This window comes from Falco biarmicus, chromosome 14 (genome assembly GCF_023638135.1).
Source record: "Falco biarmicus isolate bFalBia1 chromosome 14, bFalBia1.pri, whole genome shotgun sequence".
Lineage (NCBI taxonomy): Eukaryota > Metazoa > Chordata > Aves > Falconiformes > Falconidae > Falco > Falco biarmicus.
In genome coordinates, this window is record NC_079301.1 from 95291 (window position 1) to 238222 (window position 142932).

At 42.8% G+C, this 142932-nt stretch overlaps 5 protein-coding genes across 18 annotated transcripts in view; 3 read left to right on the top strand and 2 right to left on the bottom strand.

The window, feature by feature from the left end:
* Positions 1-1575: 1575 nt before the first annotated feature.
* ZC4H2 (zinc finger C4H2-type containing) lies at positions 1576-15765 on the bottom strand. 3 transcript variants are annotated; one of them, XM_056360073.1, is made up of 5 exons: positions 15492-15765; positions 9807-9978; positions 8380-8552; positions 7092-7254; positions 1576-5944 (listed from the first exon to the last, which is right to left on the bottom strand). In XM_056360073.1, the coding sequence occupies exons 1-5, from the start codon at positions 15542-15544 to the stop codon at positions 5831-5833; spliced, it is 675 nt and encodes a 224-aa protein (XP_056216048.1). In that variant the 5' UTR covers positions 15545-15765; the 3' UTR covers positions 1576-5830. The 3 variants fall into 3 exon arrangements, with proteins under 3 accessions (XP_056216048.1, XP_056216046.1, XP_056216047.1); XM_056360071.1 differs by lacking the exon at positions 15492-15765 and adding an exon at positions 15365-15485; XM_056360072.1 differs by lacking the exon at positions 15492-15765 and adding an exon at positions 13044-13459.
* Positions 15766-22629: 6864 nt separating this feature from the next.
* ZC3H12B (zinc finger CCCH-type containing 12B) lies at positions 22630-57074 on the top strand. Of its 4 annotated transcripts, none has more exons than XM_056360069.1 (7): positions 22632-23494; positions 45189-45960; positions 49198-49337; positions 50092-50326; positions 50419-50525; positions 51092-51158; positions 51818-52041. In XM_056360069.1, the coding sequence occupies exons 2-7, from the start codon at positions 45350-45352 to the stop codon at positions 51900-51902; spliced, it is 1245 nt and encodes a 414-aa protein (XP_056216044.1). In that variant the 5' UTR covers positions 22632-23494; positions 45189-45349; the 3' UTR covers positions 51903-52041. The 4 variants fall into 4 exon arrangements, with proteins under 4 accessions (XP_056216042.1, XP_056216044.1, XP_056216045.1 ...); XM_056360070.1 differs by having other exon boundaries at positions 51821-52041; XM_056360067.1 differs by having other exon boundaries at positions 22630-23494; positions 51092-57074.
* Positions 57075-60217: 3143 nt separating this feature from the next.
* Positions 60218-88575, bottom strand: LAS1L (LAS1 like ribosome biogenesis factor). The gene is made up of 13 exons (XM_056359491.1): positions 88364-88575; positions 87630-87755; positions 87373-87442; positions 86158-86239; positions 85003-85194; positions 83061-83107; positions 79799-79908; positions 71101-71186; positions 70148-70363; positions 68794-68932; positions 67822-68204; positions 65174-65315; positions 60218-60623 (listed from the first exon to the last, which is right to left on the bottom strand). Exons 1-13 carry the CDS (start codon positions 88558-88560, stop codon positions 60533-60535), a joined length of 1881 nt encoding a protein of 626 aa, XP_056215466.1. The 5' UTR covers positions 88561-88575; the 3' UTR covers positions 60218-60532.
* A 63-nt stretch (positions 88576-88638) lies between these two features.
* Positions 88639-96503, top strand: LOC130158658 (potassium voltage-gated channel subfamily C member 3-like). Of its 9 annotated transcripts, none has more exons than XM_056359492.1 (5): positions 88639-89212; positions 91614-91660; positions 93110-93334; positions 93448-93985; positions 94590-96503. In XM_056359492.1, the coding sequence occupies exons 4-5, from the start codon at positions 93494-93496 to the stop codon at positions 95391-95393; spliced, it is 1296 nt and encodes a 431-aa protein (XP_056215467.1). In that variant the 5' UTR covers positions 88639-89212; positions 91614-91660; positions 93110-93334; positions 93448-93493; the 3' UTR covers positions 95394-96503. The 9 variants fall into 9 exon arrangements, with proteins under 9 accessions (XP_056215467.1, XP_056215471.1, XP_056215469.1 ...); XM_056359496.1 differs by having other exon boundaries at positions 88639-88868; XM_056359494.1 differs by lacking the exon at positions 93110-93334.
* A 26197-nt stretch (positions 96504-122700) lies between these two features.
* MSN (moesin) overlaps positions 122701-142932 on the top strand; it is a 47486-nt gene continuing 27254 nt past the window's right edge. Inside the window, exon 1 of the mRNA XM_056359701.1 lies at positions 122701-122828. Within this exon, the coding sequence (XP_056215676.1) occupies positions 122817-122828 (12 nt within the window). The 5' untranslated portion in view covers positions 122701-122816. The remainder of the gene's footprint in view (positions 122829-142932) is intronic.

Sequence of the window (142932 nt, forward strand, 5' to 3'; positions counted from 1 at the left end):
AGGTTAGTGAGACTAAAGGCTGAAGAGCACAACAGTAGATATTTTTAAGGAGTGGATTTAAGGCGGGGGGCTTCCCCCCCCTCCTCGCAATATATTAGGTGATTTTTAATGCTACACTTAAATAATTGAGTTAGGAAGCTTGGGGCTCTGGGAGATCATTTTACTGCAGAATCTTGCTAAGCTCAGGAAAATATGATAGAAGCTGATGTCAGTTACAGGAATATTTCAGGATTCTTGGCAAGGTATGAGTCAGTGCATTAGCTTTGTGACTAATGTTATAAGTAATGTTACAGCGTGGGTTAGGATTAAGGAACTGGGAAGAGCAGCTGTGGATGAACAGATTAGTGCGGGATGTTTCAAAGTTTGAACAATTCAGATAGGAGTAACTGCACAGAATTCAAAATTATTACTTTTATCTTGCAATAGCTGTCGTGGTACAAAGGAGGATTAGGGCAGTCATTACGTTTTGTGGTTTGAAGACAGTGCCTATGGAAAAATCATGCTGTTTGTACTTAACCAAGCACAAGTTGTGAGGTCTGCGACAGACATTATTGTCTGAATCTAGGCATGCCAATGTAGTTACCTGCAATAGGTTACCTCCTTTGCTGGCACTGTACGTGATATGTGACTTTCTTGACAGCACTGGGTTAGGGAGTGCTTCTGTAAACTCCTCAGTCACCAGTGTTGAGAGAAGTAACTTCCAGCAACCGCTGGTGGAAGATATAATGTCCCAATGGCAAAGCAGGACTCTGGAAGACAGCTATCCCCTACCTTAAATCAGAGAGAGAACTGTGTGTCTCACTGCTTTCAATTTAACTTTAGGGATCGAAACAAAATAGGGTTCCTCAGTGGTCAGGAACTGTGAAGAATATATCTGAGTTTTGGCCTCTTTGCAATCTAGCACCTGACAGAAGGGGTTGGATATAACTCTTTAAACTGAAACTTGTCTGAGTAACACTTGTTCTCACCTAAGAATCTTTTGGTTTGAATTGGTTTAACTTGACTGGGAACTAGTTCAAGCTGAAGCTCTGTGAATTGGTCAAAAACTGAAATAAATGCCCCAGTCAGAGCTTTCAATGGTTGAACTGCAGCACAGGGACATGATTTTCTTGTTACTCTTCTGGGTCTGAGTTTCATAATTGGACACCTGCAAGTGCAAATCAGGCAATTTTATGCACGCAAACTATCCGGTTCCAGTGTTAGTAGCCAGCGGTAGCAGAGGATAGGTTTGTTTCAGAAGTACCTGGTTTGGAGAGTTAGACATGGTTTCTTTGACTCCTACACAGAAATTGCAGAGCTTAGGCACACAGTAGTCTGCATTCCAGAAATGTGACTGAGAAGTTTGGCTAGGTTAAAATGTGCCTTGCTATCTCCTTTTCTTTTCTGTTTTGTAAAGCTCATTAGAGTGGATAGTTATTTCCCCATATATACCCTTATAGAAACTTTGTGGAGATATAATGGAATTGTGGCTAATAACATCCTGTAAAATTAAGAGAGCTGGGTGTTACCTCTCAGGATTTGGCTGCTGCTTAGTAGCATAAGCAAATAACAGATGTGAAAATACTCTGCAGGAAGAAAGCACGACATGAAACAAACATTTATTAAAAAGGACTGTACAGACAAATGAAATGGGTAGCACACTGTTACTCCTACTGGGCACAGGAGTAAAGTATTTAAAACACAGAAGCCAGTGAAAACGCCAGATATTGCTAGAATACCTAAATGCTAAAATGAAAACCTATGTTGGAGGAATTAGAAAACTGTAAAATAAATGAAAGCACTTTTATTTAAAGTGCTCATCTAAGTCTTAATTTCTTGAACAGTCTCCCATTTAGAGTAACACACAAATGGCTATTGTTTCTAAATTAGATTCTGTAACTTGAAGCCACTGGCAGGTTCACTTGGTCAGTGTGCTGTTTAGAAAGCTAAAGTCGAATTCAGGAGGTGCGAGTATTAAATTCTGTCTTACACTTTCTCTATAGTTAATGGGGTCCTTGGCACTAAAGTTTAAACAACTGATCTACCCCAGGTTGGGTACAAAAATTACTACAGCAAAGCCTTTAGACACAGTAGAGGGTTCACATCCTTCTAGTATGAGCTTAAGGTGGGGTGTGGGGCGAGTGATTTTTTTTTTGTTTGTTCGTTTGTTTTGTTTGACTGTTTGGTTGCAGAACAGTGGTGCTATCCTTTGAGGCAAGAAAAAGGCTGGAAACCTTCTGTAACAAAAGAATCTGGTGATGATGTTGTTGCTTGAATACCCGTTGAAAAGGGAATGACAAAGCCAGGGTTAAACCAGATTTTAGTAATACAAGTCTTGTAAACTTTGAGAAGGGTCTCTGTGGCTATTAAGATAATTTAACCCAAATAAGAATTAATTTAAGACAAGTGAAGAAGTATCCTCAAAGAATCCTGCGTACAAAGGAAGAGGCCGTTCTTGTTCCATGGAGCAAAAATGCGGTAGAGTTGTGATAAGAACTGTACTTCAAACAGCTTCCTCCTCTGACTAAAACCCAATAAGTAAGTATTTCACAATTATCCCTCTAGTCTCTTGGGAAAGATGCCTGGGGGAAAAGGGCGTGGGGCTGCTACAAGAAGAGCTCTTCAATTACACTTCCTTAATTAGCCTGTGAGGGAAAAGGGGAGAATACTGGTTCCCTATGAAAGAAGGTGCTTTGCTTGCTCACCACCACCCCCCACCCACCCCCAGGATTCCTTCAATATGTAACACAGATTTTGTCTCCTTGAAATAATTGGAATCATAGAATATCTCAAGTTGGAAGGGACCCATAAGGGCCATCAAGTCCAACTCGCTGCTCCTCACAGGACTACCTAACACTAAGCCATATGACTAAGAGCATAGTCCTGATGCTCTTTGAACTCTGACAGGCTTGGTGCTGTGACTGCTTCCCTGGGAAGCCTGTTCTAGTAACTGACCACCCTCTCATGTGAAAAACCTTTTCCTCGTGTTCAGGCTGAACTTCCCCTGACACAGCTTCATTCCATTCCCTTGTGCCCTGTTGCTGGTCACCAGAGAGAGGAGACCAGCACCTCCCCCTCCGATGTCCCCTGCCCCCAGGAAGGTACGGGCTGCGATAAGGGCACTCCTCAGCCTTCTCCAGGCTGAACAAGCCAAGTGACCTCAGCTGCTCCTCATAAGTCTGGCCCTTGAGATTATTCACCATCTTGGTCACCCTCCTCTGGACACTGTAATAGTTTGATGTCCTTGTTATGTTGAGGCATCCAAAACTGTGCTCAGTGCTTGGGGCTGTGCCAGCACAGTGTAGCATGGGACAGTGACCTCCCTTAGCTAGCTAGTGATGTGTGCGTGATGCACCATCCCAGGACATGGCTGGCCCTTTTGGCTGCCAGGGCACACTGCTGACTCGTATTCAGTTAGACTCATTCTCAGCAGCACATGCTATTCATATGGCAGAACTCTGAAAAGGATGTGAAAACAGATTTGTAAACGCTAGTGTATGATTGATACAAACACAGTATGTCATATTCACATTTTTTCTTTTTTTTTTTTTTTTTAAAAAAAAAAAACCTTGTTAAACACAAGGGCACAAGAGACTAGTTTAAAAAAGTAAAAATACAAAAACTGCCACACTAAAGTAGTAAACGGTGCATCCTTAAAAACACTTCAGTTTAGAGCTCTAGACATCTCCCAAGAAAGGATCTGGCAAAGTAACAGTGAAGTGAGAGCAGCTATGACTAACCCCATCTATTTCAGAACTGTAAATCGAAGTTTCTACACATCTATCCTCCTATTTGCGCTACTTCATTGCAGACTGTTCTCCATTGTCACTACTGAAATCTACGTACAGTTGTCATTGAAGTATGCCGCTCTCATGCATGCACTTTGGGGGAGTCCATATACTGTCCTTAAACTCTGTGTGCATTTTTCTTTAAACTCAATAGGAGTTGTTCTGAACAGGGCCCGCAGCATGTGCCAGCTCTGACATTTAAAAGTAGAATCCACTATCTGTGCTGGGAAGCATACATAACGATAGACTTTGCGCACTGCTGCCGTTTGGAGCGTGGGGTCAGGCTATCCTTTGTTACTGCTATCTCACAGAATCTGAACCCCAGCCATTCAGCTAGCAAGATCTGCTCTTCACCTATTTTCAGGGGCGTGTGATCCATGATCTGTCTCTGCTGCTGACAGATATTTATTTGGCTATGAGACTCTAAGATGGGAGAATTACCAACTGAACTTGGTATACATTATAGGACTATATTCAATAAAATACTCTTAAACTTTTTGGCATAGTTGGGAAATTAATAGCGACATATGTGATTTAGGCAGCAAAACTGGTTAATGTGGCTTTTTACAGTCCCAAGCATTTGGCAGAGTTCTGGCTGGAGACTTGGGGCTTCCCTGCTCTTCCTGTTGAACGAGCAAAGTTCTCAGTATAACCACTCCAGCATAGTAGTAGAGGAAAACCTGGGCTAAAGAGAGAAGAATGTAAGCAGGCAGTCCATGCCTCCTGGAGTTAGCAAAAAGAATATTTAATGCTTGACATCAATTTAGACAACCAAGGCAGTGACAAAACTGGGATTGGACATGAGTAAATTCTAAGCCCCAGCTCTGCAGTTGGGTTGCTGCCCTCTCCATTGGAGGAACTGTTGTTACGCGAGGTGAAGCAAAGGGGAGACGCTGATACAGGGAGTGGTCTAAAATAGCCTTTAGTCGGGGCTCTATTGCCACACATACAAAGCAAGAAAAAAACCTGCGTTGAAATAGAGCTTGCTTGAAAATGACCTATTAAAAGATAGAAAAACAGGATATTTTGGTTGAGGAGCAATGACTCCAAAGCCAGGTGGTTCTGGTGAAATATGTAATTTTAAGTTGACGCTGTTCCTGGCGCGTGTTACTGACCTTCCCTGTGCTTCAGTGGAGGATATGTCTGCCAAGGGAGATTTTGGCTGTAGAAACCAGGAACAGAAGCTTTGCAGAATGGCTGATGTTGCAGTCTGTGTGCATAGAGACTTGGGATATTTCATGCATGTTTCGTAAAGAAGCACAGTGAGCTGGTTGGCCGTAGGGCCTAGGAGGGCCACTAATACAGTTCATTTGAGCCTTGTACTTAAGTCAATTAGTCATCTGACTGCTGAAAATAATACCATGTTAAGATATTAAAGCATCACAAATTACATTATTTTGAGAAATTCATACACAGCCACCAACTTGATTCCCCTTCCAAATTTTAAGTCAAGTTTGAGGGAGTGATACAATCAAACTCCAGTAAATCAAAACTTGCATGTGTCCTTTAATGCACTGATGTCCTGTATAACCAATTTCTTTTTCGCTCTGAATATTTTCTGTATAAAAAGAGCTCTACTGGATACCCAAACCTAAGCGGTCTTGCTAGCTTGGAAAACAAAATTGTCCTTTAGTGAAACAATCAGACAGTCTGCTATTTCAGCACTTCAAATAGTCTCCTGTTATCAGAAGAAAACAGAATAACCTTTTAGTAACATCTGTTTCTCAAAAGAACATAAAAGCATTTGTGGTAGTCACATTTGGCCAATAGGAATAGCCTGGCATTTAGGATACTTGCATAAGAATTGTACTTTGTTTAGGAGTCCAAAATATGGAATGATTGAAATGTTAAACTGTAGCACCAGTAATACTTACTTTCCTAAAACCAAATCCTAAGGACTGGAAGGAAATTAGGACAGGAACATTGTGCTTACACTGCATTAAATAGAAAAAAATGTGTTGGTCATACTTGAGCCTGCACTTCGGTAAAGTCTGGCCACGTTTGCAGTTCTGCTGGAAGAGTACTGGAATAGGTCACGTGTTTGCTTGTCAGTCATCTGGGTTTCATTCATCCTGTTTCCTCTTGGGCTTTTTGGGATTCCGAGATCGGCTCTTTGCTTTGCAGAGTGGACATATAGGTGCATTCCGATGAATTTGTTGGTGACAGGATAAACATGCCTGAAACACAACATTGCAGCCTCGTTACAAACACTTAAGTGGTGGTGTTATATGGCCTATCAAGTATCATGTTCTAAGTCATAGTACAGAAAAAAATAACTTAAGGCTGCCTGCCTTCAGAGGCAAACCAATGCCACATTGTAATCCATCCAGGTCTCTGGAATGTACAGTAACTTTGGGCCAACCGGAAAACTAGAGTATCTCTCTGAATTGAAACTACAGTTCAGTAGACACGCAGTTAAGGCGCGTATTGATAACTTTAGCATTAAATTCTGTTTTGTGATTAATGTTCTGCTTGCTTTAAAGATGTTTACGTGCATAATAGCTCACTGAGTCAGAGAAATTACAGTGAAGGCCAGCCGCCGCGGTATCACAGAATTCAAGCCAGGAGCAGATGATTAGATGGATTCCATGTATTTAATGCAAGACACAGAACTCTGCCCCTTTTGCTCCATACTAAGCCCTCTAAGTTCCATTTGACTGAAGCGTATTATTTTCAGAAAGGCTTTTCAATGGCCTAACTCCAGATGGTAAGTGCCTGACTATGGAGCGTACCTGTCAGTTTGCCTCCTTAGTGAATCTTTCGACCTTGGGTGGGATGAATACCCCCAATGGAATTACCTAGCTCTTTTTACTGACTACAGAAGGAGCTGAGTAAAACTGTCACTTAAATGCCTGTGGTTAGGTTAAATTAACCCCTATGTTAGTCTTGACTTGAAGAGCCCAAGCAGTGCAGAAACAATCACCTTTCCTGGTAATTTGTACCATCAGTTCCCTCATAAAATATGTGCATTGCTTCTAATACGAATCCATTTGGGATTAACTCCCAGCTATTAGTTTTTCTTTTGGCCGGCATTTTTTTTTTTCTCATGTGCTTTCTCCCACATAAAACACCAGAGTAGGAACTGCCTCCCTCTCTGCTGATGGCGACTCATAAAGGAGTCAGATAATAGCGAGCCTTGTCCTTAACCCTTGATGACTGGCGCTACTACTTTAAGTCTGCTGGGGCTGCTTTTGATTTGAACTACCGCAGGAAAAATCAGAATTGGGACACATAATTTTTCCTTTTTGTAATTCTTGATCAACTTTATAAACATAATACATTCCAATGACAACAGAGAAGACCCAGCACATTCTATCTCCTGACCTTCATTGGAGGTGGCTGTTGTCTGAACGTTGCTGTCTGTCTGGTATCTTGTTTCCTAGCCACTTGCAGCTGTTGGGCAGCCGCTGCAGCTGCAGCCAGAGACTCTGGGATGGGAGGCTCCTGTGGTTCTGTCTGCCATTCCGCTTTCTGCTTTTCAAAGTAGCTAGACAAAATAAGAACAAAGCAAAAAAATATAACCATCTTCTGCAATATTCCATTAGTTTGTAAAGGCTATTTTGTGTTAAAGTATAATGATGGATACATTTTTCTATTGTGTTCCTCCACTAGCATCAAATTGCCTACACTTGGACACCACTTGGACTGGTTCGTAAGTGGAATCGGTGCTATCTTCCTCTGCATTTGTACACTTCAGCCAGATTCCAGATTGTCAGCTTCTGAGGTATCTTGGTGTACAACTAGATATACATCTAATAGGACATAAAATAGACAACATATGTGTTTAACAGCTTTAGATGCACCTCTGTCAAACAATTTTTTTTTATTCTGTTTTATTCTGTTAAAATGAGTAACTGTTGTATGCAGTAGGTTAATACATTCTTTGTAGTGTCAAGGTGCCTGGAATAGAAGACAGTATTTCTGAAGAAATGCAAAAGCTGTCTTGAAAATTGTGTGTCTGTGAAAATAATGCCAAATGTGCTGGGCATTTGTAAGTTTCTTAAAACATCACTTGCATTTTAAACCGATCTGTTAAACAAAGGACACTGTTCTTTGAATAGTAGCTAATTCTGTCACCCTCCCCCACCTAGGTTATACGTAAAAATGAAACTGATTTATTATCCAAATCTAGTCCACAGCTAGGGTAGACTTCCTTGATGACAGTCACAGGTGTATGGATAAATGCTGCCACGTGCATGTAGCAAAAAGTAAAATTCTGACTAGCAGCAGCACAAACCAACTGAAGGATACTTGTTTTGTACTGTTTCCTAACTGCTTGCTAACAAGCAAAAAACCCCATTATTTTCAGGAAAAAAAAATGTTGCTAGAAAAAACAGCATACAGTATAAAAATCTAGGGAACCAACAATCCTTGAATTTTTGCATGTCATACATAGAGTTTGCAGCTCGGGATAACCTAAATTTAACTTGCAGCAAATTCAGACTGAATGTTATCAAATAATGTGGTCCCACATCCCTTTTTTGTCAACTTCAGTTTTCATGCTTACCTCCTAAGTTCTTTTTTCCACCTACCAACAAAAGTAAAATGACAAAGTAACTCGTAGCATCAAAAGAAAGTATAAAGCCAGATAATGTTTGCTTTGGAGACTTACTCAAGGGACAGTTTCTCTTCCTCCTCGCATAGATCTGGCAGCCTCTGCAATCCCAGAGTCATCCGCAGAGCATCTACGTGTTCCTTCAGGGGTTTGTACTCCTCGTGCAGGCGACGAGTAGATTCCAAGAGCTTATTGAGGTCATTCTCAGACTGCTTGATAGTATTCTCCATCTGAAACAGGAGGATGGGCATGCTTCTAAAGAACTGTTCCTTGAATAGCTCTCTGATTGAGCAAGAGATCACATCAGAAAGAAGAGATTTTTCTTGCTCAAGTTGGAAGAGATTGGAGATAATGCAATAGTAAAGAGTTAAGATACTGGGAGGATGAAAACAGGGCAAAGAAGAAACACCTCAAAGTGACATACAAGATGCATTTTCATTTTAAAGAGGTGCATTCAACCTATATGATCTTCTGAACAACAGAAAAAGCAGGCAGACAGGCTACAGGTAAGTCAGCAAGTGAGGAGCTATGGAAAACTTTCAAGGGAGATTAAAAAAGAAATCAAAGTTAGAATAATTTGCTGTATTTCTAAGATACCTGAACACTGATGGTTAGAAGTTTTAACAAACAAGCTAAGGAAAGGTTCCTGTGTCTCTTACAAGAAAAAGGAGAGGATAAAACAGAGACTGAGGTTATGCAGCTGGGTAGGGAAAGAGATATTTCAAGTGATCAAGAAATGTAGTCTGCACATCCAGTATGTAGCTTGTACTTGCTTACAGTGTGGGAGATATTTTTCTTCTGGCACAAAGCACAGATACTTTCAGAGCCAGAAAGCACAGTACAGTCAGCACTGGAAGTGCCCTAACATTACATAAAAATTGCAGGTTCAAAAATATATTCCCCATTTAGCCCTTCTAATTTGCTGGTCTTCCTTGTCTATAAACTGGTTTTCTCTTACTTGTATTAATTCCCTTCAGGCTGGTGCTTCTTAATCTTTGGTGGTTCCATGTAGTGATGAAGGTCAGCTCTTACTAAGAACTTAACAAATACCATGTACCAAAATCTCTTTCCTTCCAAAAACCTCCAATCAAAAGTCCCGCCTAGCTGCCAAAGTTTCTCTGTTTCCAGGTGCTAAATGAGAAAAGACTTAACGGGAAGGACAGTTTTCTGTCGGACTGCCAGAGCCATGTTACTGTGCCTACTGCTGAAGCTGCAGCCGCAGGGGAGCTTGGTTACCTATCCCCTTGGTGCAAATGATTACCATGCCAACATTACAAAAGACCCTGCCCGACACAGACAGGAAAAAAACAATTATCCTGAGGTAAATTTACTTTTCACTCTTTGTAGGATCCTAGGATGGTGGTGTAAAGTCCAGACCATTGAACTAGTGATAGTTCACTGATACACACAATTCCAAAACCTGTGGAATGATTCATAGAGGGCTGCGTCCTAGTCAGGCTGTCTGCAGCTGAACTGTTGCGTACCACGTTAATGTCAGCATGGATCAGTCGCAGCTCCTCCACGTGGGCCATCTTCTCTTGCAGCAGCAGGTCCATTTCCTGTTTGTATTCTTTCAGGTGCCTCTCCTCTGACTCCAGGGCTTCAAATTCTGCTTTCAGTCGTGCCTTGATTTTTTCCATCTGCAAAGTTTTATTCCTGGATCCCAGTAATAATTAAAAATGTAGAAAGACAACAGTAAGTCACTGTAACATATATTTGCATGGTGTCACTTTATATAGGAAAAGATGGAAGAAGGTAATAACTGTAATAGACAGGGAGACTAATCATGTATCTGAGAAAGGATGAGGTGCAATGGGAGAACTGAATTCCAATCCCAGCTCTTCCGCTGAGCTTTTCAGTGCTATGAGAATTCTTGTACTGAATTATGAAATTAAGAGTCCATTGTCAGACTTCAGCAGTTACTGTAGATTCAGAGAATTTGTACTGATAAGAATTGTACTTCATCAGTTAATTCAGATTAAACCCTAGTTACAAAGTAGAGAAATCCAGAAAATCTGGGAAGTTTAGCACAGGATCCTGAGAAATGTAAAATGAATTGGAAGTGATGATAGCGTCATATACACTGACCACAACTACGTGGACAGTAATCTGAACTGTTAAAATACTAACTTCAATGTCAGGTTAAAGAAAATTCCAGAGCAATGACAAACCAGAATAGTAAAAACTCAAATGACGCTAGCCATCAACGTGCTGCTTGCAAGTACCTCTGCATTCTCTTGGTTCTTTGCTAAGATCTAGTACCTGTCATGTATCTGTAGATGTTTCTGCCCATATCCTGCATTCTGATTTTTTTTTCCTATTTGTGCCAATCTCCGTAGCAAAAATGTTTAGATACTCAGTCCTTATCTCTCTCTTCAAAGCCAAAAATCAAGGAGTGTTTTCATCATCAGTTTTAAGCAGCAGAACAAACTACTGCTGTTGTGATTCAACACTTGTCCAAGATGTAGAGCAGAACAAACAAACTGTTCTTGTTCCTAAGATTTAGTTAATGATGAGGTCTTAAGTTATTTTTCCTGTACTGGAAGTTAAAATATGGTCCTACGTAACCAGTGTAGCAGCAACACTTACACGTTTCTAACAAGAGGCTACAATGTCATGTTTCAGACGTGTAACCAAAGAGTCTCAGGACTCCTCACTTTACCTCATGTGAAGCAAACAAGCAGGTGGCATTGCTTTTTAGTCACCTAACAGCTAGCACACATAGATCCACATTGGTTTCCAAGTGCACTGCTGAATAATGCAGGGGGCTGCCTACAGGCATGATGTCAGAGGGGGCTGCGGCAGAAGAGGTTTGCATTCATGTATAAATACCCTATTCCTATCCCAGTGCAAAGGGGGCTGAGTGGGATTCAAATTCACTGTCAGACAGCAATGCTGACTGCAGAATGCAGTCTGTAGATTATAGGAAGCTGCCTATCAGATCAGCAATGAGATCCCAGAAGAGGGCTCTCACCTGATCCTAGACCTGGGTGTGTGCCTTCCCTTCCCTCTAGGCTGACTAGCTCCCGCTGACACGTCTGACATTTCTAATGGAAGCAGAAGGCACTGAGCCCCCTGGAAGGGGCTGGTCTGTCACCTGCTTCTAGGAAAGGGGGTTCCTAAACCTCCGTGTGGCTTTTGTTCCCTGTGCAAACTGCTTCCGTACCCAGTCCCCAAGGGCTCCTTCTGAAATGGCTCCCACAGCACTGAGGGATGGATAGTTTATCTCAGTGTTATTCTGTATCATACTTGTAAAAGTAGGAGAATATATATATCCTGAGCTTTAACAGAGTTACTGTTTTCTCTCACTCCAACCAAAATTCCCAAAGAAGTTTTAAAGCTAGACTGAGGACTCTTCTTTAACATGTATAGCAGGTGTCTGTATAGATTTTATTCTTGGTTTCATTTGGCTGAGACCCACCCTCTGTCACTGCCCCTCTTGGGGAGGCTCTGATGTTGTACCTCCTCTCAGTCCCCTCATTCCTGTTTCCAAATTGATCTTTGTGAGTTCAGTATCTGCTTATGCACCTAGCTTTGGTAACCCTTGCCTCAGAGTGTGAGACATCACGGGCACAATGGACTTCCACCATTTGCCGAAGAGCATAGCAGAAAGCAGTCAGTCCCTGGCACAACTAATTACAGTTATCTGCTCTAAGTATTCTAGCTAGTAATGTGACCAGGGTTCCTCCCTCTCTCACTTCAAGAGTTTGTAAAGCTGGAAGAGATAAAATTGGTATCATAAATGACTTCTTCAATATGTATTCAAAAATGGGCTGCCTGGTAGGGATAATATGAATGAAGGAAGTTTAAAACAGAACGACTGAAAAATTGAAGGTCAGAGGGACTGCTGCTTGTTTCCTTAAAACAAAATAAGACAAAATTCTGCCTTGTGTTAGTACTTCAGAAATAATCTTAACAGTAAAAGCTCTTTCCCCTATATAAATAAGTCGTAGGAGATACAGATTACTATTGGTGATGGCAACCCATGACTGTTAAGAACAGAAATACCAGACCAAAGACAGATACAGAAAAAGCCAATGACAAGTAAGGTTACATCAGAGGTCACTGAGAGACATTTACAGGTATTGTGGAAGACACTTTTAAAACCAAATCTGATAAAAATTCATTTGGTAGGTATGATTATTATGTCTGTACTGTAGCTCACCATAAAGTTCACATTGTTTCATACAGTATGTTTATTATAGAAAATACGAATTGTATACCTGTAAGCATACATTTATTTAAAAAATTATGCAGTTATTCCAGTTCTGAAAAGTCTGTGTCTTACAATTAAAGAACAGCTGATGAAATGATAAGTCAACTAGTAACAGTTTTATGAATGAAGTGCAGAAGCAGCCTTTATGTAGATGGAATTCAGGTACATAGCGACAACATGGTAATCTTTGATGTCATTGGAGGTGTTCTGTTGATTACTGTACAATGGCATATATTAGTCTGAATGTAAGTATTGGACTTATATCAGTAAAAGAGATCCTCTCTGCCTTCCTATTTAAACGTAGCAATATCCCACTGAAAAATACCCATCTAACCATCTACTCCTGTTTTCATCATCTCATTGTTCCTATTTGCTTAAAATATATATTTAGTAATGATAGCTCTGATTACTGAAAGTGGAAGTATTTGTCCCCAGTTTCCTGTTTGCTCTCTTGTATTTATGGCATGCCTTCACCTAGACAATGGAATTAGATGGGGTTACTCACTGTTACTAGTCACTGGCTGACATGCTCTGCCAAACTGCTACAACAAATGAGTTGCAGGGCATCGTTTCAGTCCAAATGATAGGATTTCGGTATTAGGAAAGAGGAAGTGCACGCAAATCAGGACTCTTCCTGTCAGCATCAGGCAACTTGCAGTAACATTTTAAAACAGAAACCGTAAGTGTGATTTTTAGGCTGCCTAATGAATTCTGCCCTCACCTTTTCCCTTGTATTTAAGTTCTCACACTTCATTGATGACAGTAGTCACCAAGTGTCTGCCAATAGGGTATTAAGCAGTGAAACTAGTATCTGCCATCAATAAGTTCACACTCATTCTCTTCCATCTCATCCCAGTCAGAACACTGAGGTCCAGTCTTTAGGTATTTGCTTAGTTTTATGCCTGGGGTTACTTCTGTGGAACTACTTAATGCATCTAAATAAGCATGTGCAGATACGTTTGGATTGTGGGCATATATGCACACATGTACTGACAGCAGTATTCCGTTGACTACAAACTACCGGTATGTATCAATACATATGGATACAGATACAGGTTTTCAGAATCAGATTCCAGAATTCCGTCGAAAATGCGGCCCAGTGGCCTTTAATAAATGATAGAGATCAACTACAGGAAGAGGCAAGTTCTTGGATTTCGATTGTGAGGGCTTTTTGCCTCTCTGCCTGTAGAATAACACATGGAATGCAGGTTAAAATAAAGCCTTGCCAAATTTATCAAAGGTGGGTCTGTAAACATTAGAATTTCTCACGTTTATTTTGAAGGAATTTCTTCAAGAAGAATTCATGCAAGCTCCTTTTAAAAGATTTGGGGATGAAAAAATAGGTTTGTTTGACCAGATTTTGTTAAAGGAAACTCAAAATTGACATCAGTGTTGCAAGCAGAACTGACTTTTTGACTTATTTAAAATATATTCAAGCAACAGTCTTGATACTTCATTGTACACTAAAGCTAGTAACATCGCCCTTACAGTCCCTTATGCGACAAACTAATAGCAGAATGTCTTAATCACAGTTTATGCATCACCCTTGAATGTATTATCAGAAAACCGAATGTACCATAAATTTCGAAATACAGGGTACCTCTCTCTCTGAAAAGATAATTTAATGAGATATTTGAATTAAGTGGTGTAATAATTGAAGCACACAGCGTCGTGGGCCGTGTTTGGATCTAGATGCTAACGCAGCGCTGGCCCGGCAGCCGAGCAGCGCGGCGCCGCCTCCTCGCGGGCCCGGCGGGGTTTGCTGTCGCTCCGTTCGCCTCGGCGGGCCCGCGGGCGACTGCACGCTACTGCCGAGCTCGCCGGTACCCCCCGGTAAGGCCGGCCCCAGCCGCGCCTCCCCCCTGCCCCCCGCCAGCGCCGCCAGCAATGGCCTGTGTTCCCCGCGGCCCCCAGGATCGCCGCCGGCGGCGGTAACGCGTGTCGCTGCGGGAGGCGGGACCCCCGACAGACGGGCAGCGCGGGCTGAGCCCTGCACGTCCGTGCCCGGAGCCAGGCCGGGCGTGCCCCAACCCGAGGCCGATGGAAGGGCCCACTTCCCCCGCCAGTCCCGGTATGGGCATGCGGACATCCCTTGCGGCGGGTCCGGAGGGCGGCAGAAACGCCTCGTGCCGGCGTGGTGGCCGCTCGCCACCCCCCCCACACACACCCCCCGCCCGCCCCATCGTTCCCCGTAACTCCCCGCCAATGGCCCCGCTCCCCGCCGCGGGGTCCCCTCGCCCGCCGCGAGCGGGAAGGCGGGCACAGCCGGCCGGGGGGTGGGCCACGCCCCCCAGCACTGAGCTGAGCCTGAGCCCCCCAGCCCGAGCCCCCCGGCATTGACCGCCGGGGTCCGGTCCCCCCGGCAGCTGAGCAGCCCTGCACCCTTCCGGGGGCTGGACCTACGCTCCCTGCCCTGCCGGCCCTGCCCGGATACCCCGGCCCGGCCCGGCCCGGCCCCTCTCCGTGCCGTCCAGGCGCAGGGCCGCCCCCGGCTTTCCGCGCCACCCGCCTCGCCAGCCCTTTCTCCTCCCCAGCCCGTCGCGGCCGCGAGTGGGCCACGATAACGGATCTGTGACAGGGAACATCGGGAAGAAGAACTACTAATTCAAAGGGCCTAAGGAAAAATCCACCCGCGGCTCGACTCCACTCCCCCGGATGCGTGGGGGGGCGGCGTCCTTCCCAGCCGCGCACTCCCCCCGGGTTACGGCTCGGGGCTCACGCCCGGGCAATGCGCGGCCAGCGCCGCCCTTGGCTGCGCATTCCCGCGGCGACTCCCCGCCGCAGATGCTCCTTCTTTGCTCAGGAAAACGCATTTTCAGCGCTTACCGTGCGGCCCAGCGGTGGTTTCCTTCCCCGCAGTAGCACAATAGCTACTTTCAGACGGATGCAACTCCTCCGCTTCCCCGAGGAAAAAGCTGCTTCATGGAACTGATGCGGCACAAAGCAAACGTACCTGATCTCCTTGATGCTCTCGAGTTTGCACATGATTTCTTGCTCATCTGCCATGCTTTTCGCTCCCGATTTAAACCTCTCGTGAAATGTACAAAAGGCCGGGGAAAAAAAAAGAAAAAAACATACAATAGACACAATGTAGTCACCCCCTCCCAGCGCACGGCCTCGGAGCCTGTGCGGTAGGCTCCAGTGGGAGCTGTGGGACTTGGAGTCCAGCTGCCGATGGCTGCCCAGGCAGCGAGCAGCCCAAAGACTACAACACCCACAAGGCAGAGCAGAGCTTTGCTGCCCTTCTTCCTGCAACTGTATTTTAAATCAATTTGTCACAGCTCATTATGTCAAAGGTTGTTGGGAGTGCACAAAGATCGGAAGGCCTCCTGAGGCCTGTGCAATGTTTAGCATTTCCTTAAAATTATAGAATATGCACTAAGAGACCGCTGAGTGAGTTCACGATTTTGATTTAAAACTTTTTTGACACAGGCCTGCTGTAGTCATCATTGCTACAATGCTGGTTTCTACTAGATGATACTAGATGATAGTGATGTGACTGTGTCTGGAGTCCAGAAAAGACACATTTTGTTCTTTAGGGTTTTCTTTTTTTATTTCTGCTACTCTATGTAGCACTGGTAAGTATAGAAAAGAAAGACAAAATGCAAATAAAACTGTTGGATTGAGGAAAGCAACCATTTGTCGTTCTATGGATATTCTAGCCAAGGATATCAGAGCACTTTACAGAGCCTGATGAATAGGCTCTCAACCTTTCCTCAGCCAGGTCATTATTTTCCTTCAGCTACTGTAATGTACTAAACACTGTATTTTAAGTTAGGAAGGTAACAGTTATATCTCAACACTTTAAAAGGTCTCTTTCAGGATCTGTCCTAAGGGATCCACAGGGTAAATTCATGACCTATATGCCCAAGCATTTACCCTGAAGGTTACCAGCTCTGATGGTTGTGCTGGGCTGAAAGTTCAGTGCATCAGAGTGAACGTTAACCTGAAGGTCTAGACAGTCAGTAGGAAAACCAAATTCTGCAAACATACGCCTCTGTCTGTTGCAAATGTACAATCAGTGGTACTTTAGTCTTAGTGGGTATAGCAGACCCCTCATCAGTCAGTAGTGTGAGGCTGATGACAACAGGGCAGTTATTCTGGAAGATATTAGAGGAGTGTTATATGGAAAGCACTGGAAGTACTTAACCTCTACTCTGCACTGATCAGACTTGCTGGTGTCTGGTCTGGGACTCTGGAAAGGAGGTGAAAAATAAAGATGGACAGAATTTAGAGGAGAGCAATGAAAAAGGTAAGATGGCTGAATGCAAGATAGTATTTACATGGTGTGTGGTAGATCTGCTCAAGTTACGGCTTATAGTGACAGAACTGAATGTCTTGAGCCAGTTGCATTTACAGTTGCGGACTAAAGGGCAAGTGGTCTCCCTCATGTATGAATACCTGTGCCTAGAAAACTAGCAAACTAGAGTATGAGGTAATAAGCAGATAGGGTGAGCCACTGGGGTATTGTGCTCTGGCTCCAGCACCCTAGCAAACAGGACAGTATAGCAGCAGCGCATAATAATAGTAATAGTCTTTCTGTGTGGAAAAGGTGTTGGGAAGAGCCACCATCATAGCAAATAATCCACTAGGTCAGCTGTGAGAGGACTCTAAAAAGTAATCTATCAAATGAGCAATACGGAGAGTTTAGGACAGATTCCAGTAGAATGTCTGGCTACAGAGCACTTCACCAGGAAAGGCCGTCTGGGAGGTGAGGAACCTCCATGTTGCTTTTAAAAACTACTCAGACAAAGGTGTCTCCATACCAACCCAAGTGCTGCAGATCCTTGCCTTGAGGTAGGGGTTTTGACCTGATCGGAGTTGAGTTACCCTTGCCAATGTGGCGCATAGCCTGCCCCTACACTGACCTGCTCCTGCTTCTTTTGTGACCTCTCAAGATGGCCAGGGGGCTGGAGGAGCTGTCACACATGAGCATGGATTTAAGTGTCTGCATTAGCTTCTCAAGGCAGAGAGCCTTGAAAAATGAAAGGCTGTGTCCTGGCATAGGAGGACCGCTCGGCAGGAGTCACTGAGAGTGGAAAAGGGTAGGCAGCCAGGAGGGCTTGTCTGCAGAAGGGATGGGGCCTGAGACGAGTGGCAGCTGGGAGGAAGGCAGGCAGGCACATCTGAAAATATAGCTAATTTGGAATTTTTGTCTATCTGAGGCTTCAGGGGGGTAACACCTACTTATCTGTAAATGCTTCTACTCCTGCTCATTTATTTTAAAGAAACTGAAGCGTGTTCTCACTCTGTTCATGATGAATTTATATCAAATATTGTCTGGAACTTTCCCCTTTATTCAGTGTCATGATGAAGAATCACACAACCTTCTCATGTGCACTCAGCTGAGGTAAACTAAAAGTAAAATAAAAATATCACTTACTACCTTTGGAAATGGCATGCAGAAACATCTGAAACAAATGCAGAAAACCTACTGAGAAGCCAGACACAAAAATGCAAGCAGTAAAGAAAAATGCAACATGTTCTGTGTAACGAAAGAGATTTATGCCAGTAGAAGGGAATGAGACAGGCTAACATTGCCTCTGCCTCCTCTTGAGTTCTTGTCAAGAAGGAAGGTAAAGGTTTAAATTCCTGAATTCTGATACAAGGCCAGTCTCCAAAGAACTTCTGCTAGCATGTGCCTTCTCTGCCCTGCCCTGCCCTGCCCTGCCTGTGTAATGGTGTTTAAGCAAACCTTTTGTAGCTGAGGCAGCAAATGTTGATCAGTGGATTTTTTCTTCTTGCTGCACAGATTACATTTAGTGATCAGTGTAATGTAATGCAGATCATGCCTGTCCCAGGCTGTGTGAGAAGCTGAAACTCCCCAGAGATATGGTTTGGCCCTTTTTTTCTGCTTTCACTGATCAATCGAAATGAATGATCCAGGAAAGCAGGTCAATCATAAAAACTCTTCAGTTCTCAAGGATGACATCAGAACCGGTGCACTACATACAGCTTTCTGCTCATTTTTTTTCCCTGATAATAATAGCTTTAGTCATCTTTTTAAATGCTTTTAATTCCTAGTGAAGTAAATGGGAGTTTGGAATGGATGCAGACTACAGTATCAGACCCCCATTTATTTTAAAAATTGGGTGTTTTAGTAGCAAAAATTATTAGTTTTCATCAAGCACAGGTAAGCAGGTGGGGTTTTCTCCCCCCTTTAGTTTAGCTGTGTTCTCCAGCCTGCTCTTTGCTATTCTTTTGTTCTCTGTGGCAGTCTGTTTTCTCTAAGTGCCTTTACTGGTGCTTCTATTCACTGCTGTTGTTCCTTGTGCTGCTTTGGAGCAGGGACCCCATTTTTTATATACCTGTAAAGTAATACAAATTTACATGATGTTATGAAGCCAACCAACATAAATCTCAGAAACTAATGCCATGAATTACTGAAATACTTGGTAACTGAACTCACATAGTCTGGGTAAAATAGCTGGTTCTGAGCTAAAAATTGATCTTGCAAGCTCCTCACATGCCACAGTTCCTAGCATTTCACAGGGAAGATTTGTGCAGTATAATGAACTCAAGATGCTGAGAATCACCCTTAGCATTTCTCGGCCCACGGTTGTTTGTTTGTTGTTTCTTTTTCCAGAGATTGTGAACTGAAGCTGTGGAGGGGCTTGGGTGAGAGTGCTGGAGTTAGAAGAAATAAAAAGCCAGAAAACAAGCTTCAGAGCTGAGCTGCTGTGACTGAGGTTTGTTCTGAGTCTGAGACAGGGAAGCTCCTAACAGCTGGAGTAAGCGGCCATACTTAGGGAAAGTACTATCTGCACTGATTTTTGTATGTCCTGCCTTTTACTCTCTTATTACCTTAACCATAATAAAGATAAATCCCTTGATGGATTGCTTCTGATCAGCCACTGAAGCACCTGGGCTGACTCAGGATGTGAAGCAAGCCACATTCTCTCAAGGATTAATAGCTGATAGTTTGATTACTTCTTGACACTTCATGAGTAAATTGGTATTTGCTTTTCGAGAAATGGTTTTCATGAGAGTAGAGGTGTCAGTCCTGAGACCATGCGAGTTTTAAGTAGTTGGTATCTCTGAACAGTGAGATCTTCCCTGTCATGAATTTAATCACATTAGTGTCTACAGTCTTGAGCTATGGAGCAGGATCCCTTCATAATTAGCACTATAGAAATCCAAGGACAAAACTGGTGGTTCCTGTTCCAAATAATTTACTTAAATATAAGGCAAGAAATAAGAAGAGAGAATGAAGAAAAAATAGATGAGAGCACTGGACATCATGAGGAGCAGTGGCTGAGGTTCATCTAATACCTGAGCAAGTGGCAGCAATGATCAAACATTCCCCCTCCGATAAAAGATTATTAGTGTTGATAATCTATTTGTCACAAATTATAATTAATATCAATAAAGAAAGTTAAAAACTCAGATGACTTGCACAAAGCATCTACTTTCTTTTTCTATCAATTCCACTAGACAATAAATTAGGAAATAAGCTGAAGGTTTTAAGCATTATAAAAATTACTTCAGAGTCTCTTACAAATCTTCCAAGTAACGATTTTGAGGCTTTATCTGTATCATACAAATCCAAGTTTTGCAAATGCACTCTTGCTGGCATTGCAGAAGACATATTCCTGGAACAGATAATGAATAAGCAGCAGCTGTGAATGGGGAGATGTTTTAGTCATTTTCTGCATTAAGGACTTTTTCCTATGTTGTTGTGTTCTTTAATTAAAGAGAAAAACAAGATGAAGGAAATCAGTGATCAGCATCAGCATCGTCTTCGTCACCCCACAGCTTTTGTAAAGAAATCAGAACATATAGGATCTGATCCTGATACAATTTGAGTCAATTGCGAACTCTTGCTGCCTTAAAAAAAATCACAGACTGTAGGACTGAGCCCTAAGTAAGCTGTGTGCTCAAAGGGGGCAGGCTTCTTTGATGGATGATTTAACTAGATGAACTAATTGATTTGAGGGGGTAGGAGACAAGTTGGCTACAGCGGGCCAGTGAATCTTTTTGCTAAGACACTGAGGGAGTGAGAGCAGGTGGGGTGAGGATATGAGAGAAGAAGGAAAGTCCCCTCTAAGAGGAGTGATGAGACTCAGCCAACATTAGCAAGGGTTATCCTGTTTTTCATTTCCGGTTTTACGCACTAGACTAAAAGATCGAGAACAGAAAATGAAAATGCAGAAGTTCAGATTTTTACTTTCCTCTGCTTTGAACGACATAAGGAAAAGCAGACTTCACAAAGTGTTACAAAAGCTTTGGAAGTTCTTAGACAGGAAGTGAGCCTACCCACAAGCATTAGCTATTTTTCTCTCCCTGTTCAAAAAAAGGACAGAAAATACTACATCCGCATGTTTCAAAGCACTTCAAAAGTGGTCACAAAGTTTGATAGTTACACTGTGTTATATATGGATTTAGGAATACTTTTAATGATGTAACATAGATATAGAGATGCTTTTAATGTTAAACATTAAAATAAACAATAGCTGAGGAACAATCCTTATTACCTTTCTTCCTTACCTGCAGGATGGAATCCTCCAGTCCACTCCTGCATTGCTAAAATTCAGATCACTGATGTCTAATTCTGCTATTTATACAATTTGATACGTGGGGTCCAAACAACGATCAGTTTTTCTAAGCACACAGATTAGATTCTTCAGAGAGCTAAGGAACTTAAGGACAAAACTGCCACTGAAAAAACTCCCTCGGCTGACCCTGAAAATTTCAACCTTGTTTCTAATTGATCTTTTCTAAACCAAAAATTAATACACAGATACATTTCAAAACAAGTTGCAGTATTATGAAGAATGAAATTTATGCTAAAACACTGCCCTACTCCATTGAGCACAGGACTGAATTTTGTTGCATGAAAAAAAAAAGCCACTTCCATTTAACAGCCTAACGTCAGTCCACACAGCCTTGTTTCTTACCACAAATCTGGTACAGAACAATTCCAACTGCAAGAATGATTTATCTTTCCCCACCCCGCCCCGATCCCACGTAACCACTCTGGCTAGAACAATCAATTCTACAAGACTGGATGTAATGATGGAAATTTTTCTTTCTTTTCTCAGTATATTCTAGATACAACACATTCATGAATATTCTTTTCTTTTTTTAATTTCTTTACTATTTTCTTTAAAAATAAAATTATAGTAGATACAGAAAAATGACTCAAAAGTATACTGATGTTTAATTCAGACATTTCTTCACTGTTTTTTACAGAAAACTCGACACGTGTTATAAAGAGTGCCATCTGACACATTAGTTTATATAAAAAAAATTACATAGGTAGTAACGTTGTGTATTTTGTCAACTTTCGCATTTTTGTCATCACAGTACCCAAAACATCCATCAATGGGTTAAAGCAGTCAACCTGCATCATCTCTTTCTTGCAGGTGATAAAACTCATTCAGTATTTCATAAAGTTGTCCAGCTGGCAGGGGAAACCTGGAGACACGAGAGCAGGTGGAAGTCGGTAAGGACTGACACTGGGGTACCTCTGCACCACGCAGTGCTGGGCCCTGCACCCAAGGGTGTGGAGGTGCTGGAGTGCATCCAGAGGGCTGGAAGGTATGTCCCATGGGAAACAGCTGAGCACGCTGGGTTTGTCTCGTTTGGAGAGGAGGTGGCTGAGGGATGACCTTGTTGCTCTCCGCAGCTTCCTGAGGAGGACACATGGAGTGGGAGGTGCTGAGCTCTTCTCCCTGGGATCCAGGGTCTGGACACCTGGGAATGGTTCAAAGCTGCACAGGGGGAGGCTTAGTCTGGACATGAGGAAGCATTTCCTTAGAGAGAGGGTGGTCAGACATTGGAACAGAGAGCTGGTCAATGCCGCAAGCCTGGCAGTGTTTAGGAGGCATTTGGACAATGCCCTTAATACTACACTTTGACTTTTGGTCAGCCTGAGGGGGTCAGGCAGCTGGACAGGATGGTCATTTTAGGTCCCTTCCAACTGAAACATTCAATTATAAAAAATATGCGTGCAACATGCTTTATGAAACAAATGGCATTAAAAGAAACACTAACGACCAACGGAGGAGAGCTCCAAACAAAACGTGTGAGCGGGTCGCGCCGTGGCCCCGCGCCCCGGGGCGCCCCAAGCCGTGGGACGGGCTGTACACCCCCGGGAGCTGGAATGGGAACGGGCTCGTTCTGCGCTCCGCGGGGCTTCTGGGCCTTCGGAACGGGCTCGGGCCGCGCTTGCATGGCTCTTCCCCGGGCTGTGCCGGCCCCTCACCTGCGCGGTCCGGGCGCCGGTGCGGGCTGTGGGGGGAGCTGGGGGCTGCGGCGGGCCGGCGACAGCCGCACGGCAGCCCCGAGCTCCGGGCGCGCCCAGTCTTTAGCGGTCAAGTTTAGACAGAGCTCAAAGCACTTGCAAAGCGGGTTTGTTACCCCGGCGGCGCCCCGGAAGGCGGCGCCCCAGGCTCCGGCCGCTCATCCCGTCCCGTTCCAGCCAGGGGCCCAACCGCGCCCGGACTCGGTCCCGCTCCACCCCCCTATCCGCTCCTGCACCGGCACCGCCTCCCCCCCCGCCGCCTGGCCGGCCCCACGGCGGGCACGAGCAGGCGCGGCCGCGCCGCCGCCGGGCGCAGGCCGCGCGTGCGCTGCCTCCGGGAGCGCGCGGGGCGCCGCGAGGAGCCGGGCGCCTGCAGCAGCGGGGGCCGGGCGCAGTTGCTAGGCGACGGCGCCCGGGCAGCGGTGTTGGCCCGGCTGAGGCGCAGGCAGGGATGAGGCGGCGGCAGCGGCCCCCGGGCTCCCGCCGGCGCTGAGCCCCACTCCCGCGCTCTCCCCTACCCCGTCCCGCCCTGGCTGCGCTCCTCCGCGCCCGCCCCCTCCCCTCGGCCAGGCCTGCCCTTCCCCCTCCATGCGGCGGGAGCGGCCGGCGTGGGGCCCGTGCCGCGGCCGCGCCGAGCCCCGCCGCCCCGCGCCTCTCCGCCGCCAGGCCCCGCAGGCAGCCGCGCGCGGTTTCTGCAGCGACGACAGCGGGTGAGGCTCCGGCAGGAGGAAAGGGCCCAGGGGCTGGGGTGGGTGGAGGGGCCGGGGGGCGCCAGCGCAGCGCCCGGGCGGTGACGGAGCCCCCTCCTCCCCGGCGGGGGGAGTCGGGGGAGGGGGGCTGCGCGCGGGGGGAGGCCGGCAGGGCGCCCCCTGCCGGCCTGCCGGGCGGCCTCCAGGCCTGGCAGCGGTGGAGGCGCGGCCTCCCGCCGCTCCGCGGGCCCGGCCTCTGCCGTGATCCGCCGCCGCCGCCGCCTCTCCCGTCCCCGCCGCGGCACCCGTCGCCTCTCCTGTCCCCGCCGCGGCACCCGCCGCCCTGTGTGCATGGGGGGAGGGGCGGCCGCCGGGCCCGGCGCCTCCTCCCGCCAGCGCGGCCGCTGCCCCTGGCGCGCCGCGGCCCGGCCCGCCGCAGGTGCTGCCCGGCGGTGGCGAGGGGCCTGCGCGGGGGGTTGCGGCGCGGCCCTGGCGGCTTTGGGCAGCAGCGCTTGGGGCCCCGGGGTCGCTGTAGCGGGCGGCGGAATGGGCTTGGGCGGGGGGCGCGGCAGCGGGGAGCTGGCCTGGTTGCCTTTAGTAACTGGAGTGCCGGGAGGGGCTGCGAAGGCTCCGCTGCCGGGCTGCCTGAGAGCGCCGCCGGCGCCTGAGCCCGAGGGTGGCAGGAAACTTGCGCTGGGGACAGCAGGGTGCTGAGAGAAAGAGATCACTTTGTAGGGGGTGCCTGGCGATCGCCGCTCGCATCCTTCCATTGTGCTTTGTAGTGCAAATGGGAATCAGCAGCTGGATGCTTACCCCAGTATGCGTGAGGTTTAAGATTCTTTTTCTAATCAGTTCATTTTAATGCGTTATTTTTCGTAGCAGCCTGCTTTTCTAATTGTCATTTAGTCATTTACAAATTACATTTGGCAAGGGCTGTGTATTTCCTTTGCAAGTTAGCAAGCAGAAAAATTGAATCAGAAGCTATGTTGTGTCTTATGGAGTTGATAAATGTGGATCAACATTCATTTGTGTTTATTAAGATATATGTGATGATGCTTACTTTTTTAAAAATCCTGCCATGTGTTTCAGTGATTATCATGTATTGTCATAAATGGGAAGGCAGAACAGAAAGAAAATTACAATACTGATCGTTTGTGAGCTTCTGTTATGCATGCCAGTAGTTCTGAGTGCCTGGGATCGTGCAGCATTCCCGATCCATCTGATTTCTTATGCTTGGTATGTTTGTTTATTGGAATGGACATGTCTGTCAAGCAGTCATCTTTGTATAGAGGGTATCCTTTGTTGATGATATGTATCTTTTGCTTGCCAGGCGTTATAAATGAGCTATGTGGTATGTAGAACTGGAAGGTGTATTTCACAAGTGTAGCTGATGTCACTTGTAAAATTATCTTTGCTTCTTGCTGGAAAAATTGGGTTAGTGGGAATGTCAAGGTCATCCTCAAATTTAGAGCAATTTATCTCCTGTTGGAATATGTCTTCTCTTCTTCACTGTCATGTTTTCCGTATATATCGATCCTGACATTTTCTGGACCTATGACCTCTTTGTCTCCTAAAATGATCTAATGCTTGGCACCTTGTAATAGAAGCAATCTATAAAGCTTGATGAGTCAATTTCTTTGAATGACCTCTTTAAGATGTGTTAAACAAAACAAAAAAAAAAGAAAATGTAACTGCACCTAAACTCACTGGTCGGAAAGAATGGAAACAAAAGGTGTTAAAGAGGGTGAATGGATACCAATGACACTTTATATGCAGATGAACTAGTCAGAAAGTTAATTCTTACTCTCAGCTGCTGTGAATGAGGTGAGTTCTGGCTTTCTGTTCTTTGATCTTTCTGGATGCCTTTTCCAATGTGAATTATTCTATTGTAGACATTTACTGGTTGTGACTTTCCTAGCTACTTTACAATTTGCAATGGAAATGTAATTTTGTTAAATACTTATAATTCTACTATAGATCTGTGAATAATAGAAATAAAACAAATTACTTCTGTCACTTGCCCTGTGCTACTATTTATATCAAGAGTAGGAAGCACTGGAGCTTTTGGGAATAAGGAAGGCAGCATGTAAGTTCAGTTTTGGAAGCAGGGCATGGAAAGTTGAAGAAATGTAATTTATAAGCTCAGAACTAAGTTTCCAAGTGTTGTCACACTGTAAATTAATTTGATGTATTGATTGGCCCATCTCATAATGTAAAAATAATATAAATGGATGTAATGCTGCCTAGACCTTACACACATCCATGAGAACACTGTCTTCTTTTGATCATGGAATCTGCCAGACATAAAGGTCCTTGAAGAATGTGTATATGGCTGGACAAATACATATTTTTATATCTATAAACTTACATTTTTTGTAAGTTTGCTGTAAAAAGGCTGGGTTTTTTTCTTGGCATTGTAAATTAAAAGCCTGTAATAATTCTGGTATTTAAAAAATTCTTTACATCTGTTAATGTGTGGGTTTTTTATTTCCTGTGAATTGTCCCTTTTTGTTGACAAGCTATATTTGATATGATATATTCATGGTAACACAGATAATTCATCTGGAAGTAAGAATACCATGACCACCGTTACAGATCTAGGCTTTCTGATGCCATGATATGTAGTATTGCATTTGAAATATTTCAGATTTAGGAAATGTTTTGGGAAGTGCAGAGCTAAGCAGTACAGCATTTCCTAAGGTGTACTTTTATTGTTCTGAGGTGAACGATTTGTTAATGAGACTGGCCATAATGAGAAAAACTCTTCATTAGCTGGCAGTTTTGCTTCAAATATATACATTCTTTCTACATATATACAAAAAGTACTTAAGCTAAGTGTCTTTGAGTTTAAAGGTAGCTATTGTATTTAATTTTCTTACATGAATTGTTTTTGACTTTGCTTGCTAGCAAAGCGGGTTAAATCACTCTGTCAAAATAAAACCTAGGCTTTACATGGCCTGTTATGGACCTCTTCCAGAATTTCCTTAGAATCTCATGGTACAGTATAACTAAAGCCTTTTACAAATCCTAGCGTAGGCCAAAGCACTTGTTGGTTACGTAGCTGAAATAGTAGAGTTCCTTTTCCACATTCAGTCCATCTGGAAAGAGTCCCCTCATCAAATAATCTGTTCTGATTATCTGATTTAACTTCTATTTCAGTTGTCTGGAGAGGAATGCTGCAACAGGGACAGAGTATCAACTGTAGGATAAAGCCAAAAGTTTAGACTAATTATTTTTAGTAGGAAAGAAATTTAACATACATGCTCCTTTAATGAGCCCACAGACACCTCAGCTGAATCGCATAAAGTCAAAACTAAGTCTGAGGATTTAGAACTAAAACCCATGTGCAGTTGTCCCCTCTGACCCACCCTGCCGCCTTCTTTTTTTTTTTTTTTTAAGATCAGACACTACTTTCAGACTCCGCCAAGTGTTTTCCCTTTTCCGATTTCTAGGTTGTCCTGATTTAAAAAATTAATAAACCCCCACCCCTAAAACAAAATAACCCAACACACCAAAAAAAATCTCCCTCTCTCAGACCTAGTCCTATATATAGATCTCCCTTTAGAAAGGGAGAGGTGAAGTTGCTGGAGCGTAGGGATTTGCTATTTTCATTTTTGAAAGCAAAGCAGTAGGTCTTTTTTCTCATCTTCTTGAAGATGACTTTCCAGCTTCTTCATCTTGGAGATGAGCAGTGTTGTCATGGTAAGAATGAGGGAATCTTAGAATAAAAGAAAAATTAGTTTGGATCAGACTTCAGGAGGTCATCTAGTCCAACACCTTGCTTAAATCAGACCTAATTAGCGATGGATTGGCTTTGTTTTTGCAAAAGCAAGGTAACAGGTGTGAAATACCAAGGTCACAAGATGCCTTTAAAGCTTTTTTTGCAGCTTTCCATAAAGGTACTGTTTCATGCCTACTGAGTGAGGTGTCTCTCTCTGCTTCTGGCATTTTTTTAGTAACTTCTAATGTGGTGGTTCTGGTTAATCAGAAGGCATATGTGCTAAGAGCTGAGTACATCCTGCCTCTTGTTGGATGGCATAGCATGTAAGGGTCCACCCGGTGCACTGAGACATTTAGAAACAGAATACCCTTTGTTTTTCAGGTTTCTGAAAATTGCTTCTGCATGAGATTTTTGGTTAAAGGAACGTTTGGTTTAGTCTGTCAAAGTAGTGTTCTAAATACTCAATTACAAAATTAGAATTAGTGTAAGTTAAGATGATAAGATGCATCACATCCTTGATGTGTCTTTGACTTAGCTGCAATCACATTTTTTTTCCTTCCCAGAGCATTAATGAGTCATGTAGATCTGCAGAGTAGGTAGTACCAAACAGCCTTCTATCAGAACGTGGATTAGGAGAATGAGTGTATTGCTTTGGGTTTAGATCTGAACACATAATCTCACTTTATAAGGAAGTGCTAATAAGTCATCTTTTAAGGGATTACACTCCTGCTCCAGTTTTATGTAATGCTGTTAGCTGAAGTGTAAATGTTGCCTTGCAGGGACAGCAGACTTTTTTGAGTAGCATTAATGCTACCTGTAGCTGCTTAAGTTATTAGAAAGAGAAAGCTGGTGGAAAGAGATACTATATTATTGTTAGAACAGCTTTTTTCCAATGTGTGTTTACTGTCTACTTTTTTTTTTTTTCTGTCTTAGGAAGTATAGTCGAGTACCTAAGGCAATAGAAATATTCCATTTCCTTCCCTTCAGAAGTCTGGCCTGTACTTTATACTTGTCTGTGCTTGGTACTACCTGCTCTTTCTAGGTCAAGAAATCTGTTAACTCCATACGCAAATCAGGTATCTTAGGAAACTGCTAAAATGCCGGTTCCTCTATTTATAATTCGAATTATGTCCATCCTGTCCCTTTGAATTCGTACTTACGAGTGTGATAAAATAAATGAAGTTTGAGCTCAGATGTTTAAATTCTATACTACCTTTGTGTTTCTCTTCAGTTCACACTTGATTTGTTGACTCTCACAAGCAAATATAAGTCCTCTATTTATGTGACATGCCTGCAACATGCTAGACAGCTTGCTTTTATGTATAGTCTAATACTGGTATCAGTGATCATTTGAAGTAATTACTGAAATAAATTTGAAGTACGTCAAACACTGAGGTGGTACTGTGTTTTCTTAGTACAATTTATCAGTTTAACAAAGCTCCACAGTATGCTAAGAAGGAGGCAAAAATGGATACCTTCTTACCAGGTTTTCTATTCTATTGTATTGTTTCTGTTGTATATTTGAGTTAAATCCTGTAGACATCACCAAAGCAAATGACTTCCTTGCAAATTCAGACTTGGTAAAGGCTGTAGATTTGGGCCTAGGGGTTCACTGCATAGTTGCTCAGCAAAATGTGTTGTTAAATGTTTAATGTTGCAAATCTACCGTGACCTTAGTGTTCAGTAGGTTTTATTTTGGATTTTCAGAAGTGGCTGTGGTTTCTCAAACTTCTAGCTAATGGAAATGTTTTCTCTTGTTTTCATGTGTTTCTTTTCCTGGCATTGTCTGAAATAGTCTCCAGGTTAATTTCTGAATCCTTTGTGAAAGGTTAGCCGTGGAAAAGTGCCACAGGTGTTTAGTCATACTCTTTAAACTTCTCAGACAATCCTGCAGGGCAGATCACTAGTGTTTGTACGGTGCTACAGTTTGAACAGAGTTAGAAAAATTAAGTTGTGGGCACCTTCTCTGAGGTCTTGTTTCTGACACAGCAAAGTGCTACACTTTTCTGTTTAGTGTCTTGCTTGTTAGGGAGAGGTTGAGCATAATAGCACAGTAACTTGGTACCATTTCTGCTGAGCAAGGAAGTTTTCATCAGGGTCAGCCAAAAAAAGATCTGTAACTTTGTAGCCTGCTGAACTCATGGCAGATATGGGGAGTTTATTGTCTTGGGATTTTTAAAGTCTTGATCACTAGAATTGTTGGAGTATTTAGGATAATTTTGCTCATATAAAAAGACCATAAGAAGGCAGAGTTGTGCTCATGAAGCTTCACAGTCTGGGAAGTAAGTGGTGGCATTTGGATGTATTTCAGCTGAATGTCTTGTCATTGCTGAATGACGTTGTTGTTGCTCTGTGATACCTTGTTCAGTAGTCCAGCCAAACACCAGTTGGTTGCATTCAGCAACATTTATATGGAAAGTGAGAAACTGAGGTCCTTAGGGAGGTAGTTGCATGTGTAAGATGCTTGTATAGGATGTTTTTGTCTACTATGATGGTTCTTTCTTGACTTCCTGTTGCAGGGTGTTGTTCTCCTTTGCACAGGTGCAATTTTATTTTTTTTTTAGATGCCCTATAAACTTGATCTGTGTTTAAAACCAAACATTTCTCCCCTAACTACCCCCTCAAAAAAAAACCCAACCCACCAAATCACTTTTCCAGCTGGCATGCATGACCCCAGTCAACCTCTTCATACTGTAGGGAGAGTCATGGACAAGTACGTCCCTAGCTTAGACATTTTGGTTAAGAGCCTGTTGCAGGATTGCATGAATCTAGGTTTTCATACCCATGGATACTCTCATCAGATTTGAAAATTAACTGATCTGCTTGCACAGTGGCTTACCTTACATCATTGGCGGTGACCCTGAATTTCCGTGGTTCTCGTATAGCATTAATTATTTGTTTTAAACTGAGCCAACTGTAGTAAAAGCAGGGACAGTGGGCTAGAAGTTGGTAAGGAAGAACAGCTGTGTAATGTAAGTTTTTGCAGCATTTGGGAAGGAAGATCTCTATTCCACTTCTCAAAATTGGTCTGTGAAATGTATCAAGTGATACATTGACAGATTCAGAACTTTTGTGTGTGTGTGTATATATATATATATATATATGCATATCTGTCTATGTTTGTGTGTGTGTGTGTATGGTGGGGTTTTTTCCATCACTGTTCCGTGTAGAGAGGACGTGTAGGCACAAAAAGATACAGAAGGTCAGAAAGGTAAAGCTTAGTCGTATTTCTAAAGTCATTGCTAGTTCTATATAATCTGCATGTGGATTCCTCAAATTCAGTCCTCTCTGCACAGCTGAACCCCTTCTGCTGTTAGAACTCAACATTTGTTTAGAAAGAATATCCCCTTCAGGGCTGGGTGGTGATGATGATTGCATCTTCCTCTGCTCTTTGCCTTTGTAACAGAAGTGTGCTAAGTTACATTCCTTATTGTTCTACTCCGAAGGCCGTTAAGGGAAGGAGAGACACATGCAGAAACACAAATAGCAGATTTGCTTTTCTTTTAAAATACAACATCTGAATTGACTCGGAAAGGAGGCAGCTTTTAAATAAAAATCATTATTAACCATAGCCACCAGGCTACTTTTCAATTACACTTTCAATATTCATTTTAAGGACAAGGTGTTCCCTGCTGGTGTTACCTGCTAGTACTTTACTTTAGACTTAATGTATATCAGTGTTTTATTTCAGAGAAGTCATGAGCAGAAAAAAATTAAATGTTTTTCTTGATGTTGTTCTAAGTTTGGCTTGATATACAATTAGGCCTTTGATTTGTGTAAATGTAAAGTTTCTCTGTTCATCAAAATGACAGCGTTGAAACTTCTCATTAATGTGTTGAGACTGACGTTGCATGGTAAGTAGAAAAAATCCATTAAGCTGAATCAAAATGCTGTCATTTATATGGCTCTAATTATCAAGGGACTAAAAACTCTGATCTGCCATTCTAATGCTTCTGTTAAAAATGCTATTTGACTTAGTGCATACTCTGGGAATACTGGTTATACATGTCTCTAAATGGATAAATTAGCTGCAGATCTGTGCTCAGGCCTTTGTTGTAGACCATCTCTTCTAGTATGGAGAAACAAGTTGGTTTAATTTATTAGAATAAAAAGTACAAAAAATATTTGAACATATGTTCATTTTAAATGTCTTAAATAAGAGTATTCCTTTTAAATAAGGAAGACTCCTCACTCCTCGGTGAGCGAAGTACTGTAAGTGATGTTAATGCCAGGTATCTGCACCAAAAGCCAGCTGCTTTTGTCTTGGTTGAAGCCTGACATACTTGTTTTCCTTCACTGAGCGACTAGTATGTATCTTGGATTTTTTATGGAAGCTACGTCACACTATATATGCTATACATCTGTTAATGATGTTTATATGAGTGTTGTTTGCTAAATATAAAAGCTCTTAGAACAGTCTTAATAAAACTCTGTAAAATACAATTTTAAAAGGAATAAAAGGACAGAATTCTTTGTTCCAGATCCTGCTAGGTAAATTCAGAGTGCTTGTTCACATGATCTTGTTTACATTGCTGAGAGATGCATTTGAAACTGACTACTAATTATGAATATTGTATTTTTGCAAAAGTATCACATTTTGGGGTCACTTTAATTTCAAAATGGTCGACTTAAATAGCAAAAATTTCTACAAAGCCTATTTTATCCTGTTTTCCTACAGTCTTGCAACACTTGACACAGTAATTGAAAATTAAATATGCTAAGCTACCATATATGTTACATGTTGAAAATAATTCATTCTAAGTTTCAAACAATTAATTGGTGAAAGTGATTAATTCCTGTTGAATTACAACATATGTATTATTATGGTATGCATGTGTAAATGGTAATGTATTCCTCTTATCTCTGTTTAAAATAATGATAAATATGGAAATCTACTGGTTCAAGGTACAAAAATACACGGGCAAAACACTACAAATCACCAACCCTTTTTATTTTTATTAAGGACAAAGTGTAATTGCATGTAATGTCATGCAGCGCAACTCTTCCATTTTTAAAATCCATTCTGAAATACCCAAACATTAATTTTAGAGTATTTTCTGCTTTTCTTCAGCTGTGAATGTGTCCCAGCAGATATGTACCACCTAAGTGTATAATTGGGATGAGAAAAAGCTACCGTTTTTATTTGTGACTCATATACTTGGTCAGCTGCTTTCTCAGTAGATAAAATAGTTCAGTATCTCAGAAAATATTCACAGCAACAGGCAGTAATGTGTAATATCTCTCCTGCTCCTGAAATCAGATTCCAACAAGAAGGTTGTGTCCTCAGTGCCACGACACCACCAATGTTGAGTTGTGTCACTTTTTTCATGAGCACTGTAGAAACGTGTTTTTCAAAATTAAGGGCTAATCCAGAGTTCAGTGCCATCTGTACATCTTGAGCTGCTCTTTGTCTATGTTTCCTGACAATAATTACTGCCTAATAAATACTGTTCTGTCACATTCTTGAAGACTTGTGCAATGCATTTCGGGTTGTTTGTTTTGGGGGTTTTTTTGTTCCACAGGCCCAAATTTTAATGTCCTTAAAATGACAATTAGTCATGTCTTGGGGAAGTTTTTAAAGATCACAAAAACATGCTCCGAGAACGTGTCTTTAGAGTAACCACTAGTCTGTGCTGCAGCACACGGCGGCGTTGGGAACCTCTTGGATGCAGTGTCTCTGAACACCGAATTGTTTTTGAAAAGATTTTTCTTTGTCTCTACTCATATTGTTTCCATGGATTTAGGCTCTTTAATTTACCATAATCGGTGTGTGTGTGACCAGGAAGTTGTCAGCTTTTGTGTTAATAGGCTTTTACACTGCACTGTAAACATGAGGCCTAATTGTAGGAGGTGTATAGTACACGAGCCCTACCTGTTTGTTTATTTGTGAAGATGGTAGAATGGGTTTCATTCATTCATGCGTTGTAGAACGAGTAACCTGGGATTGTGCTAGGTTTACGCAGTTTGTGTTTCAAGTCCATGTTGTTATGATTTTGTTGCTCTTTGTGCCTGAGCTAGCTACGTGAAAATTAGTTTGGGTGTATGTCTTTGTGTATTTCAGTCAGCTTCTGATGATGTAGAAATAGCCATAGCAATCAAGGACTTGGCTATTGTTTAGGATAGCCTTCTTCCAGAAAGATGCCTCTTCGGATATGCCTGTCTTACTGAGAAAATTCTATACAGAGGAGCATGCTAATTATAGTTTGGTAAATGAAGAGTAAAGAGAGATTGTACAAACAATTCTCCCGCTGCTTAAAATAAATACTATAGGGTCATTGTTATATGTATTTGTTATCCAGGTGAGAGAGACATTTGAAAAAATACTTGGGTTGGGTTTTGTTTTGTGTTAGTATCTGCAGTTACAGAAAACAAGTAAAACTGCTTTTAAAGGTGATGCAAAGTTGATGAAAGGAGTTAATAAAATCTTTTTCATTTAAAGGTTGTTCCTCATAATAGACGTGTGCATCTTATAATTGCCCCTTTGAAAGAGCATGGCTCAGAGCACACTGAGATGGTGGAAAGATAGTGTCATAACAGACCAAAAGAAATTGTTCAATCTGTTCATTCACCCTGTCTTCTGATTCTTTGGTCCTGATGAAATGAACAGGCTTTGAATAGAGTATTTCTAGCACCAGCTCTTTGATAGTCATTGTCATTTGTATAGTAATTGATAAGTAATTCCCAAGTGTTTTTCACAAATACTACAGCACTTTATTACTGAGCAGACAATGTCCTTCTGCTTAATACCAGCAAAATTAAATAAGATACTTTCAGTTTGATCCTTTATTAACAAGATACTTATAATCTTGCCTCACTCTCTCCTCTGAATCACATCATCAATTCTACTAGTCAGTCGTGACTGTCCTGTAAGAGGTGTTTAGTAAGAAAACTTGGTTGCTTAGCAGTGAACATAATGAGAATTAAAAATTTAAAGCTGCAGTGTACATATTCCTGAGTAGTTATATCTTCAAATCAGAAATTCGTAATAGCTTTCTTTTCTTTCTTTAGGCATGTGTTCGTATTAATCTGTCTTAGAATGTAACTCATACGAAAGAGACACCAACATTTCAGTGATACAGTGTTACTGTTTGAGATCTGTGAGATGAGCTTTTATTCTGTCTGAGAAAATTTGGAGGCACACTGACTCATTTCTCAATTTTGTAGATATCAGCAGAATCAGCCATTACTCAAATTATTTATTGTTTTCATGTTTGTTCTGATTTTGCTTCTAAATGTTGCATTTTTTAAAAAAAATTACTCCTGTGTGATAATGCCTTAAGCTTCTATACTAACTAAAGCACATAGTATAAGCAATAACACACACAAAAAAAGTGGAAAAGTTCTGTAAGGGTAGTTCTATAAACTGATTATTAATGCTTTTTTCCAGTAGCTGTTTTCTGTGCATGTAAGGGCAAAGTGAACATAAAGGCAATGAAGTAACAGAATTCTCAATGGATCACCTATTGCCTCCAGAAATAGAGCAATCAACTAAGATAACCCTGTCCAAAGACTTTGCTTGAAAGCTGTCATTTTATTCTACATGATGCATGAATTGCTTGTGCTAGATTAAATGTCATCCATACTTCACTCTTGTGCTAATCAGTCAAAAACTACCTTGATGAAGATATGTGTTTGCAGGCTAACTTTATAAGCAGAGTTGAGATTATCACTTTGTCTCTTCACTTTATCCTTCTCCTTCCATCCTTCTTCCTTCTGTAAAGGGTCCCAGAGTCTCATCACCGTTTCCTTTCAGTCTTTATTCTATACCATGTTATTGGGGAGTTAATTCAAATGGCTTGAACTGTTTATTTGTTTCACACAGTTCTACATCTATAGATCTTCTCTCCTCTTACTGAAACTTCTGGATTGAATAGAATTTTACATTCCCCCTAAATGTTCAGCTTCTAATTTAAACTGAAAATGGCTGAAATGCTGCTTTTATTTCTCCTGGATATGTGGGCCCGAAATCTAGGAGTCCTTTTAGACTTGGCTACCTTCTTAGACACGTGCAGCCAGACTGGTTCTGAGATTTCTCACTGTTTTATGACCAGAGAGATGGCTGAGACTGAGCCTTTTGTTTCTGTGAATCCACCAAAACATTTACACAGGCTCTCACTTTATTTTGAGATCCTTTTCAAAGCTGCTTATTTGGCTGTGTATGTGTATGTTTGTACACATGCATATTAAACGCATATCTTCTTTCCCCCTGCCCCTTTAAAACCTCTCCATAAACTCCCTTCATGTGCCCACAAAGTACTACTACCTTGCGAGGGTGTCTGGACAAACAGTGAACTGAAGCAATACGAAAATGTTTCATGTAGTCTTTCTGATATTCCAGGTTTTGCTTGTTTAGTTCATCCATAGCCTGTCATCTTAATTCTAGATCCTGTTTTCTTATGGGCAGGGACTATATAGTTAGAATAGAACAGGAGCTGATTGAGGTCCCTAGATACACAGCTGTACTACCACTGCCAGGTAATGTAAACCAGAAAGAAAAGAAATCCTTCATTTTTGCCAGTACTCTGCAAGATGACGTGTTTGAATTTCTGAGAAGTGCAGTGTGAAAAATCAAAGCGACAAACTATCCTATTGCAGCTTTGAGGTTTTTTAGTCTAAACGCCAGTGAGTTAATTTCATACATATGTTGTTGCTGACTGGAAGTTCTTTAAGATGCGTAGCACTGATTGTGGTTGTTTTTACATTTATCAAAGAAATGATGAACTTTGTCACTGGAAATGAGAAACAGGAGGAAGATTAATAACGAAGAGCTGTTCTCATGTGAATGTGGAAAATGTGAACTACCAAGTGATCTTTTCTTAAAAAGAAAAAAAAAAGTTTTATAATTTTGCCCATACTTTCTTGTAGACTGTACATATACAAATTATGCATATTACGTACAGGCTATCACTTTATGGTTCAGGTATTACCTTTACTCCTTATCTTTTGTAGAAAAATTCAGCAGTGACTTGGCCAATTCAAAAAATTAATTATGTGGGACCTGATTCCATTGTTAGAAAAAAAGTTGAATATATATGGCTTCAGCTGTTTCCTTTGTAAAACATGGACGTTTTGAAGGTGTAAGTGCACCACGTGTCTGCTTTATACAGTTAGTAGTAACAAAGATAGGCTTACAACTCACAGTAACAAAAGTACATTAATTCAGATATTAAGTTCTTTGCATTGTTTTTTATTTTTGTACTTTACTGAATCCTTTTTTAAAAGAATTTGAAGACAAAATTACAATTTTTGGACAAAACATATTTAAGTTGAGATAAATGTATGTAATATTCAAGTAATATTTAGCTGACTACCATCTACATTGCACTTCTTAAGTGTATTAAGAGTTTATTACTAGATCTACCTTTTGCTGTTTGAACCTTTTCTAACCTTTTGTTTATTATGATGCTAGACTGTCATTTCATTGTCCCCTCAGTCACATTTCATTCAGCTGCATGGAAAACATTCTAACAGAAATGCTTGTAACAGATTACTTAGGCCAAGTAGCAAAAATGTGGATATTTCTATGCACGTAATAGTAAAAAATCCGTCTTGCCTGAAATGTTTGAAATAAACTGTTACAGTTGTGGTAAAAAGCTTGTCTCCACAACCACAAAGGAGCATGGGGTCACAATGGCGGGCAAGGGAACCCCAGTGACACAGTCAGAGACTTGGTGGCCCAGCACAGGCTTCTCTGGGCACTGTCATCAGAGAGCCATCAGCCCTATGCTCTGGAGGTGACACCCATCACAATGAGTCTACTAATGACAGAGGCTGTCTGGACCGTCTTAGTCTAAAGGGGGTAAGGGACACAGTTGGCGGATGCAAAGAGAGAACATTTTGTGATTGCATATGACTTGGCCAGTCTTGGGGAGGAGCCAAAGGCATTGTAGGGGCCAAGGGAGAGAATGGAGGTTTTGGGATGACTTGTGAAGGAACCACCATGGGAAAATAGAGGGATAAAGGAATGAAAGGGACGGGTTGCCTCTAAAGGGGTTGTTGATCAATATGCTTGTCTGGCCATGTTGTGAGCCTGGTCAGCACACCCTGTCCTGTCCTCACATTAAACTCCATTTCTAGCTTTTTTTGTGGGAGAAGGGCTCTCCAGGGACCTGTGTGTCTGTGGTGCAAGCGAGTGGAGTATATGCATGTTGATGCACGATTACTAGCAAATATCAAGCTGAACTAACTGGCAAGATGTTTAAGTGGCTAGGAAGCCATGTATATGTGTATATCTCTGGGGTGAGGCAGCTGGAAGGGCTGTCTACCAGAGGGACCAGCAGGTTCAGAACGACTGCAGGAGGGACTGTGAGGTCTGGGGGCTGACCGAGAGTGCTGGTTTTGGTGATGGTGTCTGTGGCAGATGTAACAGGAGACTGAGAGAGACAGAGGTGCCACCAGCATTGCTGATGGGCTCAGCCTTGGCCAGCGATGAGTCTTCTTGGAGCCAGCTGAAACTGGCTTTGTCCAACATGGGGGTGGCCCCTGGCCTCTTCTCACAGAAGCCACCTACCTGTGCAGCCCCCATGCTACCCAGATCTTGCCACATAAATCTGATCTATATGTATATATGTATCTCCCACTAACGGACTTTCATCTTTATCAGCCAGAGAAGGAACGAGATGAGGCCCTTGGTATTGCTTGTGTTTGTGCGAGCGCTGAGTGTTTGTGTCTGTACATCTGCGTGTCTGGCCACGTGTGTGTGCTGTATGTGTGCCTGTGTGTGTAACCTGGGATTACATGCTCAGCCTTACTAATGGCTCAGACTGGGGGTGTGCAACTGCTCAGGGTTTCCTGATCAGAAGCCATGGTTGGTTGTTACAGTATACGTATTTGACCAGTGATACTTAAGAATCTGTAAGCAGCATGGGAAGCAGGAAATAATGCTAGGAAACGTGAATGTGTTTTGAAAATCTTTATTAGGTTAGGCTTCAGTTGCAAAGATTAAAACAGTGAAGCAAGGATCTCATTTTAGTTGAAGAGGTAGTGAGGGGAAAGCAGAACAAGCTACTTAGAAAAAGCATAACAGAAAAATGCAGAACTTGCTCAAAAGTATATTGGGAATTTTAAGAGCAGTATAAAACAGAGGACTTAGACTTTACTTCCGATCAAGATAAAATCTTAATCTTGTCTCTGCTTAACACCATTTCACCTTTCCTGTGAGAAGGTGTAAAGAGCAGTGTCCACAACTCTTCCCTGGGTCCTTCCTGTTTGTGAAGCAGCAAGACAGAATCTGGTCAGTATCTCACTCATTGTTTACTTCCTGCCAGCATCAATCTTCTTTTAAAAGAACTTCCTAAGTTCCTACTTACAGTTATTAATTCAGCAACTTCTTTAGTTTTACTGTTCAAAGGAAACAGTTGTACAGTTGAGATAGATGGTGAATTCAAGTCACTGAGCTTAAATGCCTTGAATGTACAGAAAACTCACCTCCTCTATATGCCTACATCATAGACTGTATTTGAAGGAGAACCACGTGGTCCACTGAGAAGGGGTATCATACTGAATGCGTGCCACACTGTAGGTGGAGAGGTAATCATAGCAAGTAGAGTTAAGTAAGAGGTACTTAACTGGAAGTCAGAAATAAACTGAGACCAAGTATGGTTTGAGACATAGAATGGTACAGAGCACTCAGCTTTCCAAGGACAGGGCATCAGAGTCTTTTTCTGAATGGTGATACTGATTACGTCTGGATTGCTGGCCTTGACAAAGGTGGCTTGTTAGATCAAAATACTGACTGACGGAAAAGAGATACTGTCTATACTGTAGTGATCCTGGGCTCCAGAACAGGATTGTGAATTTATTTGAAAAAAACACAGCTGCCATTTGAGGACAAGTAGTAATCAGTTTCTGTAGCTATGCCTTTTCTCACTGTTGAGAGCTGGCTTGCTCAGGGAGAAGGGTCTGTGAACACACATAATAAATCCGTAGTGATAACCTTGGGGCTATAGGTAGTTCCAGGGGTTGCAGTAGGGTATGGATTGAACTGTTCAGGGCTCTGAAGAAATGGGGGAGGGACCTTAGCTGAAGGATGGTATTACAAGTCTGATTTCTAATCTGGAAGGTATCAAGAAGGGTGCCGTGTTAAAGTAGTGGTAGTTTCTGCTGCTGTTTTCTCTCTCAGTTTTTCATTCCGCTACGGTTGCCAGCTTAGGAGCAACACAACCCTTCTTCCTTCCTAGGTGCCCTCTCTCAATGGTCAGTGGGAAAACTTGGTACTGTGTGTAGTATTTTTGTTGTTATTTTTCTGGGTTTTTTTTTTCTATTTGGTTGGTTTGGTTTTGGTTTTTTTTGTTGTTGTTGTTTTTTGTTTTGTTTTTTGATGCTCCTGAACCCAACAATGAGGTGACCTTCATTGTTTGAGAATCCTAACCTTGTGGTTTTGGGAACAAATCCTACAATGTTTCAAGTACAATGTTCCAGTTAAGTTGCACAGGTGGAGCAACTGGCTAAGGGTGGAGAGGCCTCGGTGCAAGCTGGCTTGTTTCCTCCAAGCACTTTGTACAAAAGTGTACGGGGTTGTAGACATGGGCTCTGGAGACTGCCTGCTTCGTTTTCTGTCAACATGGCAGTTGATGCTGAAATAGTTTATCTAAACTATTTGGCAAAAGTTACCTATTCAGAAATCGGTTTTGTGTGCTGGCTATTTAAAGAAAATGGGGGGGAAACTCCTTGTTCTTCCAGAAGTTCCAATGTCTACATATTGTATCATTTCTTGTGGAAGATCTGTGATACGTCTTGGTAGAAATGACTACAGATGGTACAAACAGACCTTTTGACTTCCGGTGCTTCCCTCACAAGATTCTAGATGGATATGAAGAGATTTTTATAAAACACTGTGATTTAGTTGTTAAATAGTTTGAAACTAGAGATTTATTTCTTTTTTAGTAGATTTTTAATTCTCATCTCAAATATTTCAAAGATAACGGTGAACATTACGTCACAGACCAGGTATTTTCCCCTGCTATGCCAGCGAGGGGTGAGACAGCTAAAATTTCCCTAGTTAGTGGCTTTCAACCAAAGGCTGACATGAATGAAAAAAAAAGGCAAGAAACTCTGATGAGTCATAGAAGTGGGTGTTTCCACAGAGTAAGCTTTCATAATAGATCCACCAATCTATCACTCGCCACCAAAGAATAGTAAACCACAGCACAGGACTAGCAGGGAGTGATCCTAGATAGGCAGTACTGCTTTCTAACACTGATTGTGTCTGAGCCACTTTCTTCCTAAGCACAACAGAAGTGAGTACGCCACCAGCAGTGATATAAATTATTCTGAGAATGAAATTTGTTTATATTTTAAATTTTGAATTCAGGATTATTTAGATCTGACTATGATCAAACTATCTTATTGCTAAATAAGATCTTTCAGGGAACGACACATGAAATGTATGAAAAATTGCTTATGTGATGTTAAATAACAGAAAACTAGAGATATTTATGTGGAATTGGGACAATGCAACAAAATGGTGAAATCAGTTTATATACAGGTAAGATATATTCTTTTCCAGCTAAGAAAGAGGGGGAGAAAATTAAGAGCAAAACTTGCATAGTTGTAATTTATAAAACCCAAAACCAATAACAACAACAAACCCCTGGAAACTAACTCAAAAAAACCCCAAAAAAGGATAAAAAAATCTAAATGTGGAAGTAATAGTGGCGGTGTTACCCAGATTATTTTATTACTGTAAAAAAAATGGCCTCTTTGACTGAGTCCAGTTGATTTAATTTCCACTTGGAAAGGGACATATTTTGCTTGTAGTTTAAATTGATAATTAAGTGTTTATAAGAGAATATAAATTTGGTCCTCTAAAAATGGTTTTAAATGAATTACTTCTGGAAAATCATTTGTCGAGGAGAAGTTAACAGTAAACAGCCTCCTTTCTCTTCATCATATTTTCAGGGATATTTCCAGTTTTATGAACCTTTGGCTCATCATTTTTATGAGATTTCCAATAGGAAAGGGATTAGGATTATTTACTAGAGGTAGAAAAAAAGGCATGGTAAGTTTAATATTACACTTAAAGAAATGATGACAACTTGGGAGAAAGAATGGAGATCTATAAACTTGGACTAACAGAATCATGCTGTTCTTTGTCCACTGCCGAAGCAGTGCAGTGTCATAAATTTGAACAAATGAGCCTTACCACAGGCGTTGTAAAGTGTTCCTTAGTTGCAGTATTTTGTAATCTGAGGGTGCAGTGTGTTGATAACCTGTTTTTTGAATCTTCTGTTATAATAATTTTTTATATACTTTGTTTTAGTTTTGGCAAGGTACAGGGTTATACGTGAGACCTAACGAAATCCGTTCCAGATTAAGCTGATTAATACATCTATGTTGGCAAGTGCTTCAGTTGTAAATATACTGCTATTAGTGCTATGCGAGAGAAAATAACCTCAAATGGAATTAGAGAGTACTGTAATGTACCGGTTATGTAATGATGTCTAAGTATTTAGAGGGGTATTCTTTGAATGCCTAATACTAAAGAACAGCAAGTGTCTAAACCTAACCTGATCCAAGTTGAAAGTAAACCTAACTACTCAAATTTGGAATTTCCATGCAAGTGCAATGAATCTGTTTTTATTCCCTGTTGTCTAAAGGACTTAAAATATAGTTGTTCTTTATTAAAAAAATAGTGTTGCTTTTGTCAAAACTTGACCTTTTAGGGTTTTTTTTAGATATAAGTGATTAGTGTTTTCTTTAATTAGCTTGATTTCCTAAGGAAACTAGGCTTTTGAGCAGCCCTCTCTGCTTGTGTGTGTGTGTTTGTGTATGCATGTATGTACATCACAAAAAGAGCATGAACAAGTGAGAATTATTACATTTGCCACTATTTGGACTAATTTTGAGACCATTAATGGTTATCAGTCAAGCTAGCCACCTTTGCTACATGCTTTTCTTGCTTACTTAAGAATCACCCAGTTGTAGCTGAAAATCTTACTGTTCGTATTCATCAAAAGAAATCCTCACTCATTGTTCTTCACATGATATGAGAACTAGGACTATGTTTTAGAATATTCAGGTTTTTTCTCTAAACCTTTTTTTTCCCCGCTGTACAGTTAATGATGGGAGTAAATCCCTCTTAGCCCCTTTAAGAGGTTACAAGTGAATTGAACAGAATAGGAAAGATCTTTATCCCCAGAGCACACAAAGAAATAAAATTTCAGTGTAAAATATTTACCTGAAATTTCTCATTTGTAAACATACATATTTTTATAATGCCTGCCTTTAGGAAGTAGGCACTTTCCAGTGTCACTGGAAACGTGGGTTGATGTTCGTTGTATTCTGGATATATATCTACCATCTCCAACAGTATGCAAAGCTACCACAACCAAGTGAGATGTATAACTAAAGAGCATAAATTTGAGTGCAGTCTTGTAAAATGTTTCTCTTTGGCCTGTTTAAGGTGATTATATATTACTGTGTAAATGTTTTGCAGATCAATAATCTTTGTTTCACTTTGAGACAATTTCAGGGGGTTTTGTTCTTAGGTCAGTAGGGACCTGTCTTAGAGATCCCTTGACATTTTTATGATTTTGATTTATCAGATTTTATCACTCTTCTACACCTGTTCTCTGAAATACTCCCATAGGCAACAGACACCCACCATTTAATGTAGGGAAATAATCAAGGAAGAAAGCTTTCTGAGATGAGTGGTATATCAGGGGCTATGATTTTCAGCATCTTATTACCTAAAAATGAAAGGATATGAAAACTCAGAATGAATAAGCTTTGACTTGTATGCACACTGCTGATTCTTTTAATTTTTCTTTGTGGCTTACAATGCTTTGTAAAATGTCCGTGCTGTTTTTCAGGAAAAAAAACCCAAACAATTTTTCATTTTAAAGATGCTTTTAGTATTTAAGATTTTGGTTTTATGTTTATTATATTTGTTTTACATCACTAAATCAATATAATATATTCATGCATGTCTGCATTTCTGTTGTTCTCTTTATTTCAGTATCTATTGAACTTCATTCTAGGGAGAAAATTAAAGCTGTAGTTTTAGGAAGAAAATCAAATAAATAATAAAATGAACAATGTCAGAGATGCTCTTCTTGCTACCCTAGACAAAACTCGCCCCCCCACCCCCCCCGCCAGATTCCAATACTTATGTTTAGTCCCTAGGTCTGGCATTAATGTACATCAAGGAAGTTACACTGCTGTGCATTAAGGGAGTATTTCTCCTATTATTTGCTGTTTTGATAGACCACAGTAATTAAATAAGAGCCACTGTGGTCTCTTGGGGAAATAGGAAAGAGATTTTTAAAAAGCTTTTGAATATAAATGTATTTGATAACGTCCTGTATATAAATAATGCATGTACTTAGTTGAGTGCTTATACTCTTTTGAGGAAAGTTTTGTGTTCTTCTAATGCTTGCTCATAGCCTTAAGGAATGTAAGAAATGTGAAATGAGACGAAAAAAGTGCATGAAAGATATAAATTTATTCTTAGTTATACTAGTGACTAACAGCCCCCCAAAACCCCGTAAGTTATACTTCAAATTTTTTATTATTTTTTTTTTACTTCGTTTTGGGTGCATGAGGAGCTTAATAAGAATGGACGTCTTTGATCAGTCTGTTCCAATGCCAAACTCATGCCTATTTTGTGTCACAAAAATCCTAATAGGAATCCTGGGAAAGAGCTTTTCATGCATGCACAGCTTGTATTACAGCATTTGACAGCACACAAAGGTAACTGGCTATACTGTTAAAAGCAAAGATATATTGGGAAACTGGTGTCACTACTAGTCTTTCTTCTGTGACTGCTGTTTAAATCCATGATCATGCTTCTCACGCCTCTTTGGACTACATCTTTGCTGACAGAAGTCTCTGCAGTAGATGTAGCTTTAAAACTGTGCTCTTTCAGAAGTTTGGTACCTTTTCATTTTTCTGTTTTGGTCTTTCTTCTCTTTGTCTGTAGCTACATCTAAAAGAGGTGACCTTAAGAAAAATGATATCTATTGAAATGAGAAAGTGGAGTTAAAATAAATGGTTTCATCAAGACTATTACATCATTGTTTTTCACTACTCACACTGCATCTTGCATTCTCAAGTCTGCTGTTTTGCAGAGGAGAGGGAAGTGGGACTTGCAGCTTTCTGAAAGTAGGCCTCTAGTTAATTACTTTGCTAATCAATTTTCTCCAGTTACCTGTATTTATATCTAGGTCTTAGTTTACCATTTTATCTAAAACGTGCACTGCTGTAGGTGCAGTTCCTTTTAAAAACTGTTTTTCAAAGGCTCTGTGATGTGTGTTCAGCCCTTTACAAGTCACTTGAATCTTTTCATTTGTCACACCTCTCATTAGAATTCCTTGAACAATTTTGCTTCTGGTATAAGACTAGAAAGTCTATCCTGACTTTCTGATAAAACGTAGTAATATCCATCCTTGATTTTGGAATTTTCAGTTTAGTAGGTACAGTAAACAGGGCACAAGATGATTGTTGTGTAGAACCTTTGTGTGTTTTGTTACTGACCTTTACATGTCTAGCAGCCAGCTTGCAGTAAACTTACCATGTCAGTTCTGATAGTAAACCCTTACTAAAAGAGGCTGAAATGGTTTGTGTTAAATTTTATGCACACTGGAACTCCACACAGTTGTTCCTGATGTAGACAGGCTGTTCCTGCAGTAGAAGGCTGTACAGAGAGGTTTCTAGTGAAAGTGTTGGGTCACCCTTTTCTGTTTTATTATCTTTAAATATTCCTGAGACACTCCATAAATTCCAGCTATAAGTTTATTGTGTGGGAAGTATACTTTTTTTTTTTTTTTTTGTATGTAGAGTAACTGAGGGAGGGAAAGAGAGAGGGTAATTTGTGATTAAAGAGACAACATAATTATATGCTTCATTGTGATCAACTTTTACACAGAAATGTGAATGACTAGAGACCTCTACTGATTTGTAAACAAAATCATTTTAGTTGAGTATTTAGCAGAATTTGTCAAAAGCTAATTTTTTAAAATTATTTCTTCTTCTTTCTTTTTTTTTTTCTTTTAGGGACTTCATGTTGGTGGCGTTTATGCCAGAACATAGTAAGCAAGGCAAATTAACTCCAGCCTTGTGTAAACTTTTAATTGGCCAACACAATGCAATTGAGTATGAGTTCCAGGTGGCTTTGGAAATGAAGAACTAAGCTCTCTGGCTGGAAGCTGAACGTGATGACGGCCTGGTCTATGATAGGGAAGCTGAAAATGGAGAAGAGGCACTCCAGAGAAGACAGAAATGTGGAACAAGATGCTGGGGAATGCAGTGCTGAATCAGAGGAATGGACGAGCTCAGAAAGCGAACCTGAGCAACCATACTTCAGAAGCAGCTGCAGCAATACTCAGTGGAGAGAAAAGGAGGTTTCCACTAAACCACATCGGCCGCTCTGTCGGTCTCCTTGTTTGGATCGCCCAAGTTTTTCACAGAGCAGTATCACACAAGACTTGAAGCTAGATGAATGCAAAACAAATTTGGACAAGGAATACCAAGCTAAAATGGATTTTGCTTTAAAGCTTGGGTATGCAGGAGATCAGATCCAGGCGGTACTGAATAAACTGGGAGCAGATGCGCTTATCAACGATGTTCTCGCAGAGCTTGTGAGACTTGGCAACAAAAGTGAATCAGAGGGACAAAGCAGTGCCAGCAGTGCCACTAGTACTCTCGTGCCAAGAGGTCCTTGTACAAAGGAAATAGCAAGCCCTGAATTGTCACTTGAAGATGAAGTTGTGGATAACAGTGATAACTTGAGACCAATTGTCATTGATGGAAGCAATGTGGCTATGAGGTAGATCTCCCTGTCACTATTTTTGCAAAGAATAAATCACTAAAATATTTATGAGAAAAATCAATATTGATAGCTGTGTTGCTGATTGACTGGATACAAAGCAAAAATGAATTCTACATAAAATATAAAAATAAATGCAGTTTATTGTATTACAATATAATAAAGGAAAGTAGCATGCAATGTGATAAAAGGAAACAGTACTAGCTATTGTGCACAATATGATAAAAGAACAATAGGAGCAAAGGATTAGATCATTGCTGCAAAGCGTTACAGAGACTAAGAAAAGGAGACATCACCAGTTCACACCTTAACATCACCCAGGCCCACCCTTTAGTTGGGAGCCCTGTTGCAGCTGGTGCCAGGAGTCCCTTGATAACTGGGGAAATTCCTATGTGGTGCATCCACCTGTAGGTGAGGCTTCTGGCTCAGTCCTGGAGCTTGCCCACCTTTATACTCAGTGAAGAACAAAAATAGGTTACACACCCAGTGTATGTAAAATTTAAGTTTAGGCTAAGTGCAGGTGTGCACTATCTCATGATCTGTAAGGTTCACACACGCCAGGGACGTTGGCCAGACTGCCTGGGTGTGGTGGAGCTGCCACTACATCATGACACAACTGCACACAGTATTTATTGTCTGGATGGTCCTGCCCTACCTTGCTTGTTCAGGGGGCTCAGGACAAACATCACCCGCTCATTACAGTTGTCCTTGAGCTCCCTGTCTAAGTTAAACAATTCCTAATTTAAGACAAAAACTTTGTAATAAACATTAATCAGTTTAATAAATTTTCACTACAATGGCAAAGTAATTTTAGTCATGTAGTATATTTACGCTGATAATACATCTTTTTTAATGGACTCTTTAGTCCAGGCTTTTATTTATGCCTATAGCCCTTTATATGTCATTCATATTCCAATTCCCCTCCCCACCTTTCGAAACCAAGTTCTTCCCTCAAACCTTTTGTTTTAGCGATCTAGCTGTAGTGTGCTTTTGTGTGGATGGGTTTGGTTTAATTTGTTGAAGTCTTGGAACAATGTTGAAAATTATTTTTCTTTAATGTCCAGAGGCAGCCAGATAGGCGAGGAAAACTTGGTTCTTTCCAAAATGACATGCAGTGGACTTCAGGGTGTTTGATCTCCTGCGGATCAAGCCTGCTCAGAATTTAGCTGTGTCAGTAGAGGGATACGAACGAGCTAAACTTGCTGACTCACACCGCTATGGTGCTTGTAATTTCAGATGTATGTACACGTGTGCTTGGTTGCTTGCATCAACGCTAACTCAAGGTATCTCCCCATGCTGCTTTCAAGCATGTTTGTAGAGCACACAATTCAGCTAGCCAATGATTTATCATCAAGAAAGTATGATTTTTCTATGAGGGAGTTCTTTAATCAGCCTGTTTAGTGATTGGTGATAACGAGATTTCTTCAGGTATTGTTTGCACAATAGATTTCCTTTTAGTACCAGCTTTCTGCTCTAAGAGAATCTGTCATAAGATTTATGCCCCATCCCTGGAAGTGTTCAAGGCTAGGTTGGATGGAGCTTTGAGCAACTTGCTCTAGTGGCAGGGGGTTGAAACTAGATGATCTTTAAGGTCCATTACAACCCAAACCATTCTGTGATTCTATTAATTTTTTTTCAATGTATTAAGAAAATTCAGACTTTTATAGGTGTGTGGAGCACTCTTGAGTTTTCAAATGCACAGACCCTTCCAAATTCTATAAGAATATTTCATATATAAGAATTTTCACTGCCGTATCGCAACATAACCACATTGCACCAATCCATTTACAGATGTTTCTGTAAAGCAACAACACCAATATTTGATTTAACTTTTTTCTTTCCTTTTTTTCCCTGCTTGTTGAATTTGCAGTCTCTGTACTACTTGAGTTCCTCCTGAGCATAATGTGGCAGGAACTGGAGAAAAGAGTGTGTGTACTCTTACTATTGTGTAGCTTAGAACTGGTGCTGTGTTTAGAATTTTGAAATATAGAATCATAGAGTATCTCAGGTTGGAAGGGGCCCATAAGGGTCATCAAGTCCAACTCTTAACAAAAGGCGTATGCATCTGAAAATTTAAAAGGATATTAAATTCTCTAAAATTTAAAATGTATAAAAATCTAAAGAAAAATGCTTTAGCAATATGTGGCTTCTGTATTTATTATGTAAGTTGCAAGGATTTGGACTATGCTGGTGATCCTTAGTTATGCAGATGTGCAGATGGTATTAGATCTGTGTGCCTTTGGTCTGTTTCAGTTTTACTTTATGTAACATTTTGAGCACAGGAAGAGCATGCATTTTGCTGTGGTCCAGTAATCTGTGATGATGTTTTATAATAATAATAATAACAACATTGAAGTAAAATTTTGAACAATCATCCATAGAATAATGCTAAAGACTATTTTAATAAGATGCAAATATCTTAATTATGCAGCGTCTGCTCTACAAACTGAGAATATCTGGAAAGTACAAGCGTTACAGACTTCTCATGCTTAAAAAATACTGCAATTATTGATGATGCAAATAGAGACTGAATAAGATTCATAATTAAGGTTTACCTTTTTTCCTTTGCAGAAACTTCTTGGGCCATTGGAAAAATTAAACCCCTTTATATGAATTGTGTGCTGTTTCAGAGACTCCTATGTTTCAGAAAAGAAATTTTTGCTGGAGGCAGGGCTTAAACAACTCTGAGTTACTTCTTTCCCTTCAAAAGCCCTAATTAAAAATGCAGAACATTTAATATTAGGGAAACATAATTTCTTAATCTAGATGTTTAAAAGCACCTATCACCCATGACAGCCAGCATTGTTAATTCATTCCTTTTTTGTTACTGATAACTTATTATAGTACTATTTCAGGTAAGCTCAATTTGTTGGGGAAAGTGGTATTTTTCAGTAGCTGAGCTAATAAAATGAAAAAGTGGAAAAATTTCAGATGCATTTGTTTTTGCTTTTGGAATAGTGGCATTTCATTGTTTTCTAGAGATTCAAGTAGCAGTGTTGCTGTAATCTGACAGCTGAATAGCTCTGGACAATTGTTGTTGTCCAGTTACGTAGGCTGGTCTAGTAAAGAGGTTTACTGTCTTTACAGACTTTGTTTCCCTTATATCCTTAGACCATGGCAGCTTTAGAAGAAATAAAAAAAAAACCCCATCCCAAACCACCGCAGCAATAAAACCCAAAACCAAATGTAACTTTTCTCCTTGCTGTTTCTAAAACTTTTTGTTTTCATGTTCTTCAGCCATGGGAATAAAGAAGGATTTTCCTGTCGAGGAATTCAACTAGCTGTTGATTGGTTTCTGGAAAAAGGACATAAAGATATCACTGTGTTTGTACCAGCATGGAGAAAAGAACAGTCTCGACCTGATGCACCAATTACAGGTAACAGATCAAGATTTTCTTTGACTCCTTGGTCAAAAAGAGGGGGGAAGAGAAAACAAAAGTATTGCATTAAGACACAAGCATGTAATCATTCTGATGGGTGCCACATACTGGGCTGTGCATGTGATGTTGCATGATGATGTTACACTCTGTTCATTTGAAAACAGAGCAATTTCACTGGTGAGGAAATCAGCATTTAAGTGTCTGCACCTATAAATGATGCTGGTTTTTTGTAACATCATTGGATCATTTCAATGCTTTTGAGAAATAGTCATAATTTTCCCATTAGCAAACATTGCTAAGCATATAAGAACTGATTCTTAGTTGCCGGGCGAGTATGAAATAGGTAGAATCAGGCCAGGGACTCATTTAGTAGGATTATCTTGAACACTGAAGAGGCAGCATGTGTTTTTACTCATAGAAAGTACTATACGTTTTACTCTGGGCTAACAAGAAAGTTACTGTAATATAGTAACAACTGAGTTCTTGATGTTTTCAAGAAGACCAAGTAAAGGTTCATGGAGCAGAGTGGTTATGAAGCTTAAATATTGGATATTTACCCACTGCTTTGAAAGCTCGGAAATAAAATGGCACTCTGCAACTATGTATTTTTTAATGATAATGGGGGCTGTATATGAACATAATTACAAAATACTGTGTCAAAAAAGAGGGCAAGAAGTTTCATATTTCAAAGGCTGCATTTCTTTCTTTTAAAACTTTTTTTAAAAACTGCTCAAATAAAATTATTTTACAGATCAAGAAATCTTACGTAAATTGGAGAAAGAAAAAATTCTTGTTTTCACTCCATCTCGAAGAGTTCAGGGAAGAAGAGTAGTTTGCTATGATGATCGATTCATAGTAAAACTTGCTTTTGACTCAGATGGCATCATTGTATCAAATGACAACTACCGGGACCTTCAAAATGAAAAACCAGAATGGAAGAAGTTCATTGAGGAGCGGCTGCTAATGTATTCTTTTGTGAATGACAAGTATGATGTTTTCTTAAAAAAAAGTAAGGGAATTTGCTAATTCAGAATCCTCAGTAAAAACTGAAATTCACATTTCATTCTCTTCCCCTTAGATTTATGCCTCCTGATGATCCTTTAGGACGCCATGGGCCGAGCCTTGAAAATTTCTTAAGGAAAAGGCCAGTTATTCCTGAACATAAGAAACAACCGTGTCCTTATGGTAAGTGCCTAAGTCAGATTGATTTGTTGTATTCAAAGGTAGGTGAAGCAAGCAATTAATTAACGTCTTGTCATTACTTGGGGGGGAGGGGGGAGGGGAAAGGCCATTTTTTGTGTTGCCATCCAAGCACTATACCCATTTCTATACTCTTCGTATTAATAAAATATTAATAAAACCAATGTAGCAGAAAATTAAGGGTTACCAGATTATCTTGTGGATAATAACAGCTTTTTGCTATTTTCTTCTGGTTTGTATTCAAGGAAGAAGATTCATAACTATCCAAACAGTGTTAGAGCTGTTTTGTTTTTATAGCATTGAGTATGTTGTCAGTATTGAAATCGTGAGCCAGTAGGAAGAAAAGTGATATGTCTGGCCCCTGATGCAGTGATATATGTGGATACTGGTAGCAGAGTCTGCGACTGCCTGTATATATATCATTATTCTTTAGGGGGTTAATATAGAAATATTATTATTAAGAAGTGGTAAACGATATAAAGAAAAAAGATAGCAACTGGTGCTATTGATTAGTTTTTCGTTTATTTAACCTGAAAACACTTTTCTTCCAGGTAAAAAGTGCACCTATGGGCACAAATGTAAATATTACCACCCAGAACGGGCAAACCAGCCTCAAAGGTCAGTAGCGGATGAGCTTCGAATAAGTGCCAAATTATCTGCTGTGAAAACTATGAGTGAGGGAGCCTTGGCCAAATGTGGCACAGGGCCATCCAGCTCCAAAGGAGAAATCAGTTCTGAAGTGAAACGCATTGCCCCAAAACGTCAGTCAGATCCAAGCATTAGATCAGTAGCTGTGGAGCCTGAGGAAAAGTTATCAGTAGCCCGGAAGTCCGAGGCCAGCTCTGTCCCGTCTCTGGTTTCTGCATTAAGTGTACCAACGCTCCCTCCACCAAAAAGCCATGCAGCTGGTGCATTAAATACTCGTTCTGCAAGCAGTCCGGTGCCAGGTTCCTCACAGTTCATGCATCAGAAATCCTCACTGGAACATATGTCCAGTGTGCAATATCCTCCTATACTAGTCACCAATAGCCATGGCACCTCAGTTAGCTATACTGACCAGTATCCCAAATATGAATCATTGGGGGACCATGGCTATTATTCCTTACTCAGTGATTTCTCCAACTTGAGCATAAGTAGTATCCGTAACACAGATTATTATGGGGCTGATATGGACCAGGGGATGTATTCTAGAAACTCAAGCCCCTGTCCTGACAGTTGCTTAAGCCATACAAGTAATGATTCTTATTCCTCTTACAATGACTTGTATCTGGGTGTAGCAGATGCCAGTCCAGAAGACAATGTGAAGCTCCACAGACTGCCATCGCAAAATCGTCTTCAGCCTTTTTCCCATGGTTACCATGAAGCCTTAAATAGAGTTCAGAGTTATGGAACTGAAGAGCCTAAGCAATCCCTTCGCAAACAGTCAGTTTCCCACTTAGGCCTACATGCCCAGCATCCGGTTGTTGGAGCACGGTCCAGTTGTCCAGGAGAATACCCTGTGCCTCAAAATGTTCATCCATCAACTGCACAACCAAGCCGTGCCTTGGTCATGACAAGAATGGACAGCATTTCTGACTCACGGCTTTATGAAAGTAACCCTACAAGGCAGCGAAGACCACCTCTCTGTCGAGAGCAGCATGCTAGTTGGGATCCGTTACCATGTGCATCAGACTCTTACACTTACCACTCATATCCACTGAGTAACAACCTCATGCAGCCGTGTTACGAACCTGTAATGGTAAGAAGCATGCCTGAGAAGATGGAGCAACTCTGGAGGAATCCCTGGATTGGGATATGTGGTGAGCCACGGGAACCTCATATCATCCCAGAACACCAGTATCAAACGTACAAGAACCTCTGCAATATTTTCCCTCCAAGCATTGTCCTTTCTGTGATGGAAAAGAATCCCCACATGACAGATGCACAACAGCTGGCAGCTATGATTGTTGCCAAATTAAGAACAGGGCGTTAACTCATTACAGCCTCTTTTGGATAAATGAAATTATACAGCATATAGGACCTGGAGGAAAACTTAAATGAAGAAGGAAGGGGCCAATCTATTCTAAATATTTTCTACTAAGATAGTATCAAATTCTGTACACAGTAGCAATCATATATATGCTGAAGCACTATATAAGAGTTGATTGTATTGTAAATTTTAAGATTTTAAATATAGGGATTTTTAATAGTATTTTATAGGAAATGCATACCTTGCTGCATGGATAGCTCATCAAGAACTACAATGTCACGTTCGGTGTCTCAAAGCTGTTACTACAAAATTATTGTTAGCAATTATATTGCATGTATTAGTGTACACTTTCAATTTGCTTATAAATACCTAATCGGCCTTTAAAAGTATGCTCTACACACACCCAGATGACTTTCAGGGTTTCAGCTTTGTTATTTGACACTCCCTACTGGCATACTAAATATTGAAGAAAAAGTAAACTTGACAAAAATTAAAATACTCAATTTGTAAAAGGAAAAACTGATTTCAGCTTTTGAATGTCGATATTGTTGTTGGAATTCAAAACTGTTCCCCAAGAGCTTGAGTATCTTATTACCTTGTCCAGTATGTTGGCTCAATCCAACAGAAGCCAAATACTTTATTAAATTAGGACCAAAACATTAAGGAGTGCGAAGGCATGAGCGCCATTCAATAAACTAAAAGAAGTTTAACTGTAGCTTCTCTCTTCAGAATCGCCTCTCAACTGTGCAGTAAGCAGCTGCTGACCCAGATGACTAGACAAGCTGAGAGTAAATTGTCAGCTTTATGTAAATTGGATTACTCAACCTGAAGCAGCAGAAACTGGATGTTAACATGGAAGTTCATCAGTAACTACAGCCCTTCCTCTGGGGGCAAGGATGGTGCTGGAGTGAGCCTAACATTCATGGTGGCTGTACAAGATCAGCTTAAGAAGGGGGTGGAGGGGCAAGGCTGCTTCTTGAAAAGAGATGCTCTAGTTCGGGTTTGTGGCAAAGCTGGCCTGGTTTTTTGCTCTTCAGCTCCACGCAAAGGTGTGCATTTGCCTCATGAAGGCTTTTAGAGTTCCTGTTTCAACAGGTGAGACAATTTTATGTGGCATTGTTTGTGCAACTGGTATCTTGCTCAGGGTGGGGAACCTTTGTAGCTAAATGTCTCCAAAAGAGACATTTATTGTTTTTTAAGCTGCACTGACTGGACGCCCTTTTTTGAATCCATTGTATATTTCGACATTTCGAACCATTACTAACTCGATACATCTCGAGCTAGGACTTGTTGACTTCTACTGTAGTTTTTTTCATGAAAGTTGAGAAGGCCTGGTTTATGGCCTTTTGTTTCTTCATGAGAAGGTGTGACACTGCCTAAATGTTTCTTACTGTGAAACACACGGAACGTGAGGCTGCAGTCAGGGTTGTTTCTGGTGTTTTGATAATGGCTTGCATGCTGCTTTCTAGATATCTGTTTGTCTGAGGAACAAAGTTATACCATTTCTTCCACTTGTGTTACTGTAATGGTTGATTTGATTCAAAATATCTTGTGGGCTCTTTATCACATGCAAAGTATGTTCCTGTCATACCATCCCCCCCACCCCCCACCCCCTGCCAAACCCCCAAACCAACAACAAATTACAATTACAGGTGCAACTGCTGTTAATTTACTGATATTTGATAACTGTATAATTTCACACAGGATAAATACTCTTGTGTAGGTACAGGTAACATATATAATGACCATGTCATTATGTATTTAAAATGAGTTAACTTGAAGGTGATTCTGCATTTATACTTGGCATTGAAAAAAACCAAGTTTTAATTAGTTGGTTATTGCCTCTGTTAATAGGAAAAAAATAAAGTCTTCAAACATTTATAATAGTTGGGGAAAACAGATTTGACTCTTGACAGTTTTCAGAAATGTTTCTTACTAACCAGCATTTTATATTTTTAATTTGCAATTAATTCTTATTCTCTTCTCTTGCATGGTATAAGCAGCTGAGAGCAATGCCTCAAATAACCAGAAATGACCTTTTGTTTGTTGATACAAATTGTATCTCTTTTTCTTGATTGTATAAAAACTGTGTATAAAAAAAAAAAATCTCTAGATTAACTTCAGTATTACATTTTCACCACAATATTTGTGACACCATGTGTCACAGGGAAGTAGCCCATGAGTAATTATGGATCTTTTTTATTTAAAATGGGCACTTGTAGTTTATAGACAAACAAGAACAACTTTTCAGAACCAGTTTATTATGTGCACAGATACTGTGTGTACGCCTCAAAGCATTACATAGTTACCTTTAGTCTATTTATTAAGCAGATACATTCTTGCACTAAACATTATGTGAAAATGTTGCTGTTAACTCATCTGCATGTGTTTAAAATGTACCAATATAATTGCTATAGTCCCTGCTTTATTCTTAATGAATTAATTTATAAATTATTTAGGTATAAAATGAAGTTTATTGTGCACTCATGTTTTCCATCTTGCATGGAATTAAATATTTGTATGTAGAAAAGTGTTTGTTCCCTTTTCCCCCCAATTATGATAAGCTATTTTAAGAGAGGTTTAGTAGGTGGTTTTGATGTTTTCTAAAGTGGAGAACTGAGCAGAAATTTCTGTGTGGAGTATTGGCTGGATTATGGAGATACTCATTTTTGTAGGATTTGTCTAGTCATTTTAATTTTCACTAACTTTTGTCTTCCTGATAATTCCTTTTTAAACAATGGGAATGCTGTGCCAATACAAACCCAACATACTTATTTCCCTAAGGCACTTTGAAGGCAAATTGTCTTTTTTTGCAGAAGCTGTTAGCATCCACCATGCACAGAGTGACAGAATGGGCAGCGTAGCCTTGTGGAAATAATCTGCAAATTTTGTGCTCGTTTAGTCCTCCTTAGAGGTAATGAAACTTTTGTATGTGATGTAGTCTTTCCTAATCAGCTACTTCGAGTGATAATTCAGTCATCTACATCTGTTTTCAGATATGTTTACAAGCCAATTCAAAACACTGACACGTTCACTAATCTTCAGCGCATAAGCTTAGATTTCTTCTTACATGGAAGAGTTGATCTTATTAACACCTGATCATAACTGTCTATATTGTAAATATAAGACTTTGTATAAATGCTCTTTTTGAGAGCATGGTATTTAAATGTTTTTAAAACTGTAAGAGAACAGTTCTAGAAACTATATTTTAATAAAATCCATGAAATTGCAATTCTAGATGAGAAAAGAAAAAAAAAAGCGGGGAGGTAAAATCCTGGCTTACTGCAATCAGCAAGAGTTAGGCAGTAGACTTTAGTGCTTTACTGTGGCCGGAGTGTTCTCCAGGAGTTCCGATTTACTGATCTTTCATCTTTAGCTATATTACTTTCACGTAATTTGTCACTTGAGTGTATAACTTTTAAATTCATGAATCAAAAATCAAATGCTTTATGGGATGTCAGTCTAAGTTATTTAAATTTTTTTTGGTAAGAATTACATGTCAGTAATATATTAAATTGTACAAATAGATAGCTTCACTACTGTTAGTCCTGTTGTTGTCGTGTTGAGCTGCAGTAGTTGGCTTTATTCATTTGTAGAATTAAACATTACTGTTTAATTGTTGTAATATTTTATAAATCTCTTTGGGTTTTTTTGGTTGACCCAAATATAATGTAAGTCTTAATGACAAAATGAGTGAAAATGGATGTTAAACCTGTATGTGGTATTCGTAAATCTCTGTAGTAATGTGTGCACTGTTGTAGATGCGGCTGCATGTAATTCATTCACTAGCATGAGTCTGTTTAGCTTTTGTAAAAATGCTGTAACTGTAAACTTGAAAATAGAAGGTGTGGGTATGTTGCTTAGAACAAGGAGAAGGATCCTCATAACAAAACCAAAATATCTGTGTAGGTGAGCTCCCCTCTACGTACTTTTAATGGCCAGTTTGCCTCAAGTTGTGAATTTTGGCTTTTTGAAATTCTTAATGATGAAGTCAGAACACACAAAGAATCTGTCCAGATAATTCAGTTAAAAAATACTTGGTGACATGCCTATAACTGTGACATATGTCAGATCACAGGCAGGAACATTTCAAGGGACATATTTTTACTATAAAAATGCTATGCTAAAGAGAAGGAACATGCGCCATTTCTGTGAGACTTTGCTCCAAAGAGCTGAAATATTATTCACCATCTGTCACTATTATGTCTATGGAGAGCATTCAGCTTTACTGCTCCTCTTGTACCCAGAGCAGAGCTTGTCTGTGTGACAGAGCCCTTACTACCTGTATTTCTTGCAATATTTCAACTTAAATTATTCTCATGCCAGTGTTTGATTAGCCTTGGAAGAGCCATTATACAGTATCTTGTGATTTTGGTCTGTGGTATTTAAAGTTTGTAAACGTATTAAAAGAACTGAGAGAAGAATCTAAAAGAAATATAGGCTATTACCTATAGACCCCCCACCCTGCTGTGTGAAAGGTTTGCACAATTATTTAATAATATGAAAAGTTATACTTTATATATATAAAAATTTTTGCTTATTTAATAAAACTGAAAGCCATTGGATTATTTGTTTCTAGCTTTTTATTTTGTAACCCTCTTTAGGTGAAAGCCCCAAAAAACTGCTTTGTCCAAAACAACTGTTGTAGTCTGTCCAAATTTTTTGTCAGTATTTTTAGCTGATGTACTGAAAAATACCTAGATTCTGAAATCACACATAATGCCCAGATTTTCCACCTGTGCTTAAATCTGTGAAGGAACAGGACAAGAGTTTTGCTTTTCTTTTAAAAAGCAGAGGGAAAAGTACTATTTAGGGCCCGCTGTCTCCTCAGAATTACATGCTTTGTCACTCTCTGTATTACACAGATTTGCTTCTGCTATTTAAACAATCACTTCCCCTGTGATGGGGGAGGCGATATAATGTCATTTATTACCATTGCTTTGACTCAAACTGCTTTAACTTGGGGGGGGGGGAGGGGTGGGTGGGTGTGTAAAGCTAACAAAAGGAAAGAAAATGATACACAAAGATCTTCTCTATCTGTATTTAACTTCTCGCTGTGTTTGCTCTCACAATGGCCAGGAACCAGGTGATTTGGAAGACAGCACAAAACCAATAAAACACCTGTATTACAAAGTTGCATTTTCCTAATCCCAGGCCTTTTGTGCTTAATTTACATCCTCAAGTTTACCATTCCTGAAAACAAGTACTAGATTGTGTAGGGTATTCTTACTGTTCCAGTTGTCTCCCCAAGACTTTAAGGCCTGGGAAGAGCTGAAGTCCTTGTCTGAGTGGGTGCCTTTGGGAATGAGAAAACAGACTTAAAGACTCGATTAGCCAGGATTATCCTAATAATTATCCTAATAAGGTTCCAAGACTCTGTCCAATCACATTGAAAAGAAATTCAAAAAGTTGTAAAGGTCAAAGGGGGTCCTGGGCCACAAAAGCAGTGCACGCGGGCCTTAACTTCCTCAGCAATTCCCATTTGTGTGATTTATTCCATATAGTCGCAGCTTCTGTCTGTAAACCTTTCTATAGCTTCCCTTTGGAGATGCTTTTTCAATCAGCAGCAATCTGTCTGCAGAGATTAATTTACAGGGAGAAAAGACTCTCAAAAAGTTCTGCCCAAGGCAAAGGGAAAAGTAATTTTGGCACACATCAACATTGCCTTCCCTATCCCCACCCTGAATATGCTTCTAGCAAAGAAAGTAATTAGCATGTTGAACCCAAATTTTACAAAGTAAACTACCAAAGAGTGAAAAAAATTGTATGTAGTGCAGTGTTTTGCCAGCATCATCTTTTCCTTTTTGAACTGTTGTGTTTGTGTCGACAGACCTCAGCAGTGGCCAATACGGTAACTTTACTTGATTTTTAAGTTATTTGAACTGGCTGGCTTTAAATGTTACGGTTATCTATGCATTTATTATGTATTATTCATAGTAATGTTGCCATTTCCCAGATATTTGGGAAAGCAGCTACAAAATTGTTCCTCCTGTGAGTTAATCAGATCAAACAAACACCAAGTTTCATAATCTTCAACAAGGCAATACATAATTGTCTGGGATTTACACTTCTGTTGTAGTAGAAGCCCCGACTTCACTTTTTAAAAATCAAACCAGTTATGTTTCTTTTCTCTAGCCATTCCCAACTTCCCCCTCCCTGCCCTGCCTTGTTTCAAGCCTGCTCCCCCCTGCCCCCACCAGTAACACTTTGTTTAAAATTCATGCCATTACTATGGCTTCTCCTTAAGTCTTGGTATTCTTTTTTTAAAGCACCTAGCAGTTTTGTGCTTTTCTACAAGTCATCCACAGCACTGGATTTAACTATTTTATTTAACTGCAATTAGATCAAAGGCCAGTATTTTTATCCTGTAATTCACTAGGTGGGGTGACAGCAGATACACAGGGCAGTAACTACAGCTGACAAAGAAACGATAGTAGCATATTATTTTACCAAGTAACCCTTGACCAAGGAGAAGGTTACATACAGCATGGCATTTGCTAGCCTCACGCTTTCCTTTTTGAAGTTAGGCTTGTTTGCATTGATAGACCTCAGAAGTACCAAACAGTAATTTAAGTAATTTCATACTCTACCAAATACAGTAATAAAAAAACAAATCCCCTTCACTCAAAGTTTCCTAAATAAGCTTGAGGAACTCTAGGGCAAAAGGAGAAATTTCTAAAGATACAAGAAAAGGGGAAGGGCTTACATGAAAAAAATCCCTCCTAACAGAAAGAGAAGTTTGTTTTCTTTTGCATTAGTACTGCTTGTTTTTAGAGAAGGAAATATACAAAGTATCTTCCATTTTAAACACTTTTTGGCTATCTGGTAAAGGGTAACTTCAGTAGAACAGGATGACAAAAAATTAGAACAAAGAAATAATACTCAGATTATGGACCTCTAGCTAAGTCTTTACTTGAGAGCCAGCCCAAAGCATCCATGAAGTTGCTGTTCTGAACTTGTAATTCAATCCTATCCAATGTACAGGTAAAGCTCTAAGTCCCATTTTGTGTCTCTTTCTACAGAACATTAGCACCTAATGTCAGCAGTAACTCTAAAGAACCAAAACCATCCCATTTCACATGCCACATGACATGTTCCTGTTGCAAATTATTAGACTGACTCAGAAGGAGGCTCTGTCTTACCCTCTCACAGATGCACTCCAACAAGTTCTTACTGAGGAGTCCTGCAATAAATGTATGCTTAAACCCCTGATTTTTGACAGGTAATTGCAGAAGCCTCCAAGTTCCAAGAACCTTTGAGACAGGTAAAGAAAAATTAATTTAGGCAAAACCAGCTGGCAGTCCTTTTCCTCAACAACTTTCCAACAAGGCACTCAAGTCCATTTCTGCAGTATTCACACTAGCTCTCAGCAATGACCACCGTATTAGTTAACAGCCTCAGCAAAATCATGAATAGAAACAACATCAAGCAGAAAACTTTAAATAAAAAGAGGCAGCAGTGGTCTCAAGATTATAATTTGAAAAAAATGGTGAAAAAATTTTTTTTCAAAGATATTTATGCACTCGTGTGAAATCCTAGTTAGATGAAAACTGTAGCACAGTATTATCCTGGCAAAATCACGCAAACTCATACAGGACAGTATTAGCGTCAACTGAAATAGGAAGGGCTCAGTGGTCTGGCTAACAGGGGCCAGAGGGCAGTTTCCAGAATACCTGAGTGAAAAGGAAAAACAGATCCAGAAAGGAGGTTTGCCTTCAGTCGTCTGTATTTATTAACAACGGAAGAAATTACAGAACACTGAGGGATTCCAAAGTACTCAACTGGATTTGGTAAACGTCAGCTAGAGCTAAACGTTCAGATGATGGTTAAGCAAGACAATGGTTACTACACATGGAACTTAAAACACACCATCTCTATAAAGTATTGGGTTTATGTGGTAAAAATCAGTAAATCTTTACCAAAAAAAATATATCCTGGAGCAGCTATTTCCTCATTACCATTACCAGTTCTTCCATGCCACTTCTCTTGTGCAAAACTGAACGTTGCAGAGCACTCTGCTGTCTTAGAAAAGCTGAAGGCCACTTTTTATTTTATGGAAGTCATTCTGGGTCCATAACAATCCCCCTGTTGCAGGAATATTCAATTCTGCAGAGCTGTAAGAGGAAGAGAAATAAAGCACATAAGCAGAGAGCTGATTCAGAAGCTTACATCACCAAAGTAACTTTGATAGCACTTTAAACTTGTTAGCAAGTTTTGTTTCCAAAACAAAATGCCATTTCTCATTCTTGGCTCTGAATGTTTAGCTGCTGGAAGGAACGTCCTTAGTTACTTCAAGAAAGGCAACAGCCCCCGAGGTGCCGAAGGTACCAAAGCACAAAGGTTACCAGTAACTAACAATGGTGAAGGAGATGTGACTTCAGAAATAACCAAGGACCAATTTCCAGCTGAAGCTTCATCTGTCCTTTGCAGCCAGCCACACAAGCTGGTCAGGTGAAATGCTAACACAGCCAGTGGTGGACATGGAAACACTCTGTCAGGAGTTACAAATGTTACTTCATCTATACCTTCTGCACATGGAAACCAGCGGCTCCTACAGCTTCAGGAAGGCAGCACAGGAACTAGTGCATTAACAGAGACTTCAAAGGAAGCTGTTGTTTGGTGACATCCCCAGCATGCCAAGTACTTTCTAATTTTAGAAGGTAGCTCACTCAAACAGGCGTAAAATCCCTTTTCATTGCGGAAGTTGCCCAGTTAGGGCTGAGCCCCAGGAGATCCCCCAAACTACAACCCGTTTACTTGGTATGCTGCGTTAGGGAGCCATGGAACAAGTAGGATTTTATATACTGTACCCAGAATAAGGCACTGTCAAAACACAAGGCTCAAAGAACAGTTGGAGAACATACATAAACCTGTCCCTACCCGAAGTTTTACTGCTTGAAGGAACTTGAATCACTACCGTGTTGTTAAGTAGATCATTTTCACTTGTTTTATGAGAATGGTGAAGGTGAAAGCTACATTTTATCAATAAAACAAATCTTTAAAGGATCCACTTGAAACCTGGTATCTGACGTGAAGAAGAAAAAGGGAAAATCTGGTTGTCTTGTGCACTTTTTTCACCTTCTCTATTCCTTATGCCCAAGGAAAGCTCATGTACTCCTAGCTACAATCTAGCATCCTCCAAGACAGGAATATATTTCATGCCTACTCACTGTCTTTACCCTTCAGCATGTATTAACCATCCCTTTCATCTACTTGCTTATGCATCTCATCCTTAGGACAACAAAACCCAGTCATCATCCATGACCATTTAGTGATGAATCCCATTTTGAAATATCAGTGTAAGCACTTGATGCAATCACTACAGCAATTTCATGTCAGTGACTCCACCCTCAGAAAACTCTCCAAGTGGTCATTATTTGCCAAATCTGCTCCTGTTGTCAGGTAAAACTGACACTGGGAGTAAACAAAAAGCACATATGCTTATCACAAAAACCAAACCACCTGCCTGAGGATGACAGCAGCTATTCAAAGCTTCAGAGGTTGCCCCAGCAACGCTAAACAGAAACTTTGTCAATACACACAGCATAGATCAGAAAACCCACCGAAGAACAATCTTTTGGGACTAGGGAGGAAGGAAGGGCAAGCTTTTCCAAAGTATCCAAGCATCACAGAAATTTATGTCTCACACTAAAACAAAGCCAAAAAAACATATGAAGACAGAAAATAATTCCTCCAAACAAGACTGAAATGTTTGGAAAATGTTATTTATACAACTTCAAACTATACACTGAAAAACTAACCAGTTTTTCTAGTTTCTAGAGGAATTCCTTTGTAGAGCACAACTCGGAATCATTAGGTATGAATCATTAGAAACCACTCCAAGAAATATACTGGGATTGTAGAACACCTGAAGCCTACAACACACAAGTCAAAATGGGCACATGCTACAGCTGATTTCAAGTCGCAGCTTATGAACAAGCCAGAACAGTGAATCACACTACTCCGTATGTACTTAATTACAGCCTCCATAATGATGATATCAGCTACCACGCACAGAAAAACCAACCAAGCCAATAAGGATTACATTAAGAAAGCCCCACCCATCTCTTGCCAAAGCCTGCTGACTAGGTGCCAATTGGTATTGATTACTGCAGCCAATTAGAATTCTGCTGCAGCTCCTTATTCTTATCAATGAACCCACCTACCCAAACATCAAGTCAAATGGCTTTAAAGTCTCTGAGATCAAGCATTCTATCGCTTGTGACTACAGCGAGAGAGCTGGGGCTCTCCAGACTAGAAGTAGATATGCAAATTTCAGGAATTTGCCTTATTCCCAACATGGAACGTGTTGCAAGAAACATGATTCATAGCTGGCTGATACCAAAGGTCTCTTCTGCTGAATCAAAAGGGGTTTTTTTGCTTCCAGTATATATTTACTCTTCTTTTGGGGATGATAAAACTACCAGAAGACAGAGTTACCTGCTCTCTTCACAGTTTGAGGGGAAACTCACACAGTGCTCAAAAGCACAGGTCTTGTCAGTGACTGACACCATTCAAGAGAACTCCAAAAGGATTTAACCTCTTGCAGAAGTGCTGGAACCAAGGACTTTATCAAGTAATTGGACTGTCAGAAAGAGGAGCAGTAGGAAAGGACAGTTTCTTTTTCATTACCTAGCTATCTCTGAGATGCTAATTTTACATTTCAATTGGATGAATCAGGCAGAAACAATACCTTCTCAGCAGGCCTGAACTGGCAAGAGCAGACTAGTCCCAGGGAAGATGACGAAGAGGGTGGAGAATGGGAACCTTGGTCTTTGGAAGGTTTGGAACTGGAAGCTAATCTGAAGACAACTCTGAGAATATTAAAAGAGAGGAGTATGTGCAAGAGCTCTTCCCAACATAACACCTCAGGCTGCATGACTGTCACTGTTATTCACATTTTTTTTTAGAAGCTACTAGATTGGGCCCATCAACTACAGGTAAAGAATCACTGATTAAGAGAGTTATCCTATCAAGTGTTTAAGCAAGTAACTGCCATTCATTCATATTCTGAAGTGTTCCTTGGATTAAAATACATATAAGCCCATCTCCCATTGTGTATGTGATTAAACTGATTTGATAGCTTACAGCATTCAGGTTCCTTTGCCTTCAAAGGGTGAAATAATGACCCCATTAAAATGCCTTCAGTAGGATGGTTTAAATGGGTAAGCTTCATCTAGTAATGGAGGTGAACTGACTAAAGCTTTATAGAATGCTACCATTAGTTCCATGACAACCTGTGTTTCTTTACTGAGGTCAGACCTCCAGCTTAAATTACTAGCTGCAGCTCTGAAAAGGTCACTGGGCAATGCCAAAATGCTGTGGCTCAGGATCAAAGCCCCAGTTAACAGAAACTTGAGTTTTCAAACCTGCTGAGGCTGTGCTAATAACTTGAAACTGCTAAACAGCAGTATCTCACAATCCTTGTGCTGGTTTCTTTTAGAAAGAGCAGGAGTGAAGATGGTAAGGTTATAAACTCGCTTCACCAAAGGACACCACGGAAATCACATTTTTTATTGCCAATTATGCCACTGCATTTAACTTTCAGGCAGTGCAAAAGACCCACGGAGTGCAAAACAGAAGCACCTTCCCAGAAGGAAAGAACAGCAGCAATTACAAGCAGCAACTCCCAGACCGGATGACAGGAAAAGATGGAGACAAATGCAGAAAGCCAAGTGTTGAATATATTCTTTTAACTTCAAAGGATGACTGTTAGGGCTTCATGAAGTATCTTCCAATGATACTGGTGAGCTGTCACAGCAATACAGGTAGCAGTAACTTCTGTGCCCATCAACAATGCAAGCACACGGTCAGATTAACGTAATACAAACAAGCAGGAAGCTTCCCGTTGCAGCCGGGCAGGGTGAAGAGAGTTTGCCTCATGCTGGGTTACCCACAGGATGGAAAACTGGGACTGCAGTGACACAGACCTTGCTCAGGAAGTGTACTGTAGTCTCCCCTTTCAAGCATACAGAACAGAGACACATCTGATGTGAAACTCGCAGCATATTCACCGCCCCAGTTACAAACAGCCAATTCCCTCCTCAGGTGTTACAAAAGCAATCTACAGCCAACCACCTCCTGGGGCTACCTTCTCTCCTCATCTTCAGGCTTTCCCACTAATGCACCTCAAAGTGTCTCAGCAAACCACTGTGCATTTTAGAACGACGACTCCTTAGCCAGTCTGGGAAAACTGACAATGGGGAGGCTAAATGACTTCCAAGGCTTCTAGTCCTGAATGTTTTAATTGCAAGGCCACAGTTCTTCCCATCGAAGTTATTCACCCCAGCGTATCACCAGGCAGTCTGCACCAGCTCTCAGTAGCTTGTTTTAAAAATTTGGCACTTCCAGACTAGTAACTCTAAAGCATCAGCAGACTGCATCTTACCAAACAGCATCAGGCAACACTGAAAGTTGTTGGCCCAGTCTGAAAAGCAGACTGTTATGCTGTTAACACCACCACTGCAGAGGTCCTTCCGAACACACATTACTTGAAAAATCCATGAGAAGTGCAGTTAGTAGAGATTGTAGTAGATACATAGATCAAACAGAAGTAAAAAGGAAATATTATCCTTAATTTTTCACAACATACAGTACAAGGCACAGAGAGAGAGAAATGCATTTCATGGTTCAGGGGCAAAGTCCTGCCCACACCATTACTCACTTTGTACTGGGAGGCTTCCACTCATCTCTCACTGGCTGATCAAGCAGGGACATCATGGAATAATTATCCAACATGAGACCATCAGGGTCATCTGTCTGACCTGGGAGTTTGCCAAGAGGAAAGTCTTTCCACTGTACTTCATCTGGGTAAAAACAGTACATAAAGAAGTCTGAGCTCCCCAGAGAGATTTTCAAAAATACAAGATCCCCTTGAGTCCACAAACACTGTCTCACACAACTCAGCCATTCAGCAAGAGTGAACAATTTCAGTATTCTGCAAAAATAAGCTTGAGTTCTAACTAATTTTATTTCTAACTTTACTATCTCTTCCAAAGAAAGTCACTGTAGTATTTGAGACAACAGGGACACATCTAGAGTCATGTAACATCATACAGCCTACACAGCACAGCTCGTCCAAGCTGCTGTGAGACAATGCCCATTAAAAGAAACCTCACAGTATTCTGGAGCAGCCCTTCAATATTTACCTTCCTCTTCCAAGCATACTTTGGTTTGAAAACGTACACATTGACTTACATACAATAATTTAAAAAACAATTACTCTGCATACTTCTGTAAATGGAAAGAGGTATTTGTACACATAGGAAGATACAAAACAGCACCTTTGCATCCAGTAGCTCATTTCTGCAGTGAGACGAAGCATCAGCTTCTTAACGACTCGCTGACAATAGCAGCTGCACAGCAACAGTGCAACAGTGACTAAAGAAGAACTGAAGCTACAAAAGTAGAAGGGTGCTTCTCTTCTAAAGAGCTTCTAAGAAAGCTAAGAAAGCCTTATTAATCCATAAAGCAATTCTGGACCCACAAGTGGGCTGGGATGAGATGGCAAAGAAAAAGAATATCACAAAGTCTTGGAAATTCTGTTATTTGTTTTTATGAGCACCTATTGCTGTTTCCACTCCATGACTTCATATCCGTTAAATTTGGCTTCCAATGGGGGCCAGAAACGGCACAATGGGAAATCATCACAACCGATAACGTCAGTAAGCCCATTCCTTTATGGCGTGGTGCTAAAAATTCAACGACAGTTAAAAGACAGTTCCCAACTAAAAAGATACTAATTGTTATGTGTCATTGTTTTGACAAAAAGATTTCTTAAACCTATGTGCTCTCTTGATACCAGAACACGTTTCTGGAATGCTTACAAGCAGCTCAGCAAAGACCAGCAGACAGAAGCCTTCAGAAGATAAGGCACCCCACTCCACAGAGCATGCAATAATTACAAAAGCTATTTGAGATCCCTGCTAAAATCACCTACAACTTGGCCATTTCCTTCTCTTTGCCTGAAACCGATTTGTTTTGCGTACCTGTTATCTGCTCAAAAACCCAAGCATTGCCCTAAAGAACTGGCAGATTTATTTGTTTACTGTTCTTGGGCATTTAATAGAACAAAAAATCTTGACATAGGATAGTGCTTTCTAAGTGTTATAATTTTACAATTAAGAAAGGGGCAAATATAGCATTTGGTAACATCCAACACAGCTATAAGGCCAATTACCATTGTAAATATTTAACAGGCTAAGAATACTCTTTGGGGAACAACATAGTAAGTAGTTGATACACCACATGTTACCATGGGTTTGTACATACCTCCTGGCTATAGTTTCAAATTGTTTCAGGATGGTAACCACACAAATGTTATTCAAACAGAAATTAAGTTTACCCACAAACAACTACAAGAACAGAATCTTCACAGAAATCAGGTGCTTCAGGACACAACGCGTGTTCTTTCGGTGAAAGCTTTGCTTGACCAGAACCGAAGTCACTGAACTGTTCTCAAAACATCCAGCTCTAACAAGCTGTCCACATCTGCATAACTAAGCCAAGCTGCTTAGGCAGATCTCTTTTGGTTTTGGTGTTTGTTTGTTTTTGGGTTTTTTTTGGGGGGGACAGCTGTTTGACTTGAGTAGGGTACAAGACTTCATTGTCTTCTAATCGCTGCTTTTCTTTGTCATCCTTTAAATACCATTTTGCCTCCAACTCCTCTCCACCAACTTCCTCCTCCTGTCTTCAGTCCCTCCATACATCACTTATCCAAAAATCTTGTTAGCTACAGAACCCTCCACCCCAATGAGAAAGTATGGCTACCATAATAAAGCTAAAAAAACACTGGATATGCTGTTTATTCCCTCTAAACACTTGCCTTGCTCCTTTTTTTTGCTTGCCAGCATGTCGTAACAGCAGTTTTCCTGGAGCATGGAAATTACAAGCCTATGAGTGGTGCTTTCCAGCATAGCCAAACTGTGCTTTCAAATATCCCCATGTGTGACAAACAGAAGTCCAAGAAACATGCATGTTTTCTTTGCCATTCACAGCTGGGATATATGTGCCCCATCAATGGGATACACTGAAATTCTAAACAGTTTGCAAAAGCCTGATAAAAAATTTAATGAGGCAGTAACAACATGCTCCTGGAAAAAGCACTCATAGTATTTAAAGAGTTTAAGAGAAATGACCCCTGCACATAAACAGAAGATTGGAGAGAAAACCCCCGAGTTTTCAGTGATTTGGCAGTCAGGTGATTTTGAAGCATGCTTCAATTCTGGTCAGGCCCAGAGAGCTGAGATGCCTTTGCATTTCAATTAACACTTGCCAGTGACAAAGACTAAGTCTTGCAAAGTCATTTTTTACCTGCAGTGATCTGCCAGGCCGACCCTTGCAGTGCTGCCCTTTTCTCAGCAATAGCCGCCAGGTTACCAGAGCGAGCAAGTCCTTCCAAAGGATTTGTTTCAGTTACCATCTCTTCTTCCTCCTCCTCCTCCACCTCCTCTACACCATCATCTCTCTCCAGCACATCATCTTGTTTCTCTACAGTCTGTGCTTGATTTTTAACCTGATTTTCTTGCCTGGCCCTCCACTGTAAGCTCTCTATAGTATAAATTGGCTGTTCACTGCAGTCTGAAGAGATGCCTGGACTGGACAAAGGGCCACCTCCTTCTGTGTAAACTGAAGCGAGATAGAGAAGGTTCTTCCGCGAAGAACGTGGCAAGCGAGGTCTCATGATTGTGAGAATCCTAGAAAGCAAAAGGTCAGCGTAAAAGTCTTAGAAGCAAAAAAGACTCCAGATGAAAGTTTATCAAGCTGAGCAGCCTTTAAGTGTGAGTTTCCTCCAGGACAGCTCATTCATATATCTCCTCTAACAGGTAAAATCTGATTCTTCCCTGGTGAGTGGATGCTGAAATATTCCTTCTTTGTGATTAAGGACTTGGGATACTTCTAATGGAATTCCTGCTTTGCTGTTCTCATGTGAACAAGTTACCACCTGTGCTAAATTCGTATAGCCTGTATAAGCAGTCACATCTCTGCTACCAAGTCACTTTTTTTCTGATCAGGTTGCTTCTATTCAAGCTTTTACCTCCCCCGATAATCTCCGCTTTCATTTTGAGGGCACAATCCTCTTAAATTCTCCTCCTTCTTCTCTTGGTAAAATCAGTGGGGAGACGAGCAGCAACAAGTAGGGCTTCCTACGTACCTGCCACAATTTCTACTAGATGCAAAGGAAGGGAACACACCTATAACTCAGCATATCACAAGAGAGCCGGCCAAAGCTATTACAAGAGCACTATTTGCTGTCCCTTTTCTAGGTCACCGGATCAAACTTACAGCTGAAGAAGGTGTGGGGTGGCCCAGCAGGGAGCTTCCAAGCAACTATCAGTCAGTCTTATCCACTGCAAAGGAACTTTATGGAGGAACAGCTCCTTCACGGACACCTGTTTGTTACAGTGTTGTTGTCTCTTCTTCCCTTCAAAGAAGACAATGAAAACAACAAGGTGCTCAAAACTCGTTACAAACACGCCCTTTATCCCCTTGCTTTTTTTACCAGAACACTCATTCTCAGACAAGCTGACATCCCAATCCCAGTCCATGACCAGATGTACTGACCAAATACATCAAGGTGCTACAAGGGACTTGCCAATGCACTGACAGCTAGGTTATGTGTGCATATAACACAGATGCGAGCACAGCAAGATGTAGATGTTCCCAAGCTGGTTCTCTGCATGCCATGCCAGACAGAAAAGCCACAAAATGTATTTGTACAGTATTGTCCCAAATATTGTCCCAGTATGCTGCTTCTGGGACCTGAGATCATTCCAGATAGCACTGCAATGAATAGACTTAACAGCTGGGAACTACCACCACTTAGGAATCTTGGTACATAATAGATATGCTCAGTGCTGACTGCAAGCGTCAAACATTAACCCACGACTGCCACAGATACTGGCAAAATCTTGGTGCACACTGAGCCAGACCAGCAGAAGACAGAAGAGGCGGCACAATTAGCCAGCCAGAAACCTCCCCAGGGTTACACTATATTGCACTATAAAAGTCCTGTTATCAGAACTCCCGTGACACTCTTTGAATAATTAAAGCTCTTCCCTGCCCTGTCTCTGGAGTGAGACATTCTGTCTGCCTGTTTAAACAGTTCTAAGGAGTTAAGAACAGAAAACAAAATACTATTTATTACTTTTGTGTAAGCCTAGAAGGCATGAAAATCCTGTGATAGGATTAAAAAAAGACAGCAAGACTATGTAAGTATCTTGTAAAGGCAGGCTTCTGTTAAGTGAGGAGAGAACTGGGAACAGGGACAGAACAGGTTGCATACAACATCATCTATTTGTTGTCTGCTACTGTTATTTCCTACAAGTACTAATATCTGGAAAAAAGAGCACTTAAGGGCCCAAACTTTCATGGGGGAGATTGGCTATTCCTATCTTGAGGAGGCTGCAGCATAGCTGCTAATAACAATTTCAACATGCTAAGAAATGCATGACATACATAAGCTGCTGGTTGAAAAGTGTAAGAAATGCAACAATAAAAGCTCTACACACACATGCCAAAATGTAGCAATTAGGTTATTGCAGTTTCCATCTAAAGGTCACACCACTCCCCCAGTTTTCACAGTAGTACAGAACAGACCCTTACACTACTTACACACAGAAATTCCATGCATACTCACCAGCGTTTACTTTGGCAATGCCAGTCAGCATCTCAGAAATCCAGTTGATCAAGAACTGAGGCCGGAGTTCTGAAGAGTCAGAACATTCCTTCAGTTCCACAAACATTTTCTCTATTAGGATCTGTGTAAAACTTCGGGAAAGGAGGCCTGTCAGCAATGGCTGCCAAAAGCAGTAAAAGGTCTGAGGAATTTTGAACTGCCATAACTCCTTATTTGCTGCAGTAAAAAGAAAAAACCAGAGAAGCCAAAATTCACTGGTTTGTAATTTTTTGTGAACCACTGGTGTGACACTTGTTTGAAACTGAAGTAGTTTGTTCTGAGGTATTTCCTGGGATCCTCACTGAACCTGGAACTATTATTTTCTTATGCTAGGGAAGTAAAACAAGCAGCAAATTGATAATTAACAGCTCACTGAAAGCAAAAAATACAATGCCTGATCTAATCACACGGTGAACCATAGGAAAAGCTGTTGAGGTCCCAGGGAAACTGACAAATTCTTAATTTTCAGTGCCCCTAGGTACCCAATTCTCTTGCAGAAAATCTGTGCAACTCCAGGCATACAGGCAGCAGCATGGAACTAAGATGCAACTGGTGCTCAAAAATAACCATTTAGATTTGCTCCAAATCTTCAGTGTAGAAAAGAAACTAGTGGGAGTTCACAAAATCAGTAGCTATTGCAGACATGAGCAGAGATGCAAGCTTTGAAAGATGTTTTGGCCAGCCAGCATTCAGTGCTGAAGAGCTATCTTTCCATGGTAAGAGATTTATGCAAAAGCGACAGCTATATATGGCCATAAAGGGGTCTGGAGAACAAGTCAGAAGATGTTTAAGGACCCAGACATATGAAAAATATGCAGAGAATTACAGATTTCAATATAATGAGAACAAAAGAACAGACCTGGACATAACACTAGCTATGCACTTTTTACTTATGTGGTGCCCAAAACACTAACCTTCATACTTGATATTTAACATCTTCAGACAATCCATCTTTGGGATGAGAAAGCCATCACTGAGAAGAGCTTCAGCCACTGCCTCCCTAGAGCAATCACAGAGTCTGATTAATGCCACTTAGTCCTTTACATATTAAACCCCCACTTCTACCAGTTCTGAAACAAGTTTGAGAGCCAAATGCCTGGAACTACGAGGAGGTGATCCAGCTTGTTGTAAAGCACTAAAATCATGTGCCAGTTTGGGGCTGGATATATCCCACTAGACTTGGAGGGAATGTGCAAATTGCAACAGAAGCAGAACCCTGAAGGAAACATTTCTGCTCGAGTTGCAGAGGCAAATATTTCGGTATTTCAAAAGCACAGGAACATTTGTCATAAACATTTCACAAGCACAGAACATTCATCATACTGAAATACCTATGGTTTGCAATATGATCCAAGTCTTCTGCCAGTTGGCCAGCCAAGATTTGAGGATCTCTGGCTCACAGAGCCAGGTTCAGGGGAAAAGCCAACCCTGCTGACCTGCTGGCAAGGCACACTTAAGGCGCAGTTCACACAGCTGTTCGGCAGGTAGGCTGTGGCAGGGTCACAAATGCTCTTCCCTACAGCACCTACAGTTCTTGCTTGGATGTCTTCTGCCCTTATAGCTATCCTGCGAACTTCGGTTAGTCTGACAGCACTGAACGGTCAAGCTAAAGTACCACTTCATCTCCTGTTAGGCTGGCTTAAGTCAAGTGGAAGACTGAGGGGACCCACATAGGCTCAACTGACACTTGAAAGTAAAATACAGCAAAAGGGACCGAAGTAAAATTCCCATAACTACCCCAATATCCAGCCATGGGATACTCTTTGAGTTCTTCTGTTTGTGCTTCTATCCATAAGCTTGTCTATCTGTGCAAAGATACAGCACTAAAATAAACACTTCTCAGAATAAAACCCAAGGTGGCCATCTTTGAACACCGAATAAATTCCAAAGAAATAACTGCTTTTGCTATCAGACCTGTTGGATTTGGAACGGTAGTACCCATGTCAAACACAGCATAGTTTGGTATAGAATGAATCAAAAAATTCACCTTCTCCAGTAGGGGTGACTTCCAAATCTAAACATCCAACCGTGACATAGATCCAATACAGGATTTTTATAAATACGAACAGCAGCTGAAGATCTCGGAGTGCAGAAACAACACACACAAACACTAGACCACTTTGTCATAAGCAGATGATGTGGTGGGAAATCAGAAGGGCAGTGGTAGAATGTAATTTGTTTCTAAAATACAAGCCCACTTTCAATTCCCCTCTTCTCTGGAAACTGCTCCAGCCTAACTACCATGAGTCCTACATGCAATGACTGATCATCACCAACTATTAAGGACAGCTCCATGCAGACGGCAGCTTCAGTTGAGAACTTTTTAAGCAGAAAAACATCTGACTAAAAAAGGTCCACTGGGTCAATTCTCTGAAGCAGACAACAGAGGATCCTTTGCAGTTAGCTCATTCTGCTTTAGGTCTGTAGGAATCTTCTGCCCCCTGCATAACCCAAATTACAGGGTATGTTGGCAGGGGAAATGAAAGGCTTTACTCAGAATTACATTGGCATTCTAAATTACAAATGTACTTTCATAGGTCACTTGACATATTCAAGGGAACTCAAACTCTCATACCTCTGAGTGCACAATCCAAGTTGCCAAACCTAATGAAGTCACAGCCTTGCCAATGCATTCTGCGCCTTCCTCCCCTTCATGTGCTCTATTTTCCATGAGTGAATAATAAAAAAATTATTTTAAATTAAGCACCTTCAGAAATACACAGGAGACTGCAGGAACAACCCTGTCTTCAGCTGAGAAGGACAGTACCATTAGTCGGTCCTTCAGAAAATTCCAGTCTCACAGAGGCCACTGAGGAAGCACTAGCGATACATGACAGACTCCATATGAATGAGAGAGGAAACAGTTGCACCATTTCAGGAGAGATATGAAGCAAAGCAGAAGTGATTACCACAATGGCATTCAAAAACAACTTCTAGGAATCTCTGTGTTCACTAACATAAACATAAAAGCACAACTTAATGTGTAAAGCTTGCAGAGTTTGTTTGTTAAGTAAAAAACTTACTTGATTATAAATTGCTGCCTTAGTAGCATACTATTATTCGTCTTCTCAAACAAATGTCATGGTGGAGAACAGACTGATAGCAAGGGCTAGAGAAAGTAGAGCTTTTATTGAGTTTCTGAAGAAGAGAATCTATGACCATTCACACAAGAACGTTTAATGGAGAATTCCCTCTAAAGATAGATAAATCTGCACTTAAAAGAAACCCCATGCCATGTCACTGTATTTATGCTGCTATTTAAAAACCAATGGAAACCAGAGTGTGATAGGGTCTCATTTTCAATACCGTTAACATGCTATTATTGATAAACAGAAGTAGAATATACATGGATGAATCCTTTCTGGGAACTGTCTTTAATCATTTTGGGCTCTCAAATAAAGTGCATAAGTGGTTCTAAAAAGCTGGATAAAAGCACAGCCTTCCATTAACTGTGAATAACTTGTGTTATTTAAAAAATGCATCTGGATGCTGGAATAAAAATAGCATGAGATGAAGTAGGCGCTCAAGGATGAAATATGGGACCAAGTGCCTAATCCTAGAGTTTGCTCTACCATTCAGAGGCTTCCAACCCACCTCTGTCTCCCCTCTACAGGAAGAATTTGCTTTTGATTTGCCTGACTGTTCATCACGCTCAGCCAGCTAAACTTGGTTCTTAGTGGGATTTAGCATTTGTCCATAAGGCCACTTGTTTGATGTCAGCTCATGTAGCATTTATTCAGATGCAGTCTGGCCTTTGTCCTGTTATTCTCTGAAATGAGCAACACAGTATAAGTGTTCCAACAGAGGAGAGCTTCAGTAGAAAATGCAGATTAATTGGAATCATTTTCTCTCAAGCAAAACCGTATTATTCAAGCAACTTTCCAATGTTAAACAACATACAGACTCTAATAGGATTCTTCATTAAGCCACCTGCCATACTGCAATACAAATAACTGTACGATACTAAGATTCTCCCTTAAGGATCCAGACAGGAGAACAGGTCAAGTTGGGTTTTGAGACAAGGACCTGGCTGCATGAAGCACACTCCAAAACTTCCTGAATAAGACATCATGGTTCTGTCAGCAGGCTGCCAAGGAGATGGCAAGAGGCAAGTGGTTAGCGAGATCTTCTTGCTTCTCCCTTCACCCCCAGCTCAACTTTGACACAGTCAGGTGTTTTTAAAAGCGTAGCGAAGGCAGCAATCTCACTGCAGTGCTAGTTCCAGCCTTTGCTGTTCTGGAAGAAAAGGACCTGGTGGTGCTAGCTGATGGCCAGCTGAACATGAGCCAGTGGTGTGCCCAGCTGGCCAAGGAGGCCAACAGCATCCTGGCTTGTATCAGAAACAGTGTGGCCATCATGACAAGGGCAGTGACTGTCCCCCTATACTTGGTGCTGGTGAGGACACACCTCAAATGCTGGGTTCAGTTTTGGGCTCCTCGCTACAGGACAGACATTGAAGGGCTGAAGTGTGTCCAGGGATGGGCACCGAGCTGGGGAAGGGGCTGGAGCACAAGTCCTATGGGGAGCAGTTGCGGGGGTTTAGCCTGGAGAAAAGGGGCTCAGGGTGGACCTGACTGCTCTCTGCAGCTGCCTGAAGGGGCTGTAGGCAGGTGGGGTTGGTCTCCTCTCCCAGATAACAAGTGACAGGACAAGAGGAAACGGCCCCAAGTTGTGCCAGGGGAGGGCTAGACTGGATATGAGGAAAAATTTCTTCACAGAAAGAATGGTCAAGCACTGGAACAAGCTGCCCAGGGAGGTGGTGGAATCACTGTCCCTGGAGGTGTTTTAAAGAACACATCGATGTGATGCTTAGGGACATGGTTTAGTGATGAACTTGGCAGTGCTGGGTTAACAGTTGGGCTTGATGATCTCAAAGGTCTTTTCCAACCAAAATGATTCTGTGATTCTATGGTTCTGGCTGCAGGGGAAAAAAACCAACTGTGTGCCTTGTAGGTTGATTAGTCTGCTTGAAATAGCTGGTCTGCAGAAAGGACACTCCAGCAAGATTCAAGATGTGAATTTTGATAAGGTCTTAAATTGATTTTTCAAGTAAATAATTTTCACCCTGCACGATTAAAACAGAGAAAGTAGGCATAAAGAAGGCTTAAATAAGGGGAAGCATGGCAGCATCTGGCTTACATTGCTTGAACCAAAAACGGAGTTTGAGAATCAATAAAGTAGCTCTTTGATATAAAAACAGTCAGTGGAAAATGAGTACATCTCAACACCCTGCTAAAACCTGGTTCCAATGATTGCTCCAGTGACTGTGGAACTGAGCCTATACTGTCACTGTGGTGAAACATTTCCATTACATCACTATTATTTCAGGTACTTCACAGAGAGCATTGCAGCAGTGCCACAAAACCCATGCAGAGCTACCACATGATGCATGACTGCATCTTACACAGGGGCTTGGAAACTAACACCACCCTCACAGTGGTACCCAGCACTAGAGCCACGCTCAGCACTTGGTTTCCAGTTGTCCTAGCAAGAATGAAGGCGGCAAAGGTTAAGGGTCATCTATTCAGCTTTGAAGAAAGGCGTCAGTGAAGTAAGTCCCTTGACCCACTTCTCTATCTCCTAATACAGAAGTGAGAAACTCACCAGGAGAAATAATAAGCTGGGTGACCAGACTTCCACATTCTCCTGCAACACAATGCCCCCTCCCTGCTTTGGCTTTGCCAGCTCCCAGGAATAAACACGTGTGTGAACACAGTCAATCCACTATGCAAAAATCAAGGCAAATGCTTTATTAAAGCAGCTGGCCTATTTGACATCTACTGCTGACAAGAGCAGAAAAATACAGAAAAGTACCAAAACTAGGTGTTTGTAACCAGTATGTTATGCAGTTCCTAGGGCTTTCTGGAGCTAATACCGCTTAAAGAAGCAAAAGGAGTCAGAGAGAGCTTGTAAAGTAAAAGGAATAAGGGTTGGAAACTCACTGCCGAAGCTGTTCTGATCCAGTAACATGTATGTTCCCTTTCCACAAGTTTGGCTCAAAGTCTGGAATTGTGGAACCAGTATTTACTGGAAATAATACCCACACATATATACCAAGAAAAACATTCTTGCCGAAACTTCTCTCTGAACACAGGCAGTTAAAGGCAACTGCAAAATCTCTCTGCAGTAGCGTCACCACCAAAGGGTTTGGCTCTTTGCAAGTTTTGCAACCTGTGAGCTGTGAAACAGCACCCCCCCCCCACCCCCCCACCCCCCGTTCTTGGCTGCTGGAAGTGGGAGATTTCCCCACATATCAGAGTAGTTATTTTAATGAAGTTGCCTCATCATTAGGAGTCGATCAGGAAACCATAAAACAGCTAACAGAAACAAAACCCACAAGACAGAAAAGAATACATCTTTATAGCCACAAAACCCAGCTTCCTCCCGTCTGTTTTCTTTGCCTTATTTGAAGCCGGTGCTTAAGGGAAACATCAAAAAAGCCTTATTCAATGTAGCACAATGCAGGGAAGACCAAGTTCTTATGAAAACATTACTGCCAGATTTGACTACTTAAGAAATGACAGATACCCTAGAGATACTATACCATCAGACTTTTTTGTTGGAACAAAGGATCCAGTGATGCTGTTTTTCACAGATTCTTGTCTCGCCTTTGAAGTTTCTTTAGGTTACACCTAGCATCTGAGTTTCATACCCTTATCTATATTATTGGGCTGGAATTCCAAACAAAGCTCTCAGAAAGCTGGAAATGAGATCAGGCTCCTGAGGTGTGCCACCTAGTTCTAGGACTTTCCCAGATAGACATCAATCTTTTTAAACTGCTTTAACTTTGGAAGCAGCATCTCCTAAGCACGCTGGTGCCCTGTAATCCATGCTATCACATACTCTTGGAGAAGGCAGGATGTAAAACCAATTCTATTCTACTGCCAGTTTACCTTCTAAGCAAAGCAGTGAAATTCCCAACACGTTGTGCAGGAATTGTTTCATTTATAATCTACAGCTATCCTAAAATATTTCCACAAGTGGGTCTTTTTGAAAGACAGGAAAAGCCTAACCCTTCCATTTGACTGACCAACACATAAGCAAGCACACAAGCCTACGCATTGCAGTTACAACAGCGAAGCACCCTAACTGCTCATCCACCATAACAGCTTTCCAGAACAGAAGATTCACACACGGGCACTTTTGGACTAAGAGAAACTGTTTAACAGAACATGAAAACAACACAGACTACTTCCAAGCAGGAGGTGGTGTTGGGGGCGGGATGGTTACTTTTCAAGTCTTCTCTACATCTGCCAGACCAGTTTCCCGTAAAAACAGTAATGCAAAAAAAGCTGTCACATTCTGACGACAGCACCCTGTACAAAACAGCTTTCCACCAAACCAGATTCAAGCAGCTTAAAGCTGCACTTAAATTCAATTCTGTTAAACTGTTTCAGAGGTGTCAGGCTGACTGCAGGAAAGCAAACTCCTGCTTATTTGCCCACTGATCACACACTACAAGCAGGCCTACGCAGGCTCCTTCCACTATGTTGTCCTTAGAATATCTGCTATTTGCTCAGGAGCACCCTTCAGAAGCAAGGGGAAAAAAACGTAACCAAGCTTGTCAGCAGAAAAGCTAGTTATGGCAAGCTGTGATAACTGTTGATAACCATTGATGCTGCGAGCAAGCACCACTTCAAGCCAGACTGCTACCAGTATCCTGGGGTTGGGAAGTGCTCTGGAGACAATCAGTCCTCTGCAAAGCAGAAAACTGGCTATTGACATTAGGGGGTCTGGGGGTTTGTTTGTTAGTTTTAAGGTTACTAATTCCAGAGAGAGACTAGAGATTCCCCATTTTACTGCACACTCCTGGGACAGCAATGGGTCCATATTAGGATTCTATGTTAGAAAACTCATCACATGCTGTGGTCTTTTCACTGAACAGAACTCCAAAGAGACTTCCCTTCCCCACACACCTGCTCTCCAGCCAGAACACAGACAAGCACAGTAGCAAAGGTTTAATTGACAGCCCTGCCTCAGAATCCATCCCACTCACTTGCTGTCTGTTCTAACAGTTTAGGCACTGCCGAAACTGTGAATTCAGCCTAAAGAGCTCCTCTGAGAATTGCCCATGACATAAATATATAGTGTGAAGCGCTTAAGATAGGAACTTGAGACTGTTTAAAGGGAAAAACATTAGCATGGTTTTGTTGTGCTAGTAGTAAAGAACAAGCATTGCTGAGCCCTGGGAACTGGCTGGGTATTCCAAGTGTTGCATCCTCAAATACACCATCAGTTCCAAGGCTTTCAAAAATGAAGCTGCCCCAACTCCTCTCTTCACCCTCCAGCACGTGGTATTTCACAGCTTGACGAGGACCACAACTTTGAAACACTGGTGCCTCAAAGGCCACAAATACAGTCACTAGCATCTAAATTCTGAATATTCTGTCAGAAGACCTAGTTTGATTGATGAAGTAGATTATTTGTTCTTTTGGAAATGTGCACAAGTCGGGTTGAATGTACTTTATGCAGCTTTATGTATGGGACAAATAGCAAGAGCTGACACAACAGGCAGTCCGTATAAAGGTGATGACAGACAACTGCTAGAACATGATTTAACACACTTTCATGGAACATCATAAAAATGTTTTGCAGAATCACTGCACAGCAAGTGAACCAAAAGCACAGTATTTTCAAAAACAACTTGTTTTGATCATGTACTTATAGGACAGTACTGTTATGAAAAGCAACTTTTGCACAAACGTAAACTAATAGGAGAGCATGCGAACAAGGTGTGGCTAACAGGATGCTCAGTGAGAATCAGAATCACAGGTAGGTGTAATGGCTTGCCTTTGGTACACAGGTACCTTCCAAGCATCTAGCAACAGGCAGTTTAAGTGATATAGAAGTCCCATGTTTAGTAAGTTATGCTTCTCATCGCTGAATATTCATGCCTTCTTGCTCATTACTCCATGCTCAGTAACCAATGGGCAACACCAATAAGGTGCAAGTCTCTTCCTCAGGGTTTTCTTTGGCACAGGATCTGATAACCTCTTAATCAGCAGCTTGTATGGCATATATATTTATACTCAAAACATAGAATCATCTAAGTTGGAGAAGATCTTTAAGATCATTGAGTCCAACCATTAACCCAACACTGCCGAGCCTACCATGTACATCCGGAGTTACAGCTCATCCCTGTAACATGCTACTCTCTCCCCTCTACAGAGTTACACTGATCGCATTTCTCAGTGGGACAAGATCTTAATGCAAATTTATACAGTAATGATAAAGTCTCAACTGGGTTCTAGAGACCCTGCAGTAATAGAAAGATAGAAAGTACGGAAAAAGCCAAGTACTGCTCTGCAATTATGAAGAATTCTAAAGGCTACTGTGAAACCAAAGTCTACACAAGGTTGCTAGGAGAGCTTTTGAAGACACTGAAGATCCTGACATGCCTTGGGGTCAGCACAGCTAAGTCAGGGACAACACCCTGGAGACCATCTGGCACAGGAAACATTACTCATTAACACAGATCAACAACTCAGTCCTCAAAGATGTTGAGGAAATCAACCAGGTGCTCTCTCAATGATCAGCTGAACGACACAGTGAAAAGGCAGTGCAATAGCTCCATACGGTACCTTTCACCTCAGTTCCTTATCAGAGACACACCTGTTCTCTTGCATCAGGTCTTTGATCTGAGCCAAAATCCAGTCCACTTCTGAAGAGGAATCAGACCACAGCTCTCGAGATTTTGAAACAGACTGCACTGTCTGCATAACCTGAGTGAAGGAAAAATCCAAACATTAACAGAAAATATTCCTCAATGGTGAACAGAAAGGCATTGCTACTAAGAGAAGATGCACATGGCCATATGCACTTCATTATCAGCGCTTCAAAAAACTCACAAAAGTTTCCCTTCCTAGGAGTATATTAAAAATTAACATAAGCCACATCATACTTGGAAAAGGCCTCAATTAAAAAGGCAGCAGCACCAAGAAGTCAGTCCTGGCATCCTCATTCTGGTTCTAAACCTTGCTCTCCCTGACTTCAGCACAAACCAGGACAGACTCATTTTGAATCATTAACTCAACATCTGGGGTGGGAATGAGGTTGCCTACTCAGGACAAGGTTTTGCCAGTCATATTATACATACAGTAGATCAAAATGTCGAATCAACGCAGTCATCTAGGCAACCTGTAACCAGCTGAGAGCATCTGATGAGTAGGAGCAATACACGAGACTACTAGGCTGTACCAAGAATGGAAAAGAGAATACTGAAAGTTAAGAGTTTTCTTGGTTTGACATACACCTTATCTGAGCCTGTACAGCAAGCTAAGACCTGCCTTCTACGTATGCTCCTTGAGCTACCCAAGTAGCAATTTACCATCACCACTTCCTATAAAACATTGGTATGAAGCATGTTACATCACTGACAAGTATCTGGCAGATTCTTTTTGGAAGATAGTAACTACTGAGAGAAAAGAAAGAATTATTTTTCCTGCCAGGTAGGAATGTAATGTAAAATGAGACTGGAACACCAAGGTGTCATTTTCAGGACTCTGATTAGCTCTCTTAACCTATATATGCAAAGCTACCACTGCAAAAGATACTTTAGATGAAAAATCAAGTGTAAAGACATGACTTAAAGTGACTAAGTACCTCTACCCTATGCACATGAACAATTAGACAACAAAGTACACAGCCCCTATGACAGAGCTTATTTTGGCCTAGTTTACAACTTCAGAGATTTATATAAACTTCTAACTATAATAAGTAGTTAACAAAATAGCCAGAGAAGTATCTGGATCAGAGACTGTACAGTTATACTGTTATAATGGTGACTTAGGTATAGGTGATTCTCCTACTTCATGAAAAAGATTAGAGACAGACTATACATTTACGCAGGGAGACTAGCAAAGACACGTACTACTCTTTCTATGCCAAACCAGGGAAAGCATTTGAATATCAGCCTAAAAAAAGCTTCAAGTAGTATTTATTTGATATTTGGAACATTCAGTTGCTGTCATGGTTAAGAAATTATTTGCATGCACCAAACCATCTGCCCTTAAAGGGTGCAAGAACAAACCCACGTCATTTTTTTCAATCCATTTCTAAGTTTCAGAGATTTTATCAGCTATAATCAGTTTTAGATTACAGGTCTACTGTTCTACAGAACAGAGTTTCAGAGGCCAACAAAGGGCCAATATGCTTGCACCCCTTCAAATTACTGGCAACAGTAATTAATGCATAAAATTAGTATTATGTTTTTCATTAAAGACAAACTCAGTAAGAATTGGCAGGTATCAGCCACAAGGAAAAACATTCCTTGCGCTGACCAATCTTGGCAAGGCCTCTGCTCACTCTTACGCAGTGTACCTTAAAGTGGCAAAAATGATACATTAAAAGAAGCTATATCCACAACACAGGTATATACAGAGCATTCATTTTTCACAGTTCAGCTGTACTTTGTCAGTTGACAGACTTGGAAATGCACCACTTGAAATCAGTCAACAAGAAAGGCAGCTTTACAGAGTGAACGGAGAAATTTCAAAAGCACAGTATGCAGAATTCAATTAAATTGAGGCATGTAATATAGATTACTCTTCAGCATGTATTTACACCGTTTTGACGGGGTAAGAACAGCTTCACATGTGCTTTGAAACAAAGGCTTTGAAATTACTCTTTAGCAACTGCCTGCCTACTCCCTTCCCCATTAAACCCTGGCCAGTTTAAATTTTGAAGTTGCATTTTCCTACTTGGTTTGAAATACTTCCCTCTGTTCTGTTAATATGTTAAGAGTTCACTCACCACACATAATCAACTTGTCTCCTTTATGATGCAACACAAAAAGTACAAAATAAGCCAGTACCAGCTACAGAAAGGGAAGGACAAACAAAGGAGAATCATGTTATATACTCCAAAACCAAGACAATGAAGGAAGTGGGATGTTCATTTTCAATAAAATTCTTGACCCTAGTTCTCATTGCTGATTAAGTCTGCACTTCACTGGAACATTAGCACACTTTCTCCTTTAGGCCCTACTGATATTAATTGAAACAAAAGTGAGAACAGCTCCCCAGTAACAACAGTATGTTGGTGAGGTCATATCCAAAGACATTCTACAAGGTTTGTAACCCAGCTCTCAACACATTTTAAGAACCATCCCATTATTAAGAAGGGGAAACTGATCAGGGAAAGATTTCTGGGGCAAATTATTCACAAATCTTAACTGCAGCACCTTAGCCACTGGTCCCCTGCAAAAGTATATGATGGATGATAGAACACAGAAGCTAATGACTTCTGAATGACAGGTCTCAATTTCCAGACATGCTAGGATGAAAACAAACCAAGCACTATCCACATCCACAAGGAAGACTTGGGATCTCCAACAAGTACGTATCTCATTTATAAACATGAACAAAGTGTTCTCATCCATCACAGCTCAAACTGCTTGTTCTCTGCAGTGAAGCTTCTCTTTGGCAGCCATGACTGACAACAGCAGGAGAGGTATCTGAAGAAGGAATTAAAAAAAACTCTCTCCACACATGCAGCAGTCATGGGTCTACTGTGGGCTATGCACTAGATGGCAGCTCTACTTTAGGCCAGAGTACATAAACTGGCAAGCGTTAGCAGCCTGTGGCCACTGGCGTACTGTCACCCCTACAGCACTGATACAAATACCACTTCTGTATCACTGACACTTCTGGAGAGATTATAATTGTGGGAGGGTGCTACAGGGGAAAAAAAAAAAATCCCTGCTGTTACATGAAACAAACTCCTGGCACAGCAACTTAGTCGTGCTAGCATTCAGGTATTTCAAATGATGCCTGGCCAAGAGCATTAGTTCTTCAGTTTGGGCAAGAATGAAGACTTACCACCCCAAGCAGGAAATGAGAAGAACCAGAAGTGCTGGTGATCAGACCGTACTTACCCTAAACTGCTCATTCTTGTAGGATATCAGCACATCTCTGACTTTTTCTAGAAATAAACATAAATATATAGTTTAAGCAGGGAATGGATCAACTATGTAAAGGAATTTTGCATCTGGGCAAGCTGCTTAGTTCTGCTGAGTATACACTCAAGGAAGACTGCAGTCAAATGAAATCATAAATTCCAATTCAGGCAACACTGTGGAAGACTCCTACAGCTCCCAGACTTTTCCAGTAACATAAAATTTATGAAGTGGGGTTGAACCATGAGTTCAGTATTTTATCACAGCCAAGCTGGATAAATCCAGACAGCTCCAAAAAACCCCCTAAATAGATCAGATTAGGAAGAAATTGTTCCCACAGACAGTTCATGTTCTGCTGCATATTTGCAATCCTCATACTTGCATTTCAAATCTATTTCAACAGCACTGAGGCTACTCACATCCTTACTGGACTTCATTAAAGTTGAATTGACCATCCACATGAGATGTCCTTTCTCTCATCTGTGGACCACTTCTACTGTACCTGAAATAGCACCATCTTTCAAAATACTTCACCATTCAGGTGTGATTGTCACCTGCTATCAGAATGCCCACCACCCAGTATCAGCTAGATTAAACTTCACAGGCATTTGAACTGTAGCACTGATACATCATTGCCATTCCATCACTCTAGACGTATAAATCACAGAATCTACTGTATCGATCTGTGGTTCTCTCTTTTGGTAGCTGGGGGCGGGGTGTTGTTCTTTTTTCTTTTTTTTTTTAATTTTTGTGTGAGGGGCTAACCAGGGAGAAGGAGGAATAGCACATGCTTGGATCTCATCCAACATGAAGTCAGACAGGAGCCCCCACATACACTCTGACAAGAAGTGATAAGTGCTGCTGTGTTCCAAACGTCAGTACTGCCTCTATGTTTGGATTGTTCTGATAAATTATGTATTAAAATCAAAGTGCACAACAAATTAGCTAACGCTTCTGGACTGCAGCTACTGTATCTATGTATGCGTCTGTTACAAAGGAATCTAGAAGACTTGCAACAAATTCATAGATCCTAAAGCCAGAAAGATCATTATAGTCACCCAGTGTAACCTTCCAGGGAGCAGTAAGGGTCACTTCAGCATTTCTGCTGAAACACTCTCTGGACCTTGGATTGGGCTGCTCTAATCTGCTGGGTGAGTTACTCCCCATAAGCATGCCATGTTTTGTCTGAAAAAGTTATGACTAACTCATTTTACTGTTGGAGGTACTGTTTGATACCTCAAACTCACAGACCAGCCACCTAATCTGAACTCCTGCTTCCTCCAGTAAGTCATTCAAACCACAAATCGACTTTGAGTAAAGTTCTTTATTTTGGGTTCAAAAACTCCCGGTGATGGAAAAGCAACCACCAACACAGTTTACCAAAGTTTTCCCATTGTTTTGCACTTTGTATCTTAGATTATGCCCATGTTGAGTTACCTGTGATTACTTTTTATTTTACATACTATTGTTTCTGTCCACATGTGAAGTATTTTGAAACTGGCTGAACTGCCCTTATCCTGTTCTTGCTCAAGTTATGAATCTGCAGAGTTTTGAGGGCTATAAAAGGACCACAGCATTCTTTGCCAGTAATGGCCTCAATACCAAAACTGTGGCTGTCAAGACACTACAACTAATTTTTACAACACTTGGTCCTAAACCATCCCAGTATAACTGTTGCTACTGATTAGTATACTGCATATTCAACAGAAGTAAAAGATTTTACGATACAAATTCAGTCAGCTAATACCAAAAAAGTCAGACACCCCAAGAATCCACTCAGGTCCAAAGAGGAATCCCAAAACCTGAGCTGAAGATATATCTTTATGCATTGTCAGGGCTAGAAGATGACACTTTTAAAGTGTTCTCTCTAGCATGGGACATACCTAATCCCTGTATGTGCCATTATTCTAGGGACACCTACCATGGAATTCCTTGTGTTTCTGACAGGCCTCATGCTGTGGGGTTTGAATCTCCCATGCGTCATTGTCTAACTCTGCACTTGCTTCCACCCCTTGCTGCTCCTCGTCCTCGTCCTCACTTTCTTCACACAAGTTATTGCCTAGCTGACGGCTCCAATATGTCTTTCGCAGCCAGTCCAGCACAACATCACAACCTAAGGGAGAGCAGAAAACATTATCATCTCAGTGACATTTTGTTATTGAAAAAAAGTAATATAGGTGGCACATTGCTAAGTTGCATTCTGAAAAGAAATGCTGTTAACAAGTTAGGAACCTTGAAATCACATACAAGTCCGTTAATGAAAAAACAACGGAAACCCACACCCCAGTATCACAGGACTGGTAATACCCACCCACTGTCTTTTTGGCCACAGAAAGGACTGGACACTGCTATAGCACTGCACCTTGCTCAAGCCACACCAAATTTAAGCAGAAACTAAGTCCCAGCAGTGGTCCCTTAATGAGAAAATGAGTCAATTCTTTCATATCACCACAATCAACACAGTGTCTGTAACAATAACATAATTTTTTGTTCAGAGACTACATTCTATAGAATGAAAAGAAAACCCCTTTTCTCCCATCACTATTTCACTACCCAATTCAACCTAAGGGTCCTGCCGAAGGTTATTTAACTGGTTCCTCAGTGCTTAACCCAAAATTCCCAGGAATCCCTTCAGATGCCACGGGCTGGTCATTCACTCAGGCTTGCAGTACCTACTGCATTTCTCCCTGAATGGGATTTTTAAAGGTCTCAGGTATCTCAGAGCCACCAGGAGCAGCACTTACCTCTTTCCCTGAGAAGACCTTCCTGTGCCGTAAAGAAGCAAGAGGGCCGAATATTGTTTCCATTATTTTTTTCAGGGGAGGGAGAAAGTCTGTAAACACCTACCCTGTGATGCACCACAATTTGGAGCCATTGGACACAGTTCAGCTATCCACAGCGAGCAGTGGCAAACCCTCCCGATATCTCACACCACAGCTCTTCCTGCCCACTGCCTGCCCTGTAGTGTCCCAAAATGGAGAGAGGGGTGCTCGCTCAGGGCCTGTGGCACTGGCACTGCCACCCCAAGCCCACCTCAGGCTAGGCCCTCATAATGGCGCCCGCCAGCAGCACTCACCCTTGCGGCACAGGGCCAGCCGTGGCAACTTTCCGTGGGTCAGCTCATGACGGAGATCCACAACCCAGATGGGGATATCCACCTGGAAGAACAGGTACAGGTGTTACACCACATCTCCTGCTGCATCATGCCACAACTCTATGCAGCCCTGCAAGGCTGCAGAGAACCTCTACCTGAGTGGGAACAGCCTCTTCCAGGCCACTCCCGCACCCCAGTCCCCCCCCCCCTCTAAGGGTGGGCTGAGATCTCCTCCTCTCTGATCTCACTTCTCTGGTGGCCTAGTATCCGTACAAACTTGGGATTTTACAATTTACGGTCTTCAATGTTACTTGCAAAACAGATGCCTTTTTAGACAAGATACTGAAAAGCAGTTAGATTAAACTGACAAATCATATGATAAATAATACTCAAAGCACACATACTCGAAGTTGCATGCAGTTTTCTGCCACTTTCCTACAGACAGCTAACTTTAACTACGCAAGACCTCTATTTTTAAGCTTGATCAGTTTTAAAAGGTGAGAAGCAGCACCACCTTTCTTAGAAACACAGAAAAAAAAAATCAATTCATCAGTCTCCCACTGGGGCCCCAGACAAGGCTGCATATACAGGTGAGTCTCAAATACTGTCTCTTCTTTCCTTTCAAAACCTGCTCTTCAGACCCAGATACAATGTTCAGTGCAGCTCGCAATAAAAGGACTCAAGTTGATCCTGCTACTACAACTACACCTTGAACCTCCCCTCCTCCACACAGAAGTGGGCAAACGTACCTCAAGCAAGAGATACAAGATGAAAATGCCTGCAAATGTGATCAAGTGCTTTTTATGTATAACCTTGCTTGTCAGAGACTAGAATTTAAAAACCACAGATTAAGCTTTTTTCCCCCCCATACCTCAGTAGCTTAGAAGCAAAAATGCGCGGTGTATGTCAAGTAAGACTATCTACATGTAAATCAAGACTTCTGATCACACACGATTCAGAACACTTTAATGATCATCACCCTTTATTACTCTTAATCTGACTTCAAAGAAGAAAGTTTTAGGCATAGTTACATCAAGCCTCTTTAAAACTCTGCAGCTGGAAAGAACCGGCATTTATAGCCATTGTTTTGGTTACAAAAGAGTGATCCCAACTCCCTCTGCCCAGTGTTGCTAACAGACAACGCACATGCTCTCTGTATAGAAATAAGTTATCAAGTAACTATTATTAAGTATTTACCTCTTTAGCTAATTGTCTCAGAGGAATGCTGACCATTTTCTGTTTCCTTTCTGTGATCAAGTTGACAAACCTGCATGCAGGTTACAGAAAAGATAAATGACTATCAAGAGCTGCTGAGCAACTTGGGACCCCAGAGACAAATTCCCCACACGCTGTACAAGACTGGTCCCAGAGATGCAAAGTGAAATCAGACAGCTGAATAACGCCATCTGTCTGGGTCTCTCTGTCTCACAGCACACAGGCCTTCAGAGCCCTACCTTACAAGAGCCAGCCCGTATGAGAGGATGAGCTCATGAGACTTCAATCTGCCAGATGAATCCAGGACCTTGCAACGAATCAGTTCAGCAGTGCAATCCACTGCAAGAGGCATTTTGGGACCATACCTAGAGATAAAGGACAAAAAAGGGAGCAGTCTCGCAAGAATACACTCCCCCTGCAAAAAGAGTAACTTTCTGGCTACTTTTTCTGCTCTGTGGTACATAACAGCCTGAAAAATGGTATGTAAAAAGATGGCGTCAAAGGCTCTTACCAGAGTTTTATTTGGAACAGTGATTACACAGCGGCTCCTTAGCACATGTTAAACGAATACTTACCGACATGGCAAGCACATACACAATACAAGATGCCATACCTAGACTCGTCTTGTGTGCTGCTGCAGCAGTGGCAACACAGAGTAAAGTGATTTGGGGGCCCTGGATATGCTCACTGCAGCACCCTGCCTTCAAAAACCACCCTGCGAAGCTGTGGCCACACAGGGCTTCTGCCTGCCCCACTACCCTCGGTCCTGCCTGCTTCGGGCCTGAGCTGCGCGCCCCAAATCTGCTGCGCCAAGGCGCCAACCAGAGGGAGCCCGGCCCCGGCCGTCTGCTCGCACAGCACCCAGGGGGCTGCGGCTGCGTCCCGGGCGCCCAGCGGGCCCAAGCCACGGAGCGCCGGGAGCAGCGTGGGGCAGAGAGGCGGCGGCCCCCCGCCCGCGGTGCGCGGCCCGTACCGACTCTTCCAGGCCGAGACCCGGTCCAACGCTTCCTGCTGCAGCCGGCTGTCTCCGCAGTACAGCCCCACCATCACCTGGTCCCACTCCGCCCTGCCCCTCCACGCCACCACCGTGCGCAACGGCTTGAGCCGCTTGCGGGCCGGGGACGAGCCCGGCCGCCCGCGGCGGCAGGCCAGCCCTGCGCGGCCCGCCATGCCGCCGCGGCTACGCCCGCTCGCACCCAGCTTCCGCTTCCGCTCCTCGATTCCGCTCCCCCTCCCCGCGCCGCGATCGCTTCCGGGGCGGAGGGAGGGGTGGGGAGGGCGGCATTTGGCGACGGGGCCCGCAGCGGGCTTGGGCCCCGCGGGGAGGCTAGGCTCGTCGGAGCGATGTAGGACTCGCTCCCAAGTGTAGGGGGGCCTCCTGCAGCGGCTCCCTGCAGGGCCTGCGGCCCGTGGGCTGCTGAGGCCGGCGCCGAACGGGCGCGTTCTTCCCCTGCGTGGCTGTGGGGAGCGGAGGGACGGTGAGGGGTGTCGGGCTGGCCTCAGGGGAGCGGTGTGAGGAGGGGCGGCCGGAGGATTTCGGGGCAGGCAGCGCTGCGCCCGGTGGGACGTGGAACACGGTCCCGGTGGCAGCGGACAGCGCCGGGCTTCGCGCTGTGTCTGCCGGAGCTGACTGGGGTGGGGGCCGCCGCGGCCTGAAGGGAGGCGGCAGCTGGCCCGGCTAAAGCAGCGCGGAGCTTTCAGTGTCCCCGAGCTTCCAGCCTGGCTGCACGTACCCGCGCTTGCAGGAGACTTTACCTGCCCTTTTGTACAGTTGCATCATTTTACAGGTTTTTGCAGCAGGCTGAATCGAGGACTGATCCAGGTGATAAACCGCTTATCTTTTGAAGTGTTTTTTTTATACATTTTTTTCACTATCTGTTTGCATAATCCCAGGAATACACTTGTGTTAGACAGCAGCAGAGGTAGAACTGAAATATGGGATGGGAAAAAAGCACTGGAGGTGGAAGTCCACAGAAGCTGCTTGCACCGGTTTTGCTAGTAGCCAAGCCTGTCGGTTCTGGTACTATCTCCAGCACTGAAAGAGTAGCTTCTTTCCCCAAGGATAGCTCACGCTTTTTTGTTCAGTATGTCCAATGTTCTGAAGCAAGATTTTGTTTGCAAAACTGTTAATAATCCTCACCAGTTTTTTTATGAGTGTTCTCTAAAGAAATGCTTACACTGGGAAGTTTAAACTCCTACTAGTGTATTCTAGCACAAATGCAGTTAATGAAGCACACACACGCACACACCCCCCAATGTAGACTAACGTGAGTATGCCCGAGTACATACACATGTGTACCTGAGTATGCGCAAACAGGAGAAAATTACAGAACTTCTGCCCTGTACAGAACATTTATTAAATACCAAATACTATGGGAAAGAAACACCGAATGAGGTCTGTTAAAATACTATCTTCGAAAAATGCCTCAGTTTATTACAGCTCCAATCTCCTCCCCACTCCCCCCCCCCCGCCCCCGAAAAGTCCACTTTGTTCTTTGGTGTGCATAAATGTAGGCCAAATCGAAACAAGAGTTTCGTTACTCAAAAGAAGTGTGAGGTTGAGGGAACAGATTTGACATTCCTTGCCAAACTCCTGCAGTGCCTCATGCTGTGAAAGTGAATTCTCAGAAGATATGAGGCAGGGAGAAAACTTGGAATAGAGCCCTGTTCTCTGGAAATTGAGTTGCACTTTTCATCTGCTTAAAAAATGTTCTGAAAGGACAAGCTGTTTAATGCAATCAAAAGGTCTTATTCAGAGCACAGGAACACCATGTGTCATTTTGCTTGCCAGATTATTTCTGGGTTTCAGAAATCAACTGCAGTGCAAAGGTTGTAAAAGACAAATACTGCAGTGCTGTGGAACAGATAGGATACATCAAGCTTGATCAGATCACCTGCTTCCAGAACCTCAGAGACATCAGAAATTAAAAGTATTTTTCATTTGTACTCTCTGAGGGAGAAAGATGTGAACCATTTGATGTCTGTTACGGAGATGGAAAGGCGCAAGGACTGAAACAGCAGAGATTTCACATGCTTCTTGTCCTTTTCGAGTCTGGGTGTAAGGGGAATTATGCTTGCGCTGTTGCTCTGCTTGTGATGTCTGGCTACAAGGTTGCTCAGTACAGAATCAGGAGGTGATAGGCAAAGATGGCCCATTGCCCAGAATGTCCCGCACAAGATTGGCAGTGATTTGCCAGGATTGTCTGTGGTGTCCCTGTAATACTTGGGAATCTGGATGGTTAGGGTGAGTGGGGTTACTTGCACCTGCAGGTTAAGTGCCAATGAGGAGCGAAGAAACAGACTGTTAGCTAGGTAAAAGGTCTAAATGGAAAACCTATTCTTTGAAAGAAAATAAATTTCAGTGTGTCAGGGTAATGTAGGCAGTGGATTAAAATGGAAAATCCAGCAAGTGAACTGTGATGATACTTCCTCTAAAGAAACGTGAATCTGCTTTTTATTTGTCTAACTGAAAAGGGAGCCCCCAGAGCCTTCCTGAACAGTCTTGCTCTTGCTGGGAATAAGGAAATTCCTTTTCCTGCTTTCTTTCCAGAGAGTTTGAAGTAAGCAGAGGTGATACCTAGGAACAGCCTCGGAACATCAGCTGAAAGGGAATTTCACAGGCAGCATTCCCTTCTTGACTGGGATTAGCATCTATGTGCCAACCTTCTTCCTGGAGTAATCAATGACAAAAAAAGCATTTAAAATCAGTGGGTGCAAAGGGTTAAGTTTTGGGTCATTCAGAAATTAAGAAAAAGTCCTTTAAACTGAAAAGGGAGAGAGCATGACAAGAAGATGGGAGGTCACGTGGGTTTTTTTGTTTGTTTGCTCCTGTTTTTTATATATTATTTTCTAACTCAAACTTGAATAAGGCACAGCCAAGAAAGAATGATGCTTTGTCTGCCTTTCTGTGGCTTGATAGTTTAATCTGTAATTGGTCCCAAGACATTTGAGCTCCACTCATTTCCCAAACACCATGTCCCTTTGAGCTTGTTAGCAGAGCAGCGGGTGGCGGAGTAGCCAAAACGTTGTTGCCTTCTTGTTTGACTGTTATCCCCTGGAGTAGGGAGAGGGACTGCTGATAGGGCAGAGAACAAGGCAGAGGGGCCTCTGCGTCTTTTCAGTGCTGTTTGCTGGTTTTGTTTTCTGGCATCTCTGAGGCTTAAGCTTTGGAGACCAGCCATCGAACATCCTGTTTTCACTGAATTTTCCCCTGTTCTTCCCAGTCTCTTCTCCTTTCTTCTGGTTGCAGAGTTGCTGCAATAGCACCAAGGTAAGAATATGAAACGACACTTCTCGGCTCATTTCTCACATGGTGATTGTTATCTTTGAGTAAGAGGTATCTGGTGTTCTAAGCAGATAAAGGCAAGTTTAGCTGGGATCTCAAAAATCAGCGTGCTCTTCAGAGAGCTTGGCAAAAGAGGCCAGTAATGTAACTCCAGATTTACTAAGTGCTGAATTAATCTAACCTGCTTAGAATTGTGCTGTGTGGATTCCAGTGCAGCAAGTACTGAGCAATGCCTGCACACTTTAAGTCCTTATGCTCAATCCTGCTCTCTTTGGTCAGTGGAAGTTTTAGAGCGAAGCTGCATCAAGCCTCACTTATGCTGGGATTGGCAAGAACAGCAGACAGGCAGTAATTCTCTTGTGCCACGGTTGTGTGACCAAGCTGCAGCTTCCAGCCTCTCCTGATAAAGCTGAATGGGGTGCTCTATGTAGTTCTTTACTTCTGGGAGTCTCCTCTTGTGCAGGGCTTGTTTCCCTGCTGGTCCTGGATAGCAAGGTTTGTTGCAGAAGTGTGACCTGTGGCCCATGCTCAGAACTTTCTGCAAAAAAGAGCGGAGGGACAGCTGGAGTTTCTGTGTGCATGGTCCTGGCACACTGAGCAGCCATCCCTGGGTAAGAGTCCAAACAGGAAAAGTAGACAGTCTTGCTCTGTTACAAGAAGAGAAAAGCCAGAACTAGAAATGCAGGGCATAAGAGACAGTTGGATGGAAATGTGTAGGAAAGGAGGAGGGGAAACAGAAGGATACAGACAGAAGTGGATATGTGGGTGAAAGACAGCCCTAGTCACTGTCTCAAGAATATCCTACCCCTATTCTGCACCTCTCCTGCGTGCTCCTGAGGCTACAGAGATCATTGGTTTCCCTCCTTAGAATGAGGTTCATAAAGCAGGGCTCCAGTTTCTCCCAGGTATGTTGGATTTTGAGGAGCAAACCAGAGGATGTATTACAGGAAATAAGCAACTGAGCATGCCAGAGACCTTGGCAGCAGGTTCTGGTGCTATTCTGAGATGTCAGCCAGCCCTAAAGGAAATGCAGGAATGTTCTATGTTTCTATCTAGCCCAGGAATCCTGCCTATGGATTCCAGGTAAGGAGCAGCTTCCTGCAGAGGGAAAGGTGCTTTGGCTCAGTGGGACTCTGTACAGGGAAGACTCAAGGAAAAAGCATAATTCAGACAGCCTAAATGTTCCCACCAGGCAGCAGGGTCTCTCGTGAAACTTGTTATGCTAGGCTAGACATGGGAGATTATGTTCAAAAACTTGCTTGGAGGATAAGCTGTTGATGACCTCTTTGGCACTTGAAGGTCTCTGCAAGAAACTGTGGAGAAAGAAATTGGGGGTGGAGATGAAAGAAATAGACAAGGGGAGGGATAGTGGAAGAAATGTCTTGGGAATGAGAACTTTACCTCAAATGAGTTTATTGCAATGATTATCTACAGTGTATGAACAAATGTGGTGGAACAGATGCTGAACTGTGTTCACTGTCTCCATGGGGAGAAGCTGAGAGGGATCGCAGTGCAAACCAGATGTTTGTCATTTTGTTTGATGCATCTCCTGAAAAGTGCTGAGACAATATGGCCGTGGAGCAGAGTCTAGGAACAGGTGCTGGACATGATGGGGAATGGCAGAAGTGCCTTCCTGCTTACAGGAAATGCAGGTTTCAGGTATAAAATGTGCTTTAAAAGCACTGGAATGAGGTACCCTGGAAAACCTTCCTGCTCTGAAACTTGCTTTGCTTTACTTCCTTTAATTTGTGTTCTTCTCTTTTTTACTGAAGATAAACAAGAGCCTATGAGAACTTGCACCTCCCTTCTCCCTCACAGATGGAAGGCTCCAAGGAAAAAATCATCCTGAATATTGGGGGAGTGAGATATGAGACATACAGCAGCACCCTCCAGACCTTCCCAGGAACCAAGCTGTGCAGCCTAACAGAGCCCCATGCCCCAAGCATCTACGACTATGATCCCGCCACCAAAGAGTTCTTTTTTGATAGGAGTGCTGAAATCTTCAGCTACGTGTTGAACTATTATAGGACCAAACATTTCCACTGTCCCATTGATATCTGTAGGTCAGTCTTAGAAGAAGAGCTGGCTTTCTGGGAAATAAATGAGACACAGCTAGCATCCTGCTGCTGGTTGAAGCTGAATAACAAAGAGGTGCAGCCAGAGGAATTTAACATTTGGGATGAAAATGAACAGACTGATGACCAGTGCCTCATAGTCCAGACAGAAAGAAGGGATTTCAGCTGGCGAACCAGGTGGCAGCCAAAGATTTGGTCTGTTTTTGAAAAACCCTTTTCCTCTTTCAGTGCTAAGGTAATCCTATGTGTGGAGATGGACATAGCCTGTGTCCTTTGGGATTACTGGAATGAATCCATGAAAAATGATAATGGGTTCATAGCTTTGATAAGTACACTTTGAATCCCAGATTAAAAAAGAAATTTAAATGCTGTCTTCTCATTAACAAATATCTCCTCCTTCTCTCCTGCTCTTGTTCTATGTACAAAATGCATGCTCTGTGCCTCTTTAAAATGTCAGGTGTGCAGAGCAACAAACAAGTTAGAGACAGCAGAGGACGTTTTCTGTGCTGCTGGTATTTCTGGAGCCAACATTTGGTGCCAAAGTGGCTCTCAGTGTGAGTCTGTCTGTGTTACTCCAGCTGTCAGACATTTCCCCTTCCTTACAAACTCCAATATGGGAGTTCAGGTGTTGTTTATTTTATTCCAATCTTCTCTATTATTTTGCAAACCTGGAAGGAGAAAATGCACCCCATGTAAACAAAATGATGGTGATTTGAGAAAATTAGTCTGGGACTGTACCGTGCCCGTGGAGGTGATCCTGGGCTTGTTTTGGGGCAATGAGGTTATGTGATACATGTTTGTTGAACTAATTGCATTTGTGCCCTTTCCTCCCTCTGCAGTGCTTGGCTTTTGTTTCCCTGCTGTTCATCGTTGGAATTGTCATCATATTCTGTGAGGAGACCAAGGCACAATTTGAGTTTTTTACTGCTAACTTCACCTCTGTTGGCTATTCTGAGGTCTCCCACAATGACCGTGAACCCTATTACCACCAGCCTGCCTACTTGCTTCATCTGGAGCTTTTCTGTGTCCTCTGGTTTACTTTTGAGTTCTCTGTGCGATTTTGTTTCTGCCCAGACAAGAAATTGTTCTTCCAAAATCCCCTGAACATGGTTGACTTCCTCTCTCTCTTCCCGGTTTATATTGAACTCTTTGTGGCTGGGCAGATTCAGAGAATGCCAAGCCTGGGGCTTTGGTTGGGCTTTGTTCGCGTTGTCTATCTCCTCAAGCTCCTGAAGATATCCAAGCTGATAGAAACGCCATTGATCCTCAGGGTTCTGTGCTACACCCTCAAGTCTATCCTCAGAGAGATATTTATCCTGCTGATGCTTCTGGCCTTTGAGACCCTCTTCTTTGGCTCTCTCTTTTTCTATGGGGAGTTGCTGGGTAGCCACCCCTCCTACACAGGGGAGCTGCACTTCACTGACATTCTTGTTTGCTTCTGGTGGGCTTTGATCACGCTCACTACAGTGGGCTACGGAGATATTATCCCTCTCACCACAGCTGGCCAAGTGACAGCAGCCTTAGCCGCGGTGTTCGGCATGTTAACTATTATCATCCCAATACCCATTTTCCTGGTGAAATTTAAAAGCTATTATGACATTGCTATCTTCAAACAGAAGCTGAAAAGGAGCAAGAAACTTTAACACTTCAGAACCTGCGTTCCCCTTTGCTTTTAGCAATAAACCTTCCCTTTTGTGGGAAGGGAGTGCAAGTAGTTCTTACTGCATTTACTTGCTGCCTTAGCACATTTCAAACCATTGGTGAGGCCTCAGGTTGCAGTACTTGATCAGACCTGTCAAATCCCATGGGTCTTTCTCACATTGTACTTCATTCCATGCTCTTTTACATGCCACAGTTTCTCTCTCTCATCTAGCTCTTCGGAGACAGGCTGTGATGCTGCATTATAGCCTGAATGTGCACCACATAGCTCAGTTCCATGACCTGGGGCCGCAGCATATTCCCTCAGCTGGCATACAACCCATGATGCTAGCTATGCATTCCATCACCTGACAGACCATAATAACACTTTGCATGCTGGGAAAGAAGATTTGTGCACGGTCCTGCTCTGACAGTGGCGAGGAAGCATGGGTGGTTTGTTTTTGTTTTTTTTTTAACAGTGTTCTGTTTCCTCATTTTACCTTAACAAGCCAGTGCATCTGATTTGCCTGCCCTCACACAGATGTAAGGAAGGCAGCAGGCTGAACTGGGTATCTGCAGTCCTGAGAGCCAGCACTGTTTGATAACCTGCTTTGCAGGCTCACAGGAATTGCTGTGGCATTCGGGTAGCAGCAAGGAAGCCCTCTGACGGCAAACCCTTTTTGGTTCCGCTGAAGTTAATGGCAATTTTTCCTTGACCTCAGGGAGATCAGCATTGCATTGGACACTTCCAGTGGATCAACATATTTCAACAGTTCTGGATTTTTCTGTAATGAAGTCACTGAGCTGTTAGCTAAAATACCTGTGTGGGTTTTGCTGTTCAAAAGGAAGAACATAATCTACAGTACTCAATATAATTTTAATGTCATTTACTTCCTTAAGGCAGAGATATAAACTAGGAGTATTTATCTCTTAACTGGGTAGTCTTAATTGTTACCTATGTTGAATTTTGAAATAACAAGTATTGTTGAGGTATGAAAAAAACCCATATCCCATTTTTTACATAGCAAGACGATGTGCTAAAATTATTTTGTTTACTAAGTAAAAAAGTTCTGTATACAATAACATTTATGTATTTAAATTTCATTAAGCCTGCATTTTAATTGTGATTTTGATTAAGTTTTGCCTGTCACTATAATTTTGCTGTTCAGGATAGCATTTTAAGGCTGCTTTAGTTTTATTGGAACAACAGGTAGTTTTACTCTATTCTAGTACAATTACAATGAATTAGTTTCTGTAAAGAGAGAGAGAGAAAAGCACTGCAGACATTTCAGGCACAAAGCACACAAGAGGTTGAAGACACCCTGGCAGTGTAAGGAAGGTGTGGGTGTTCTCCTGCACCCACTTTTGCTATCCACAGAGTGGAGGAGTGCGCAGGATAAAGCCATGCGTGCTGGTGCATAGTGATTTGTCTTAATTAGATCAAAGTAGTGATATGTTTTCTGTGGATCTGTATAGTCTTCTTGGAAATTCTTGGAAAGTAATTGCAGCAGTTTAACAGAGATTTATCAGGCCTGTTCTCAAGTTTTCGGCAGTCTGGGAAAGGGTCCATGATATAATCATAGGCCATGACCCCATTTAAGAATCCAAGCCAAATCCACTGGAACAGTTACATCTTACTGGCTGTGAAGTTAGGAGGTGGTTCAGAATGCTGCAATGGTTATTTTTGTGTTCAGCCAGCTCTGCTAGTGTACATCCTTTTTTTCAGCAGATGCTTCACAGGAGACAGATTTTCTGCAGTTGAGGAGAACAACTTCGCTGCTGCCCCCAGAAGAGGATGCTCTCTAAGGGCATGTGGCAGCCCTGTTTCTGCACAGGAAGTATGATGTGAACATCAGAACAGGGTGTTGCACTGCTCTCTGTAACATGGCTCCATTCAGATCCAAATGTACATTCCTGTCACATCTGTTAGTGTCCACTCCCGTTTGTCATAAAACCAGCAGTTACAGCAGCAACATTAAGTTGACATTGATATGATGGAGGAACAGTAGTTCCTCTGGATCAAAGGATCTAACCCTGCTGAGAACTCAGCACTGGATTTATCAGAGGAAGAATACATACTCCAAGCTCAAAAAACCTGCATGGAGTTTGTGGCAACCAGAATTGGTTAGATCAATAGCTGTTGTTCAGTGAAAGAGCGGTATATGGAAAATCATCATCTGTGAAGTGTTGCCAGGCTCTAGCTGAATTTAAATTCCTTAAACATAGTAATGTAGATGTTACGGTGTCCTTGGGGATTTTCTGAGAGTCAAATTGCTATATATATATTAGGAAAACAATGACTTAAAAAATACACTTAACTTAGAGAACAGTGCAATGAATGATATATTTCACTCCAGAGAATAATCATCCAGCTGAGTTTCAAAGTGCCAAAGACAGAAATCTATTATCCTGGCTACATGCCGGAATTGCCTCTGAGGTTTGTCCAGTCACCAGAAGATACTGTGGAAAAATAGCTTTCTGTATAGTAATAACATACAAATCATGAAACTATCTCTGCACTAGGGTTAGGGATTTGAAAGCTTGGAGAACTGATGTCTTGGGGCTGAAAATAAAATCAGTGGTATTCAAAAACCCATTTAAGTTCTAGCTGTCATTTGTTAAAAAAACCAGAAGGTAACTGTTGAAATGGAAGGATGTAGGTGACAGAAGGACCTACACGAGACTCTGAAGTACCTGTGACTTCCCTAATCCTTAGGGTGTGTTTCACATACGCCTCAAAGCAAAGAGAAGGTGCCCCAAGACAGAGGTGTTGCCAAGATAGATGCTCCTGTCATTTGCCCAGCCCACTGCCACAAGGCCAGCTGGATCACTTCAACGCGATCAGAAAGTGGTTTCTTACGTTACTGTTTTCAAAGTTCAGCACCTCCTATTGTCTGCTTTCATCCCAAACTAGACACATGTCCAAGCTGTGGCATTCATGAGCATATGTACAGATGCAGGACTAATTCCATTCCAGCAGTGAGGAGTGGCTGCACTACCCTCGTTTTGCTGTCATCTGTGTGATGTTAAAACTAGGGCACCTGCTCTTGAATCGAGGCTCCTTTGGGCCTTCAGGCATCCTCAGTCTGGGACCCTGGGGGTATCCAGATCTATGTGGTCAGTGAATCAAGGATCCAGCTTACTCTCAAGACCATTTTGTGGTTTGTGCATGAAAAGCCACCTCACCCCATGCCCTAGAGTGGCATAAACAGGGACAGCCTGAGAAGTCACATGATCCTGGCCAAGTTCTTCTGCTTGTGTAGAGCAGGCAGGCAGGGCACATTTCTTCCATGTTACTAATTGCTAACAGCACACAGCTAAGCACACTGCAGGCAATTTCACCACGTGCTGTATAGCCCGTGTGAGACTGGTGCATGATGCACATTACTGCGGTGACGGAACCCTGACCAGTAGCCAGTGCCCACACAGCTGGTTCCTTACTCTCCTCAGTGGGATGGGGAGAGAAAATAAGATGGAGAAGCTTATTGGTAGAGATAAAGACAGGGAGATCACTTACCTATTACTGTTACTGGCAAAACAGATTCAACCTGGGGAAAGTAAATTACTGCCAATTAAAATAGATTCAGATAGTGAGAAATAAAACCCAAAATTAAGCCAATAAATCAATAAAGGTGGAAGGATTTTGATGAGCCTTTATAATGCCTCATTACATCTTTCTTACTTTTTGGACATTACATCTGTATTAACACCTTATTATTGTGTTTGCATGTTAAAGACATATAGGTGTTTTCTCTTGCTTTGCCCTTTATTGCAATCAAGTATTGCATCACCAACACTTTCCTGTGGCATATGAAGGCACAGACTCCATGTGAGATCCTTCATTACATACATAAGCGCTGGTTATATACAGTCACTTATCAACCCAAGTTCTGACCCTGGAATGTGCCTATGTGCAGCAAAGCACCTTTGCAGCCAGTTCACACCCCACCAAGCTGCTTGCCCAGCCCAGCCCCGCCCAGCCCCGCCCAGCCCCGCCCCCTTAACAGATCTCTTCTTCCCCCATACTTAAACTGTGGGAGGCTTTGGGCACGTTCCTTATTGCAGGCAGGTGTGCACAGTAACTGATTTGCAGATGAGCTCAGAGAGCCAGATTTAGTGTTAGTGATTTCCTCGCTACATTTTAAGACACAATCACTCTGCAACCTGGCACCCAGACAATGCACAAAGCCCTTTCTTTATCTCCACATCCGGGGCTCGGGAGCAAGCAGGAAAAGCCTGCACAGATTTCAGAAAGAGCCCTTACGCTTTCCCCTCCCCATTTTTTCTGGGCTTAACGCCACCCCTTCACTCCTGACTCTTCTGCCTATTACACCACCCACCCAGCTGACAGCCTAGCTGCCCTGCTGGGGCCTGCCCGGGCCAGCTGTGCCTAGCCCAGGGTGCCCTGGTCCCCTGCAGCCACCTGCACCCAGCGCTGCTGGCATGACGCGCATCCTGTCCCAAGAGCACCGGGCTGCAGTGTGGCACTGGAGCCCCGCTGTGCTGCGGCAGCCCGGTGAGACAGGGGGAAAAGGTCATGCTCCCAGGTGAAGGTAAGCACAGGGATGAAACAATCCCTAATGCACAAGCTCATCTGCCACCAGCTCACCTCAGCAAACTTTGCCTCCGGTGATGAGTCCTGGAGCTAGAAACCAGGGTGGGGGGTGTGTTGCCAGTACAGGCTGTTCCTGTCAGCCCAACTGCTGTGCCATTGCTGTTTTCATAGCTCGACCATGGACACACGGCCCTTGGAGAGGGCATGGTAGGCTCTTTGTGAAAAAAGGGGAGAGGATATGAGCTTTGGCAACAGACTATGAAAAAGCCTGCAGCAGATTTCAGCACTGAGAAGGCTGGGATTCATGGCAGAAAGCCAGAGAAATGGCTGGCATTTTACATCAGTGCATTGCCCTGACCCAAAAACCTTCAGCTTCCTGGTCACCAGAGTGCGGGGCGTTGCAAGGCGTTCTTTGCTATGGCATCACCTACCCTGTGGGATTCAGGTAAGAGTCTTTCATGTACAGCGAAAGTGGAATTTGTGAGGATTCCCACCCCAGAGGGGTCTCAGCAGTTGGTAATGTGCTTTTATTTTGAATCAGAATAAAAAGTCAAAAATGGCTATCAGGGAGGCAGAAGCCAAGCACAAAACCACAACAGCCAGAGCAGGGTCTTTGTCAGCCAGGACCCAGCTACATAGTACCAAGTGAGGTCAGCACCTTGCAAGTCCGTGGTGATAAGAAGTGAGTCTGCAAATCAGGACCATGTCCAGTGACAGTTACCAGGACCACGCAGTCCGGTGATCACCAGGTAGATCCAGAGTGAAACAGACTCTTTGAGAATACCGAACTGCCTCATTTTGATTCAGTAAAACCACTTGATTGCAATAAAGGCAAAACAAGAGAAAATGTCTGTATGTTTAACATGCAAACACAATAATAAGGTATTAATACAGATGTCCAAAATAAGGAAGTGTCGTGAGGCATTTCTAGCTCATCAAAATCCTTCTACCTTTATCGATCAGAAAGGAAAAAAAAACCCCACTTTTCACAGAACCATAGAATATCTCCAGTGGGAAGGGACCCACAAGCATCATTGAGTGCAACTCCCTGCTCCTCAGAGGACTTCCTTAAACTAAGTCATATGACAAAGAGCACTTTTGACTTCTTTCATGAAAATATCAGCAGAAAGAACACAGTCCTGCAAAACAGCTTAGGATTTCTCAGCAGAAAATTTCCTTGCACATGCTGACCATTGCTGCTGACTTGTGCTGACCTCTGAATCAGGACCGAAGAGATACAGCTTCCCCTCCTTTCATGTTCCCAGCGCTCCCCAGTGTGGAAGGATGAGGAGTTGCTTGTCACTGGGAAATGCCGGCACTGCTTCACACAGTACAAAAGTGATGGGGAAAAGGGGCCTGTTCCTGGCAATGCGGCTTTGCCAAAGCATATGAGAGTTCCTTCCCCTCTCTAGACCATGCTTCTCTCCCTCTTGTGGAGCCTCTTACCTGCAGATTTCCCAAGCAAAAGGAGCACCACAAGGAGTTGTGCTTTAGTGGGTAGCAAGGGGGAAACATAGCTGCCTGCTGGCTTTACCCGCCATAAGAGCAGCTTGTGGGACAGTTCCCTGATGGCTCCAGCACAGACCAACAAAGGCTTATCCGTGCCTGTGGCCAGCTCCTTTGGCCCTGCGTAGGAGTTGGAAACTGCAGCCCTGATCAGCTTTCAATCTCTTTTGCAGTGCTTGGATGCGAGCAGGGAGTCAGGTCTCAGGCCACAGGTGATCTAGGAGCCGATAAGAGCAACGGCATGGAGATGGATTGTACTGGACTCCCAGACATGATTTTTAGGTAGGTGGTTTTCTTAACCAGCCATGCTGTGCACTTTGTGCTTAGAAGCCACTGTCTCCCTAGGTTGCCGTATTCACCTGCAAGGCTTGTTTTCTTACCGTATTCCAAAACTTTCTTCTTTCACATAAAAATTAAATGTTTAACACAAATTTTCTCACAATGGGTTAAGGACCAAGCTGTTTCTGATGCCCTGCATGATAAATAAATTCATGGCCATGAGGGCTCTGCTAGACCCCCACACCCTTTGCCACTTCCACATGAGCTTGGTTTCCAAGCTAGGTTTCTGAAGAAGTGTGTTTTGTGGCTGCTCCCCATCCCAGCCAAGCAGTTTCAGACTAGTGTAGTCCACTCATCAGGAGCAGCAGAGAGAGGAAGAATAAAACCTTCTGCAGCAAGACAAAATGAGCCATCCAGGTTATCCGTTTTCTTGCTTGAATGAGATTTTGAGGCATAACTGCACAAAGCGATGTTCTTTGCTGCCACTGCAAGTGGGAGCCTGACCAAAGTAGCCAAGTGTGCTGTGTCCCACACCCTTTTCTTGCATTGATTTGCAGCCGGCTTCATGCTCCATCTCCCTACTCCTTTTGCCACAGAGTGGCAGCAAATTAACAGGTGCAGTTTGATCTTGTGTCTTCTGACACAGTTGCAGAGCTTGTGAGGTGAGCAGGACTCAAACTGAGGTAGAGGACTGCTCACAGTGGCCATTGGTCACTGCTAGATGATACTAACTCCTACTTGCTTCCCAGCTGGTGATAGCCTGGAAGCAGTTAAAAATTCAGTACTCCAGTCCTTCTCTTCTGAGTCTGTTCTATTAATATTGTCTGCACTCGATGCACTGAATTTCCAGTGATTTTAGCCATGCTAACTCCATAGAGTCTCCAAATACTCCAAAGCATGTGCTTGCTGCTGTGCTCCTTGGGCTTGTGGCAGCTCTGTGCTCCCTGTGCTTTGGACCTTGTGTGGTTATTGGACCCAACCTGCCCAAGGCTGGGATGAACAAGCCGTAAGCCCCATGCAAGAAATCTCTTTGTTAAGTGTTTCATTACGGGAACGGCCAAACCCTGTCCACTGCTTCTCTCTTCCCCTACTACAGAGGCGGATACTGGTCGTAGAAGGGACAGGCTGTCAGGCTTACTGCACCCATGTGTCCTGGTTTCAGCTGGGATATTGTTAGTTTTCTTCTCAGTAGATGATGCAGTGCTGTGTTTTAGCTCTGGTGTGAGAACAGTGTTGAATAACACACTGGCGTTTTGGTTGTTGCTGGGTAATGTTTATACTAAGTCAAGGTCTTTTCAGTTTCTCAAGGCCCTGCCAGCGAGCAGGCCAGGGAGTACAAGAAATTGAGAGGGGACCCAGCCAGGACAGCTGACCTGAACTGGTGAGGGAGGTATTCCATACCATGGGATGTCATGCTCAGTATATAAACCAGAGTGGTTTGCTGGGGGCGCCAATTGTTGTTCGGGGACTGGCTGGGCATTGCTCAGCAGGGGGTGAGGCTTGTTGTACTGTCCATCACTTGTTTTCTTTCCTCCTTTCCCTTTGGATTTCATTCCTCTCTCCTCTCCCTCCTTTTCACTAAAATGTTATTGTTATTATTATTGTTATTGTACTTTTGGTTTTATTTTATTTCAATTATTAAATTGTTTTATCGCAACCCATGAGTTTTACATTTCTTTCCAGATCTCCTCCCCATTTCTCTGGGTGAGGGAGGAGTGAGTGAGTGGCTGCATGGTACTTGGTTACCAGTTGGGGTTAAACCGTGACACCATGAGATGGATGAGAGGGGCCACTGATGCAGCTCAGGACACTTTACAGAGAGGAACACGCCATGTTCTCAGGTACCCTGAATGCTGCCAGCACCGGTAGCATGGTGAGAGCTTGTTTGCCAGTGAGGGCAGTGACTTTCCTGGGCCCTTGGGATGTGGAAACTTTAGGGTCTGGTGCAGCACACTCCCACAGTCATTCAGCCTGCATCTGCACAGGGCATCTGTGCAGCTGGTCTGTGGGCAGAATGACTCAGGAGCAGAGGGAAATTCAATTGCGGATGGTGAAGTCAGAGCCTGGTGAAGCCCCAGGCTCTGACTCACAGAAAGCAAAATGCATTGGACGTGTGTGGGAAGTGAATGAAAGTGCCCAAATCTGGATGTTTCTCAGGATGCAAGAAAAGTACCTTCAAGAGATACCCTGACTCTCAGATGGCCATACTATTAAACTTTTGCTCACTGAAGTGCAAGTAGTGCTCTTTCCAGGTATTTCTGCCTTTGTTTCTGTGCAGTTGTAGCACTGTTCTCCTGGACATATTTTGATTTGATGTCGTTGTGCTTGTCTGAAATGCTTTTAATTCAGATCCCACAAAGTTTGCAAAGAAGTGGTGGAAAATCCTTGGTGACTGAACGATGGGAGAGTGTGTGTGTGTGTGTGTATGTGTGCGAGTGTGTATGGGGGCCTCTCCACTCACTGTGGCCAGGCAGCTTGTAACCACTCTGATGCTACCACATGTTGAACAAACCTGTTTTCAGCCTAAAGGTTGTGCCTGGAAAAACAACTGCTTGTGGTAAGGCTAAATTCTTCCTACCTAACACTTTGAGTATCCTTCTTTCAGCCTAGTCCTACCTTCAGAAGGAGCATTGGAGAAAAACTGGTGAGGAGTGGACTCTCTCTCACAATTCCCCACCAAAGGCATTAATTGCAGCCACCCTGTCTCCTGGCTGCCAAACTGCAGAAGTCATTCTCCAGTGAGGCCACATTTGTGACTATTTAAGAAGGAGGCATGGATCATCTAGTGAGGTCGACTTTAATCTACTGCTTGCTTGGGTTTCTCTGAAACAAATCTCCATCCCACCGTTTATTAGGGAGCGAAATATGAAGCGAATATCCTTCCTTCATTCCAGCCTCACACAAAGCTGACCCTCTGTGCCCTCTGTGTTAGCAGTGTTAAGAATCATATACGTATCTATTCACATGGTTCCTGGCAGCCAGCGTGGTTTGATAGTGTAGATCAGGTTGTAGTTTTAGGCTATGGATTTTTGTCTGTTAAAAACCTTGTGACAGAGTGCACAGTTCTCTCTTTCACATTGCTGCCTCAGAGGTATATTTAATAATAGTAATTAGAGTGCGCAGGACTCTCCATCCTTAAAGGGCTTCCTAAAGATGAGCTAATTAGTCCACACAACTTACCAGTGGGTAAACCCCTACAATTTTTCTTTGAGATTATTAAAGAGTGGAAAGCCTATTCAGCAACACATTTGACATTGTGCTTGATTTTAAGCATGTCTGGGAGTGAAGTACCTGTTTAAGTGGGCTTAAGAGCCCAGCTACCTGTTTGGGGGAAAAGCTTCCAATTGATTCTGGACTAGGATAGACCCATGCTGGAGGATAACGAATGTGTGAGCATAGCTGGGATGGTCTTTCCCTCACAGCCCTGATTAGCTGCCTCAGGTAATAACATCCTTGGTAATAACATTGAGGACATAGTACCAGCGGCTTTAACACAGTTTGTGTCAGCTTGTCACTGACTACTGGGAAGTATTTGAGTAACTTAAATAGGTGAACTCACATCTTCGTGGTTCCTGTTCCTTCCGCTAACTGCTGCAACTTGCACTTTACACTTGCAGCACAGATGCAAGGTATAAGTGTTTCTGTATTTTCTGCTAAAATTTTTTCCTGCCTTTCCGCTCTTGAACTTTATGAAGTGGAGATCCGCAGTTTCTACATGCGCTGAACAGAGCCATTGTGCTCTGAGAAAGGCTTCCTGCATCTAGGAGTTTTGCAGAGTGACTGCCTCAGGCTTTTTGCTTGCCATTTGGGAGATTTCTTGGCATGATTCAAAGCTGTCAGTGTGGCTGGTGTTGCATGAATGGAGAGAAATAGGCAATAGAAATAAAATCATTTTTTTTGCTCCTGTCTCCCTTCCTACCCTATTCATGTCTAGACTTAGCAGGATAAGATAAGAAAGGAGCAGGGAGATGCAGCAGAAAAGTTGCACAGTTGCATCAGCCAAGCCTCCATTTACCTCCATCTGCTGGGACAAGCGTGACCTCATTCTCTGCCTTGGTTTCTATCACTTCTGCCTGAGACTTGGTTGACAACTTAGAGTTTCAAGAAGGATAAACAAATATACCACTTTGTTATCCAGCATTTTTTCAGCTCCAAAGAAGTATCATTTGGGCTGAGGATGATTCATGGCCCAGGTCAAGATGGTGAACCCTCTGACTGGACAGGGGAAGGCAGGTGGATGTCTCCTGTATTGGAGTCATGTGTTCCTCAGTCAGAATGCAATGTCTTTCCTATCTGCAAGAGAAAGCAAATGTCCCACTGAGTGAGCTTACCAGGGCCTGTTTCTGGGAGGCACTCAGTTACGCCCTACCAGAGGGTTGCAGGGAGAGGATGCTCGTATGGTTTCAGGAGATGCCCTTTCCACTATTTTGCGGCTGTAGTCAGAGGACCTCATGGCCAACACACACTGAAAAAACATACACAGAAAATAAGGATTTTAGAGCAGAAAGCCCACTCCTTGCAAATCTATCACAGTTGCCAAAGGTGTCAGAAAAGACCTTTCTCCACAAGGATGGCTAAACACACACCAGGATCTTTATATGGTTGCAAGCCATGAAATTCCTGTGTCATGGAAAACCAAGGGTCAGGAGAGCTCAAGGAACAGAGACAGGGCTCCTGTGGGTCTCTACCATTTCCTTGCAGCAGGATAAGTTTGCATACAGTCTAGCAAGGTACAGGTTAGAAATCAGCCTGATTGTATACCCTGCTGCTCCAGTCTTTGTTTCTGTATGTTATACACCAGGGACCTTTTTACCTGTAAAAAGTCCAATTGTCTCCTGAACAGGGAGAAATTATGTGGTCTCAGTGATATCCTGTTATCACATTAATTGCATACTGTGCTAAGAAAAAAATAATCTTTAAAAGTGAATTGCCCTTTCAGTTTCATTGGATACCTTGTCTTGTGACAGAGTGTAAATAAGAGACCCTGGCTTACCTTGAAGTATGCTTCTTTTACACACCTTCATTTACAGAAAACTCCTCTAATATTTGCCATCTTTCTCATCTCAGACTTTCTTCCACATTGCAGTAAATGACCTGTGTCTTCAGGCATCCTCCTTCAGCTCCAGCAATCCTGATGTCTGCTCTAGAGTTAGCCACCTCAGCCCAGAGTTAGCTGCTCCTTAGCGTCCCCCAGGTCTGAACTGCTCGTGTGAGCTCTGCTGGCCCTGCACAGCAGCAATGAGTTGGGAGGATAAAGTCCTGCTGTATTCTCCAGGAAACATGAACTGCCCCAGAGCGAAATAGTCCAGCAGTGCTCCTGTTTTTCCTCATTGGAGTCCCTTGTCTTCTGGATACTTCCTTACATCTTCCTCCTTCTTCCTTCCATGTTAGCAAGCTGGAAAAGATAGAACATCTAACATACATGCTGTGCATCCCTTATCCAAGCAGTGCCTGAAGCCCAGCCTGACCCCAGCACTCTGACTGAAAGCTCATGTTGGCCTCAAACTGTGGCACAGACTTAGGTAAAGTTCACTTGCACCCTTCCTCTGCCCCAAGCCCTGAAAGTGTGGCTTCCTCCTCCTAGGAGGCCCTCAGCTGACGCCATATATTTTCAGATGTGCCTGTGTGGCAGGGAAATTCAGAAGGAAAACTGTGCCAGGGAGATGTCTCCTGTGACTCATCTGTGCTAGGGAGGGGAGGGTTTTGCTTTCATGCCTGCAGCTCGGAGAGGCCCATCCTCTAGTACTGCAGCACGCCAAGTCTCTGACTCGCGTCTGGGCCGCTGTGCTAATCCTGTGCCGTGCCAGCGATACAAGGGGAATCATCCTTTGAGAATATGCCTTTCTGTCTCCTGCCCCCACTTTCCTTTTGCCTCCTTCAGTGTAGTCACCTTGTAGTATTTTAATTGGAGGAAGCAGACATATCAAGGAAGTCAATGGCAGGGGTGAGGTGGGTGGGTGGGGCGAAGAGGAAGAGGAGGAAAATCACATCACAACCCAGTCTGCCAGTGTAAACATTTGATGATTTCCTGTTATTGTAGCCTAAAATGTACCATGACATCATTTGCAGGCCTCCCAGAATCACCCAGAAGGAGGAAAAGCCAGCATTCCCAGCCCGCCCCCAGTGTGAATCCAGGGGATTCAGACCCTATAAGGCAGTGAAGCTCTACAAACAGCAAAGACAGAGTTTCGAAAGCTTTTTTGTTCTTGGCAACGTGGAAATTTCACAAACAGGAAAAACTGCTTTTACTTTTCCTAAAGGGGAACTGTTTATGCCTCATGAAATATTGATGCATTGAACCGTGGTAACTTTAGAAGCAGAGCGGAAATATAAGAAAACCTCAGAGCTGAGGACAAGCACAGGGGAGCCCCTCACCAAAATCATGTCAGGTCATCATTCCCAGCCATCCACTCTTTTATAGTACCGACTTTTATTCCAAATCACGCTACAAATGAAGTAGTTAAGTCTTAGATGTGGATTATAAAAGCTATGGATTATATAAAACAGTCCAATATGGAAATAATTTGATAGTTTTTGAAAGGTGAAGCTAGCCCTCAGTATTGCAGAGATTGCCAGTGCGATATTCTTCCTCCTTTCCTGAGCATTAAATCAATAGAGGCATTTACCCGGAAAGCAAAGAGCCAAGCTCTTCTGAGCCTGGATACACAAAATGTCCTGGAATTTGACCCAATGGGCCAGGTCTGTGTCTCATTTACAGTCAGATCTGAATCACTGCACGCAGTCTGCACTGCCGTAAGGAAGAACAGAATTGGGTTTGCAGAGATGGGCTCTCATAGCTTTTCTGAGGGGGATAATAACTAGGCTGGTTCCACACCACACCCTTCTGCTATGATCTCCTTGGACAGCCTCTCAGATAGACCACAGTGGGACATCTGCAAAATTTGTTTCTTCTTAACCAAGGTAACAAACTTTATAAATATAGTGCTGTATTCATAATCATTTGGACTCACACCCTCCCTTGCCAACTGCTTGCCAAACATCAGTAATTATAGTGTAACTTTTTTGTTCTTGAAACGGGAGAGATTAGCGTTTTCACATTATATGTAAGAAAACTGAGCCACTGAGATTAAATGAACGACTAGTTTACAGAATAGAATGTATTCTCTTAATGTGGGCTTAAGCCAATCCTATACTTCCAAATAATATCAGAAAATTAGATTTGTCTTACCATAAAGTAGACTAGGAAAGTCTGAAGGAGTCAGCCTAGAGACGAATGATACAAACAAGCCTAGTATATAAAGCACGCTTGGGACTGACATTAAAAAGAAACACAATGGTCTTGCAATTTACTGGACAAAAAATAACGATGTATAAGTTTTGCTGTTACCACTCTTACTTGGACTTACTGGAATACAAAAGTGGATTGCTCCCCATGAGCTATTTTTGGATAGGAGAACCAAGCCATTCAATTCTTCACCAGGCTGAGCTCTTTTCAAAGCTGTGTATACAAGATGACCACCACTCATTAAGTAGTTCGCTCTTCATTCCCAACACTCCAGCGTGCAGCACTGGGAACAGAAGTGAACTCAAATTTGGGCACAGCTATGTCAGGACCCTGCATCCAGTGAAACCATGGGCTAGGTTCTGATGACAGCATCAGGAGCCTGTGTGTTTATGCCCATCTCTGCTGTAAGCAAGGCACCGGGAAAGCAAATTGCTCAGATACCACTGCGAAATTGTGGTGGTCAAGGCCTTGAATTAACCTCTGTTATTCCCAACCTCGTCAGAGTGCTGAGGTTATCAGGTGGGCTTGGCAATGGTGCAGAGGAGAGGAGTTCCTTCCTTTAAGCACTGGACTTGCTGGATCCAGCATGCAGTTGTTCCGTCTCTGGGGTTTTTGCTGAGGCATATGAAATGTGGTCCCGCTAAAAGACTGGGGAGGCAGCAGTGGGGCTGAGTACCTGGCAGTCAATGGGAGATTGCAGTTCTGTTGGCCAGGGTAACTGCGGAGTTTTGTGTGGTGTGAATGTTCATCAAAGAATCTGGCCTATGCGCTTCTAGGATACTGGTCCTTGTTTGTGCAGGCAAAAGTTTGGGTGACATGCAGAGCTGCTCTCGTTGCATTCCTGCAGCGCAGGAGTGACCTGCCAGCATGAGACTGCTCTTTGCTTTGCACTTGTATGCTGCAGGCTGCTTCAGCTCTCTGCAGGGCAGTTAGTGTGATATGATTTTTGACATAGCTAGCCTTTGGTGCTAAATATTTCCCATTTGGGTTTTATGGCATGATGCGATGCCATCTTTCCTGGTTATGATGAAGATAAAAATGGCAGAGTACTGTGATGTAGTATGATTTGGGCTTATAAGAATACTTCATCCCTTATGACAAATAGGAAGTGGTGTAGAGAGAGGATTAGTAAAGATGACAAAGCAGAAATGATAGCAGTTTAGGTTATGACGAGTTTGGGAGAGCAGCAAAATGTGCTTGATTCCCACTGATTTGTACATGATTATCTCTGCTTATAGCCAGGGTCAATCACCCTGGGAAGTTTGACTCCATCTATTATGGAAAGCCATGCAAAAGCAAAGTGGAGGAGAATCTGGAAGAGCAGTCATTCACCAGGGCAGGAAATAGAGGATTAAGACTCTTAAGTATCAGACCAGAAACACATTGGCCTGGTGATACAACAGACCAGCCCAGAGGCGGCTCTTTCTTCTGGTTCAAATTTGTTAAAAAAAACATCGCTGAACTTGTTTGTCCCAGGAAGATGGATCAAACATCACCTGTCCTTGCCCCTGTAGATTTATGCCAGATCAAATCTCATCTCTGCTGAAGTGTGCTAGCATTAAAGCCTGAGGTCAGCAAAACTCAAAATGACCTAGCTAATCAGGCAGAAATGTCCTTGCCTGCTCCAGATGAAGTTTACTGTCAGCGATATGGATCCGTGTGGATCCAGTTCACAGAAACAGTCTATGTGAAAGGAAATCTTCTAAAAAGAAATACATACTTTATTTATATTTTGTTGGTCTACTTTGAATATTGTAAAACAGAAACTGCAAGAAAATGCAACTGGAGGGAAAGTGACACACTTTACACGCATGGTGTGGCAAACCTAAAGGTACTAGGTAGTATTTAACATCCCTTTTTTTCCTGAAGGTTTCAGGCTCCTGGTGAAAGACATTGCCCCAGTGCTGCAGATGTTGTTACTGAGACATGGAAAGGACAGATGGCTTCTTCAGATTGGGGCAGAGTTTGGATCAATACCCAGAGAAATGCTCAGCACCTGGAATGTACAACCATTCAGGGAGGACCATGTAGCTAAGAATGAAGAAAAGGAATGTGACTCTGAAAATGATGACTAAAAATCCATTTGACTGTGTGTCACACAAACCAGAGGACTTAGAAGATTGTGTTTAAGAAGCTAGCCAAGACTACTCAGGTTGAACTTCTTCAGGCAACGTCTTCAGTGCTAATTTTTCCTTATTAAAGGCTGCAATAGGGAACTACAAAACATTCCCAAGCTGTTTCATCATCTATCTGCTAACTTAGAAGGAGAAAAAAAATTGCAAAGGAGCATCCTGCCTAAGCCTGTTCTATAATTTTATACCTCTTTATTGTATATACACTAAAAGAGTCCACTAAGCTGGGTTCTTGAGTCTCTGTTTTTCACATTTGTTAGCAGGAACTAGATAACCTTCTCTGTATTTTGTTCTTAGTGAATGCCATTGGATGGTATCAGAGACAGTGAAAAAAAGGGTCCCTTGATACCTGTGTAGGAGGAGAGCCTTTGGATGCTGTCTGTGCAGGGTGGCTGTACACATCAGCAGCTTTCTCTGGGTGAGAACATTCATCTAACTGGGACTAGCCCCTGGGCACCCAGATCTGGGCATGTGAATGCAAGTGGGTAACCAGATTCCAGCGCCAAGCTAACCATAAGATCAATATGCCTGACCAAGGCCCTTTTCAGGAGAGAATGGAAAAAGATTCAGGGAATTTGAATGTATATTCTATCCTACACATGGCCTTTTAGGCACCCTGAAGTCAATAGGCAAGATTCACATGACAAGTGGACAGATACAAACTTAATGTCAGTGCCCAAGAAATGGACCTTGTGAAGTCACCTGAGAGACACCCAGGGAACATGTCGGCTCTTTGAGCTTTGTAGTTTATTGGTGTATTTGTGTTTTGTGCAGAGGTCTGGGGCGGGCACTGAACAGGTATGGCAGGGTGTGGTTGTAGGACTAATGGAGTAGGTTAGTCCATGCAGGTTTGGAGAGGGGTGGGAAGGGGGTGTCTGCTCCATTTTAATGTTAACAGGCCAGGATATGTGGTGTATCATGTGGTACAAGAAGGTCTGTGTGCTCCCTCCGACATGCACCATTTCAATTAATTCAAAATCACCTGCATCTTCATGCAGAAGAGGAAAAAGCCTGAGGAAAAAAGTTTTCTGTGGTTGGTTGTGGTGGATGAAGCAGTTTCCTTAATTCCATTCTGTTTGAAGTAGGTGTCAGCAGCCTGCACATCTGCAAGTCAGATGTCTGCACCCACGGGAGAGATAGGCCAGGTCATCCAAGACCAAGGGATGTTTTGGGAGATCAGCTGCTTGGCAACCCAGAAAAGTAGGTGGTCACTGGTTTTTGACATGTTTTATATGTATGTAAAGAACAGGTCTTCTGGCCAGAAGTCGAAGGTCCCAAAGGTCAGGCTTCAAGCCTCCGCCCAAGGACTCCAGTTTGTACACGTTGCATTATTTTGACATCTCCTTGTCCTGTTGCACAATATTGATACCAGCCATCAGGCCTAGGTAGACGGAGCATCATCTGTGCAGAAACGAACACCATGTTGCCATCTCTATTCTGAAATACAAAGAGCTACTCGACACTTGTCAGCCAACCCCCATGAATCAGTATCTGTTTTCTTCTTGTTCTCTTGTTTCTTTTTATTTGTCCAGAGAAACAGGGCTTTACATTCCTGGGTTATTTACCGACAGCAGCAGTGCTGGGGCAAAGGGAGTGGATCAGCTTCCTGCATCCAAAAGCTTGGGAAAAGATCTAGTGTATGAAACCTCTTCTTGTGATTACTGCAAGTCCTCAGCAGTGTTTCCAACAGTACTTTTAACACCTTCCCACCATAAGATCCCCACATGCTCAGAGGGTTCCCCAGGGACCAGTGATTTGACTAGTAAGATATAAACTAGTCCTGAACAAGGCAGATTCCCTGTCGATCCCCCAGAATACTCATAATACCAAATGAATCCTGGGAAGCTGAGTAATGCCATAATCTTTTTTCATCTTCTGCCCTCAGAGTGCATTGCAACTGTTAATCAAGACCACCAACATCCCAGTAATTAAGCATTAACTGGGGAAACTGAGTCAAGACAGAACTTGCGGTAGTTCTTCTTGAGGTAAATAAGACACTCTTTCAAAGCAATTTGAAATATATACAATAGAGAGGTATAAATTTCAAAGCTCCATTTTCTCAAAGAGAAGGCATCAGCCCAGGGGATGGGTTAATGAAATACAGTGTGGTGCAGTGATGTATTTCACCATTTTTGTGTGTTGTAGTGGGGCAATACAGTGTTTATGTTCTGCTCCAACAAAGTTCAAGTTTCCTAGGCAGGCTATGCAGGCGGTGTCTGACCCTGTGCTGGTTATTGTGTGAGTGGATCCAGTTGTATGTTTGTGCTGCTGAAAATATTTACTGAATTGGCATTGCCTGAAGTCTTTACTATATTGACATTGTAAATATGAACATGAGGACATCACGATGACTGATAAGAATGGGTTTGCTTCTATGCTATGCAGAATTATGCTGTCCTGTCCTACCTTACACCATCCTATTCCTATGCTTCTTGCACTTCTGAAAGCATTCAGCTCCTACAAGTCAATGCGTCAAGTAATAGGAGTAACAGAAAAGAGAAAGGGACGGACTCTCAGGAAGTACGTGTTCCTGTCTTTAAGACAAAGTTAACTATCCAACCTCATCCTTTCTGACAGGGCTGACCAAGCAGCAGGAAATGAAACATGAAGGTCAGCCAGCACGAGGGAAGTCCTGGAGCTCCACGGCAAGGTGAGCTCAGTTTCTAACACTGCCCTCCACCACCTTTGAGGGTAGTGACAGGACCTGCACGCCACCTCCAGGACAGGGGCATGCCCCAGTTTCAGGAGCTGGAAACCTCTCTGGAGCAAATCGGCTGTGTTCACACCTTGCACTGAGGCCTTTGCCTTCAGGGAAGCGCAAGGTGTCCCTCCTCCTGCCACGTAGTTTCCTCCACTAAACCAAACGGTGTGTCCGGAGATACACCAACAGCTTGACAGTGCACACATGCGTGTGTGTGAAAGAGAGACCGACCGACTCTGAGGTCAAACTTTGAGCACTCTAGCACTCCTCACTGACCAGCCTACCTTTGACTGTAGAATGGACCTTCTCATTATGCTTCACTTTTCTTTCCTTGAACTGAAAATATTCAAACCTAAATTCCTTTATAGCCTTCCTGCACCTCAGAGCCTTCTGCAAGGTGTAGATCCTATGCAGAACTGGCTCTATTACCTGTGTGCCAAGCAATGCGTGCATGTGTGATGTTCTGCAGCCCACCAATAGTCATAACCACCAAACGGGGGTTAGATAATGCTGGATGACATTTTGAAGCCCCTCATAAACCTACTTTCTCTATTCCCATGACTGCAAGAGGAAACAAGAAATCTGCTTCCTGCAGGTATGGCAAGGGAAGGTTATTTACTTCTGTAATATACAGCTCTTCTGTGCATCAAAGCAGGTAAATTTATGAGTGTCTTCTGGGAACACCAGCAACCCTCTGGTGTTCTTACCTCTGAAGTGCTGTGGGGCAGCCCGCTGTGCACCCACTTGTACTGCCAGCAGTTTCCATCGCAGAATAATCTATGACAAACACAACCATGTGGGTGAACGCCAGTAAACAAAGAAAGATCTAATGGGCTGGGGGTTCTGCTCACCTTACTATTGATGTTTTTTTTCTAACTACAGCCAAGTACAAGGGAAAAAAATGGTTCTTGTATGGTTCAGCTCTGCAGTTTGAACCTTGCCAGTGTAAATCCCCTGAGGAAACAGGCAGGATGGGTGTGACTTGAGGGAAACCCTATAATTACAGCTGCATTAGGATTTTGCTGTGGCCAAAAGCAAATAAGGCTTAGGAAAGTTTCTTAGCTCTTCATGTACCAACTCAAGCAGAAGATGGAAATTTGTCACAGTGGAGGAGGCTCAACCCAACAGGCTTCTATTGTTCACTGTTCAACTCCTAGAGAACACAATGGAAAACTTCCCATTAACGATATGGAGAGTTGAAGATAAATTGTCCACTTTCCTGCTCTTATTATCAGAAATAAAAACCTTAAACGCTCACCTGATGAGCTTCCATTACCAGATCAGAATCTCAGCTTCAGTTTTGAAAAACAGCTTTTTGTCTTCGTAATACTGATACACATCTCATACTAAGGTGAAAAAGCCAGCTAGCAAATGACACGATGATTAAAAAAGCCAAACCTCATGATTTATGAAATGTATTACAGTTTACTGGAGGCTGGCTTGCAGTTTTAGAGTACTAAATACAGCCAACACCGTGGACCAGTGTTCAGGGAGAATAGCTAATATAGCATAAAGCTCAAAACTAGATCTTCCAAAGGAGTGGTAGTTTAATCGCTTTCAGAGATAGGGAGCCAAATTTCTCTTATTGTAACTACGGAGCTGTATCAATAGTGGGTCTGGCATCCATCAGGTTAAAGTGAAGCAATATTGCCAACTTTCATTGTTTAATCTTGAGGTTTTAATATCCTCAGCATTTTTCATGAACCTGAGCTCCTGGAATTGGATGTGTGTGGGTATCTTATATTCTCATCTTCTCTTTTCTTTTTTAAAGTGAATTTTCTAATAAAAATAACCATGAGAACATTTTCATTAATCATGAAAATAGTGGTTTGGATGCAGCTATGAGGCAAAGAAGCTCAAAATGCTTCGCTAGTTCTCGGTGCTTTTCAAAACATATGGGTCTGTTCCCTGGCCTTGGAGGTCCTGTAATAAAGCAACAGGATGAGAAAGAAGGGAATACAAGCAAGAAGCAGATTCAGCTTCTCCCAGGGAAGCAAGTGTCTGCTGACTGACTCAGTTTAGGTGTTCATCTCCTTCCTGGCACCTGGCAGCAAGACAGTGTCTGGTAGCTCTCCTCAGAGCTCTGCGAGAGGCAGGCTACTTCTCCTTGCAGAGGGACAGAGACTCCTGTGCTCTTGAGGAGCCGTCCTTTTTCTTCAATGATTATTTTTAGCTGTACACTGGCCTTTCGCTGCTGAGAGGGACTTCGGTATCTGGATGGCTGTGTGCTTTCTAACAGAGAATTAACCCAGAGAGCTTTTGTGTTTCCAAAGCACTGTACAAACATCAGTAAGCTAACCCTCTCTGCCCCAGGACTGCTGAGGCTGGAGACTTCTGATGGGAAAGGGGGAAGGTTCCTGGGCTCAGTGATCTTCACAAAATATGTGTTTGGGTTTGAAAAACTAGTTTTGACATTGGGAGCTTTTTTCACTGTCATTTTAACTCAAGCAATTTTCTTTTCTTAAAAACAAAGAGACAGAAATGGCTAAGTGAGAGAAAAAATGGTAAGACAAAGAAGAAAAAGTTATGGCTGAGTTTTAAAAGTAGAAGTTGTGTTTCCTATGGAGACAGAAAAATTCTCACACAATTGAACAGGCATAGCTGGAACTGAGTGACTGCTTCTCTGTGCCTGAACAGCTAAGAACGCAGTCTGTATGTTTATATCTACAGATCTACCAATCCATCTATCTGTTATCTTAAATCTATCTACCCACCTAGCCATTCCTCTTTCTTTTATAACCCACTCACTCTGCCAGTACAAATACCCTAAATGCCTTAATTTTCTGCTTTTTAGGATCAGACGTGCCACGTGTTTAGTAAAAAACTAAGATAAATAAATGATGCCATCCATCATGCCTGTGTCTAGCTGGGCGGGGTGGTGTGTGCTGTGTGCTGCACCATTGTGTTTTGCTGCATGGAAAAGAACTGGATGCAGAGCGTGTGGGAGCTGGAGTTGCCCGGGAGTGCATGTGTCTCACAGTCACACAAGCCTGACTGCAGATCACACTGCGTAGTGTTAACAGGGTGGGAGGGAATTCCCTTCACTTGTGAGTGAATCAGCTAGGTGGGAGAGGTAGCATGAACATTCCCAGATTAGGCTTCTGCTCTAGGCATCTCCTGCACAATAACGTTCTGTATTTTTTTGAGTCTCCTTCATGTTCTAGCCCAGAGACAGCTGCAATACTTACCTAGACAGTGTTGTCATGGGTCAGGGCTTGGTGTTCACCTGGAAAAAAACTGCCATCTGAGCAGGAGTCAAGAGTAATGTCTTTGGTATATAATGTTCCTGCACTGGAATAAAAATGGCTGGCAACTGCCTGTATATTTTTAAAGTTTCCAAAAATAGATCTAAGTCTCAGGCAAAATGAATGGAACCAAGACTTAGATGGAAAGAACTGGTAAAGGGCCATTCGTCTGAAATGGTTAGTGCTGAGATCATCTTCCACGTTATACACCACTACCTAGAAATACAGGCCAGTTTTCTCTTCCCTCTTTATGGTTGTCTGAGCCCTGTGTTCCAGTGCACTGATTCACTTGACCAAGTTTGAGTATAGTGGGGAGAACTGACTTAACGTTAGTGGTCAGATGGAGAGCTCCCCTTCCTGCTCCGGTTCTGCCCTGTCGGAGCTGGAATGTCTGGAGCACTGAGTCAGTCTTGGAGCCCTGGAGAAGCAGAGGGAGGTTAGGTTATAAGCAGCTGCTCTCTGTGTGAGGGAGAGAAGGTTTTTGAATCGCAATGGCAGGTGAGAGAGAAGGTCAGGGAGAGATGGGTGGGAGTTAGGGGCAGGCAAAACCCCTGGGAAGGTGCACACTTATATTCCAGGAGGAATGTGATGTCAGTTAGTGGAGCCTGAGCCCGTGGGTGAGCCTATGGCCTTTTGCAGCAGGGAGAGGGAGAATTTAGGAGCCAACTTCAGAACGGCAGTTTAGTGCTTAGTGTATCCATGGGCTAGCCTGGCTCCCAGCAATGGCTCAGCTGGCTTGAGGCTGAAGGTGCTATTCTGGCTGCATTTGGGACTGTCTTCCATGGGGGTTACGGTCCTTACATAGGTGCCAGTAAATCTGCATGTCTCCTTGCTCCCTAACTCAGTTCTGCCACCTGATCCAGGTTAAAATCCATCTTGCTAAAAATATTTGAACAGGTTCAATAGACACACAAGCAAACCTGGGTCATTTTGATACATAACTGTGTCTACATTAATGAGTTGTGTGGTCCAGTAGGAGCAGATCTGGACAACCAAAGAGCTGATGTTGAATATTTAACATTCACCCTAAATGTGTTTCAGAGGGAGCTTATTTTGGGCTTGCTCTGTTCTGGTCCAATTAACTGGATGCTTGCCGATAGCTGGAGCACCTGGCAGCGCATCTTCTGGTTTATTTTCACCCAAAAAGAATTCAGTTCACCAGGTATGCGACTGCACTGTGATGGGAAACAAAATGCAGTAAATATGAAATTAACTTCAAAACCAAACTCCTGATCAGAACTAAAAAGCTAATGTAGATGTGGCTTGCTTACATAGATTGGTGGCTGAGGAGCTGGTAATCTCCAGGGGAGTCAGAGGTAGTGGCGATGGGTATGTGTGAAAGCTTCTTACTCCAGCCCAGTTAAAGCCTGAACACCACATCTGTCTGCAGCTGGAAACACTGCAGCCCAAAGCACCCACCCCATCAGGGGCAGGGCTGCGGGGGGGTGAGCACGCAGCTGCTTCCAGAGAGATAACTGTTAGTTATGGTAGGTGATTCTGGGAGGAATAACTCTGTTCCCTCTCCCACAGTGGCCTTGCTATGCTGTTTATGAGCACAAAGGGGAGACAGATTGAGACTGGGAATGTTGAAGTGATGGGACATCTGTGCGGGCCTCCGTGCGCGTGCGAGAGGGCGGTGAGCGGTGTTATGCAGGCATAAAGCAAGGTCTCAGAGCAGATTGTGCATGCCTGTGCACTGCTGCCCCAAGGCACTAAATGTTCTGGACCTAAAGAAAAAAGAGGGCAGATAAACGGGGTCACACATGCATTGGCTCCATCAGCTTCTGCCCATCCCAGCAGCTGAGTGGGAATGGGATTATTCTCAGCCTTTTCAAATCCTGCCTCCCTAGACGTGGACTGCTCTCCCTTTGCTTTGCCCCTCCCATCCTCCCAGCTTGAGAATCACAGCAAAAGATTACCCTGATGCTCAAGGCATAGAGGCGTTAAAGAAGCAAGGGTGTTTGTAAATAGGGATTGTGTTTGTTTGGGAGAGAAAATGCTTTTCACCTCTAAACACAATCAAACACTGAAATGATACAAGATCATCGTTGAAGGCATCATACTGTCAGCTGGTAGGCATTAAAGTCTGAGCAGCAGGAAACCGTAAGAGCAAGAGAAAGAAGCTTACCTGCTATTCAGAGAATACCTCGTAACCATGCTGGTTAATTTTAAATAGAGGACAACCCAGGACTACTGTGTGATGAAGGCATAGTTCTCATACTATGGTAACAATTTCATTTTGTGCCCCCCTTTGCTATGTGAATGAAACTAAATTTATTTCAGCTCTCTGAAATACACTTTCCAGTATTGGAACACCTTTGCTTTGAGGGTTTTTTTGTGTTTGCTTGTTTATTTTAATTACATTGCAGCAAGCTGGATGGAACAAGGCCTCTGTCTTCTGTCAAAGCTATGCAAAGGGCAGTTCAAGTTACCCAGCATTAGTGCAAAACAGCTATATGCTGACAAAATGGCCCCTTGTTTAAGTGCTCATGCTAAATAATTCTAGTATTTCAGACCAAATAATTTACATGGTTTTTTCTGTTTAAAAGAAGGTACTACTACAAAAGGTTTGAGGTAAATGAAACCAAGACAATAAATCCTCAGTGAAATACCAGACCTCCTCCCAGGAGAATGCTTAATGTCATCCTGGCCTAATCTAATTCCAAAATACTTTAATGTTACTTGAGCTCTGAGCAGTCTGGAAATAACAGCATTTTTGAGGTCCTGAGTAACGTTACTCCTCTCTACAGACTCCTGCAGGGAAGATCTTTAGTCAGCTGACACTTTTACACCTTGGAATCTCATCCTGCAGTCCGAGAGGAGAGATAACCCCTGCCTGTGGCTCTCAAGGAATCCACAGATGTGCTTGTTTTCACACAAGCCCAGGCAGGGGGGGCTCCGCAAACCGCAAACCGGCTGCTTGATAGCACCAGTCCTCCTCAGCAGCTGGCAAAGGAGAGGTCCGTGGGGGAGGCGAGATCTTGGTGCAGCACCTCTGCAGCAGGAATTCCTCGGGACACTGTAGCTGGAGCAATGTGCCTTTCAAATGCTGCAGATGTCTTGTCCTCTCCTGCAATGGGGATGGGGAAGAGGAAAGGAAGAAACAGGAGAGTAAGTAAAGCATAGAGACTAGTGCGCCTGTTGCGGGGAACCCTTGTCATTCAAAGTGGCATGGATGGTGTATGTTGTTTGGCTACTGCTACAAGTGATAGAGAGGAAGGACAAGAGAAGTGGCTGGTGTGAGAAAGAAGTGGCTGTCATGCTGTAGAAGTCACCTTGCTTTGTCTCACCCCTTCAGACTGTTTGGAGACTGTTTGACATACAGTTTGTGACTTCCTGTACACACAGGCAATGCCTGGCACACTATGAGTGGGAATGCAGTTGCTTTGGATCTGATTGTTTCACTGGCATGGGGCTTTGTTTGCATCACGGCTCCTGTCATTAGAACTATGAAGAAAACATTAGGTCCCTGGATGCTAAACTACGGCTCCATGTATTTGGCAAGGGAATAGCTAGACTTTTATCATCTGAAGTTTTATCATCTTCGTGATAAAGAATGATTAAATCCTCCAAACAGTTACCTCAGTCTTATCAAGAAATGTTGGAATAAAAGTCCCAACAGAAGCAGAATTGAGCTCTCCCCATCAACATCAGTTTCTGTAGGAAACAAGTGGAATCCTTTCACGGAGCAGTCTTGTTTGACTGAGTCTAAGACAGTCTCTATGTAAAAACAAGTCAGAAAATGAAGACAAGTTTTTAGAACAGGCATTTAGGGACCCTGTGACTTTTTGTGTAGAAAAGTTACACCAATTTACACCAATCCAACTATACTGATGCTTTTTCCTATGTAGACACAGCACAGAGATTCTAGTTTAGGTGAAACCTGCATATTCGGATGAAGCAAACAAAGCTCATGGACCCCATTTCCATCTCCTACCAGGTGGGTACAGGAATAGTTTTATTATTCTCTTTAGAATTAGTCCTAGTTTATTCTGTGGTGAGGCAAGGCCGCGTCCCTTACAAACTTATTTTTTCTTTTTTGTAGGGTGAGAACTATTCTGGATTTTCTCTTTCTCACATAATGCTGCATGGTGAGGAAACCTTACATTGAAAAAGAAAATCAACACATTTCAGAAGCCTCTCGTTTAAAAATTCTTTGTGTTATATTACATATACATTTATAACAATATTATTCCTTGGGGGAAAAATTCCTTTCTGCAGACCCCAAGGATTTAATTATGGGTATTTAAAAGGCACTTTGAGATCTTTTGAATGAACTGCGATTTTTAAAGATGTACAAAGTGTTATTATGAATCTGATGTAATTCCCCAACAGACCTCAGTTTAATGTTAATCCCAGCAGAATTCTGTAATAAGATTAAAGAAGAGTTTACTCAGCAGGAGTCTGTACTAGTAGAGTTTGGCTTGCTCTCTTCCTATTTTACATCTGAATTTATGTGTTCTCATATTAAAACAATCTTCATTTACTCAACATGCTGGGAAAAAAAGTAGGAATGAAGTACAGCTAGTCTGCGTGGTCTTTCTGTCAATTGAGATGGCTTAAAGATTGAAAATGTTTAGCACCTTTGGCAAGAAGACACAAATTCAAGAGAATCAGGAAGGTAGGTTTCCACTGTCCTTAAAAAATAAGACGTTGAACTTGTTGAGAACGTTTCATCTCCTTCTTCTGGACACAAGTTGTTAACTTTAAAATGAATGACTTTTTTGTTTTTTTTCTGGGAGAAAATAGGACTTGGGTCGCTGTTTGACAGTTATGTTCAAAGTCCCAAATGAGATGAGGCGGCTTCCTGAAATCCCTACGGACATGCTGGACCTTGATTCCCGGTCAGTGGTTCCAAGGCACTGATGGCGCTGGCAGCTCTGGCACGTGCCTGAGCGATTCGCACCCGTGACTGTGGACCGTGACCCCCGCGGCGGGGTCGCCCCCCGGACACAACAGGGGCTCTGAGGCAGGTGGTGAGGCGCGGCGGTTTGCCCGCCAGGCTCCGGGAGCCGCATCCCCTCATGTTTTTGCAGCACCTGGAGTTGGATGTTGCTCTGCAGCAGAACGCAGGGCTACGAGAACCACAGAACCTCGCTGCCCCCTGAATGTGCTGAGGACCGAGGGGCCTCCGACTGCGCCCCCCCAGCCGCGCCCCGAGCGCGCCCGGCTGTGGCCGACCGGGGGGCGAAAGGATCCACCGCCCCTTGGTGCTCTGGCCTGCAGGCAGCGCAGCCGCCCCCAGAAGAGCGTTATTATTTTCAATAACGCTTTTAGCAAGGCCTAGCAGTCCCAGGAGCACCTGACAGGCAAATAAACGTCGGCGCTCACGGCTGTCCCAGCACCCAGCTCTGGGGCGCTGGAAGCCCCCCGGCTTTCGCCCCGGCGGGGCTCTGCTGCCGGTTTGCCGGGCGCCGCTGCGTCGCGGACGGCCGCAAACGCTTCGCCCCCCGCCGCGGCGAGGCCTCCGCCGGCTCGGCGGCGACGCCCGCCCAGTCCCGCAGGCCGGCGCTGGAGGCTGGGCCGGGCGGTGCAGGGGGCCGGGCCGGTGTCTCCGCGTGCAGCCCCGCAGGCCGGCGGGCCAGCAGGGCGGCCCGGGCCGGGCCGGGTCGGGAGGCGGGGCCGGGCGGGGCTTGCGGCAGGGCGGGCGGGCGGGCGAGCCGGGAAAGGCGCGGCGCGGAGTCCCGTTAGAAGTAGTGCGGAGCCCGCGGAGAGCACCACCGGCGTCGGAGGAGCGACCTGCCGTGCCCAGTCCGCCGGGAAGATGCCGAAAACGGTGGGTGTGGGGGGCTCGGCTGCGTTGGCGGCTCTCGGCGGTGGCCGAGCGGGGCCGGCGCCCGGGGCTGGTGTGGCGGCGGCCGGGCCTGGCGGCGGGAGAGGACGGTGGCGGCCTCGGGCGGGCCCCTCCCGCCTGCGGCCCGCCCGGCGGCGAGGCGCGGGAGGCGCCGGCGGCTCGGCCCGGCGGCAGAGAGGAGAGGGGGAAGGAGGGCAGCGGTCGGGCGGGGAGCCGCCAGCCCCTCCATCTTGTGCTTCCCCTCCCCTCCCCGGCCGCTCCCCGCCCGCCGCCCGAGGGGCCGGGCCGGGGCCCGCCTGGGCTGTGTAACGGCGTGGCGGGCAGCGCCCTGCGGGGCCGGGCCGGGGCCCGCCTGGGCTGTGTAACGGCGTGGCGGGCAGCGCCCTGCGGGGCCGGGGCCGTGCGGTCGCCTCGGAGCGCGGGAGCTCCGCGGGGCCCGGAGGGCGGTGAGTGAAGGCCATGGCTGCCGCCTCTGTGCTGCGCCCGGGAGAAGATCGGGCTTTCACAACTCGTAATTAGTCAGCTTGAGTTGCTAGGGAGCCTTGTCCCAGCTTGACTCAAGGTATTTCTTGGCTGGAGAGATCTTGGTGCTTCAGAGAAGTCTGGTCAAGCCCGTACTTGACTCTCCCTTCTCGCAGCAGGAGATCGGTGACTAATGAGGAGCATGGGGTTTTTCCATTTAATTTCTCCTCAAAGAATTGGTCCTAGCCTGTCATTGATAAAACAGGAAGGAGCAGGCTGGAAGGCTCTGGATGTTACCTCACTGGGAGTGATCTGGAACGCCTGAGAATATCTAATGTTTAAGCTAAGAGTCTGTGGTTTATGTAAAGGGGAGAAAAAGAAAAAAACACCGGAAACAAAACCCCACCCCTATGCCAGTGGAAGTCGAAATGGAATCCACCCCGGTTATATTTTTTTTAACAGCTAGTTTAATTTTATTACTTTGAAATAGATACTAAACGCCTGTCTGACTGACTTCTGCCTTTCCTGCTGTCTTAAACGCCAGCTCTCTGCGACAGTAGCTGGATTATTTTTTTAAACATCAACATCTAAATTATATCAGCCTTAAGCCAAGGAGAAGGTAAGATGCCATTTTCTGAAACTTTAGAAAGGCCTTTCTTCAAATATCAGCACTGATGTAAATCTTCACTCCCTAAAAATAAATACAAATACAGGCAACAAGTTCAGCAAGAATAACAGAAGTAGCTCAGGTTGTGGGACTTCCATGTAACGTGCAGTTGAGGCCTTTTAGCTAGAGAGTTTGGTGTTGTGAGGAGCAGCTCCTTTTAGTGTGTATCAGCCCAGAAGTCCTGCATATGCTTGTGAGGCAGAACTTCCGCTAACAGCCTGAGCCCAATTGCTGGGACTCTGCGCTTGCTACAAGGTGCTGGTGGCAGCCTTTCCATCTGCAGACACACCCTGGGCTGGGTTTGCCTTCTCAGCCTGCTGCTTTCTGGATCTGACAGAGCAGTTCTGCTTTCAGAACCTTTTAAAACATCTCTAATGCAAGTGGTTTGCTGTGGTGCTGTGTGTTGCACACCACAGGCACTGCGGAACACGCTTCAGTTGTGTGCACGCATGCTGAGGTGCAGAGCTGCAGGCCTCCTGCTATATCAGCCTTTGGTTTCCTGCCCCATCTGCCCTAGTTGTGGACCCAACTGAAATAATACTTTAAACATTATTTCTCAAGCTGTGGTTTGCAGGAACAGGATATGCTGGCATAACTGTGAAATCAGTTCTTCATGTGAAAGAAACATGACTGCTGGTGTGTTAGCTTAAGATTTGTTAATAGCTACTTAATTAACAAAACAGTAAACTGCAAGTGAGACTCCTCCGTCAAGGTCAAATGTAGGTGGAACTTGAGCAGTTAGATGTAGCTATATGTGGGCTTCATCACAAAAATAAATCCATTGTGAAGAAGACAGATGGAGGAAGTGTTCCAGGGAACAGTTCTGGCTGGGCAGGAAAAACATTTGTGTCTAAAGTGTTTGGTAGCTCTTATCATTCATCTTGCCAAGCTTACAGAACACGCTGCTGCGTGGCTTGTGCAGCAAAACCTGTTGAGTTCTGAGTCCCTACTCCTCACTAAGCTAGGCTAAACGTTAACACATCTAGATAGAGATTGCCATTTTGCTGCATGAGATTTGCTACAAGTGGCAGTATGCTTTGGTGCGCTATTAATAGGAATCCAAGATTCACTCTGGTAACCTTTGAACCAGTGGCACATGATTTGCTATTGTGAAGCATACCGACTGTGTTTGGGGGGTTTGGTTGCTGGAGGCCTTGCAGACTACCTAGGAAGTCCATCAGAGATCAGCCTACTGATCCCACCATGCTCTCAGCAGGAAAGCTTCACTGTTTTGTCTGGAGTGATCTTACAGGTATGCAGCCACTTCTGGTTTATAGGGTTTTTTTGTTCTGAAAAGTTTGCAAGATCTAAACAGTTAAAGCACACACCAAAGAGGGCATATAATTCTCCCCACGCTTTGTATTGCGGAGGGGTGGAAACAGTGGTGTGCTAAGATGCCTCTTGGAAGCCATCGTCAAGCTCTGAAAAGTCTCTCCTCCAGCTGTGAGAAGTCTGTTTGTTGGGTGTGAGTAGGTTCTGATCTCATGCTTACTGACTAGAGTCCTGGTCTCACTGATTCATTTCAGCCTGTACAGAGTTGGAAGTCATGCTCGGTTCCAGATCTTGATGGAAGTGAATGAGCTGTCATGTTGATGGCTAGTCCAAACCCAACTTGAACTTCAGTATTACAAAAACCATCTTAATGGGAGGAGTGGGAGGGAAAGTGACCTTTTTTTGTACCGGTCATGCCCATTTCATGGGCTGATGCTTTACTGTGGTTTCAGCTGTTAGGAAAAAGCAGCACTTCTCTTATCGGGATTCATTAACTATTTTGCCTATGAATGAATGTACTTACTTTGTGGCTATATGAATGGATAGGCTGCTGGACTTGAAACGTGAGCAGCTGTCATGTATGAGGTGTGCATTCAGCTGTCCTATCACTAGGACTTGAGCATTCCTATGTAATGTAGTCTCTAGTTAGTCATTGTAGAGAAATGGGTTTAATGAGAGCTGATCTCACGAACACAGAAACCTTCAAACTAAGGTATAATGAAATTTGGACTCCTCTTATTGTATTAGCAGAACTAAGTGTTTCTGTTCAGAACATAAATCTCCAGGTTTCTAGGACAAAGTTACTGCAGAGAAAATCAGCTTGGACAAGCATGAAATCTTCAGCACAAAAGAACAGTAAGATTCATAGGTCTCAGTTCTATGATGCCAGTTAGGAATTTTTTGAACAAGTCTTCTGCTGTTGCCTTTTCCCTTAATACTTCTAAAACTTGGTGTAGCAATAGCCATCAGGGCCCTCAGGGACCCTGTCTGTAGCTTAAACTGATGGTCCTGATTCCCAGTTGGGCTCCAGAGGTCCTTGAAGCATATCTCACTCTGTTCTTTGGAACTGAGTAGGTTGGGTTAGGAGAAAGGTAAGTGAGAGACTGAGGTAGGTATCAGTCTTCTGATTGATTTCTGTATGTGTAGCTACTTGCTACCAAATGCTGCGATAAGATGGCACCTATGAGCAGAGTGCTACACTTGTTTGGGTGATTTTATTTAGTTATTTTTGTGTGTGTGTGTAATTTGCCAAGAAGTCTTGAAAGCTGAGGGGGAAGGGTGTACAGTGACAGAAACCATGACTTGTGATGGATGGACACTTTTCTTTTGATGCTCAGGGTTTGGATCCTGCTGTGCCATGAGCATTCCGTATGCCTTCTGTCTTACCTGAGGACCAATCCTTTGGTGTTTTATCTCCCCCTCTGCCTTACTCAGTACAACTTGGGAAGCTTGGCAGTGCTGATCAAAGTTAAGACAGACTTTGTTGTGACACTGGTGCTAGCTTCTTAGCATTAGAAGAAAGGTACAATGAATTGAGCTTGCCTATCAGATACATGGAGTTGCTGTAAAAAGGTGTGTTTGGGAACTCACAAAGACATTGCTTTATATAGAAATCTGTGTTGCCGCTGTTGGTGAATTTCAGATGACTTTGTACTTCAGAAGCAACATCAGCTAAAACATGCTGAGTGTACAGTGGAACCAGGTAAACTACTGGACCGGTATACAATGAACTATCTGAATTATATGTAGCTTTACACCTACCATGGGATTTTACAAAACAGAAAAGGCCTTTACTCCCAGGCTTGTATTGTGTTCATCAGCTTGGTGCCTAGATCCTGCAAGAATAGTAAGGTCTTACCCCTTGTGCTGATAAAGCAGTTAAGCCTGATAGTGAGCAGAAGCTTCTGTTTGGTACGTACTTCTGGGCCCTCTCTGTTAAAGTTAGATGAGGAGTTTAAAGAACACCATTGATAAACTAGCATTAACTTTGTTTTTATATATTGATAAAATCTTGCTTCCCCTTGTTACGGCAAGCCTTGGGCCTAACTGGTAGCATTGCGCAGAAAACATCAGTTACAGCGGCTTCAGACTGTAGTGAGCAGGAACTGTTCTGAGTCCCTGGTCTGAATTGTTCATCATGATCCAGTTCTTAAAACTTTAATGTGACAGTGTTAGGCATAAGAGTGCCTACCAGAGATTCTAGAGAATTAGCTGAGTCCTTTCTCTTGCTTTTGACCTCTTGATTTGTTGCTTGAGGCAGATGAGCAAGAAGTAGGTTGGTGGGGTGCACAGAATAAAAGGAGGCCAGGGAAAGCTTTAGGTCTGCTGCTTCTGCTGTAAGAATCCTGTAAGGAAAAGAGTGCCTAGTGTCAGGGGTTGGTTGTCACTCACTTCTTGCAGATACCCTGTCCCCTTAGCACTTACAGGTGGTACCTTCTTTGGACCTGTGAGGGGTTGCCGTGCTTTCCTTGGGGTGATCTGCCTCGTCTGATTAATCGCCCCTGAAGGTTAATTACAGTTGCTGTTCTCGTGAGGATAGTTCATAAGATTTCTTAATATGGACTCCTTTTTTTGACAGGAAATGGCATCACTGCCTCTAGAGGAAACTTGTTTCAGTTTTTTTATGTATAATGTCTGGTCTGAAGCGCAGTCCTCCTGCGCAGAGCTCGCTGCGCTCCCAAGGTAGCAACGTGAAAGCCAGCTGGAGAACCGAAACGGCACTATTCAAGCACCTTCTGCTTTTGCTTCTCGGGAAGCTGGGCGTGCAGGGGGAACAGGGCCCTGGCTGAGCGGCTGGGCTCTGCTTGGCCTTGCTGATCAACTGAGGCTTTCACAGAAAACCCCTCTGGAAGAGGTAGCTCTGGCCCTGCGCCAGTTTATAAGGGAAACTGACTAAAAGCTTCCTCTGGCGACGTCATCTCCTGGACTCTTTCCTGGCTTGCTGCAGCTCAGCCTTATTTGGCTGATTTTTTTTTTTATTTTTTTTTTCCTTCTTCACCCCCAGCGCGCGCCCGCCCGCCCCCCCCCCCCCCCCCCCCCCCCGCCTTCTGTGCAGGGAGAGGGCCTCTCTGAATTTGCACAATAAAGCTGTTATCTGTGCTTAATCGCTGTTCCTAGGACTACAGTGGGCTCTGCCTGAGAAAGTGATTCAAAATCTCAACACTTAACTCCTCGGGTGTGTCAGTCGTCGTCGTCGTCCCCGTATTTCCCCGCCCGCCCCCCCCCCCCCCCCCCCGGTGACTTGTTTGTCTGTCGAATGATTATCCTAGAAATCAGCATCGCCCTGCGAGAAGTCTCTGCTGTTGCAGACACACTATTGGAAAAGAGGAAATCTCTCCCTGCCCAGGAATAATCCAGGGCAATTAACTGATGTAAATTAGGAGCACTAGTAAGCAGCCAGTTAATTGCTTGCTTTTCCCTAGGGGTGTTTGGGAACAGCAGGGATTTGCATGGTGCAGCCAATCATACTGCATCAAAGGAGTTTGTTTTTCTCCCATCTGAAACTTCTAAAGCAGGCTGAAGTCTCTAGATTCGAGGAAGGCTACTCTTCTGGGCAAACCTCTCTGTAACGCTTCTGTGGTTGTTTCTAGGTGGAGCTTTCAAGTGTTTTGGAACCTGCAGGCATAAAACCCACCCTTCTAACTCCAGTAGCTAGTGTTGACTCTTGATGTAAAGTTTAAAAGATTGTGCAGCAAATACTTGGCAGGGATGTAGGAAGAGACAGTCACTGACAGGCTTGGTGGTTATAAAACCACAGGATCAGCTGTAACTGGAGGTTTAAAACCTGAAATTGCAGAGGTTTGGGCCTTATATTGACAAGAGACAATTGTGGCTACAGCCACTGTGAATACAGAGGTGTAGGTGATCTAGTGCTGCTTCCTTCCTGTGCAGCTGTGAAAGGAGCTCTTCACTTGTATGAATGTGTGATCCTGTGATGGAGCACTGGGGCAGTCATAAATGGCTGGCCCTTGTATAGCAGCTTGTTGAACTTAATATTAAATGGGGAGAAAACACTATTTTAAGAGATTTTTAATGGTATGATGCCTGCAAAATGCTTTTTCCTAGCTGTTACAACATCTCTGAAGCTGTAGTTGTTCTGAGGAACCTATTAAAAAATACGAAGTTTGGGTGAGGGAATGATGTTTGGTTCTTATCCCATTCCCAGGCGAAGAAAGAGGAGCATTTGGCCACGCTAGGTTTCCCTTGGCCATTGCTGGTTGATGAATAGCTACAGACAAAAGCACAGGGGTGCCCCTAATGGAGGAATGAATGAAAAAGCTCTGAATCTGATCTGCTCCCTAGAGAAACGTGCAATTTGGCAAGAATGAGATGACTGACTAGGAGGGGGAAGAGACAAACTCCTCTCTCTGCCAGCAGTGATTCTGTGTAGAGGAAAACGAAATCTCAGGAGAGATCAGAAAGGGTAACTGAAGTAGTGAATAAGAATGGCGTGGTATGTGTGGGTGCAGGCAGATCTATGCTCTCTTGCAAGTTTCTAGTTCTGTTGGTCAGCTTGTTTCTTAGAGGAAGGCTCCTCAGGAGAGCAGACTTCACTGTACTGGAGGGTGAATACTGTAAAGTCTTGTGGGTTTTTTTGTTTTGTTTTTCTTTAGGGGACAGCAGGTTAAGTCAATGTTAGAGAATCTTGTGTGCAGCATATTGAAGAACTGCTATTCTGCAGTTTTATGCCTTTAGATGCTTTAAAAAGAAAATACCTGGAAAACAAAACTGATAATTTCCTGTAGCCAGGAGCCATTCTTGTCCATCTGTATATCACTGATTTGTCCTCTTCTCTGTAATAAGCCCTTCTGACTTAAAACCTTTTTTCCCCTCTGGATTGGGAGACCTGGTTATGGTGGGAAAGTGACTAAGTACAGGAAAAAAATTGCCATTGCAGTCTGATCAATCACATAGTCACAGCATTTAATGTATTTGGTTTTATGCAACACAGGCTAGTAAGGCATGAAGTTCTAGGCTAAATCTTTACTTGCCATAGCTTTTAAACTGTACTGAACTTTATTAATTCTGTGTTTGGTTACAGAGCAAAAAATTAGCTGCCAGACAAGTTATTAGAGTGCCAAGGCTTTTTCAACATCCCCTGAGGTGTGGCTTTTTGTTCATAATGTCTCTAAGAATACTAAGGTATAACTTTTTTCACCCTTTAAATATGCTATTCTGGAAGAGTGAATTAAAAAGTCTGTTTCCTTAAAAAACAACATTTTTATTCAGGCTGGCTGCTGGATGAACAGGAGTGTTCTGGTTGCATGTTTTTGTCTCTACTAAAATCCAGAACTTTATATCATCCTAAAATGATTGTAATCCCCAGGACTTGCAGAATGGCAGCAAATGGTTCTGAAAGCACTCTGTAAGGAAGTAAGGCAGTTCCACTGCTGACAAATTCTAGCAATATCATGTTGCCCAATAAAAAAGTGATGATACAAAACCCACACCGTACTTGGTGGTCCAATACATCCTCTTACGTGAAAACAATCCTGTTAGTATGACATCTCACTGGCATCCTTGGAATTCTAGTTAGAAATGATAAAGAAGGAGCGATTTGTACATGTACAATAAAAGAAAGGCTTTACTTACTGATAAATTAAGCAGACACTTTGTGAATGTTTGACCTGTTAATATGTAAGTTAGCAAGAGGCATTTGGCATAGAAGTCTTTGTACAGACCTATTTAGAAATGCTTTCTTCCTCCATGTGTGGAAGAGGTGGTTCTTGCAGTTGTTGACCAATGGTGTATCTGTGAGGAAAACTGAGTAAGAACTGGTGCTCCAGATACATTTTTTTTTTTCTTTCTCCTTTTTTTTTTTTTTTTTAGTGTTAGAAAAGTAATGCTGATAATTGGTCAAGAAAGGGTCAGGAGATAAAATTTTTTCATTTTTGTAATAGTAAGTATGCTTAACATTTGTTTCAGTTGTATGGAGATGGTAGACATTGAATTTAAACTAAAAGAAAACTTCCACTCTTGTCCTTCCTTTCCCCTTATTTTAAACAAGAATTTTCATCTGCTAACATGTTGGATATTGAAGGCATGGATATAGTTTCAGATATGCTCATTTACTTTCATGGTGAGTTTCTTCTTGCTTTCATATTTTATCTTGAATATACAGCTTCAAGATTGTTAGAGTAGCTTTCTAAAGGTGGAAACTGGAAAGTTAAAGGTTCCCAGTGAACTTGGTTTCTGTAGCTTCCTTCAAAGGAGATGAAGTTTTTCTGTGTTAGGTTGGGTAAGAGCTTTTAACTTGTGAGGGATTTCGTCCTGTAATGAAACTATTTTTCTGTTCAGTGTGCCTGCAATATACAAAATGGTTTTTTACCTTTTTGTTGGGCTCTAAAAGAAATAGATAGGACTGTCCATCACAAAAATAAAAAGAATGTTTCAATTGGAAGGGACCTAAAATGACCATCCTGTCCAGCTGCCTGACCCCCTCAGGCTGACCAAAAGTCAAAGTGTAGTATTAAGGGCATTGTCCAAATGCCTCCTAAACACTGCCAGGCTTGCGGCATTGACCAGCTCTCTGTTCCAATGTCTGACCACCCTCTCTCTAAGGAAATGCTTCCTCATGTCCAGACTAAGCCTCCCCCTGTGCAGCTTTGAACCATTCCCAGGTGTCCAGACCCTGGATCCCAGGGAGAAGAGCTCAGCACCTCCCACTCCATGTGTCCTCCTCAGGAAGCTGCGGAGAGCAACAAGGTCATTCCTCAGCCACCTCCTCTCCAAACGAGACAAACCCAGCGTGCTCAGCTGTTTCCCATGGGACATACCTTCCAGCCCTCTGGATGCGCTCCAGCACCTCCACATACTTAAATGGTGGGGCCCAGCATCGTGTGCAGTGCTGAAGATGAGGCTGCCCAATGCTGAGTGCTTAGGGACAGTCCCCTTTCTTGACTGGCTTGCTCTGCAGTGTCTGATGCCCCACAGGGTGCAGTTTGCACTCCTAGTGCTAGGGCTTGCTGCTGGCCCCTTATGAGCTGCTGCTGACCAGCACCCCCATGTCCCTTTTTGTAGGGCTGATCTCTGGCTGCTCCTCTCCCATTTTAGACTTGTGCCCCATGCTCCTCCATCCCAGGTGCAGAATCTGGCATTTGTTCTTGTTAAATTTCATGCCATTGATGACTGCCCAATGCTCTAATCTACCTAGGTCCCTCTGCAAGGCCTTCTGGCCCTTGAAAGACCCAGTAGCATCTTCTGGTTTGATATCATCAGCAAACTTGCTAATGGTGCATTCAACTCCAGCAGCCAGATCATTGATAAGAATATTGAACAGCACTGGCTCTAGGATTGAGCTCTGAGGAGCACCACTGGTGACCAGCTGCCAGCCAGGTGTAGCCCCATTCACTGAAGCCCTTTAAGCCGTGCTTTCCAGCCATTTCTTCACCCAGTGCACTGTAAACCTCTGCTCATCGCACAGTTGGACAGCTGGTCCAGAAGGATGCTGTGAGGGACAGTGTCAAAAGCCTTGCCAAAATCCAACAAACCCTGCATCCACTACCTTCCCTTTGTCCTTTAGGTGGTTGATGTTATCATAGAAGGATATAAAATTAGTTAGGCCTTTCCCTTTGTGAACTCATGTTGACTGTGCCTGATGATTGCCTTGTCCTTTAAATGCCTTTCAATAGCACCCAACTAATTAGTTGGTATCTGACCACTAAACCAGATCTTCTAGTAACTATATGCCAGGAAAGCAAAATTACCTGGAAAGCTAGATGGGGTGAAAGAAACTTGCTTGTATTGTAGCTTATGATGCAGCTGAGATAATAGAATACTCTGTGTCTAAGTAATAACAGCGTGCAACATCATGACGCAGGTTGGCTTGGTGTGTGGTTTGTGTGTGTGTGTTTTTGTTGGGGACAACGGGTATACCAACCCCCAAGTTGTCCTTTCAGGATGACACTAGGTTATGTTACTCATGATATTCATGTATTCCACTAAGTTTTGTTTGACAGCATTCATTAATGGAGACACTGCGCAGCGTGTCTAAGAGAGCTGTTGCCTTTCCAGTTTACTGTTTGTATCTACTATATGTTACATACCAAATGTTAAGATAACGCCATGCTCGGAGATGAGGTCAAAAGCTTGAACATCAATAACTATTTTGCCAACATCTGGTTATTTCATTTGCCCCTACATATATCTTTATATGTAGGAAACTTAAAATCACTTTTTCAAAAGTGGACTAGTTCATTTGTTTTATTGGGGTAGATAATAAGAACTCTAGCAGAGATGTATTGAATCCAGTGTCTGGCTGTATTCAGCGCTCTGTGGCTACAGTTAATCCTCAGTGAAGAATCAGAACTCAAGCTGAGAAACCATTTTATTTCTGAAAATGTGCTGTGTGAACAACTGGATTTTTTGTTGCAATATCTGTATTTTTCACCAAGGAGCACTTAATGTGTGAATTTGTTTGCATTGGTGAAATACAGGAAGCGAAGAGCAGTAAAATGATTATATTCTAGGCAATATTCACAATCTCCTAGAGAACCAGAAGCTGCTGTATGAATGAACTGTGACAAGACTGCTCATTTTGTGAGCAGCCTCAAAAACTGTAAGGTTATTAGTAGCTTGAATAATGGGGTCAGAAAAGGCTAGTATTACTTAGAATACAGGAGAGCTCTGAATCTGTGGTTGGGAAGGTATTAGGCTTTGAGAACGTTCTTACTCAGCACCATAAAACACTTTATCACTAAACCAGGAAAACACTTGGAATAAGCTATGTGTCTCAGTCCTCCAGCCTGCAGCTCTGTTGTGCTGCCTTTGTTACAGAAGCTGGACTGTAACTTACTGTTTCCTGGAATACTGAGATAACAAGCTTTCCTTGCTGCTAGAAGGTTAGTCCTTTGCTCCAAAAGCAAGGATCCTCTGTTACCTGAACCTGGTGTTAAAAAAATAAAATAAAAAAAAAATCAAAAAGTGTTTACTACCAACTTGATGTAATTTTTTTTTTTTTAAAGCACTAAATTGCACCTCATACTGATGGTATTCTGACCCAGCTGTGACAAACTGGGAAGCGGTAAGGTCTAGCAGTATGCTCCCAAAGACTCAGAATTTTTTTGCTTTCCTTTTAATGACTTGCTACTGTAACTGCTTCAGGTTACGTGAAATTTGTAGACATTGGTGTCTTCAGTGCTGATGGGCACAATGTATACCTAGAGTGTTGTGTTGACAGCCATAAATGTGGAAGCTAGTTCAAGCTCAAAAACCTTCGTTGTCTTTGTTTTTGGTTTTTTTTTTTTTCCTTGCTCTCTGGTTTGTTACTAACATCTCAAGTTGAAGGTTGACTGCAGTCTGCAATGTAACATATTATGCTCAGTTTGAATATCCCTCTGTACACCCAACAGATTAGGGTAGAGAACTTTTTTGCATGAGGATATGTCAGCATTTTCAGCTGTAAGAGCATATCACTCTAGTGTCTGTCTTGAATCTCTCTATCAAAAGATAGAGCAAGTAGAAGGACTAACTTCAAAGTCACTGCAAGATCAGAGCAATCAACTGGAGATGTCCTGAACAATACTTGCTTCGGCATCATGCACAGGAAATGTGATGCTATCTTAGTTTTGTTCTGACAAATGCTAAATCAACTAGAAATCTGACAAACTGTTGCCCTGCTCCTTTGCTGTTTCAGTTCTGACAAATTTAATACATCAGCTTTGTAGCTTGCTCTGTACTTGATTCACCTCTGTGCACCAATTACCTCTCTTCTGCCACTAATCACCAAGTGCTTAGTCAGAGGAGGTGACCAGCCGCATCTCTTTCATGCTGCAATAAAAGCTGGTTGGTGGGTGTCTTGTTCTTTTTATGCAGAACCCCTCAAATTAGTATAATGTATTTCAAATTTAAGATTCGCTGCATCATGGCTTGCTTCTCAGTAAGCTGGTTCCCTCAGTTTGGAGGAGGGGTGCATGTTATGTGGCTTCCTTTGTGTCTTGGGACTGTGCTGCATTACTTTGTCCTTTCAGGTTTTTCCTCATCTCTTTGCAAATGGTATGGTCTCAGAAATGTTTGTCATAGAGGACTTCCCAGTGAAATGCTTTTACAGTCTTCTAATGACAGGTGTGATTTGGCGGCGTTCGGAAGGATTTGAAAATCATTTGGATCTGAGGGGATTCAGACAGTCTGGTAAACAAAGTGATTTCATTGGTCTGCCATTCCCTTAGAGAAAGGTGGGTTATTAGATTCATTGATGTGGACTTACCCATTTTCATGACAAGCCTGAGCAAGAGTAGTTAGCTGCTCTTACTGCTCCTAGTCTTCTGGGGATGTGCTGCAGGGGGTGAGGTATCTGTGTGCAGGAACATACAAGGAGCCCCAAGTTTTGATCAAAGTTGAATTAATGCATGCAAATCCTATGCTGCTGTTCCTTAGCATATGGAAAAAACCTGAAAACATACCCAAAAGCAACCCTATGCAGCAGATATGAGTAAGAGCTAAGCTCTCAAGCTGACTTATGAATGCTCTTTGCAAAAGATTGCTTTGCAGACTCCCTACCTCCGGTTACTGTAGTAAGTTTTATTGTTTGTTTTGTAAGTTATATTTGCATGTATGTTGCCTTACACAGGAGATATACTCATCATCTGGCTATCTCTTTTCCTACTATATGGTTGTGTTTCTTGGTTTTGACCTCCAGCTTCAGGAAGAGCACTAATAGAACTGCTTATCTGTATGTTTGGCTGCATAAAGGTAGTCTGTAACATCTGTTTGTGGAGGAGATTTAAAGGATCTAAATATCGAAACTGAAATCATGTAAGGAAACTGCTCCTGCCTGCTTGACAGAAGTCAGTTTCTGTCATGAGCGTTATAAATGTTTATGTTAATGCAAGGTAGCTCCACAACAGTCTCTGCAGTCTTGCAGAATTACTGAAAAAGTGAAGCTGAGAGAGAAGAACCCAGGAAGTAATCTGGTCCAACCCCATGCTCAGAGCGAGGTCATTTCAAAGTTAGAACGTTTTCTAAGTTAGATTGGATTGTTCAGGGTCTTGTTTTTGTACAGTGGAACAAAAGTTCTTGACAAAGACAACTTGGAAAGTACTGGAACTTGTGAAGTGTTGCATAGGTGCCTGGAAGTTCTTAACCTTGTCTTCTAGGGTGCAGAGGCATGGAGAAAATAAAAGAGCTAGTTAAGTATGGTGATTAAAAACTATCAAAAGCAAACCCTGTTTTAAGGAACACCTAACAGAAACCCATTCACCTGTGAGTGCAGCTATCTGTTGTGTTTGCTGGTACAGTTGATCTATGCAGGGTGTCTCTAGTTATGTACAGGCAATATTATAAAAACACCTTCCTACATGAAGCTAGCATAGACCAGAAGATGTTAAGCCGCAAGGGTCCTGCAGCAGTATGTTAGTGATGCTTTTGATGGCTGCTGCTTAGCAATGCTTATAGCACTGATTCAGAACATGCAGCCCTGTAGCAAAGTGGGAATAGGCTGTCTCTGTAGCAGCCACTGGAACTCGTAAGGCTTTATTCTGTTCTTTAAATTCTTACCGTCTCTAAAACACTAGAGACAGCTACAGCGTTTCATTTGGGTCCAACAGATATCAAATAATGTTCAGGTAGCTGTAACTTCTTGTTTTAACAGACTTTGTGATAGCACTCTGAAAGATTACAGAAGAAATACTCTGGAGTGGAAGGGTAATTAAATGGGTTTTTATTAAAAAAAAAAGGTCTGTTTTTTACTTTTTCCCCTCAGTTTAACCAGGCTTTCTTTGAAAGGCTACATGATACACAGTGTTACTTTTGCATCTGAAATGGTCTAAGTGATACCTTCTGTTGTAGCAGTTTTTTGACTGCTTGGTCTCATGGTGTCTGCCTGATCTATAGAATGCCCACTATCATCTTCTCTAAATTCCCTGTGTTGTAAGGGTAGTATGTGATGGACTTGTATTTAAAAGGAAGATATGATGATAGATCTTATTTGACCATTGGGATATCTGGACATTTAACAATGTCTTCATGCATGTATCTCTGTCTGGAGTGAAGTTTATATGAAGTTTATGTCAACTGAAGTTTATCAGGCATTCTTTTCCAATAGCCTCCTTTCAAACAATGTATTTCAAGAGGTGTATGAGTGTGAACTTGAGAGTGTGCATTTAATTGCAGCCTTTAATGAACTAGATAAACTTGGTTGCATGTTCGAGGGCTTTGATGGTTTGCTGTCACTGTAAAGTTTTGGTCCCATCTGTGTGTTTCTGCCTTGCACTGCCTTTGACAGTCCAACTCTATGGTGCATCAGTTCTGTTCTGCTAGCTTGGTCAGATTTATCCCTCACCAAGCCACATGTGCACATGCCGTTAACACAGTTTTCTGCCAAAGGGTTGGGCATTGGAGTTGCTGCAGAGGATAAAGCAGGAGTGCCTGGGAGCGAAGAGCAAGAAATGGTTCAATAGCCTGGCCCATCTTGTCCCATTGTACCCAAAAAGCCATCTTACCCTTCCCTGTTCCTGTCATCTGCGCCAGTAGCAGTACTCTGGTGTAAATGTAGTGAATGGGACCAATGAGATGGTTCTGCTGGGGAAAAAATAACAGATGAGTTATTCTCAGCCTGATTCATTCTTTGGTCCTGCTTGCAGCATAGTCATGGAGTGCTAATGGGAACCGAAGAAGGCCATTTGGGACAGTGCAGGCCACGTGGGATGGTGTGCCTTGGTGGTTGGACCGCACTCTGTGTGGGCTGATAATGCTCTCGGCAGCTCCCCACATCTCTGCATCCCTTTGGGAGCCCCTTGAGACACAGGGTTCTGTGTGTTCTGGTGTGGTAGCTACGCTCTATATTAGGAAAGCTCAAGTGCTTGAACTAGATGGAGCTTAAAATAACAAAAGGTACTTAAGCAATGACAGGCTGGTCTTTTATGAACTCTGTACAGTTCCAACAGAACTATTTAAAACCTAAAATAGGTTGGTGGTGAGGGAAGCAAGTGTGGGTGGAGAGACTGAGTATTAACTGAGCTGTTTCAGGGAAATCCTGTGTCTTAGGGAAGCATGACCTAAATGGATAGGAGAAGGCAGCCAGCCTAAATGAGACCCTGTACCAAAAGGAAGTTGCAGGATTTGTCTAGCACACTGGAAATGATAAAACTGCAAAGCAAGGATGATGAAACAGCTTTACCTCACACTTCACTATGCCTGCAGTTAAATCTGGAGGGATGGCTCATAGTCTGGGCAGTCAGATCCCACAGTAAGGCTGTGTTCTAGCTCCTAGAAGTCTGGCTATTGTTCAGTTATTCAGTGAGGGCTGTGCGCTGGCCAAGAACTCGATGTGCCACACCCAGGCAGTGCCTGGGATGTCTGAAACAGGCAGCCCTGTGTTCAGCCACCCCTCTCATTACCAGTGAGCTGAAATGCTAGGTGTCTCTCAGTTGAGGAACAGAGAAACAAGTCAAACCAATAAGCACGCTTCTGACTTGCTCATTCAAACGTGAGAATCCTTTGGAAGGAACAGCTCAGTCACAGCAGTTATCTTCATGTTGTCTGTGGAAAGTCTCTTGAATGGTAAACATAGTGTCTGAGCATAGCTGCTTTTTTTAAAATTTGCCCTCAATTCTCAGTCACCTCTAAACCAATTCTTAACTGCAGGTGAATTTAGAGACCTTTACATGGGGAATGAGTAATTAGTCTATTGGCTCACGAACCTCAAGTACTTACTGTACACGTGATGCCTCTGTGCAGTTCGCACTTGTCCTGTTAGCATCCTGTCTGGATCTTGTTCTTGTTTTGAGCCCCTTCCAGCAAAATAGCTGCTTGTAACTTTGGCAGACATCCACTGGATGCTGGGTTTGGAAAGCTTATTGGCTGTCTGGAAATGGGTCTTGGCTACCAGGCTTGTCTGCTTAACCCCTTGAACTGGGTCTTTGCAGCTGTTAAATGGTACCGGGGAATCCCCTGCCTTTGGAGTGAAGCTCGGGAGGGAAAAACTGGGCTAAATCAAGTTTAGGGGTGGGGGGAAAAGCTGCTGTCCAAGAGTCTTTTCTGAAAATCTGAAATGCTTCCAGTGGTGGTGGGGAGTGCTGGAACAGTTTTGCTGGTTAAATAGCTGCAGTAGCGGGCAGGGTCATTAACGCTAGTGTGTGGTGTGCAGCTGAAGGGGTGGGGGGCACAGCGTACTTGTTTCTAAGCTGTGGACAGGATTGCCTAGGAGGAGCACACAATAGCTGTGAGGAATGCCACCCTTACCACTGCTGGCATTTCAGAAATGCCCACTGCCTTTAAGTTGAAGAGCTTTAGCTGGGGATGTGGTTAAGCTCAGACATGTGAAGTACAACTGCCAACCCTACTATTAGTGTGCAGAGGACGTAATAGGCATATACTGTTTCTCCAGAGAATAGCACTTTCTAACAGGCATAAAACAAAGGAGTATTTACAAAAAAACACACAAAGCTATCTGGAGTGTGGAAGCTGAATGATGGCAACTGCATTGCTAGATTTTTATTTGAGCTTTACCTCCTGATCCAGATGATGGGGAAAAGGCGTCAGGGTTTTCCCCCATGATTCTGCTTCAGTCTCCTGTTTTTTGCCTACAAAGGATGTTCTCTCTGGTACAAAAATAGTTATTCTAAGGGCCTCTTCAAACTAGTTCTAAAGAAATAGCAAACAGCAACGTTAATGGCTTGGAACAGCTAAAGGAAAGCAAAGGGAGGTGCGTGAGGAATCTATTTATGAGAAAGGAAATGGCAAAAATAGAGGAATTAATCCATTGCACGAGGTTGTAAGTTGTGTAATAAGAGGCATACAAGTGTCTGGATGTGACTGTAAATGTGGGGGACTCACCCACAGCTTCTTTTACTGGCTTAGTACACTCATCTTGCAACTCCTTTTGTCAAACTCTTTGCCCTGTGGACAGCGTGGCAAGCTGCTAGCAGCTATGGTGTTGAAACACCACTGGTAGGATATGACAACTTGCTGTCTGCTCGCTTGAAAAGGAAGGAATTCTATTCAAGTAGCTTTAACTTGGAAACATGTCATTAATGATTTTAGAAGCCATGCTGTGCAGGGGTAGGGGAATTCCCTGTCTTTCTTTTTTTGTTGTTACTGTTTTGAGTGAATAACTTTATAGTAATACTCTTATAAAGTAGAACTTTTATTCCTGTAAAAGTTGCCTGCCCAAATCAAATCACTACTGAAATTGGGTAAATGATTCCTCCAGAGTTCTAAAATGCTGAGTTCTCCAGCCTATTAAGAAACATTGGCATAGCCCTGGCTTTGTGTGTCTCTGTGTTCTTGTATTACTAGCATGTGCTCTCTAGTACTAATTGAAGATGACAGCTCTGGACCTTTGAAACATTGATTATGAGAAAACTGAAAAGTTGGGGCAGGGTGGGTGAATGAAGGGCTCTAAAGTAAGGCAGTTGCAAATGTCAGTCCCTTTGCATAAGGAATAGGCTTTTTTTTTTTCTTTTAAGCCCTTTAATGAGCTCTGAATGTGGTTTGAAGGAGACCTCATTCTTTACAGAGAGTGTCCTTGGAGGTAATAAATCTGATTCTCCACCGCCTGAGGGGAAAAAAAGAAGCCCTAGTTCATGTAAGGATGCCTGAAGTAGACTCCCTGTCTAGATATGAGTAATTGATCTCTGGCCTGATGGACATGTCCTGCAAGGAAGATAAGATCCCCTTAGACCCCTCTGAATACTAGGTGTTGATCAGCTGCAAAGGGGGGCTTCAATGGAAGGTAGTTGTGGCTTCTCACACCTAGTCTTGAGAACCAGAAAACCAGCACAACGATGCTGTGTTGCCCTGCTCTGCAGGCATTACCTTTTCAATGGCAGCAAGTGTCTTCAAGGAAACTGATTATTTTTTTCTTGTAGGAACTTTCCTGTTTACCACTGACTATATGGAAGAAATTTATTTTTTTATCACTGGGAGATGAGCAGTCAAAATTCATCTCGAAATAGTTTCTTTTGTTAACAGCCAAACAAATACATATCTGGGGCTCTGATACTACCGTATGACAGGGTTTATGTTAGGATAAATCACTTGGTTTCCTTTTTTGAAGCTGACTGCTTTAGCATTAGGTTTTGTTCCAGATTTTTAGAGCAACCTCAGTCAGTCTCTTCTCCTTACCCTTTCCAAGAGTAGGGATTGGTTCTTTCAGCCACTGGATGCAATGCCTGGTAGAAACCCTGTCAGAAAACTTGTATAGAAAATGCTGTTGGGAATGGACACAGAACCAACTTACTTTGAACTCTTTTGTTAGATAAAGCAGAAATTCTCTGCTTTTCCAAGCTCTGCATGGGACTGAGGTACTTCTAGCACTTGGTGACTAATGTGGAAGTTTTTAGAGCGGCTGACCTGCAGGGTAGCTTTTTAATGGCCAGTGTGCTGTAACCAGCTTCCCCCTTGCCCTGTGTGAATACATCAGTGCTATAAAGGTGAATTTTGCTGGAAGTTACAGGCAGAGTGCTTTCTGCATTGGCAGCACCCCCTCGGTGCCTCTGCCGAAGCAAGACATGTGTCAGATGTGCATGTATGTCACAGGGCATGTCTGGCTTCCTGCAGCCCGGGCTCTCCTTCCTCCACCCTTTCTCAGCTCACTTTCTGCAAGCAGGCTCTTCAAAGCTGTGAACTTTCTCAGTCTTGCCTGCTGTTGCTGTGGCTTGCTTCCTGTGGCAGCTTTTTCCTCTTGCTGTCCTCAACGTCTTGGTTTGCGAAGCTATGTGAAAGCTGTGGCTTGCTCGCTGCATTGCCTTGCTGGGGACTGAGAGCAAGTGGTGGAGGTTGCTGGGGGACAGCTGTAATGTGACTTTATTAAGGTGTGGCTCCACAGCAGTTTCTGCATCTTAACTGGCTTGCTCCTGTGTTGCTTCACAGGGAAGGAATAAGACCATGTGAGTGCAAATCTAGTTAGATTTAGCCTGACTGGTGCTTTGCTGGCCGGGCTGGGCGCTCGTGCATTAACAGCCTGGGAGCTGGGCACAGCTCAGCACCTCTGCAGTGTCGGAGGACACCAGAGCCGGCAGAACTGTCTGTCTGCCTGGGATGTCGGCTAGTGGTGCCGTCTCCCAGCTTTTCTTTAGTTTATCATTTGGCCAGCTTGCTTGTATATGATAATCATGCTGCAATTAATGTGATTTGCTCTTTTAACCATTTTGAGTTCAAATACTGACCCAAGTATGAGATTTTATTGAGGATGCTCAGGCCTATCTGTCATTTGATTTTTAATGAAGGCAGTTTGTTGGTGTTTTGTGTTTTTTTTTAAATGAACTGATTAATATAGGTGGTTTGCTTGGGATAGAGCAGTATATTGCGTGTGTGGCCACAGGGCTCTGCACGTTAATCCAGTGGCTGTGGACTCTGCTTGAAGACTAGGATCGCATTGGTGAACTATCTCTAGATCAGTCAGCAGCAATACGCACTTCCCAGTGGAATCTGGAGGATGCTGCCAGTTCTTCATGTTTTGGTCTAGAGCCCAGTGATGTGTGTTTCATAGCATGCTGGGTGTACGATCTCCTCCATCCTTCTGCAGGGGTGGTGGGGGTAAGGGAACAGGCCAGAAAAAAAATTGTTACTGGGGCTTCTTTCTGTGTTTCCAGGCTACCGTTCTTGATGTCTCTGCCAAGCTGAACTCAAAAAGTGGTTGAGCCCATTAATTGAGATTGCACTACCCAGTCTCTTGTTTCTATTGTCATTGGCAGCCCACAGAGAAGCCCGCCCTTCCTCTGTAGGTGGCTTTTAATTTAGTTTTAT

What these genes read in the sequence shown, in the direction of transcription:
- ZC4H2 (XM_056360073.1), bottom strand. Translation starts at nt 15,544, where the DNA reads ATGGCAGATGAGCAAGAAATCATGTGCAAACTCGAGAGCATCAAGGAG. An exon ending in GAGAGCATCAAGGAGATCAG is followed by an intron (nt 9,979 to 15,491) that starts GTACGTTTGCTT and finishes ACTGGGATCCAG; the next exon opens with GAATAAAACTTTGCAGATGG. An exon ending in TCCATGCTGACATTAACGTG is followed by an intron (nt 8,553 to 9,806) that starts GTACGCAACAGT and finishes CTCCTGTTTCAG; the next exon opens with ATGGAGAATACTATCAAGCA.
- ZC3H12B (XM_056360067.1), top strand. Translation starts at nt 45,350, where the DNA reads ATGACGGCCTGGTCTATGATAGGGAAGCTGAAAATGGAGAAGAGGCAC. An exon ending in ACCTGATGCACCAATTACAG is followed by an intron (nt 49,338 to 50,091) that starts GTAACAGATCAA and finishes ATTATTTTACAG; the next exon opens with ATCAAGAAATCTTACGTAAA. An exon ending in TATTCTTTTGTGAATGACAA is followed by an intron (nt 50,327 to 50,418) that starts GTATGATGTTTT and finishes TCTTCCCCTTAG; the next exon opens with ATTTATGCCTCCTGATGATC.
- LAS1L (XM_056359491.1), bottom strand. Translation starts at nt 88,560, where the DNA reads ATGGCGGGCCGCGCAGGGCTGGCCTGCCGCCGCGGGCGGCCGGGCTCG. An exon ending in GAAACACAAGGAATTCCATG is followed by an intron (nt 83,108 to 85,002) that starts GTAGGTGTCCCT and finishes GTTTATTTCTAG; the next exon opens with AAAAAGTCAGAGATGTGCTG. An exon ending in GTTAAATATCAAGTATGAAG is followed by an intron (nt 70,364 to 71,100) that starts GTTAGTGTTTTG and finishes TTTTTACTGCAG; the next exon opens with CAAATAAGGAGTTATGGCAG.
- LOC130158658 (XM_056359492.1), top strand. Translation starts at nt 93,494, where the DNA reads ATGGAAGGCTCCAAGGAAAAAATCATCCTGAATATTGGGGGAGTGAGA. An exon ending in TTTCCTCTTTCAGTGCTAAG is followed by an intron (nt 93,986 to 94,589) that starts GTAATCCTATGT and finishes CTCCCTCTGCAG; the next exon opens with TGCTTGGCTTTTGTTTCCCT.